Below are 121896 nucleotides of genomic sequence, written 5' to 3' on the forward strand. Positions count from 1 at the left end.
TTGGGGAAAACCAAGCTGTTATGTAGGTCTCTATGTGACGTGTAAATGAATGAGTGAATGACTGTGTGAGAGTGAATGAATGGTTGGATGCGGTGGCGTGCAGTCAGGGGAGGCAGGAGAAGCAGTGCCTCACTTGCCGATCTTGTAGAGACAGAAATGTAAAATGAAAAAAAGAATTAAATGGTTATATCGATCAGTGATTTACACTATAAAGGTATTTTTCATTTCACTTCCCCAGTTTCAGATTGCTTTTTTATTCAAAATTTACTGTTAAATACTGAGAAGAGAGCGATGAGGCAACGGACTGTTGCGCCTCAGCGTAGACTGTGCAATGACAGCTGACTGCTGGCATGCTCTACATCGCACGTCTCTCTGCATGTTGCTATTAAAATGTCTAAACACTTTAATTTGAACCACATTTCCAATGTGGAGATTTTTTTTGTCAACAGCTGTATGTGCGTTACAAGTTCATTGTGCTGAATGATCAAAAAAAAAGGCTGCAAAGATCCACTAAGTGAGGCACGCAGTTCTCCTGCCTCATGGTAGGGGGCACTCGTGATTCCAGGGATTCTTTTTCTACTTCAGAATAAGTGACAGCAAGCTGGAGTTATAATAACTTAATAACATAACATAATAACTTCTTTTTTTTTTAAATTAAATTGGCTTTTTTATGTGCTACAGTTTGTATATGTGAAGAAAGCTGATTTAAAACATAACCCTTTAACTACTGCCAACCAAATGGTAAATAAGCTACTCTGTAGGGTTCTTATATTTGGTTGTGTGTCTCTATATGTCCTCTGAATGAGAGAATGAATGGTTGTATGTTTTTATCAGGTGTGAATGACAGAGTGAATAGATGTTTCGCTCTATATGAGGCGTGAATGAGAGGGTGAACGGTTGTACGTCAAAGTGCAGGATAAGCAATATAGACAACGAATGAATGAATATTCGAACGGCGACAACTCCTCTTTCCGAGCAAAGCGATCCAATCCCCCCTTCAGGTAACACCACTCCGCTCCTCTCCCATCTCAGCATCGGTGGGCCGGACCGAGATGTGAGATGTTCGGTAGATGTTTTATTGCCGGCGCGCCCGGGCTGCCTCAGAGATTCATGGCGTGGCGAGGGGTTGGGTCAATCATATATTCAATCAATAAATCCAGCCCATAATTTTATCTCCGAATCACACAGGCAAAATAAATCACATGTTAGAAGGACGTCCACCCTCAGCCTGATAGATGGTGCTGGCAGACGTACCTCTCACCCAGATAGTCTCCAATGACCGTCTTATTCAGACCTTCCCCTTTGTAGAGGAACTGGGCGATGTCTTCGGGCGTCTGCTGCAGGAGGTCGTTCTCCAGTAGGAACTGAATTCCCTGGTGAGGAGGAGGAGGAGGAGAAAACAGGATGCTGTTCATCTCACGCAGTATTTTACAGATTTTTTTCCCATTTGTGAGAACAGATGAGCGGAGAGGGCGTTATTCCCAAGCCCCCGGAGGCCGTGGCGCTTTATTCCTGAGAAAAATGAAGCTATTACAGCATCGAAAACTTAAAAATACCAGACAATACCTTTTTGGGATCCATGTTGAATTTCTTCCTGCCCATTGCGATCTGTTTGTTTCTCTGGGATGTTTTACTGGAACACACAAACATGGAGATGTTGTTCATCTCCTCGGAACAAAACCTTTGTCAGATATCTAAAGGTGCGGCTATTTATAGTCGCATTTCAAATGACTTCCCCTCACATCTGTTCTAATCATTATGTGTGGTTGTGTGTGTGTGTGTGTGTGTGTGTGTGTTTGTGTAAGACAGGATTATTCTAAATTATTCAGAAGCACACCTAAATTACATTTTCACAACAGCGAGTTTAATACCTTGTCCATTCCGCTCTTTGAGCAAAATGAGATGTGCCAAAATAAACAAATAAATCAATAAATGTATATATCATGACCTTCTTAAAATAATAATAAATAATAATGTCATCTTGAGGGCAAAATTATTATTTTTTATTTATTTTTTTGCTAATTTGATCTTTTTTTTCTGAAAAACTTAAAAAAAATTACTGTGGAGATTATTTTAAGACAGCGATTCTACAGACAAGTCACACAAGGATCTAAACACCGCAATGTGAGTTCACCGCAATGTGAGAAAATGTGAAGTTGGTCTGTAATTCAGCTGCGGTTCCAGTATTAATCATTTTTAAAAAGTGCTGCAGTGACTATTCTGTCATATATTACCTTACGATGTGACTCACAGTAAAATCAACAACAATCTTATTTTCTCATTTCTGTTTTAATCCAATTTTTCCTCCTTTTGTACCGAAAAAAATGCATCTCTGAAAAAGAATTACCACATTTTCGTGGAATAATAAACAGCCAGGTTCAGGGATAAAAAAATAAAATAAAAAACAACATAAAAGAAAAGACATCTCATAAAATGATTAATCGAATAATAAAGAGCTTTGTCAGCTACGCACCTCTCTCCAACACAGGTCAGCTGCTCGATCTCCGTCATGACCTCGGCGATCTCAAACTTCAACCTCTGAGAGACAAAACGCCCGGCGTGTCAGACGGGCATTAAGAAAAGCATTTGATCATGAAGCTCAGAGCTAACAAGGCGGCGGAAAGTGAATCTCTTGCGAGCAAATTGGCAGTAAAATACAGAAGCTCGGTTCCCAATTTGCATCACTCCCGGCATGCAAATTGCAGATGGTTCAGCGGAAAAAGAACAAAGGTTGGGAGTTGATTTCAGAAAGAGGAAGCGGCACGGCTTGTTCCGAAAAGACCAGCTTTTTTTTCCGCGTATCTCAGATATCTATTAGAGAAACACACGCACCTCGATGTCGTCGAGCAGCTCTCTTTTCCGCCGTCGGATGTTGGACAGCTCATCCCTCTCGTCCGAGGACAGGTCCTCAGGAACTGCAACGCATGATGGAAAAACCACAGCTGACCTTATGCTCTCATTTGTAAACAGTTGGCCTCACATCCTGCATTCGGCTTTCACGACCCGATTCCGCCCCTCCGCTCTTCCGCACCGGAGAAAAAGCGCAGATCAAAGGGGGACCGGGGGGAAATGCGAGGATTTGGCAATCGCATCAACGTCGGGAGGACTGAATGGCTCCGCCGCCGCCGCCGCCGCCGCCGCCGCTTCGTCTGTTTCTCTTCATCTGGAGTAACACGTTTCAAGATCCCGCTTGTTCGGCCTTAATTAACTCGAAAAACGCAAGAAGGCGAAAAGGGGTCTTAATTAATCCACAAGAAAGTGACTCGGCCCTCGTTTCTCCATTCGGCCCCGGAGGGATAATTCTATTAATAAAACCAATCCAGATTAAGTCCAGATTAAGTTCTTACAAATGAATGAGATTTTATAATTTTGCAGCAGCTCGGGGGCCAACGTGAGCGAACCTTCAAGCGTGGAGTTTCTGACCGTCGTCCCTCTCGGTTTATCGGTTTTCAGCATTTTAGAGACGCGCCGAGTAGAAAAATCACCGGTTGTTTTCCCTCTTTCTTTGAGAAAAATATCATCCCTTTGCTCAGGGGGTGGAGGAAGATCGTGCCAACGTGTATTCGGGGAAGCCTCCGTGTGGCGATGTTCACCGCACCGCACTTATGTAATCCCAAAGCACGGCGGTGAGGACGAGGGATTTCCTCCGCGGGACGTGTTTTTCCCGTTTCGGTTGTACGACAGCTCTCGTCCCTCCTGCTGCGAATGCAAAACGGCTCGAAGAATGAAAACGGAGATGTTAATTAAGCGCGTTCCTCACCACCTCGCGGCGCTTATTCGACACCGAGGATGTTAAAAGACGTTATTTCTGTTCTTTCCTTTAACTCAAAGTAGGTTTTTTTCTTCCTTTCTGTCCTGCACGCAAGTAGGAGTCGGAGGCGTCTGTCGATCAGCGCGGCGCTTCTCACCATGGCAACTTGGAGGAGTTGCGTTTTTAAAGGTTCACAATCAAAGTGATAGTCTGACGACTTATAAAAGTTACGTTTTGTGGTGTTTTCGCAAACACGCAAGAGTCGACCGATAAGGCCCGAGCCACGGGCCCTTCACCTCGGCTTCTCAACAGACCCCGCTAAGATGCTTGCAGAATTTGATAAATCTTTTTTTTTTTTCCACCACTGTGATGTCAAAAGGCGCAAAATGATTTTCTGCCTTTTTTTTTTTTTCCAAGCTGGCGGTTGCAGCGGCACGGCGCCATAAAAAGAGGGAAGCTGTGGCTGCGAGATGAAAGCAAAGGGATGCAAACCAGGGAAGGGAAAAGGGGGAGGGGGGGTCGGCTTACGCGCCGGCGTCATCCCATTAAAATAGAAGATGTGATACAGAAGAAACGCAATGTTTGTGATGTCATAGCTCATTTGTGTACCCCCCCGACCCCAACCCCGTTTTTAATTTCTAATTTCCAATATCAAGGTCCGAGTCAACCGAGCTCTTTGTTGTTGAAACAAGGAAAAGTGATTGATACGTCTGATGATTTAATGTGTTGTATGTGGGGAAACGCCCCGCATCCACTGGTAGATTAGATTTTTCCTGTTGACCGTACAGTCCAACCAGACATGCTGAAACATCTATTAGCCATTCAGACCCAATATTAAATGAGAGGCAAGGAAACAAAATCAACAAAGAAAAAAAAAAAAAAAACACACCCTATATACAGCGTAGATGTTCGGAGCCTCCTATCAGTTTTTGTTTGGTTGCGCCTGTTTCCTCGAGCCCGAGGCCGTACATTAGCCGATGGCGACGTGCATGATTACCATCTGAGTTCATTACAAATCTAATGAAGAGCGAACGTGCTCTCCTGTAACTAAAGTCTGCCGTCATCCCGGTATTTTCCATTATCCTCTAATCCAGACCCTCTTAAGGGATCGTAGGTCTTTCAAAACCCCCGTCTGATATAATGGAGGACTGTAACATCAGTAGTAACGTCTTTTCCTCTGTGAATAATCTCGTTTAGTGCTGCATGGGGGGATACCGAGGGCTCCTCTTCACCAATTACAATATTAACACACTTCCCTCCGTGACCTCCTAGGACTCATTCTGCAAATGAGTAGAGTGTCTCCACCGAGCGGAGAGGGAGGCGAGACACCGGCCTCTGCGCCCCCAATGCTGCTTGAATGATAATCTAGCAAAAACAATCAGTGGGCGTCAACGCTCCGATAAACCCGAGACCCCGACTCGGTGGAGTTCAGTCCGGGCGCCGAGCTCAGCCGGCGTGTGAGCGCCTCGGCCGAATTCGCAAAAAAAAAACAAAAAAAAAAAACGCTCGACTTACGAGGCATCCCGGGGTTGCAATTTTAAGGAAATCCATCGCATGTGAACGTGGAAATCCACTGTATCAGGCGTCGGGTTGAGAAGGTCCAAAGGCTTTGCAATCCAACATGTGCCCTACAGAACAAGAGGCTCGAGTAATTTCCCCCTAAAAACAAATCCCTCGAAATCTACTTTTAGGAGTAAATCCCCTGCTGCTCTTCACACCCAAAACTAACAACAGCCCCCAGCCACCCACTCCGACCGCAAGCTTTAATGGCGTTGAGATGAATACGGCGATGCTTTGATACGCATAAACCTGCACAAGTCAACAATCTCTAGCTTGCGCTGTTTATTTTGGTCACATATCTTGACATGGTCAAGCCATTTTTTCGGAGAATTCGCGATTCAACAGCCGCCCGAACAGCAGCGGCGGCAAGGTTACTTAGGAGTGGAAATCCCACACTCACTTAACGCTGGCGGCGTTCCTAGTTTTCACCAGCTCGTGTGAGCGCGAGAGGATTTATCCAGATCCGCTGGCGTTAAACTAGCGACATTAACCGTGTCTCTTAAAGTGCTTTAGAAAAACAGTGAGTCCTGATACCGGCTAGACGGGACACATGCACAGAAACGGGAAAGCAGGAGCAAACTTCCTCTGGCTCTGGCCTCTAATCTGAAACCCACCGCCCCCAATTCCTCTAACTGTAGATGACGACAGTACAGCAGACACACACACACACACACACACACACACAGAGGCATGTGAAGCGATGTGCACATGAGCACGTGAACACCGAGGCCAGCTGGCACTAATCCCACACACTCGCCTCCCCCGCCGCTCTTTAAGTCCAGTATGAGTCTGTTAGAGCGGATGTTGGATGCACAGCAGCATATATGCAGATGTTGCAGCTGCGCGGCCGCCGTCTGCCTTTAACCTACTTCGACCGGTTGAACCGCAGCCACGCCGTTTGCGTGCTGGCAGCTGGCCATTCGGGGGGAATACTCAGCGTCAGCGAAAGGTACAACTGGTGACACGGGTCATTCCTACATTTATATTTAAAAGCGATATGCCGAGCAGAAGCTGAGAGTTGAAGCTATTCTCCAAAATTCAACCGAAAGTAATGGTAAATGCACAAGACCGATTATCTTACGATGCCATTTTCTTCCCCCCTGCCCCCGTGATTGCAAAACTCCAATGAGCTTCCTTGCAGGTGAGGGAATCAAATTTTCACCTCCTGGGGCGCTACCAGTGAAAAATGGTAATCACGGTCTGTGGTTTTATAACGCCCTGTAATAGAGAAGGCGATATTTGAAAACGCGTTATCGAGGATCGCGAGACATCAACCCCCGAATAATGGTTGGTAATTTTACGGGTAGCGGGCAAGAAAAAGACAAGTTATTCAAACAGTTATAAAACAATAAAATGGACTAATAAGGAATAATCAATATTACGCTGGTGTTCGTCTGACAAAGCACACATTTGTGTACAATTGCACTTGTATAATCGTACAATCCGGTGCTTCTCTTCACGTGAGATGAAAGATCTGGGTAGCCTGCTTCTGGTTTTGGTAACATCTTCGGGGGGGGTCACCGGTTGAGTCTGGAGCTCGGGAGCGAGGGGAGGGGGCCGGCGCTGATTGCGCTGCTTAATCTGCCGAATTTAGGAAGGGACCTCCTGCTGTTAGTGCATTTGTTCGAGTGTGTTGTTGCATGGGGGGTGGTCTGCATGATGCGATCTTTATAGGAGACATCTGCTCGGCATCAGCTCTGTCAATATCCCTGCCTAGGCTGGCAGGCCGGGGCCATCAAAACACGATGGTTTGATCAACCAGTCAATGATGTGCGCGGATGACGCTCTGATGACTCACCTCAACTGATCTCAGGTGATCCTCAACATCACTGAGATGCAGTAAAAGTATCCATGTTGATTTATTTCCCTTTCACTCTGTCAAGAGGCGAAGTTTGGTCAAATTTCGGCTGAAAATCGCTAAATACCACAATGTCTTATTGAGTCAATCTCCATCAAGCAGAAGGAGAATGAAAGACATTTGTGCAAGAAAGTTCCCAAAAATGAATAGATAAAAAAGAAAAAAAAAAAACATTCTTATGTTTGTATTGTTATGTGATTCTCAACCGTGGCGGCGCTTTCTGGGCAGCTTGGAATATTTCGTAGACGTTTCTGTCGAGTGAGATTCAAAATATCCAAACTTAGCTAGCAGCTGAAAACAAAGTTAATTCAAATTTTAAAAATATCTTTCCTTAAAGATTTTGTCTCTGTATCATCCAGTTTTGTTAAATACGTGCTCTGTTCGCTACTGAATTTATCAGCCGCGGCTACAGCTAATATCCGTAAATCGCTAAACAGGAGATACTAGCATGCTAAAGTAAACTTGCGACTGGGGGGGAAAAATAAATATGTGTTTCAATTCAGGACACATGTTAAGTGTTTACAAGATAAACGGCCAGCTGCGGTGGTGGTTAAAACAATTCTGACAAGTTTGGACACACATAACCTCACAAGTTGAATTTGGGGGTGCAGTGATGGTTAGCATCAGCACTTTGGGGATGCTAGCATGCTAACTTAACAAGCAGACAGCGACACCGACTTCCCTGGTTGTAAATTTCCCTTTTCGCAGAGTCAAACTCAGCGCTCAGACGCCGGTCGCGGGAAAGAAAAAAAAAAAGTACGCGGATGTGACATTTTGGAAAGGCGACAGCATAATCCCAGGATGCGGCAAACGAGGAAGGAAAGCATGGAAACATTTTGAAAGGTGTCACTTATTTGAAGGGCCTCTTCCTGACACACACCTCGGTATCTTCCTGCAGGCGCCGCACCGCTAACAGGAAGCACATTCGTCCAACTGATAACACACACGCCGATTACATATGAATATTTGGGTCAATTTTAATGTCACTATGATATCCTTTAAAGTCTCTTTAATGATTGAAAGCAAAAATAAGAAAGAAAATCAATTTTTTAAAGTCTGTTGGACAATATTAGCATGCATCACCGTATTAGCTTAGGACCTGAATATCATGTATGAAAACGAAATAAGTTGAGTACATCTTTTCTGTGTTTCTAGGTCAACCATCGCTGATTTCGGGGTAAGTTCTAGGTCATTTTTAGTGAATTTCTTGGGGATTTACAGAGAATTTCTTGCCGGATTTGAGGTAAATTCTCACTCACAATGAAAGCATTGATCGATAGCAAACAGAAAGTACCTTTCAGATCACCGCAGATGGATTCTGTTAAATCTGGACCTGTGTGCCGGCCGCATCAAAAGCCATTTCATTAAAGGAAACTCACTAAATCGAAAGGAAAATACACACTTGATCATAAAGTGCAGGAAATGAAATGAACGAGGGCCAGGACATTTTATGAAGGTGAGAACGAGCGGGGCGTTTGCGCCGCCAAGAAACACACCGGATCCCCCCCCGATCGCGCCCTCCCTCCCCGTCCTGTCTGTATGGTCAGCTGGAACCCTGTTTTCTCTCTACTCTCCCTGCACCGAAACCTTGGGCGGATTACTCCGACGCAGTACATCTCTGCCTCCTTAATGCCTGTCTGTGTTCCTCCCCAACTCCCGCTTATTTAATTTGCGTCGCCTTTTTGTCTTCCATCTGCTCCGTGTCTACCGCTTAAAGAGCCTCCCTTCCCGTTGGCTCGGGGAGGCGATTCCAAGAAAGCCTACCTCTGGTCACAACAGCAGAAATGCCGCTTTACTAACAAAAACAGCTATAAAGTCTTGTCTGACACACACACACACACACTCACTGGCACTACCATGGTGATGGTAACATGTCGACAAGCCTTCCCGTCCCTCTCCTAATCAGGTCCATATGTAGGCTTCTCTCTCAGCGCCGAAATGTTACAAGCTCAGGCTCATCCCCTCGGGTTTGGCCATTTGCTATAATGCACTTTATGTTTAATCTGCTAATGTCGCCCTACAAACCCCCGTAATCTTGGCAGTAAAAATGGATTCTTCTCTTCGAAAAGCCCCCTTGAGCCATTAAACACCATCACCAGGCTGGCACACGAGGCGATCGCTGTCATTGGTTAAAAAAAAAACAAAAAAAAAAAACAAGATTTTCGCATCGTCCCTGTCAACATAGGAATTTGTATTTTGACTGAACCTTTGCACACATTCATTTTTAGCTACTCGGTCACTGGAGGTGGTGAATTGAATATGACTCATTGCTTTCATCGCAAAGGGGAAAGTCTTTCCGCTTTCAGAATGATTAAGAGCTCGACCCGCACTTGAATGTAGCTCGACTGACAAGATTTATTATTTTCGTGAGTTATGAGGAGCCGTTCCCGATTCCTTGACCACTCGTGGCCTCGTCTTCATCTACTTATGATTGTTTTCAAACGATTAGATGTGCTTCGCACGCTTGTGAACCAAATGATAATTAGCTTTCATATCACAGAAGACCGGGAAAAATAGGTATTATAATTTCAAAATACGTTTTTTCCATTTCATCTGTGGAAAGATACTCGAAATAATTGCACTGCTGGCGGGTCCCGGCATAAAGGCAGACGGACGTCGCAATTCAGATATGGAGAAATGTGGCATTTTTTTTCACTGAAACCATAGAAAAGGGATGAAGGGACTTTTACTGGGTTGTCAGCGGTGAATCGTGAAGTTTGCATTATCTATTCCGCTAATCCCGCTTTTGGGTTTGTGGGGATGCCGGATCATACGGTGATGCATATTTTCAGACTGTGGGAGGAAACCGGAGAACCTGGAGGAAACCCACACAGACACCGGGAGAACTTAAGAGACTCGAACCAAGGACCTTCTCCGTCATGCTGGCCTTGCCATGATAGATTTGAACATTTTCTGGTCGAAAGCTTTCTCACATAGTCAGATATAATGTCCTGTCAGACAAGAAAACATCCAGGGAAATTGCACAAAAAAGGCAACGTGACACCTAATGTTTTCCGATAGGAATCTGAAACGTCACGATTCTGGTATTTATTCCTTACATTATTTGAAAAGAAAACAATTGAACCCCAGCAGATTGTAAATTAAACCTGGTACACTGAGCGGCCCCCTGACCATTCCAAGAATTAGCCATTGATCAAATACCTTGTTTCGACCGTAATTAATTACACCTATGAGTGGGTCGAATGTTCAGCTCTGCAGCAAATCATCATGGCAACAGGCATGCAGATCCAGAGAAGGGAGCGCATGATTGACTTGTATTTTTCTGCCATTTAGCTCTTCAGCCTGTCCTTTTAAATGCACGCTTCAGATGGTGAGCTACCGCTACCGAGCAGCCACCGTCTAGCCCAAGTGACTGTCTAATGTCCTCCCACGCATTCGCCCTACAGCCACAACAAAGGCTGTACCCCGACCGCATCAACTTCCCCCTTCTTAGCAACTAATCCCCCTCAGACGCGGGGCTAAATGCCAACTAATCACACATACAGTGATTCAGGTGCTCCAAAAGCCACCTCAGGTCGGGTTTCGAGCCTGCCGGGAACAATAACGCGAAGTTGGACGTCCATGATGTTTGGGGATTGAGAGGAAAAAAAATGGTCAGAGGAAAGGAAAGGCGGGCATTTAGGATGCTGCACAATAGCGTTATACGCACCATTAAAAAGCTCCTCCAGACAAAACAGCAGCGCTGAAGCCGGAGAGAGGCTACGCATTGAGATAACGGCAGAGTCTGACGTGACGCTTTTCCCGTTCAACTTTTCCCACGGTCAGACAGAGAGGCAGGCACGGTCGGACACAGTGATTCACCACACCGACTCTGGAAAAATGGCTTATGAACCCTATGTGGATCGCAGATGCCACTAATCTGACACATATCTGCAGCTCGACCGCAATAAAATCTTGCACGCTTTGCCTTGAACCTTCGGCGATCACGGACTTTTCTGTACGCTCTGCACCAGGAGGAATATATCTGATGTTTGGCTGATGTTTCGCCGTTTTTTAAAGAAAAGACAAATGTTACGATCCCCTTGCCTCCATCCAGCTGATTGTTAAGCTTCCCTACAAATATCTGTAGCCGTGGTCTTTCCACTCCTCCGTCCAGCCGTACAACGTTGCTAAAAAAAGACACGAGTAATAAAAGCACATTTCTTGTCTTATCATCCATTTGGAGGCCCGGCTGTCTCGGCTCCGCCGCACGTAAACCGAGCATGTAAGCATGTGATTAGCGAACGCGGTAAACGCGTACTAATGAATCCCCGTCACCCAGATGATAAACGTTGGCACAGTTTGACTCCATGTCTTGTCTGGAGGAGGTTCATTTACTGCATATCAGCACCAGGTTACCCTGGTACGTCATCCATTGTTCGGTAGGTTCGGACACCGACCCAGAATGTCTCGTGTTGCATTTCACCTGTTATTTGAATATGTTAAAACAGCAACTCAGAGGAAAAAAAGGCCCTTTTTTTGTGCAAACACAACACCGCGAGCTTATCGTTGGCCACGCAATAAGCTCACGGTGTCAGGAAGCAGTGACTTATTGCACATTTATGTAGATACTAAGCAACGTTTGCATCCATTTAAAGGAGAATATACGCTCTCCATAGGCTGGGTATGAGTTGAATATTTACAATTTTAATCCAACTAGCTGATCCAGTATTGGTCAGTTTGCTTATCCCCTGTAGGGGTGCTAACATGCTAAACTAGGACTGCTATTAACTTTGCAGTCTCAGAAAAAAAAGGGGCCTCAACCCATTTGGCTTTACAAACAAAACATCATGTACACATGCAGATATTGAGACGCATGTGAAATTCACTTTTGCAAGGATATCGACGGCGCGGGTCGCCGTCTTACCCCAGTCGGGGCCTCCCGGACGATCCGTATGGTGGCCGGTAACCCCGCTCGCCCAGACGTCGCCTCTCCGCCACTTTTACTTTCATGAGAGGTGGATTGCGGCAGTCTTAGCACTTGAGCCGTCGGCTAATCCCGGAGTGGCTCATCGCATGTGTTTGCTCTTTTCTCTTTTTACTCGCAGCTTTGCACGTACGTGCTACACTTTGTATTTGCGGAGAGGAAAAGTGCGTCTGCGGCACACATATGTGGATAAAGTACGCATTTGTTGGCAGTGATGCATAATAGCACTTCACAGCTAGAGCACAGATGGAGGCTCTCAGCTGAGAGGTCCTGAGAAAATACCCTGACACTGTGTGTTTCATCTGGTTTTATATTCTGGAGGAAAATATAAAAACCTGGAAGACCAGAAGATGGTGTTTTTTTTTGGTTTTTTTTTCAAGCTGGCAAAGTTGCAGATGAAGGTCAACCCCGATTTCGACCGCCGCTGGAGACAAATTTAGCACCAAGTGTGCGCGTCTGCGATAGCGGCCCGTAAAGGTGTGCATGCGAACAATGTTAAGTGAAGTGTGCGCCGCTGACAGCGTGACCGTGTGAATGAGGGAGCGAGAGCTGAGCTCTTAATTAGTTTAACATTTATGGTAAGTTATCTGAATTATTCATCCCGCGCATAGTGCCGCACATATTCATCCCCAGACGAATTTTTCCAGTCCAATTACTAATAACGTGTCTCCGATGCTTTAGGTTAAACTGCACGGTCAATAGCAAGTAATGATGGAACATCTCTTTAAGGCTTTCTAAAAGTTGACTTTTAGCCCGAGTGGATTTCATTGATTGTCCAAAACAAGAGGAGGGGCGGCAAAAGCACAAAGACTCCCCGAGGAGTCGCCTGTAAACCCCTTTACGCGCAAGAAGAATTAAGGTTAATGAAATGAGTCAAAGTGGGTCATTCCAACTTCCATTTTAATATACAGGGCAAAGCCCGGTTTGGGTAGATCCACGCGGCTACTTCCTGCCGAGCTGTTAACCGACAAACTCTTATCGTGCAGCCGCGTGTTTACGCCACGCTGCCTTGGAGGCCCTCGTGCGTGGGGCAGTTTGGATTATCTGCTCTAAGGCGTACTGCCTGTTATTGTTTCAGCACCAACACAAACCGTGGTATCAGATACAAGGACAGGAGGCAGGAAGGGGGGGGGGACTCAAGGCCGGGGCCGCCGCGTAATCCACAATCTGGGTTAGACGTGCCGTTTGAAAAACTCTCTCCGTTCGTTCATTTTCACTTCCGTTATTCCGTCTCCTTCATCGTGGGTGTAGGTGATCATCATATGACCACCGTGTCTCTCCGAAGCCACGTGTCCCCAAAGTGATTTTCTCTGTCACGCCGCCATATCTATAATAACTTGCAGCTCCCCTAATAATGCCTGGCTGGCAGATGAGCCGAGGTATCGATGCATTCCATCTCACTCCTGCTTTTCTCTCACACACTTGTTTTTTTTTTTTTTTTCCTCCTCGGTCCCACGGATGGCTGCCAGTCAGTTATCTTATCAATCCCCCCCAAGCAGTTTGCAGACTTCAAATGGGAGATAGCGAGTGGGGGGGTGGGAGGGGGGGACTTCAAAAGCTTCACATCAGACAGATGGAGAAGGTGCAGCGGTGAAGGAGGGAGAACATGTTTCTCCTCCGGTGAAGGAGAGGAATGGTCAGAGGAGGAGAGGAGGAGATGGAGTGACTCACAAGCTCCTGCATCATTGCAATGTTGTCCTCTCCTGCAAGCCGTGCACAACAAACCCCGGGCGCAAGCCGGCACCTCACGCACGCGTCCGTGCACCGACGGAAGGGGAGGAAGACGGAAGCCGTACCGTGATTGTCTTCATCCATGTTGACCGCGGCGGGAACCCGCGAAGGTGTGTCCGGCCGGGAGGGCGAGGCGTTCGGCCGGGGGTCTGCTGGATCCTCGGGCCCGGCTGACGGACGGGTGGATGGATGGAGCTCGGAGGTCTGGAGAGGGGGATGACAGAGGAGGAGGGAAGAGAGGGGGAGCGACGGAAGCAGCAGAAGGGACGAGGAGGTCCTCAGCGGAGGAGATCTTCGGGAGAAGGTGCGCTGCTGCGGCGAGGAGAAGCTTCTCCTCTCTGCTCCATCCTCGGCTGCTCGGGCTGCCTCCGCCGGAGCCCAGACCAGACCCGTGCGTGCACGTCACGGAGCTCCGCCCCTCCCTGAGTGTGCGTGCACGACACGCGCACGCGGATAGATGCACATGCATCGGCGGGGACCCACGAAAATACACGCTCACGCACATGCACGGGTTTTGGACACGTATGCGTTCGGCGTTGATGCACAAAAATACACGCTCAAGATTGCGTTCATTCACACACACACACATACACACACACACACACACGTTTTCATGTGTTATTGCCCGGTGAAGTTCTCATTATGAATGTAGCTTGGTGTATTTTTTTTGTCACTTTGTTTTGAATGCTTATTTTATTTTGTTTTGTTTTATTTGATTTACATTTCCTTAATATTTTATGTGATAATCACAGAACTATTGTCCAACCCCAGAGAAATTAGACCTTTCATCCAGTTTACAGGTAGCTGATGGCTAATCTTTTTTTTTCTTAATCATATAGTCTCTAAGTCTTTGAAATAATCCAAGAAATGAATCACAGAGTCCAAACCAGATACGGGTACCGCGCTGTAAATGTGTTCATCGCTTCTGTAAAAGTGTGTTTTGCACTTGACGAGCTGCACATCTCTATGTCGGCCTCCATCTTGGCTCTCCAGTCGCTGCATTCGTGCACACGATCACCAAATTACCTCCCTGACCTCACGCGTGTTTTCCGCGCCGGCGCGGGAACGACGACGTCGTCGCAAGCCAACGTTAAACCGAATCCTTCCTTGAACTCCCGATGAGTCATGGGAGAACATGAACGGGAAGCATGGCGGCCACGCCAGCGGGGTGGGGGTGGGGAGGTGGAGGGACGGACGGAGGGCGGGCTAGTGGCCGCCACGACGTGTGGCCCGAGATCCAGGAAGGGAGGGACACCGAGGACTCATTGTACCGGAGACAATTGAGGAAAGTTACAGAAAGGGAAATGATGCGATGGTCGCGACCTCCGTCGCCCTGGCTGTGTTATGAAATCCAACATCATCGGAGTCATTTCGGGTTCGAGCCGAAGGGTTTGACGCCCAGCAACCGTGACGCATCCATTGTTCGCGGACCCCGATCAAATCCAGCGCCCCCCTCCAAAACACTCGGGCTGTGGTTCCCCCCTCTTGAGATGGCGGCATATCTCGGTAATCCTGGCTATCAGAAGCTCTGATCTGAGAATATCCTGTCCCGTTCGGAGTCCGAAGTTCATCATCTGCTATTTTTAGAGCCGACTTTCCTGTTCCCCAGCGGATAATGTAACAAAGTGCACGAAACTGTATTTTAAGACCTTATAAACAACAGGGCGAATAAAGTCTGGTTTTGCCATCATCTACACATTCATTTGGTTGTGTAACACAAGGACCAGGATGCTTGGACTCTAGAAAGGGCATGTTTCTCCCTTGTTGACATTTCTGATGCTGCTGGTTTTGTTCTGCAAAACTGCAAGACTCGACGCACAACAGCACACCTCCGACAAACGGGATCGATCATATTTTTTTATCTCGGGCGTCCATTTCCGTCCGGCTCGGACAGGAACCCCGGTCTCGTGAACGCCGTGCCGTCGTCTAATTCTGTCCACTTGACGCTCCCTTAAACAAGGACGTAAGCCAGAGACTTTTTAGGGGGTCCCGTTTGATGCGCCCAAGGCACCGGTGAGTCTGATTCCCTCATTCTGGTCTGTCTTATGCTGGGCTTACACCTTACCATTTTCTCAGCCGTAGACTTAAAACTGAAAGTCAGAGGGAAATTTAACCAAGAGTCTTACTAGAGTTGCAGCGCGCTCCCGTCATCTCGGTCGTAAAGCGTAAGGTTGTAATCTTACAGTTTTAGAGCAGTCGTAGATCGGTCTTTTTCCCAGGCTTATGACAATACGACATTGTCGCAAGTCTTTTCAGTCTTTACGGTGATGAGCTCCGACAAAAGCGGAAAAAGGAAACCTGAATTGTATTTTTTGGAGCCGTGGGCAGAACAGTCCACCTTGTACTCCGACGTATGGATGACGGAGAAAGAAAAGCGTTAGCAGAGGTCCTGCAAATATCTGCTGAAACTATTGCATGGTGGGAAAAAACTGCCGAAATAATCTAGTTTTAGCTTTCCGAGAGTCTTCCAGAGGCGATAGATGTTGGAGCCACAGTCTTTGCAAAATCGCAGTCTCGGCTGAGGCTTCACATTGCAAAAACTAGCCTTTCGATGCGAGCCGGTGTGAGATGATAGTTTTACTTTTCCAAAAGTCTTTAGACGTACGGGTGGTTTTACTCATTTTACAATCCAGTTTTTACTCACCCGCTCAGCCCTCATGAAGCCGCATCCCGGCTTCAGCATCCAGCAGCTTTGAAACAGCATCACAATTAGCGTCTTGGGAGTTTGTGTCAAGTCTGAGTGTTGTCACAGCGGCTAAAACCACCATCTGTTTAATTACTTCCTTTGTTCAGATGATGACGTCCGGTGTATTCACGTAAGAAGCGACAAGTCTGGGTTCACATTTTTAATTTTTTTGTCATTAGCCGGTCGATCGCAGGGCCGCCGCGTGAAGACACACAACCGTTCACATGTGGGGAAACTCGGGGTCCCCAATGAACCCCCTGAATGTTTTTGGGCGGTGGGAGGAAACCGGAGAGCCCGGAGGAAGCCCACGGCGACTCCAGAGGAACGTGGAGACGCCGCGCAGACATGGAATCCAACCAGGGACCTTCTTGTGAGAAGCGCTAACCACTGCGCAGCTACTCTATAGCTCAATATATTACATGGAATATGTTTATAGCTATTTTGTCTTGATTCGGTCATTTTTCTTTTCTCTATAAAGTTAAAATACAGCTTCCTGCCTCTGCTCACACCTCTCCAGAGACTAATAATCCCCTAATATATTAACCTGCATTGAAAGATGGGGATCTACTTGCGCCAAGTGCTCATCCTGATGTCTTCTACACTTTACATCTCTAACTGAAAAGAACATCACTTTTATGACTCACACAGATCCCTTGTAAATAAATCATGTCTTTTCTTTTTTTTTTATGTGCACGGGCCAACAAAAATATTTCTTAAAAAAAAAAAAAAAAAAAAAAAAGATAGTATAACAATTCCTTATCAGCTTGTGATGGATTGTTGTGTTGCAGGAGCGACACGGCTGCACGGGGAACATCGTTTTCTCCACTTTTAACAGTTTGTGAAGAGTTTTCTGCATTCACTCACTTCTAAATCTGTTTCTGTTTCCTCTGTTAGGCTCTTTGTGTTTGCTCCGCAAAGCCACTTCAGCCACCCATATTGTTTTTAATGAGGTTTGCCGTTTCCTCTGGAGGCTTGTTTTGTTGTCGTCGTCTGCAACCATTTGGTTTCTTTCTTTCCTGCGCGTTAAGCCGAGCTCGGCGTACGTGTCGTAAAAAAGAAACGACCGCAGTCTCGGTGTTTGTAGTTTTTTTTTGAACACGCGGTGTTTACGATACAATCGGCGTCACCCGCCAACTTTCGGTTATGCAAGGAATATGGAAAACTCTCTCCCACCCCTGAAGTCACAGGTCACCTCTCCAGCTTTCGACACAAATGAGATTGTTAAATAGGAACCCAAGATGTGCACGTGTTCCGTCATAATAGGAAGAGGAAGCTGTCTTTTATCAAAACGTAATCTCATCAAATAGCAGCTGATTCTCACATCCGGCCCCGGAGGTTTTTCTGTGTGTCGGCGTGTTTACGTTCCTCAGTCATGCCCGAAGGAGAGAACGCAGCCATGGGATTTTTAGCTGGATAATCACATGACCCTCCGACTTTAACATGATACGCTTGAATTCTCAGTTTCTTGGAAAAGAAAAGATGGTCTCAATGAGAAGAACACGCCGCCCCCGCGTCATGCAACACCGTGAAACTGATTATGTTCATAGATTCATCATAAATGCGGTTGTGCAAGAATGAAATAAAGGGGATTTTCTAAAGGGGAGGGAGCTTTAACCCCAAACAAAACAATTAAGGACGGAGGATGCTTCAGCGAGGGGGTTCTCCCGGATCCCGAGGTGAAGCTCGTGATCAGCCTTGTCCGCCTGGAGGTGACTGGATCGCATTACCATTTCTGCAAATTCATTTTCTTGCAATTTTTCAACCTATTTTTAGTCATTATTTTCACCTCTATGGAGCGTTTCCGCCGTAATTTCACAGATATCTCCCGCAGCTCGAGCCACACTGGGGGGGGGATGCACACATCCAGTGCTACTTCACATCCTCATTTCACATCTTACGTTATTGCAGTTACTTCCTGCAGGAAGCATTCAACCCGGTGCGGCGTTCGGGGGAACGACATGGTTTAATTGCATTTGAATATCGATGGGCTCTGAAAAATAACACAGCAGCAGGTTTTTTTCCTTTTAGCCTGGTCACATCTGTGTCATGTTAAAACTGCCTTCCAAATCTTTGCTTAAATTCTAGGTTTTTCTTCTGAATGAATACAACCCACTCTCAAAACAACATCATTGTCTTTCCCAAAATAGAAAATTATTGGTCTCAGTTGCGCTTTTTTTTTTTTTTCCCATGAACGCTTGAGGCATAAACAAATGCAAGCGCCACAGCGATGGTAGTTACAATTAATTTGCAGCATGTGCCCGTAAATTCCTTCTCGTATTCCCTCGGAGGCCCGCCCTCAGACAGGAATCGCACAAGTTTTAACGGAGACACTCATGGGGGGATAAATACACCATATTTTCATCGTCCTTCTATAATTCTTTTTCCTCACTCAAAGGCTACAAAGGGGGAGTTTGTGTCAGGGATGTGAGGACCAGTGGTATTGGGAGTAATTCCTGTGTAATGTGCAGATGTGCGGGCCCGACACAGGAAGAGGCCCCATTTCCAGTTTCGCTGCAGATCCAGCAGGGTGGAGTGCGGCGAGAAACCTCTTGATTGAACAATTCAATTATTTCCCTCTAATCAGACAAACACAGGAGTTAATTCATCAGCCGTTCACAATGTGAGCTGTGTTTCCCATCTGGATATGAAGGGAACGTCTTCCAACGGCGTCTCGTGAGAGTCGACTCAGATTCCGAATAGATCTAAAACAGAAAGTGTGTTATATGTTAACGTCATCTCCTGTGTGACTCAAAATTCTTAATGGAGGTTTGATTTCATCTTTGTCTGCGCCGAAAAGCGGCGTTTCTTGTTGTTTTTGGATTTTTTTTTTTTTTTTTCGGAGTGGGATGAGGGGGGGAGAGAAGCTGCCGGGAGAAGGAAACGTTTGCAGTGACGTGCCCCGTATTTCACCCGGAGCGGGTCCCTCCAAGGCAGTAAATGTCAGGCTCATGAAGACGTCTCCTTTTGCGAGGCCACGGAGGCCACGCAGTGACCCGGGGGTCCTGCTGAGTGGGCAGCCATGTTTACGGTCACCGCTTTGGGAGGAATACGCAGTCAGCAACACCCTTGACAGTACAAATCGCCGGATTCTGAATACCTAACTTGAAAAGAGGTTCCGTTAGATTTCACCGCAAAATAAAATGTTGCTCACGGATTATTAAAAGAAAACTCCTTCCCCTATCCTGACCAGTGCGAAATGAGATTACAAAATAGTTTAATGGCAACATTTCCATTCTTGGCGGATAATAAATCGCCGTCAAAGACTCACACACGGCTTCTCGGGAATCTCCCCTCCTCGCCGTGACCCCGCCACGAGAAAAAAAAAAAAAGGACGGATGCAATTCTTTTTTTTTCTGTTTCTAGCACGTAGACTTAGGTTGGGGATCGCTCCCTTTCCGGACTCGAGACTCGTTACGTGCCCGTCTGAAGAAACAAGAATTCGTAGCTTGACTATTAAACCTGTGCGGGGTCACTCCGGGTCACTCCCACGGTCCAAAAACACGCAGGAGGTCCATAGGAGACCCTGAATTGCCGGACTTTGTGGATGAGAGAGCGAGTGGTTGCATGTCTATACGTGATCAACTGGCGACTGATCCAAGGTGAACCCCACCTTTCGCCCAATGACAGCTGGGATAGGCTCCGGACGCCCCGTCACCCCAAGCCAGATAGATAATGGATGGACGAATGAATGAATGAATGAAAGTAGTTGACACAGTGTGTTTTGCAGTTATATATTTACTATATGTTTTTGGACATGATTGATAAAGCCAGCCTGCAGATTCAGCCGTTTATTCTTTTTGCTGAGCGAACCGGCGGTACAGTAGGTGGATGTCACTGGACAGAGAAGAGAACGCCATTCATCTTCCAGTCTTAGAGTACAGAGAATGAAAAATTTGAAACTCCTTAGAGTTGGCATATTTCTTTAAGTTTCCAGAAGAATGTGGAGATTCATACCAAAGCATTTTTTACAGAGACACACAAAGATTTATTGTAACGTTTACTGTTTTTGTATTCAATTAAAGCAAGAGCTTCGGAAACTATCTTTCTACAAACGCGGTAAAGTAGAAATGGATGAATCGTTCTCTGTCGCAAACCCTGGGGAAGTTTGGAATAACAGTAGATCAAAATAACCACAGAATACAATCTGCCTTTTATTAAAGACAACCAGCCAATCCAAGCTTCGCCATTTTGACTTTCATGGGTGCAAATGAAAATTCAGCGTGAGGTCTGATTGTTTTTATTCTGCCCTCCAAGAAAGCTCTCGCAAATCCTTGCGCCTCGAGCTTGTGTTTCGTTCAAGAAGGAAATGATCTTGCATGCAGGGTGTAACCAGATTCATCCACTACATTTCCTGGCTGTAGCTGCGCTGCAGGAACATTTGCAGCAAATTTAACCTACTTTGCGAACCACGCTGTTATAATGGGGTGTGCGTTGAGACGCAGAAATGAGTCCGAGGTACTTTTTAAAAAGCGATTCTGACCAGTCAGTGCCAAGTCCAACCTCCCCGACCAAGTCTGGGGTGTAAATATCGAAACTATAGGGCACTCTTCAAATTTATCTTTATCTTGTGTATTGAGTTGAACTAGCTAATAATAATGACAATAATAATAATGATAATAATAATAATAATAATAATAATATCATAATAATCATAATAATAATAAAAATACTTATCATCATCATAGTAACAATTATAATAATGGTAATGATCGTAATAAATAATAATAATTGTAATAATAGTAATCATAATAATGGTGCCAATAATAACAATGGTCATAAAAGTAATAATATTATGGTAATAATTTTAGTAGTAATAATACTACTACTACTACCAACAATAATAATAATAATAATAATAATAATAATAATAACATCACACTTCTGCCTTGATACAATATTTTAAAAATAAAAAGTCATTACAAAAACAGGTACATTTAAAGTGTATTTTGGATCGCTGACAATGTGCAGCATGTGATTGTGTGTATTGTCAGTCAGATGGGTCCCTTATCTCTGGTCCTTTATTTTGGTGTGTGACCCTGAAATGTTGAAGAACACTGAAATATTTGCAACCAACATCATTTTGGTACACCTAATGAACAATATGAGGAATGTTGAGTGTGTATATCCACAACTTGGATGACTGAATCTGACAAATCTTCCGAAAATACACACACACACACATATTGTGGCAAAAGCAAACACACGAGTGACACACTTCGCTTCTCACTCTGGGTGAGAAAGTGCGCTGCTGACACAGAGCACAGGAGAAACTGGAGGAGGAGGCGCACACACACACACACACACACACACACACACACACACTCACACAAACGCACACAAATACACACACAGCGAAAGGTGGGGAAAAGGAAACATGTGAGCCATTTTCCCATCCGGGAGTTAAACTTCCCATCACATTCAATACAGCAGCATGTGACTCAACTCGCTGCTCCATTACAGCTGATCCAGTATGAGCGCAGAAGTGACTCATGTCTGATCGTCATTATATCACAGTTTTCATTGCGTTTGTCTTCGGATAAACAGCTTTGGGACCAGATGGAGCTGGACACAGGAAGTCACACAGCTGTCCCCTCCTATGATGTGGACACTAATGACTAACTTTCAGCATATGCTCCCGTTCAGTGTTAGTGGAGTGAAGACTTTGTCAAGAGCGAGGTTTATTTTGGGGAGCGTGCTGCCGGGAGCCGCTGGCTACTAGGCAATCTGGATGCATGGACTGGAAGAAACTGCCCATGCCCAGTGTGGATGAATGAATGGATGGATGATGGGATGTCAGATGAATCGACGGGTAAAACACACCCACATATATATGGACATGTATATGTTTGTGTGTGTGGTAGTCAAATTTCACAACGACCTTGTATTCTTGTTCGTGCCTGCAGCTCGACAAGTCACTGTTTAGCGAATCGAGATCCCATTTTGAACACCTTAATCGAGGAAATCCTGTCACATCATCACGTGACGTGAGCTACTGACCAATTCGTAGAAATCCTAGTAATCCGTCGGATCTTATCACCGCCCGTATGCGGGTTTGCATCGATCATGTGGAAAGCACAGATAGCGGCGGTACATACTGGAGGCCGAAGCCTCAGCGGGGTGGAGCGAGCTGCTTTATGTGTTCAGTTTGGCTGAAATTAATTCCAGCCTGTAATCCTGTAGACTCAGTGCTGCCATTATGGAGAACATCCGGCCATTTAAGTGTCGATCGCCTGCAGACCGACAATATCGCCCCCATGCAAATGAAAGTGTTGCAACAGGGGTCATTAAATCTTGGTGATTATTTAGAGAAGTAATGGCGGAGCATAATGATCAGATGAAATGGCTGTGAGCTGCAAAGTGAGAGAGGATGCATATGGCCGGGGATGCAGGGGGGAGCACCGGGGCTTACCATGCACACCCGGAGAAAGCTCTCTGTGCCTTATAAGTTATCGCCGAAACCTTTGCGTAACACTAATAATACTGTCAGAGACAGAAACCTCTGTCTTTCGCTATAAAACGAGGTGTAAAAGGGAAAAAAAAAAAAAAGCCAAACGAACAATCCATTACTTAAATAGCCGATTGTAATCCTCAGCTACCACACGACGTCATCGCAGATTACATCTTTGAGTGTCCGAATCTTCATGTTTACATGTCTGCAAGACCGGCTTGAGTTCACGCTGTGGAAAATCGTTTTTCTTTCAAAGTGAACTCACGTGGAAAAAGCACCGTGGAGATAAGAACTTTGAATCAGAACCTGCCAGAATCATGCAATCTGCACATTTTTCTGAAGTTAATGCATTTTGAATTACAGCCGTGCGCTAGGAGACGGGGCAACATGAGAAAGGGAACGCGGCTTCAGAAAAGGCAAGAGCGCACAACGTGATGGCAAATCATGTCAAACAAAGAAACACTGCAGGAAAAGAGGGCTTGTTACTTGATACCGGAGCCTAGCTGTACTGTGACGGGGTGGGGTACGGGCTCCCGTGGACTCTGTTGCGTAAACAAACCAAACACTTTTGTATTAGATAGTAGGAGTTGATGAGAGGAAAAGAAAATGCAAGTGAAATCATGTTGGGAGTAAAAAGATATATCTGTTTTGTTTCCTGTTGAACAGAGTCTCTTTGGTTCGTCTCTGTTTGCTGGTCCTGAGCCAGCTGACATGTCTCCTGTCTCAGAGGATAATTCCTGGCCCACGCTGACCCGCAGAGAATCGGCTCACGGAATAAGATTAAGGATTTACAAAAATACATATGACGAAAATGTTTCCAAAAAATGAATGGTATTTCTTTCGTTTATATATCGATTTAGATGTGAATCCAAGTTCTCGCCCAGAGGCATGTTTCCCACATGCTCCAAGAAGCACGCATAGCCTGTTTGTATTGATCACATATTTCTTGGATAAAGCATCAAAGTCCAACATAAATACAATTATTGATGTTTGTCTGAAAGGCAAATCATCACCAATAACAGTAATCCATCTATCAGAGCATCAGCGGGAATCCACCTCAGACTAAGCAGAAAAGATCTGATGGTGACAAATTCCAGTACTCTGGATGCAGCAAACACATGCGGTTTTATTGGACACGCCAGCTGTAAAGCTTTATGAAACCAGTTAAAGACAGAGTGAATTCTAGAAAATGTCGCCCCCTGAGGATGTGTGTGAATCGTTCCTTGGTACAGGCTTCCCCTTTCGTGTTTTATATCAGTTTGACGTCCTCAAACATCTCGCTCCCCAGTGGGTTTGCAACAGGCCTGTTTATCCGCCATTAACACTCCCCGTACACACCCATGTGCACGCTCACACACACACACACACACACACACACACACACACACACACACACACACACACTTACGGGGACAGTTACCCCACTTATGTGTTGTTTGCTTGAGAAATCAAATCCCCCTTGTCACATAATCCAGAGTGGAGGTTACCAATGTGTGTGTGTGTGTGTGTGTGTGTGTGTGTGTGTGTGTGTGTGTGTGATAATAGTGTTGGAGGGAAGAGAGGTGTATAATTTCTATGAACAGTATAAAATGTGAAATGCTGCTCTCTGATGTACACAGGAAGAATTGCAAGGAATGAAAACAATTTGAGGTGTAGAGCACAGCTGGATTTGTGAATTAGAAAGAATGCAGCAAAAAGAATAAGCATGAAAGTAGCGTTTATACACAAACAAAGAGGTAAATGTATTATTTAGGAAGTTTCATCAGATTACAATTGTTGGGAGTTCAATATATGGGGCAGTTCCTTGGTAATAAAATCAAATTTCTCAACTGTAAAACTGTCTCCCTCCGTTTTACAGTTGAAATAAGTAGCAAAAATATAACCAGAAAACTAATAAACCAGAGACAATTGTCTTCGTAACCGAACATTCCTGGTTCGATTCCCAGCACCTCCTAATGTGTCGGAGGGGTCTTTGAGCAAGACACTAAACCCCAAACAGCTCCCCTGGCGCTGGTGGACAGCAGCCTCCTGCTCATGGTTCAACCATGATGGGTTCATTGCAGAGAACGAATTTCCCCACCTGGGATCAATAAAGGATAAATTATTATTATTATAAGCTGCCCTGTGCAGCTTCATGTCATAGTGCATGACCCAGTTTTTTTCATTTATATTGTAATTGCAATAACTATAAATATATATTTATTCATTTACACACACACACACACACACACACACACACACACACACACACACACACACATATAAATATACATTTATATGTAAAAAAATACCGACATACTGCTCTGAATAATAGAGTATTTTGATATGGGATGAACCTGCATTAAAGGTCCATGGAGCTGCAATGACATCATGTCACCGCTAGATGGCGCTCTTCGGCTGTCCCGGTCGGACCGGATGTGACTTGTAGGGAATGCCGCTTCCAAACTGTGGGCGTTTTTTTTTTTATCAATCTTCTTGACCCTAGAGTTTTTTTTTCCTTGGGTGTTGCCTGCTTCTTTCCACAACTTTAGAGTTTCGACTGTTTGTTGAGGAGGGAGAGGGCAAAGTCGGATATCATCTGGCTCTTCAATAGTGGAAACTTTCCGGGAGTGCGGTCGAGCTCACGTCAGTTAGTGTGCACCGCACCGTTACTTTTTCGAACCGGAGTTTAGCCGCTGTTAGCAAGCTAAGCTAACTGAGAACTAGCTACCTGTAACGAGCTTCCCGATGCAGGCCATTAAGTGCGTTGTAGTGGGGGACGGGTAAGTTAAAACGTCGTATTTGTTATAACCGTAACCGTTTAAGAGGTTAACTTAAGCAGCTTCGAAAGTGGCTAAAGGCTAGCACGGTTGTTGTCGTTGACCCAGTTACCAACAGTTGGCTAGCTGCTAACAAGCCCCAGACATGCCAACATGAGCGACAGCTGTTGTTGTCCGTGCTCTCTTGTCCAGCTGGGTCAGACAGATTTACCCACATACGCCGAGTTAGGTTTGACTGAATGAACCGCAGCGAGTCATTTTGCAGGGATGGCTTGTCCAAAACTGACTTTTCCAATCAGTGATTTAGGTGATCCCTCGTCTTACCTTTGTGACCAACCCCGATGGTTTCTAAACTTTGTACTTGGTGGTTAATGAGCACTATGCAGAAACCGAGTGCTTCTGAAAAGTAATAAAACAAGTTGCCTTGATATCGGTTTGTAATCTACTTTCTACAGTCCAGTCAAAATTGACATCCCCGCTCAGCATTTCATATGATGTGATAGACTTAGCAATACATTAATATGTCATGCAGTTTAAAAGACAACTTTATTTCCTCATTGTGGTTCCCCACACACAATCCCTATTGTGCTTGATCCTGTGAAACACCGGTAGTCTTGTATTAACAATGAACAAATCAGCGGTGTAAATCTCCATAAATCAATGACATGGAAGAATTTGTTCGACATATAACTTTCTGTAGTAAAATATGCGCTCATCCAAGATTCAGTTTAGCAACATTTAAACTGAAAGTTCACATTAACATGCATTGTACTTGTTATTCTTGTTCTGAACCCTCCTTGTCTTCTCTCCCACCAGGGCTGTGGGTAAAACATGCCTACTCATCAGCTACACCACCAATGCCTTCCCAGGAGAGTACATCCCCACTGTGTAAGAAACGCTATAGTAACAGCGGTAGTATAAGTGTAAAATCTTTGACAACAAGAGCAATACAGCAATTGAAAAATAAGCTGATTATGGTTAGGAATTGTACTGACCTCAGATGTACAGTTTCTTGGTGTGTGTTTTTACTCGGTAGTGGTTGTCATGGACCTTTCCGCAAATTCACAGCTTTAAGCTTTGCTGAGTCCCCTGAAAAAAATTCAGATAAAACAATGTAAAGATGTTTCTTGGTCAGTCCCTGTCCAGTATTCAACAGACTCAAATGCAGTTTGGAAACCCGATGGCTAATTTTATTTATTTTATTTTTCATTTTGCAAGTTTTTAATTGGAGAAAGAGTAGTTGGCCAATAAATAACATTACAGTTGCTCGACAATATGTCAGAGGACTTTACTTGAATGACTCAGCACACATGTGGTCGGACTTTCTAGACATCCCATTTGTATCTTAGGTCATCACATTACATATTCAAGTACAATTAGCTAAACATCCACTTTTTCCCCCCTAGCTTTGACAACTACTCCGCCAATGTGATGGTTGATGGGAAGCCAGTGAACCTGGGCCTGTGGGACACAGCAGGACAGGAGGACTACGACAGACTCAGGCCACTGTCCTACCCACAGACAGTATGTATACAACTAATAACTGCTTGTCACTAACCATTATTTCCCAGACAGTGTGGGCATGTATTCACTTTACTTGCCATGATTCGGAGTTATTCACAAGCCTTAAGACAGAGTCTGTTCACTCGTCACTTGCGAGCCTTGTATCTATAGTACCTAGGCAGTGTGAAGGATGGCTGAGAAAGAGCTCTTGTTTGCCTCCTTTGTCCTCACAACAAACCAGTCGTTATGCTAAAAGACTGTGTCAGACTGCAGTAAACAAGACTAGACCAAATCTTCAGCTTGTATATCTTCATCACTTAGCATTTCAGAGATATTCTGATTTCACAATTAATAAAAAATATTACATTTGAAATTGAGGTTTGTATTCTTTGACTTTTCTGCCTTCAAGATGCTCAGCAGTGTCTTTTTTTTGCTTTCCAGGATGTGTTCCTGATTTGCTTTTCCCTTGTTAGTCCAGCCTCTTTCGAAAACGTCCGTGCTAAGGTGAGAACTGTCCTCTCTTTATCTCAGCTGGTGGTATCATCTGCTAAAATCAGTAATATTTCATTTACATGGTGAAAATGTCCAACAAGAGCTACCTGTTTATGATTGGTAATTTCACTTAATTAATGTTATTCCCTGAGTCACATGAACTGATCCTTTTGTCATTTTAATTATTTTGCATACTGTATTTACGACTAGTTATAGCTTATGACACTGGAGCAGAAACTTTTCAGTCATCAAACTGGAAATGGATCATTTTATCAGACATGATTTTTTTGCTGTGTTTAAAAAGTAACAGTTTCATATTTTACACTAAGATAGTACCAAACAGTCTCCCATAAAGTGAAATAAAAAATAGTTCCTGGTATTCTGTATACTCATTGAGTACTGGGATTCCATACAACCTGGCGCTGTATTATTGTCGTCGCAATTAGACATCTGCATCACTACGCTAGTACGCTGAACAACAGAGACTTGCCGGTTTCCACCAGGTCTTGTTTTTTCACATTAAACAAATGGTAACAGCCACAGCAATGCCCATAACGATATTATGGTGTGTTGTAATAACACTTCTAGCAGCGGAGTAATAAAATTGATCTTCTATTACCTCCTTTTTTATCATTACTTACAAAGTAACCGACTTGTCGGGTTAATCTGTAATGGGAGACCACGTAATTAAAGGTCCAATAAAATTGATTTTTCTGCTTTGCTGTCTATTTAATTTCCAATAACTTAAGGTATAGTGAAATAAAATGGATTTTCCATTAGGCTGGCATGACTGTAGTGCCAAATTGTGTCAGAATTTTAGCTGACACATGCCACTGCTATGCATCCAGCTATGTTTTGTGTGCTCAGCTGGTGCCCATCCCCACTGCCAAGTAAATATAGAAACAACACCCACACTTCACTGGTAGTGGTCACTTTACCCTGCTGTAAAAATTGGACCCCCTGCTTAATATCATATGTGTATATATATATATATAACTCTCTCTCTCTCTCTCTCTCTCTCGCTCTCTCTCTCTCTCTCTCTCTCTCTCTCTCTCTCTCTCTCTCTCTCTCTCTCTCTCTCTCTCTCTCTCTCTCTCTCTCTCTCTCTCTATATATATATATAAAACTTGTAAAGCAATGTTAAATGTTTTGGTTTGATTTTGTGAGCTAATAGTGTAAACAGAAGTTTGTGTCTTCCTAGTTTCTGACAAAATCAGACACAGGGAAATTGGCAATTTAGTAAATGTACAGTCCCTGATCTGACCTTTGTTCCTGCTCACCAGTGGTACCCAGAGGTGCGACACCACTGTCCCAATACGCCCATCATTCTGGTTGGGACTAAGCTGGACCTGAGAGACGACAAGGACACTATTGAAAAGCTCAAGGAGAAGAAGCTCACCCCCATCATCTACCCTCAGGGACTGGCCATGGCTAAAGAAATAAGTCAGTTTAAGCTCCGTGCCACCCCATACACAGATTTTAAGCATTTTTGTTTTTCAGGTTTCCAATCCAATCAAGACAGGATGTTTGTCTCGATGAGTATGTTGAACCCTTAATGGTGAATGGGGGTAAATGCCCCTTTCCTAAAGACCTACGTCATTGAAATGGCATGTCTTTGTACTGTAAAATATGTCAAATTCCAATAGAATTGGTTTTGTTTGTGTGAACCTCTCAAAAACACTGTATTTGTGCTGGATCTGAAGCTGAGCTGCCATTAGTTGTCATCTGCCCTAAGATTGCAGAGCTCCTCTCATAACCACAGAAGACAGTCTCGGGCTCGACAGAAACTCCCCCTAACCCCAACTGACTCTTGCATTTGCTCGCTCTCTTCCAATAGGTGCGGTGAAGTATCTGGAGTGCTCAGCTTTAACCCAGCGCGGCCTTAAGACGGTGTTTGATGAAGCCATCAGGGCAGTCTTGTGCCCCCCACCTGTGAAGAAGAGGAAGAGGAAGTGCAGCCTATTGTAATCCAGAGCCACAGGGAGTAGAAAACACAACTGCAGTCTGAACTCACCCACTAAGAGGAAAGAAATACTTCGGCCTGGTTCTCCAAATATCCATTTCCCCGTTGTCCTTGCTTATATAGACACTATGGTAGGTCAGACTTGCATCTCTAAGAGCTTGACAGATTTAAGCAGCATTTTCCTGTAGATCTTGGTTGCTTACATTGGTCCAGTCCTTCCAGATTGGCAAGAATGATATGGTTAACTTTGCTAAGGCCTTTGCAAATGTGAGGGGGGTTGATTTGGGATCATGAAGTGAGAAGGAGCGTTTTACAAGTTGTTTTTTTTTTTTTTTTTTTTTTTTTTTTAAAAAAAGGTCTGTATTTTTCTCCAACATTGCGAAGGAACACTAATGACTGATTTTTATCATGGAATTACCATCGAGTTAAACAAGAGAAGAATGTTCTGCTCTGCACTATTTACCTTCACACTGACCGGATTCCTGATGCCTTGATGAAACTCAAATGTGAGTGCAGACCTCCGCCAAGGCCTATGTAAAATCAAACGTTTTTTTCTTAACCATGTCAAACGGATCTGCCCTCAAAAGTCCTTGACTTGTGCAAAAGCAAGTTTTTCCATCAGATTTGTGATTAACTTGGTAGTTTTTATCAAATTTTGCTAACTTCCAGCTTCAAAAATGTAAACACCTTGGCGGGCGGTAAAACCAAGTGTTCAGAGGCATATGATCATTTCTCTTTTCAGTGTCGGTCCATGTCAGTTGTGGTTGAAGGACGGTTTTGTTTACCTTTGTCATCTGAGCAGGCGGATGTGTTGCCAAAACTGAAGGATCATCATAGTCAGTCAATTAATGCGAATTTATTTCCTTTTCCTCTTGTGCGAGATTCCATCATAAAGTCACACTTTCGAAGTAATTGTAGCGTAAAGTGTTGGTTGCAGCTGCTTAGACATGTAATGGTTTCTCTCCACAATGAATGACCATTTCAGACCGTTGATATTAACACTAATTTAGCTTCTTCTGTCCTTCCTGAGCTCTCCAGATGAACCATCGGGTCACTGGCTGTTTCTCATTTCACATGTTTGAGCAAAGGTCGTACGTTCAGCCACGTGACGGTGCAGCACCGCCGGTTCGAAAGATGCTAACTACCTTTTTAGGTTATTCAACTTCATGGTTTTTATTTGTTGCCTACCTGAGATGTGATTGTTGTGTTGTCAGGCACACATCTGTGATCTCCATTGCGCAGTTCGGGTTCTCATTCATCCTTGTTCCGAATGCTTAGGATATTTAGACGTTTTATTCAATATATGATGCTATCACTACGGTGTGCAACAGTGTCATTTTGATCCCATCTATTATTGTCCCACGATGAGCCAGTGTAGAAGCACTCACAGGTTAAGATTGAATTAAACGCCTGTTTTGATTTTAGTGGTTAACATTTCAACAAATTTATTGTTTAAAATTAGCGTTGATTAAATGTGGCCACCATGCTTAGCCACAAAATCTGGACTAATTCTCATCAGCATTTCTTTGGTGCAGTGGAAGTACACATTTTGATTTACATTCTTACTAAATGTGGTACCATTTCACACCTTTTTTTTTTCTTTTTTAAGTAAATAAATTCTTTGAAAATGCTTCCTTGTGTCTTCTGCTTAGCATTTTTCAGGACATTAGAATAGTTCAATTACTTTATATAATGCCAGTGACCGCTGGTTGCAAATTCATCACATCCGATTCAGAGTTTGTCCCCTGGAGCCCCCTTCGGCATCACCAGTGAGTCAAAGATGCACCCAGACTCATTCCAAAACCAAACTAATAGACAAACTCAATCAGCTGTTGATCTGTGCATCCCAAAGAGCCACCCCGGTTTATTTAATATGAAAAAGTATCCGTGACTATCCATCAGTCAACATCCAATTCTGTTCCTAATATTAATTCACATGAAAGTAGTCACATGTAAATCCTAGTATTAGAATTGTATTTTTGCCTGTGGGTCAAGAGCAGCATATAAGGCGCTGGTGATTGTCATCCAGCTCCAGCGTGACTGAAATGGCCTTGAAAAGATAAATTATTGCATTTATCTGTGATAAATGTTAAACCCATTAACCACTTTGTGAATAAATTCAACATAGCGGAGGGATCGATTTTAAGCGGTTCATCCAGACGTCTGTCACAGCTGCCCGGTTTCTGCGGTGAATCGGTCAAACACCAGCTTAGCCGCCACTGCGTCCTCAACGCCCATCCCTGTTTGGCGGCAAAAACAGAACAAATCAGTCAAACGGGCCTAAGGACGCGGACGGGCCTCGCCACACGTACTTCTTACCCAGGGATTTGAACACGGTCGTCTTCTCTCTAAACGCAGGCTTGGTTTGATTAAGAACATCTCCGATCTCTGCAAACACCTCTGCCTGAAAGCAAGGAAGTCCAAAATCTCAATACGCACGCTCCTGCAATGCCGTCGTCATGTCTGGCCTGACCTTTGAGAGGATGATGTCACCAGACTCCTTCATGGCTCCCTCCCGGCTGTCCACGTACACGACCGCCCTTTCCATCAACTCATCGTCGAGTTCTCGCCAGTCCGGCCTGCAGGCTCCCACCGCTGCAAAGCAACACCAGCCAAACACTGTGTTGACTCGTGTTTTGCATGCAGAAATTCTACCAAATGCTTTAAAACCATAGGGATTGATTTAATATGCGTATTTAATGATATAAAATGCATTTAATGTGATTATTGTAAAATCCGAGTTAGCAGGTGCAGTGTGCGGACTCTCTTAGCGGTTGTAGCCAGAAATACATGTGTTAAATGTTCCACATTTACCTGCTTGTGTCTCCTCTCTTACCTGCCACATGTGCTCCTGCCTTGACCCACCGACCGAAGAGCACAGGCTCCGTGCACTTGGTAACCGTGACGATGACGTCGGCTCCCCTCACCGCCGCCTCCACGGACTCACATGCCGTCGCGGCGCCGGCAACTGAGCTGCAAAAACCCTCGGCCCGCTCCTTCTTGTGGCTCCACACTCGCACCTTGGAGGGCGGGGGGGATCACGGCAGGTAAGACACCGATACACACCTACAGGAATTTAATACTTCATTTACACGATAAATCAGCAGAAAATCTGCAGATGGAGAAAAGAAAAATATGCTTTGGACTTTTTTAAGAAAATAACCACTCTCAATTCTCCCAGGCCTTTATCCTAGTGTGTTCAAGTCGACAATATAATTATGTGCCGTTGTTTTATTTGGCCGAAAATCACCTTGGTCAGAATAGTTTGGGAACTGTAGTTATAATACTATATGATGGCCTATGGGTGACAATCACTTTGTTTCTCGTGCAGTCACCTCCTCAAATGAGAAGAGTTCGGTGAAGACATCATAATGACTGCGGGCCTGCGAGCCCGTCCCCAGGATTGCCAGCACTTTGGCTTCAGGATGCATCAGCAGCTGTGTTCACACACACACACACACACACACACACACACACACACACACACACACACACACAGAAGCGTGGCTTTAACAGAGGGATGCTGTGCACGAGGGCTCCACGGGTCAAACTCGGCGAAGGAGAGCGAAACCTTGGCAGAGATGGCGGAAGCGGCTGCCGTCCTCTTGACTGTGATGGCGTCTCCGTCCATCACCTAAGATAGTGGGAACGTGTAAATAAGATGATGAAAATGTTGAAGGATTTCCACAGTGGGGAGCATCAAGCACCTTATAATATTTATTTATAAAAGTTGCTCTACACACACAATACATATATTTATACATTACAGTTTTTATGCCTTTAAATTACTCAAATCTTTTCACCTCGGAACTAGTGAATTGTATGTGGACGCATTTTATTTTATAATGTGCATGTCATTATCATTTTGTTAATCTCATGTCAGTGGGATAATGAGAACCGTCTTCTCGATTCCTCTCTATGCCTCGATGTGGAGAAATTGAGAGAGGAATACCTAAAAATACCTAAAAGTTCAAGATTTTTTTTTTATTGTCATGTAAGTTGCAAGAATTGGGTGATTCAGACAATGCAATACTTTGAACACAATCAATTAATTGATAATTTAAGTAAGTAATAAAAACGAACTTAGAAAAAGAAATACTAAGTATTATAAATTAAGGAGTGGCTCTTATGGAGTGTTAGCAGCCAGCTGGGAGGGTTGCACAAATCCAAAATGTTGTAAAAATCCAACAGAGGAAAACACTTTTTATACAATACAGCTTTCTAAATGTGAAGTGGTGCAAACTTCTGGGCGACAACCGAGGGTTAATTTGTTCACCTACGTGTAAACTCAGTCGTCTAACATTAGCGTTGGGGCCCTTTTTTTCTGCACAGGCCCCCGGAGAACCCCGTACTCACTGCCTTCACGTCCCCGACCTCCGGGTCGAGCAACACTACGGTGGCCTGGGTCGCGGGCAGCGTGGATCCTTCCTCCCGCTGGTAGAAACACACCAGCTTGGTGCAGAGAACCCCGTCGTTCTGCATGTAGGTGGGCATCAGGCCCAGGAAGCTGCAGGGGCGGAAGCTCCGGTCAGCGGCGGCGGCACCGCGGCGCTTCTCTGGAGCTCACGGCGGACTTACCCGCGGTGCTTCTGCAGCGGCACCGTGGTGCGGACGGGCTGCAGGACCTCCGCGCTGTCCCGCCTGGAGAACTTCCCCAGGGCCTCCTCCAGCCGAGGGACCAGGTCCCCGGTGCGCAACAGGCGCGCAACGACGGGGGCCCGGAGGAAGAGCGGCGCCTCGGACATGGTTCTCTGGAACCGGCAACCTGTGGATCCGCACGTCAGATGTCAAAGGCCGCCGGGGGCGGGCTCAGTTCAGCGGTGAAAGAAAAAACAAAAAAAAAAAAGAGGCTCCAGAGGCGGCCATGAAGGCTGCTTGGGCCCGCGGGAGAATTGCAGAGGGGGGCCCAGAACCAACATTCATTCGCAAATGTATTTTATTTTAACTGTATTTTTTTATTATATTTCTTGTTTTCTATTTTATTCCTTTTTTTTTTTTTTTTTTTTATTTAATTCCCTATTTTTTATTTCATTCCTTATGTTTTATTTTATTTTGTTTTATTTTATTCTTTCTTTTTTTAAATTCTCTTATGTTTTATTTTGTTTTACTTTATTCTTTCTTTTTTAATTTATTCCTTTTGTTTTGTTTTACTTTATTCCTTGGTTTTTCAATTTATTCCTTATGTTTTATTTTATTTTGTTTTATTTTATTCTTTCTTTTTTCATTTATTCCTTTTGTTTTGTTTTACTTTATTCCTTGGTTTTTCATTTTATTCCTTATGTTTTATTTTATTTTGTTTTATTTTATTCTTTCTTTTTTTATTTTATTCCTTATGTTTTATTCTGTTTTATTTTATTCCTTAATTCTTATTTTATTCCTCATGTTTTAGTTTATTTAATGTTATTCTTTCTTTTTTTATTTTATTCCTTATGTTTTAGTTTGTTTTATTTTATTCCTTATTTTTTCATTTTATTCCTCATATTTATTTTATTTTATTTTACATATTTGATTGCAATTGTAAATTGTATAAACATAACATGGCTCTTACTTCGTCACTTTGTGTAAAAAAATACTTTAATCGCAGTGACAAAGATGTTGAGGTTCTCTTTGGGAGCATGGATAGGATCAGGAATGAGTCCACCAGATGGACAGCATATGTTAGGTGTTTTGCAGATACGGTCAGAGAGGACATGTACAGAAGTGGGATGGTGAATATATTGGTCGGAGGATGCTGGAGTTGGAACTGCCAGGTAGGAGGACAAGAGGAAGACCAAAGAAGATCTATGGATGGCATGAAAGAAGGCGTTACATCTGTCGGTGTGAGAGAAGGGGATACGGTGAATAGGGTTAGATGGAGGGGATTGATTTGCGGTGCTGATCCCTGAAGGGAAAAATCTTTAAAAACAGAGTAAACGTTTGGGGGTGATTTGATTTGTCTTTTACAAAACAACATAACTATTAAATAATCATGAAGTAGAAAGAAGACGCAGTCTTGGCTTCATATTAACATCCAGTATAACCTGCGTCCAAAGACATTACAATGCATAAAAAATGATCCCTCAGTTGTGTCACAGAAACGTCCCTTTGCTTTTATCTCACTTGCAGGCTTGAAGGAGTGAATCTTACGACTTCAACGCACTGGTCAATGACTTTTGTAAAGGACTCAACTTCCTGGTGAATGATTGACCCAAAGGTTGAGGTGCGTCCATGAAATATAACGCTTGTTAGAATATATTTACGTCTGAATTACAGCAGAAAATGGACAGTGCGTTTATGTCTATTTAAATATTTAAACAATCAAATAGTTTGGAAACAGGAAGTCATGTAGGTCTTATATCTTCTGATAAAGTGGAGTCTGTTTACCGTGCGCTCGGTTAACGGTGTAGAAAAGGGGACAAATGTTCAGTGGAAGATCAGTGCAGAGGGGAGGGTGTGTAAATTAAGGATGACGCAAATTGCCGTGGGTTTATCCCCAGGAAACATACCTGATGTGTTGTGTGGATGAGTTACTGATTTAAACTTATCACAACAAACCAGTTACACAGATTTGATTCTCATTTTGTTTACAGAACTCTCAACTGATTGAAATTTCAAGAAGTCAAAGAGGCATCTAATGAAACACAGCTTTTATGAAGTTTTTGTGTCTAAAATATTAGCTTTGGTTTAAATTATTTACCTTTGGTCCTTGTGGCTTCATATTCCTCCATATGTAGTATTGGACTGAACCAATTAATGTTTATGCCCAATATTGCACTCACAGTTGAGTATTTCACATTCCTTTGTGACCATCAAACTGGCTATTTCTCATGATGCTTTAATTCTAATTCCAAACAAATTGCATGAGGTCTTCAGCGGAAAAGACTGGACTCAAAATTGCTGGATGAGCGGGCATTAACTCCATGACACTATTATTCATAACACGACAGGTGGCTGTCATGCAGAGCACCAAAGATAGTTTTCACCTTGAGGTTACTTAAAATGAAATTAATAGTTTTGTGAACTAAGAGTGACAACAAAACCAGAAGAAAACCAGTAAAAACCTCTTCTTTAAAATAAAAAATATTTTATTGTGAATCAGGCAATGCACTAAATTCAAAGTACTAAAAACCAAATATGAAAATTCTTTCCATGTCATGCACATCAAATAAACCTCTGCATGATTCTCTGGAATATCTTCAAAAGAAAAACTATGATAGGAACAATACAAGAATCACATCAGGAGTCTTTCAATCGCCATCTGGACAGACTGAATCTGCTGGCTGAGCTGGGACCCTTCCTTGATGGTGACTGAGGTAGCGATAACAGGACGTGACACCCCGCAGGCCCGGCCCAGGGCCTGCTTGGAGCGGACAAAAACATAGGGGACGTTCTTGTCCTCGCAGAGCAGCGGCAGGTGGAGGATGATCTCCAGTGGCTCGGCATCAGCAGCCATCACGATAAACTCTGCGATGCCTCTGTTCAGGGTCTTTGTGGCTGTGGAGAAGCAAAGCACTGTGAGCAACGTGGAGTTCATATCACACTGAATGTGGGAACATGCAGTTGGTATGCTATTCTGTTCATATCATTTATGTCTGACATGTCACAACAAGCTTCCCACTGTCTGTCAACCATGGGACATACACAGGTGTATGGCAGACACTGTGAGGTAAAAAACGCAACTTATGACAGACTCCATTAATGTTCACATAAACTGAGATCCGAACGGGTTGTTTTAAGCAAGGTTAAAATACAACTGACAAATTAACATTACCACTATTATGATATTTAAGTCTCACCATCTAGTATAAACTAACAATTTTCGTGCAGCTGGAAGTAAAATGTGAATGGGTTATGCTGTCCAGTACAACACGCTAAACATTTTCCTTGTTCCTTTGAACTGGCTTTGCAGCAACGCTTTGTGGCTCATCTAATTATTAACTATAACGACAAAATAACAAAAGGTTTGTTACACTCCATCTCTAAACCAAAAATATCAAGCAAATGAAAGTTAGATCTTGTTCCTGTTGAGTGCAAGTTGTTTTTACCCACTTTCCTACGAACTATTAGCAAATGAATGGATAAGTTAGCCACAATTGTAGAAGAAGCGATAACGCGGTCTCACGTTTCACAGCTGGTGTGGACGTTGTCTTTGAACGCAGGGACTAGTAAAACTTAAAGTCAACTTGAACTAAGTATGTTGCAGTTTAGGGATATACATACTGACCTTCATTGGCTCCTTTCCTCAGCTGCTTATAGTTGGAGGCTTGCTGCACCAGATCCAGGATGGTTTTGGTCAGCGTGGCGTCGGCCAGCGGGTAGGCCTTTGGGTTCACGGGTGCCTCAGTCTAGAGATTTAACAAAAACAACAAGTACCGATTGAAGATGGAAGCGCGGCAAATAAGTTTGAGCGATGTTTCAACTTGTTCTGAGATAGGCATCACCGTGTGAAGCAACGCAGTGGCTACTATTTAGCTAACTGTTAGCTTGTTTAGAGTACTCTTTTACTCACCATTGTGACGGTATGTTTGCAGATTTCGTCCCTCTCGGCGAAATGCTTCACGGAGGAATACTTTCTCTCACACGGCCTTGGAGCACGAAGGGACACTGAATGGTTTAGTTGTCCTTTTTACGTTTTAGTAGCGTAAAGAAAACTCGAAATGCTCAGTACCACCCGGCGAGACCAAACGTTTACTGCACGTGTGTGGCAAAAAGTGTCGCAGATGCGCACTGTGGGGACAGACCGGAAGTGAACTTCTGCCGCTCACCTACCCTCTTTTCAAACAAAAGAAAAAAAAGAAAAACCTGCCCCCTTTTCTCAATTATACACAATAGGGGTTTGAAATGGCATTTAAACTGTAGTTTCAACAAATACGTAACGTACAAAGAAATGCAACATTATGTATCATCACACACTATCCCCTAAAGCCCAGTTTTTATTTTATGTAATATTGATTCTTATATGTTTTTATTATTTATTTATTATTTTATTTTTTAATTATTGATAATTAATGATAATTATTATCCAATGAGGTTAACATTCATTTTGTGGAATTATCTAATTTTTGTACCTCCACACCAGAAGGGGGCGCCATACACTTCCGGGGTCTTCACTTCCGGAAGAAGGAATTCACAGAGCATGCTGGGTAGGGCACTTTGACGCCGGCCATATTGCTTTGTCGTCCCAAGGAGAGAGGAGATGAAGGGGATTCGGGGACTTAGTCAGTTATCGGTAAGAATATCGTTATCCCGAGAAACTGGCAACACCGGTACACGCAGCGGGTTTTACCCGGCACGACCGTTACTGCGGACCGGGAAAGTAGTCCAGTCCGCCCGGGAGAGAGAGAGGTCGAAGGGGTTGACAGCTGAAGGCTCCACTGAGCAGCAGCTCCACTCATTATTTCCGTATTACATACCCATATATTCATCTCGGAGACGAATTAAATAATCTGGAAGTGTATTAAACACCATTCTCCGAGACCAGGGTCTAAAAACACACCTTATTTAAGAGGCATTCAGCTCCACGAAGTAAACCTCGCTTTATGCTACGGTAGGAAACGTTGACCGAGCATCTCTTCCTCAGCTGACCGAGGCTCCCTCACCTCATTGCCCCCGTAGATGTAGCATTCACGGCTCTCAGCATCGTCCTGCCTTGTAAAAACTGCCTTTATAAACGGTGGTTGAACCGCATATTAAGTTCAGGGGTAAGGTAATGTAAGATTATGACGCGTTGATGGATTATGTGTAAAGGGCGTCGATGCATGCATGTATCCATTCAACAGAAGGCTGCAGAAATATACTGACTAGACCCTTTGCCAGTTGTCTGGTATAATCTTATAACCTAATATTTGTTACATCCGCATCCTAATTGCCAAGATAACGAGGATGAAGACATGCAATTAATGAAAATAGTGTCAGCTCTAATACAGTAAGAATGCACATGCATGCTTTTCATTGCCCTGCATTGCATGCATTATTTGTCATCCGAATTTGAAATGTAAATGAAAACTAAGAGTTGTTAGAAATAATCCACCAGTAAATATGATGTCATGTCCTCCTCCAAAAACTTTTAGTTCTCCCAGACCTCCCTTCCCCTCAGATCCCTCCTGTGAGCCTGCCACACTTTACTTGTAATTTCCCGCCTTCCCATTTTCTCTGTTTTTTCCAGACAAGGCTTTACGCGGCTCAGGCTGCCCGTAAGGTTGAGCTCAACGGGGCCGCTGAGCATTTTAAGTTTCAGCCGCAGGATGTGCAGGTCAGTGGTTGTTGACTTGTCTTTCTTCTCTACAGAAACGTTTCTATGCAGCTGCCAGAGCAGGCCAGTCGCTTGCCCAGCCCCTGGCTGGCCTCAAGCTCTCACCAGGAGCTGCACACTCTTACCAGGATGTCCATGTATGTCTGGGAGTGATGAGGTTGGCCGGGTCAAGAATATGTTATTTGGAACTCAAAATAAAGATTTCTTTTCCATAAAACTCCATAGAATTATTGCTGTTGTATGAAGGTACAGAGGTTAGAGTCCTCAATGGCTGTGGTTGGATTTGCAGACTAGAGTGGACATCAAACACACCTAGTAAGAGAGACAAAGACCGGTTATCTGCAGGAATGTAGATTTCCTTTGCCTTCAGCCTGATTCATTGCATGAAACTAAATGTGTTATCTTGCCAAGTCGCTTACACAACCGTTCATCTTCATCTCATAACTTGCTTTCTTTATCTCCCAAAAGCTTTGTATGTGTAAATATATCGTAAGAAATATCTTTTTGCATTTGAGTCAGTTTTTTTTATTTAGAAATCTGCTACACTAGCATTGTTTTTTTTTAATGTTCAAAACAAACTCAGCAAATCCAAGAGACCAACATCTGATTGAAACTCTACTTTTTATTGAAGTTTTATGGCAAGCTTAGTTTATGTTTTATAACCGTGCATGTGGTTTATGTTGAAAGCTCAACAGAGTTGTTCCCTTTCAGGTATTTGATTGTCCAGGTGATGTCAGGTGGCCCTTTGAGATACAATTTAAGACTGATGGTTGATTAAATTCTCCTTATTTACGCACACACACATGCGTAGGTTACCTCACAAGTCTTTGGAAAGTGTGGTATTGAGCCACTTGGCGTTCTTAGAGGTTTTCCTTTCATTTGTGTGCAGGTGACCCGACTGCCCAGCGGATTGGTGATCGCCTCACTGGAGAATTATTCCCCCGCCTCCAAGATCGGAGTGTTTGTTAAGGCCGGCTGTCGCTATGAGACCCCTGAAAACCAGGGGGTTACCCACCTCCTGCGACTGGCTTCCAGCCTGGTATGATGCTTCGTTAAGAGCCTGCTGTCATCTCTCCCATTAATCATCTTTGATCCATCTGATCCATGCTAAAGGATTGAAGTGTATTTATTAATATCATTTATTGTGCCCTGCAAAGTCAAATTCATTCATTTGTGAATTGTGGAGGCTATTTTTGGCACAATGCTCTTAGTGGTGCTATTTCCTATGAACAATATTTTTACACATAAATAACAGATGAATCAAGTGTCCATAAGTCGTAATATATATTTTCAGGGTTCAAGTTTCATTAGGCTTCAAATACCTAGACAGGTTAAAATGTTTACTTATTTCCTCTCCACCCTAGGTTTCGGTATGAAGCACCAATACTGTGTGTAGGGTGAATTCTAAACTTAAGCAGTAGCTTCTGTTTCTTCCTCCCTTTCTGCTTTGCCAGACAACCAAAGGAGCTTCAGCGTTCAAGATATGCCGCGGTATTGAGGCAGTAGGTGGCAGCCTGAGGTCAGTAACCTCTAGAAAATTGCCATAGTATTTAAAACAAAAAAAAAAAAAAAGAATAGAAGCGCCTGTCTTCCCCAATCAGTGTTCTTATCTGCAAATGTCTGTGCCTCTGCAGCGTGACATCATCCAGGGAGAATATGATCTACACCGTTGACTGCTTGAGGGATGATATGTGAGTCTCTGATCATTACGCCAGAGCCAGAAATGCACTGGAAGTCATTACAGAAATGTTCCCTGATTCAGAAGATGTTATTTAAAATATAGTTGGTTGGATTTGATTGCAGCTTTTGTCAACAGTACACGTTATAATGCTATCATTTTATCCCTGCTATGTTTTTGGCGATGTCCTCGGCCAGCGATACAGTCATGGAGTATTTGATAAATGTGACGACAGCACCGGAATTCCGACCATGGGAGGTGTCGGATCTGACCCAGAGAGTGAAGATGGATCGGGCCCAGGCAGCGCACAGTGCTCAGATAGGTACGCCCTGCTTTTCCGTCGACACACAAGAAACCCTTTTTCATTTAAATGTTTGTGTTAGTGGATCACGTGACTGCTTATTCTCGCCATTTAATGCGGCTGATTCATGGCTGATAATGCCACACTGATATCAATTCACAGCACAAGGAAGGTGTAGAAATAAGTCCGTTGTTGAATTGTAATCGGAGTACATTTGAACTCTTTGAGGTAAAACACCACGGCTAAAACCTTTGTTTTTCTGTGCCTTGGAACCAGCTCATGAAGGGTCTGTAACTGGAAAATCTGCAGGTCCTTTGGATCATTGGAACTATAAAATGTAATGAAAGGCAGGCAGTAATCATCTGCCACCTGTTTCACAGTGTTCTATATCTCTGTTGTTGCTTTTCTGCAATATATGTTAAATGTCAGCTCTAATAAAAAGACTGAAGTCTATGCGGCTGATCAGACTTTGCTGGGAATGATCATGCCTGGTTCTTCTCTCCAGGTCTGGTGGAAGGTCTGCACGCCGCAGCCTATAAGAATGCCCTGTGTAACTCCTTGTACTGTCCAGAACACATGGTGGGCAACATCCAGTCAGACCACGTGAGTACTGTTTCAGGATCGTTCCTTCAAGACAGTTTGTCTCCTATAAACTGATGTAAACTCATGTCTTAATGTTTTTTCCTTTAGTTGCATCAGTTTGTCCAGAACAATTTCACAAGCGCGAGAATGGCTCTGGTGGGGCTGGGTAAGCCTATACACGTCCAACACACAGTTCACAAATTTTCAGCCAACGTATGGCATTCATAGGAACATGCCGGCCTTCTCCCTCCAGGAGTCGATCACACTGTTCTGAAGCAGGTCGGAGAACAGTTCCTCAACATCCGCAGCGGAACAGGGACCACAGGGGCTGCAGCTCAGTATCGTGGAGGTGAGTGGAAGCGACGGTGCTGCCACCCACGCACCAGCCCCCGAGACAGAACAGAGCAGGCTGAGAACAGTTCTGAATCTTAACATTGAGATATTGTCTGGATCAGGATTGATGATGATTCATTGAGTTTATTCGCGTTTTAATTCCCAGGTCACATCAGTACTGAATGCTCAGCTGTTTTTTTCCTCCTCCTCCTCCTCTTCTTTTTTTTTTTGAATAAAGCTAAAAATGCAAATACACCAATCTGCTGCATAATGAATCTTATGCTTTGGACAGTCATTATCTTAAGCCCACTGTGTAAATTCTAAATTAAAACTGAAATGTAAGTGCACTGGCCCTTCTCCTGGTACATGACCAGCAAAGGGCCTTATGTGTTTTAATGAGACCCCCAAAATAAAGAGTTGGGGGATATAAACTATATCTCAGTATTCAGAACCCCCTTTTTCTATATAGACATTTATCATAGCATCTGCTTAAGAGAGAAAGATCAACAAAAGTAAATCTCCTCTCAACATAATGAGGAATAGTTTCATGACACTCTGGATCTGACATTTTTAATAAAGAATAAAGCAATAAAGAAATAAAATATTTTTTCCCCATTAAAAGCAAACAAAACCATTTTAGATTGTCTACTTGTAATGTGTATATATATGTATATATGTGTATATGTATATATATATATGTTTATATATGTATGTATATGTATGCATATATATATTAAAATGTGTATATATGCGTGTGTGTATATATATGTATATGTATGTATATATGTACATATATATGAATGTATGTATTTTATGTTTATGTATGTATGTATGTATGTATGTATGTATGTATGTATGTGTGTGTATATACATATGTGTGTGTGTGGGTGTGTATATATATATATATATATATGTGTGTGTATGTATATATGTACACGCACATATAAATGAACCATAATTTCCAGACTATTGAGTGCACCTCCTGCGCACTAAATCCGTCAGTTTTCTTCTTCGGTGTCGGAGTTGAACGGCCTCAGAATTTCCTGGTCATTTCACCGGTCTGATGTGGCGTGGATAAATATTTTAGTGGCGTGAAGCTTGTTAGCGTCCCCTCCCCAAAAAATCCATAAATTAGCCGCATCGTTGCTTAAGTTGTAGTGTTCAAAGCGTGTGAAAAAACAAAAACAAACTCTCTCTTTCTCTCTCTCTATATATATATATATATTAGTTAAATAAGGCTAAAACCCTCACAATTTCTTGCCATCCGTCTCCCCAGGTGAGGTCCGTCTAGCTGATACCAGCAGTCTGGTACACTCGGCGGTGGTCAGCCAGGCGGCGGCGGCAGGCAGTGGTGAGGCGTTGGCCTTCAGTGTGCTGCAGCACCTGCTGGGAGCTGGTCCACACATGAAGAGGGGAACCAATATCACCAGCAAGTTGACCCAAGCCGTCGCTAAGGCAACCGCCGACCCCTTTGACGTGAGTGGCTAACAGCGTTTCACATCTGATATTTATACACCTTTTATTCTGGTACTGGTGCTAGTTTTGGTTGTTGTTTTGGTGTTGCCCCAGCAATAGCCAAGAAGTTACTTTAACAGCCTCCTAAATCTGGTTTTGATGTGTTTGGAAAAACAAGCAACCTCATAGATTTATTGCAATGGATTGATGCTGATAGAGTTCTGGCTCCTTTTTGGCTGCAGAGTTTGACACGCTTCTTTTCAAGAAAAATGATTAAAGCTTTGGAGTCTGAAGGGCAAACTTGATACTGATGGAAAAAAAAAAGTTTTTCCGTAAATAAAGAATATTGAGGTCTTTGATGTAAATGTCAAGAATTGATTAGCGGCATCAGGAGAAACTTTTTTTTTTTCTTTCTTCATAGGTCAGTGCCTTCAATGCCAGCTACTCTGACTCGGGTCTATTCGGAGTCTACACCATCTCTCAGGCACAGGCTGCTGGGGATGTGAGAACTGCGTCATTGCAATTTCACCCTAAATGTTTTTTATTGTTTTTGTTTTTCCATTGATTATGAACGTGCAAATGGTTTGCCTTCAGGTGATCAAGGCCGCTCTCGCAGAGGTGAAGTCTGTTGCTGAAGGTGGAGTCACAGCCGCTGACCTCACTCGCGCCAAGTAAGATGGAATCCGTCTCTGGACAACAACACATCTACAGATCATTAATGAGCAAAGGTTTAACTACAGGCGACACATTTTCACTTTTCTTTTCCACTTCATAAAACCATCATTGGTTTGATGGTGAACTATTAGAATACTGAGACGAAGCTGCTCTTCGCTCCGTTCAGCCAGCTTTGGGCTTCTGCATCCATTCAGTCAGCCAGCATGAAGAATCCGGTTAATGTTAAATATTATTTGAATTTAAGATGTATTGATTTTCTGAGGCAGAGGCCTTTTTTTTTTTTTTTTTTAATCTTTTCTCATTAAATTCGTCCTCCATCTCATCTCTGGGGGCCTGAAGTACACAGAGTGACGTCACTCTTTCCACATGTTCTTTGACCCCATGGACTTTGAAGCCCCGTGGACATTCATCTACCCGGTGGCTGAAACACAATGAGATTTTAATCTTATTAAGGTCTTTTTGCAGCATCATTGTTTGTGCCAAACAGCTAAATTGGTCAGCCTTCAGTGCCTTTTCAAATGACAGTATCTTTATATATGCGCTGATATGAAAACTTGAGGGGTGAACGTTTGACATTAGAATTTTCTTCATTGGTTACCAATTTTGATATTTGATTGATAGTAATCCCGACATCCACTGGAACATATTTCATTGAGTGAAATTCTGAAGCCAACCTTTTATCTTCAGAATAGGAACAAAAGTTGGCCAAGCATAAACTTTAAATGTCTCTCATGATCAAATTCATTTTAATTTCAACTTTAAACTTCTTTCCAAGTCCTGGTCCTATTTCTGATGTTTTTGGTTGATATCTTTTGCAGTGATTGTCCCACACAATGTTTGAAATGCTGCTCAAAATAAAAAAAAAAACAACAAAAATCCAAAAACAATTTATATATGATAAACCTAATTATATCAGCTGAAACATGATAAGTAAGGGTCAGGCCACAGTCCTTACAGGACTGTTGACTATGTTGCCACTGTTTTGTATCTAATTTCATAATTTGCCCAAAAAAGCACATTTTAATAGGGGAATAACACACATTTTTTTTTAAATCTAAAATGAAAAAAAAAAAAAAAAATTGAAGTCACACACATGGCATTGTAGGACAAGATGAACGTTGGCCTCTGTTGCCCTCCGCTTTCAAAGGATCAGTGTTTTCGTGTCTCATGATCGGTGGGTGTGTGTCGTCCCCACAGGGCCCAGCTGAAGGCTCAGCTCCTCATGTCTCTGGAGACCTCAGAGGCTTTGCTGGAGGCCATGGGCAAACAGGCACTGGCTGACGGATCCTACCGCTCCTCAGAGGAAATCTCCACCAGCATCGACAACGTGTCCTTAACGGACGTGGCCAATGTAAGATGAAAAGAACAGACTGGGACTATTTAATAATAATTTGTGGAACTGAATCTGACTGTGTATCCATAGATATAAATATAAACACATGGAAATATTGTTTGCCACTCCAGTTGCACTAAAATATGAAATCACAAGATTAAGATCTCCCACAAGTTCAGAGAAGCCAGAATTATACCTTTCTCTGGTCACAGAAAAAACAAGAAAAAAGTCAGAAAGATGGAGGAAGTCCTTCTCACTTGTGCAGAGCTTTCATTGAAAGCACTCTATGAATATATGTATTATTATTAAACCTTTTTATTGGAGTCTTTGGTTTGTGAAACATGTGTTATGGTTAATATCGCATTTAATTTATGGACTCCTTTCAAGACAGTCAAGGACTCCTTTGAAAGCCATAGAGATAATAATGACCTTTATTTATTTCCAGGCGGCCAAGACGTTCGTGGCTGGCAAGAAGACCATGGCATCCAGTGGCAACCTCATAAAAACACCCTTCGTCGACGAGATCTAAAGCTCCCCTCCTCACCTTGTCCTGTGCTCACTGTCACAGCCAAGCAGAATTTATACTCCCGACAGAGAAGAGACACTCTGCTGTTTGTTGTGGATCATCTTAATGTCATAACACCAAGGAGTTTTGGGAACTTTTTTTTTCTGGCAGCATCACTGCTATTTTGTCCACATTTACTGTATAGTTCGTGTAAAATAATGAATAAATTCTATCTACCTGAAAGGCGGTTCGACTTGATCGTGTACGGTGTTTCTTCTTTTCCTTTTGGCTACTCCCTTCAGGGGGTGAATCAACCTCCATTTAACCCTACTCTCTGTATCCTCTCACACCAACTAACTTCTTTCTCGTTTAATGATCGTAAACAATCTATAACGCATTGATTATCAAGTACCTCTTCAATATAATCAAATCAATACATGTGAGGCACAAATTTATTTTGTTAAAAATCTCATGAAATAAAGGCGAGCCCAGGCACAGAATAGCCGTTTAAGCATGTAATGTCATTTTAAAAAAATAATAAATAGATTGCAATTTAGATATAAATTGCATCAGAAGTAAAAAGGTGTCCAGTTTAGCGCGTCTCATCCGGGGTTGAGTAACAAACCGTCTGGCAGCAGCGCGTCCGATGTTCGCGCATTATCTCGCGAGACTTGTCCCGCAGCCATGGAGAAGCGAACGTTCCGGCGGATCTGAGCGTGTTTCCCCCCCGAAGAGAACCGCGGCCTCGGCTACACTTCCACCGACTTACGCGGCGGTTTTTCGGAGACGGTGTGCGGGGGGGAACAGCCCCTCTTCGGTGTGTTAGCGAGCTTACTCAACCCTCCGGACGAGGAAGGCGCTTTTGACGCGAAGATGGGCGGCGTTTCCCGGCCGCGCTCGTCCGGCGGGGAGAGACCGCGTCCATCTGGGGGCAGAGAGCCGGCCAGCCGCGCGTAGACTCCGGAAACAAGCCGGGCGGGAATCCGGTTCCGAATCACTGAATCACCGGTAACGACCAGCGTCGCTCGGGTGACAAAGAAAGAAAAGCTCCGGTCCCGGCGGAATGGTAACCCTCCAGCCCGGGCAGCCACCCTCTCCTCCGGGGCTGGAGACGCGCCTCACGTCGGGGTGAGGAGGCGGCGGCGGAGGAGGAGGAGGAGGAGGAGGAGGCGGGAGAGGAGGAGGGGGACGCTTGCACATCTCCCGCCCGGATCTACCCTCACCATGAGCGGACACGCCGACCACACCGCCGCGGCAGTCCGATCCGGATACCGGGGACTTTTTTAAATGTCCGGATGCGCGGATCCACGCACCTGCGTCCCCGGACATGGATAAACTCACCGTCATCTCAGGCTGCCTCTTCCTCGCCGCGGACGTCTTCGCCATCGCAAGCATCGCCAACCCGGACTGGATCAGCACCGGGGAGTCCGCCGGTAGGGCCGCCGGTCGCGGGGCCAGAGAGCCGAGGTGGCGGCCGCAAAGCGAAACTTTGTGGCGTGTCTGTGTGTGTGTGAGTGTGTGAGTGTGTGTCCATACAACCAAATCTTCACCAGATACACTGTGATGCAAACCTGTCCTATACTATACTATACTATACTATACTATACTATACTATACTATACTATACTATACTATACTATACTATATAGATCAAAAGTAAGCAATAATAGTATTTGATTGAAGTCATGACTTAACATGCTATGGGTATTTTTCACTTTTATGACAAAAATGTAATATCAAATTCCACTATTATTTTTTGTGCTCGACCCCTTGAACCAGCTGTGGACATTTTTTTGCATGGATCCTCCTTAATTTTCAAGAAGTATCATTATCTTATCATTGTCATTATTATTATTGTTATTGTGCTGATTTTGAAACGATTTTCTTTCAAATTGTTGAGTTGGTTTCAGACTAAAATTTGGTTAATTTTACATTTCTGTCAAGGTGTAGCAGAAAAAATGATAATAATAATAATTATTAATATGATAACGGTATTGATAGTAATAATGAACAATAATAATATTCATTTCGTATATTATTAGTCCATAATAATAAGTATTGAAAATTTCAGTTTAAGAAAGGTGACAACCAACTTGTTACTGGTGTGCTGGCCAGACGTCTAGTGAACCTTCTCCAATGTTTCTCCTAAGGTAACGTCAAGTTCACACATGTCAAGCTTGTGAATGAGGTGTGTGTATGTGTGTGTGTGTGTGTGTGTGTGTGTGTGTGTGTGTGTGTGTGTGTGTGTGCTGCTGTGGCTGCGCCTCTCATCCACCTAGTAAAAGAAGACACAGGTTTATAGCACACAGGAATCTCAACAGGCTTTCCATGCCTTGTTATATTGCCTTGTGGAGCGGGAAGGGGGGGGGGGGGGACTAACACAAGGATTTAAAGATAAATAGATGAATAAATAAAACTAGCTTTAACTGTCCACTGGGCTGGTTCAAGGAAAAATGACCCACACATAAAAAGTAGCCCATCCAATTGCAATAGATTTTAAAATTTGCATTTTAGCATCTGAAAGCAACTATGTCTGACAGAGGGGGAGATGTTGTTAACAACATCTGGTATGTAATTGTTAGGTGATTAGAACAAGCAAACGGCGATTGTTTTTCACCAGAATGTGAAGAAATGCCAAACAGCCCTCACTCCGGAGGCTTCCCGTCCAGTCCCACGCAGCTAATGGTGGCCTGAAACGACGGCTGCGCTTAGAATTCCTTTTGTTCGTGTGAAATTAACAGGTTGCCGATCACCTGGAGGCAGGAAGTGTTGTTTCGGGAATGAGGACGAGTACCTTTTAATGAGGCCCCCTGGGAAAATAATGTCTTTCACCCTGAGAATCGGGGCCGTGACGTCGAGCTTTTAATGCACACTCGGAAGTCAGACGCATTAAAAGAGCGGCGGGGTGCAAGACTCTGCCCTGGCCGGACCAGGCCCTCGATGGATTCTCAGCGGTCAAATGTCGAAAATATCCGGCCAGCTCGGTTTTACCGCTCAGGATTAGATTTCCTCTTCTCCTTTCAGCTTCCTCTGCCACGCCGGTGTTTTGCATCTTCTCCCGTCATCACCTGGCAAAGAGGAGGAGGATAGGAAGGCCTCCATGACTTTACACGGAAAGAAAAGAACAAATACAATTAGAGATAAACACATGACTGCACAAAGTACTTTCAGATTGTTTTTTTTTTTTTTTTTCAAAACTGACATACACATCACACAGCGCAAGCCATACTTATGAAACAGCAGTATTCCCGAGAATCAGCAGTAGTAGTATTGACGCAGCGCTACATGTGGTTTCAATGCAACCGCTTGTTGCCCCAAATGTGTCGTCACGTTGCGTCCGTGTGAATAAATGCCCCCCGCGCCGCCCGGAAGCACCCGTGACAAATCCGAAGGTGTTTATTCGGATCTTTGGTCGAGATGTTTTGCATGGAATCACTGCAGGCTAAGGGTTTGCCGGTTTAATGAGTTTCTAAGAGGAAACATCTGTGTTTCTCCTTAACTCTTCTTCAGCCTGGTGCTTAAAGCAAACAGCATCTCTACCCCCCACCCTCCACCCAGAAAACCCATGATTCCCTATCACTTTTACTATAGATATTATATAAAACTACACTATTTTCCTTAATGAATGAGGCAAAAGTGTGTCTTCTACCCCCTTTTGTTCGGTGCCATCTGTAGGACAGATCACAATCGACATTGTCTTCCGCTCTGCGGTACGAGAGGATGTGTTGAGATGGAACAGGATGTCCCGAGCGTGGCGGGAACAGTGCGGCCTACGAGAGGAAGTGGTCGAGGCGCGGTGCCGGTGTCATCGCCCGGCGATGCATCTATCGTCAGGAAGTGGCGCTTGTCCACGGCGTCATGGCCAGCGAAAAGGCCTGATTTTGTCCTGATGGTGTGAGGGGAGTTTAGCCCACAGAGGATGTGTGTGTGTGTAGTGTACTTATTTATGAATTTAAAACAATTCTCCACGCTGGTATTGGGTGACATTTCATTTCCAGCATTAAGTCCACAATATATAAAGAATGGATTTAATGTATGTCATCAGTAGATGTTTTATTGAGGGGATAAAATGTAATTTCTCTGGTAAATACAATGTGTTTCATCATTTTTTTCGTGATATGGGTTACTTGAAATTTTGGCCACAGTGGCAATTATTTAAATTCTGCATTTGCCGAGCCGCCGCTTGTTAGAATAAATTCATAAACGCAGCAGACGCCGTGAAGCCGGAGGTGTCTGCTTGGCGCACAGTCAATGCTGGCTCAAGATAATTCTGAGGAAGGGGGGGGGGGGGTGCAAAAAGTGGGAGACAAAAGAAAAAAAAATGAAGGTGTGGGAGGATTTGCATTTTTTTGTTGCTGTGTGTGTGACGTGTGGATGGTTGTGTAGCTGGACTGGATGAACAGTTGAGCAGATGGAGCTCCAAGCGTGTGTGTGTGCGCGTGGATGTGTGATTGTGTGTGTGTTTGGCAGACGGGAGGAGTTTTTCTCTTACCAGCTCTGATGCGTGTGTCACCCGACAATTTATAGGCTGTCTCTCTCTGTCTGATGCGTACACGGTCCATCGGATGAATATGTTTGCTGGGGTTCACCTGCACCTCTGACATCACACTTGTCTGGTTCATCGGGTCCTTGTCAATCCCAGGGGTCAACACACACAAACACAAACACACACTTATCGCTGCTTAATAGTGACATCGTGATGAAAAATCAGACAAACACCTTCACGACGCCATCAAACTCCCTTCCGGGCTGCAATCGCAGTGTTAAACATGCCCAGTATTGATCTTCTATTATAAGGATCAACTTCATTGCAGTCGTTCTCGACAGGTGCTCGCCATCGCGTTGCTTCGCAGTTACATCTGACGGTGAGTGAGTTTATCCTGTTAGATAAACAGATGGTGGCTAATTTAACTAAAACGCTGAAAAATTGTAATAAGTGGCAATATATTAAGTAATGTGACTATGAATATGAACACTTCCTGGAAATTACCTATCCCAGCTGTGATTGGGTGCATGTACCTGGGTTCAACTGGTCGCCAACCAATCACAGGGTCTCATATAGAGACGTACAACTATTCACTTTCTCGGCCGAAACTACTGCATTTCTTTGTTTTAAATCAGGGATTGGGATAAAATCTCAAAAACACACCAGTGAACTGGGGGTCACTGTCAGTCCGTCAGACAGATTGAGCTTTTTTTCAGTACGCGTCACACGTATTACCAGCAGCGTCACGTTAGATAGGCATCTAGACGACGACGGCCAGACCTAAGAGCCGCATTTTGGCAAAAGGTGAAAAGTATTGTGTCAACGACTTCCTCAGCGAGCCTCTGTTGACCAGGTGCACTCGGAGCGATTTCGCCACAGTTTTCAATCACATTGCCAGCGCGTGTGTGTGTGTGTGTGTGTGTGTGGAGGGGGGGGGAGTTGAGGCCCCAACTCAATGCTGCTGAGAACTGCGTCCAAACACTGATCATCACATCTCGGCCTGGCAGACAGCTGGCTGTGTCGCGGAAACAGAGGCAATTCCACGGTGTTGAATCACCTGTGTGTGCATGTGTGTCTGTGTGTGTGTGTGTGCGCATGTGTTACAGGATAAATAACAGTACCCAGTTACATGGAAGCCACTCGGGCTGGGAGTCAGGGGGAAACAATGTGAGAAGGGTGGCGGCAGAGAGAACGCAGAGGAGGGGGTGGGCGACCCTTCATGGAAACAATGGCCGAAGGCTATTGTGCAGATTTGACCGCCGGTCCTGCAGCGAGAGCTCAGGTTGTACGAACCTCTGCTCTCCCACGGTCCTGGTCTCGCTCCTGCAGATGTTCTGCGACCTCGAGATATCGACCGGCGTCCGCTGACGAGCTCCGCCTCCTCTGTCCGCACCGCAGGCTCTCTGACGGTCGGCCTGGTCCGCCAGTGCCAGACCATCCACGGACGGGACCGGAGCTGCATCCCGCCGCACATGCCGCCCGAGTGGATAACCACGCTCTTCTTCATCATCCTGGGCATCGTCTCCCTCACCGCCACCTGCGGCCTGCTGCTGATGTCACACTGGCGCCGAGAAGCCATCAGATACGCTCGCTGGATCGCCTTTACAGGCCGTAGGTGTTCGTCATCCGCCGGCCCCTTTGTTTCTCTCTCTCTCTGTTTGAGTTAAGGTTCATTTCATGCCACTTTAAAGTTAATTTCTTCTGCAGAAATAGCAATTGAAATTTATTTTCATTTCCATGTGATTCTTAAATGCATTTTGACACCAAAATGATCAAGCTATATATTTATAAGATTTCTTTCGCGTAATCCTTCTAAGTCAGGATGAGTTCTTGCTCATCTCAGGTGAATCTGTGTTTGCAGGATCCTGAAATTCAAGTTGTGGACAAACTGCTAACCTGCAGAGCCTAGTTTCTGGACACTGATTTTTAATGGCTGAGACTAGAAACTTCTCATCCAGGAGAAGTATTTTATGCGCTCTCGATGACGCCTTCACAGCCCCCGCCCTTTATTTATCTATTTACTCTTTGCTGTTTTTGTTGTCAGCAGCGCATCTAATGGATTAGATATCAGTAGCCTTGACTTATTGGTCTGGACGAGACAGGCCTGCGGAGCTGCATGCATGATACCACTGACGCCCAAAGGCATCCTTTCACCAATACCGTGTCAATAATACACAGCTGATTCAGTCAGGATTAATAATTTGCACTCCCTTGGAATGGTAAAGCGGCGGCATTTGCTGCTCACCTCCTCTTGCAGACTCTTTATTTTCCCTTTTGTTACATCATCCATCCCTGCCTAGGTGCTAAATGTAATCAATTATCAATTTGTTTGAATTCTCAACTGCTTCACATCTTTGGCCATTTCATAATTTTTATCCATTTACCTAACGCCATATGATGCTCCATGTATATTATGAAAAATCTTTTTTTACCGTCTATTATCACCAATGCCGATGCCCGTTTCAAGCAGGCAGATGTGTGTTTATATAAACTGAGCATCTCACCGGTCTTTTCCAAGGCCCCGACCCCTCGGGGCCCGGGGGCCCGAGGGACCGGGGGGTTCTGACGGTCTCCCCGTTGTGTCCCTCCTCCGCAGTGGTCCTGTTCTGCATGGCTGCCCTCATATTCCCGATCGGCTTCTACATCAACGAGGTCGGAGGACAGCCGTACAAGCTGCCCAACAACACGGGTGTGGGCTCCTCCTACGTGCTCTTTGTGCTGTCCATATTCTTCACCATCGTGGGGCTGCTGTTCGCGGGGAAGGTGTGTTTACCCGGCTGACGTTCTAGCGCCCCCGCCCCAGCCCGCCCCCCCTCCTTCGCTTTCAGAGGCACTCTCGCAAGTTGAGTCGGAACCGCACCTCGGCGACCGTTGGAAGTCGGACAGGACCGAGGAGAACCCGTCTGGCTCTCCCTTCCCGGAGAAGAGCGGCGATAACTGGCTCCCGAGTCACATCCGTCCATCTGTGCGCTCAGGAGGGGAGGGAGGGGGTCACGGCCGACCTGACCCCAGAGGATGAGGAGGAGCGTGCAATGGGGTTCGTGAAAAGCAAACTGACTGAAGACCCTTTTCAAGGATTCATCCATCACCTAAAGGATGAATATCAGATGACTGGAAAACCTGATTTTCACCTCATCGAACAAAACTGGGATCAGACTGAAGCCAACCGGTGATGCAGGTTTACCCAACATCACATATGTAATATATATAAACGTCCACTTTCCTGGCACAACTTATTTATTTGCAGTTTTTTTGTATTTTTATTACGAGGCCTAATGTATTTCAGCGTCCCCCGCCATTAAAAATGTCACCTGGATCACCTTGCCTTAAAGAGCCGTTCACCCTTAGAAAGGTTCGCCACAAAACCCCGTCGGCTTTGGTGAACCGGGGCCAAATACAAACGTTGAAAGCCAAGCACAGCCACAACTGTTTATTTTTTTTATTATTATTATTCAAGTGCTGCACTGAATGTATTAGTCACCGCTCTGAAGGCTCTCACTGTCGGAGAAGCATCGGGACTAAATGTGAAAAATGTATTTTTTGGGGGGGGGACAAAACAACAAATCTTCCTGCATGGTCCTGACTCTAAAATTAGAATGCTGAAAGCAATTTGTTATTATTCATAGCTGTTTTCTATTATTATTGAAAAAAAAAAAACGTCACGCAATTACAAAAAGTCAGAACAGGTTTCACGCGTGGTCGGTCTCCACGTCGCTGTGTAAACACTGTACAGAGGAAGCACAAAGACTTGGTTTCTGCGATTCAGACGGGAAGTTTGACGGCCTCTTCGCCGGCGTAAAGACGAACCGGCAGCCGGTTCACGGTCCGACGGAAGGATCCGTCTGGAACCGGCTCTCGGGAGCGCCGATTGTTTATTTATCCTAACAATACATTTTGTCTTGAAAGATCACAAACGTTCTCATTCTTGATGCGGAAGCTTGCATTCACCGCTCGGAGAATTCAGCTCTTCCGAGCGGAACACGGCGAGTTTGAAGCTTATTTACGCCGCCGCCTGGTGCCCACTTTCTCTCCCGTGCCGGCGTAAACGCGCAGGATCCTATGGTTGCCATAGGAACGTAGTGGAAAAGTATTTGATGTGTATTTGTTAAAAAAAAAAAAAAAAAAAAAAAAAAAAGATCCAGCCGGCTCTAATGCCAACAGCAGGAATCCAGCGGAGTGTGTTAAAGGTCACGTCCCACTCGGCCACAGGGAGCCAAGGATCCATGCAGCCGCCGCTGCCTTTGACATTCCTTCGGCATCCCGCAGCCTCCAGCGCCACTATTTTAAGACCACATATGAATTTTTATTTTAAATGTATGGATTGGCCTTGTGGTTAAAGAGGGCGAGGGTTTCTCCACAGCGCTGTGAACGGAGGCATCAGACGCCTCCAGCCATAAAACCGAATCCTTTTCTGCACACCGAAGTGCCCTTGGGCAAGACAATGAAGGCCTAGTTGCTCCCGATGCCCTGTTTTGCACCGTTCTGATCTGTGTGTGTGTGTGTGTATGTGTGTGTGTGTGTGTGTGTGTGTGTGAGAAACTGCTTTCGAGTGTAAATCGCTTTAAAACCGCATTGTGGAAGTGCTCTATAAGTGGAGACTGCTGACACTTAGAAAATAACATTTAAAAAAACTCATGGATTCCTTGCCCCATTTGGAATTAGTCATAAAACTTTTTTTTTGGTCCTGATCATTTCTTGTAGATTTAAAGCTATGTTTAGAATTTTTCTGTGATATTCTGATCACTTTATCCTGGAATTTCCGTGTAATTCAGCCGTGGCATTTTCCTTGGGAAAAAAAAATGGTGACACGAGTGACGATAAACAGACTGACCCCACAACTGAAAATAGAATGACTTGATAGTTTACAGAAAATGTGATTAAATCATTAATTAGATTTACTCCTATAATAGGCTTTTTATAGTCCCCCTCATTCATTTCAATAACACCCCCCCACCCGGGTTCTGAACTGAATACCAGTATTTTGATGTCATTTTAATCAGAAAAAAAAAGAGGAATCTTTAAAAAAAACAATAAAAGTATCACACAATCAGCAAATTAAGACATGGAAGTAAAAGGATTTATCAGAAATCGATAAAAGTCTGATCTGACTGGTAAAAGATAGCTGGCCAGTGCTCTCAGATGGAAATAAAAAAAATTACAGACTTCGATTGCTGGTGACGTTTCACATCAGTTAGACATGAGACACGAGAACGACTTTGACACAGAGTATAACGGAATCGTCAGCCTCACCAGATTCACCCGGAGCCGACGGTCGGCTGTGACTGAGCTCGCCGGTAACCGGGTGGATCAGTAGCCCGTGGATCTGGGCCACGGCGACTTCGCTCACGGCGGAGCTCGCGTTTCTCTTAGGCTGCGGCGGAGCTGCCGCGCTGCAGCCTGGCCACCCGCGCCGACACGAGCAGCAGGACCCCGCTGAGGACCTCCAGGCCGTAGGAGAGCCACGCCAGGCCCAGCGACCAGCCGAACGAGATGCGGATGTAGGCCAGGGCCTCCAGCCCCACCAGCCTCTCCGTCTCGGCCAGGGCCTGGTAGGAGGAGATGATGTAGAGGCTCACCCCGCACAGGGTCAGCAGGCCTGCAGAGGGAGGATCAAAACAGGGTTGCAGGATGTCAGAAGCTTTCAAATCTTATTTTTTCTTTAAAAATGAACGCTTCACTGATGTTTTTTCTCGACGCGGAGAAAACAGGAGAGCGACGGAGAACCACAAAAGCCTGTTTTGTTCGGTTTATTTCGGGGAGAAAAATAAGATAAAACCTTCGCGAGGCCGCCGTTCCGCGTCAGCTGGAAATGCGCTCCGGTCGTCGGGAAGCAGAAATTCATAACCGCGAAAATTCTGCTGAGAATACAACCGCCAATAACGCGTGAATCTCGCTTTGCAAGAGCAGGAGAGAGACAGGAAATGAAGTGACGCATGTGCTTACACAACATCCTTGTTCGGGGACCCGAGCGAGACGCACAAGCAGGCCCACGCAAGTTTGTTGCCACTGGAAACACGTTCGATTCAACATCTTGCCGCTGATTTTACGAGGGGGTGCGAGCGGAGAGGCTGTCGAAAGCCTGAAGCACGACTAATAATTGTTTTCATCACCAACCGCACCTGGAGTAATGAAGCAGACGCGTTCAGATGTCTCACATTTAGGCGGTTTGTTGCGAATCGATCTTTTTCCCGGTCGATCTTAAATGTTCCGTAATACTAACATCACGCACAGGTGTCGAGCAGCGACACACACCCCTGGAAGTGTGTGTCGGTCATGTCTGTGACCTCTCACTGACCCCCGTCATGAGGAACGAGGGGGGGTTAAATCAGCATCTGAAAAAATGGCAACGGTCAACAGATGGATATTTCGGCAAAGAAAAAACACTCGCTGGAATAACATTCACTCTGAATTATATTTCACATAGAGCACACAACCATACACTCTCTCATATTCACTCATTCACATGCCTGAATACTTTGTGGTCTCAAGTGAACCTCCTGCATGTTTCTGGACTGCGGGAGGAAACCGGAGAACCCGGAAACCTCCGCAAACAGGTGGAGAACATGGAGACTCAACACAGAAACGCCACGTGTCAGAATCTAACCAGGGATCTTCTCGCTGTGCAGCGGAAGCGCCGATCGCTAACCAAATATCTAACCAAATTTATTTTCTCACACACACAAACACGCGGCGAATCTTTGACGGCTTCTTGTCGAGGCGATTCCAAAAACCAGGTCACATGCGGCGTCCCCGGGGGACCCGCTCTGCAACAGACCCTGCAGACACGTTACTAAATTCAAGTATTTGGAAAAAAAAAAACAAACAAACAAACAAAACAAACAGAATTACTCTCTTATTCAACCTGATTTGAAATTGATAAAAGCACCAGAAGTTTGAAAAACAACTAAAAGTTCAACTGGTGAGATTTGAGACGAATAATTTTATTAGTTTACAATGAGCGAGAAACGCTGCCGCTATAAAAGAAATGAAAAAGAAATAAAAAATGTTAGTGTTTTCGCATGAGAGAGAGGGATGTGAGACATTACCGGGAGCCTTTATGCACGCTGCACATTCAATAAAGGAATAAGATACTCTGTTGAGTTGTTACAATTGTAAATCTGTCCCAAGAAGACGCTGCCTCAGCAGCTATGAACCTTTACCGCACGATTTCATGGTAACTCATGGAGTTAAAGGAATATAATCTCACCATAAAGACGTAAAGTAGTAACCAAAAAGTATCGGAATGATACTTAAAATTTCCTACTCTTTGCTCATCTTAGGTGCTTTTGTCTGACAGAGGCCGAAGACAAAGCAAAGATCTGTTCTTCCTTTTCTTTTGTGCGCCATCAAGGCGTTCGCCCGGCGCCGTAGAAGCGCTCTGAGTAAGTTCTTGCCGCAGACGAAACGTCACACGGAATGTGAGCGGCGCCGCGACGGGATGCAATAAAACAAGATGGGAGGAACGCCGGGGCCAAATGCAGATGCAACACAGAAGCAACTTCCTCGACATCACTCTGCAGAGGATCCCTAACTATTATAAATTATGTAATACATCTCTCTCGCCGGGGGAATATTTATTATCCTCCGAGGATACCTTTTTGGACATCTCGGGAGAATTTTTCTAAAAAAAAGTTTCGTAAAAACGTCGGCCCTTCCTGTATCAACGTGTCCGTGAATTTCCCTTCATTTCACAGAGAGGCTTTTATACGGACACGCAGCTCGGAGATAATATCTCGACTCGGAGAGATGTTTTCTCTTGGACAGAGTTGTGCCGCCGTTCCTCCAAACAAACGGGTCTGCTGTGCTTTTCTGGATAAATGAGATCATATCCAAATGACGTTTCATGGCAATTCTCTAACACACACGGGTCATGCAGCGGTTGGATTAAGGATGTTTCGGAGCGCCTGATGGCACATAAGACCCCGTCTGCTAAGAACGCGATCCTACTGAAAGAAGCCGGACGTTCAAGCGGCGCGGCCCCGTTGCTTTTACCTGCCGATTAGGCAGGATCGTTTTCCAGCGAACCCCCGGGTTGTTTCGCCGAGGGTGATTGTAAACGGAGCGGGAGGGAAAGTGGCCATTAGCTGTGAAACCAGAGAGGAAATGACTTCAGCTGTTTGCAGAGAAGAGACACAATCTTTACAAAATACCACCTTAAGCAGATCATTACCAGCGGCTCTCAGGGTCACTCAAACATCTTTTCTCGTGGTCCGATTTATTTTAAAAAGCATGTGATGGCAAAGTGACGATGAGAATAAAAGCAGCTGGTGAAATCCTGAAAAGGGTGTGTATAAAAAAAAAAAAAAAATGATGTGAGACAATTCAATACAAATGAAGGTTTGAATTATACATGGGTGAATTTGGGAGGCTTATAAAGCGTTCGGAGGAATCTGGGGCAAAACAGAGCGGAGAAAAAACGGGCAGCAGGTGCTCCGAACTGACAAGTCCAAAGTTTTAATTTCTCCGGGGCTGCATTTCTCACCTCTACCCCAAAATACTCCATACACTCGTTTAGGCCGATGGACATATGATGGGCACCTGAAGGAACGGGCAGCGTGTGTTTTGATGCGTGTGGCGGTGAATCAAACCGTTGTCCGTTTGCCGCCTCTTTGCACGAGCTTGATCAATCGCGATGGGATGGGGGGGCGTGCGGGGCGAAAAAGGAGAAATCTGGCGAAAAACAAAGACCAACCAAATGAAAGGAGAGCTTTCACAAGTTCACAAGACAAGTCCAATCTGATTCAGACCTTCATTCCTTTCCAAACGCGGCCATGTGCTGTTCATTAAGGGAGGCTATAAAGAGCCCTTTCCAACTGTCTTTCTATCACAAGGTTCACTTTATGGAGGTCATTAGGCCTTGGCGAGAAACCACCGTCCAACCCGGAGGGGAACGGCTCTGCCATATGATCCGCCACTACTTTTATGTGCCTTCAGATAACCAGATTACATTAATACTTAAATCAACATAATAAATGTAGGTGTTTACCTAGTTAGCGGTTGTCTAACTCTCCCGCTAACATGAGCGGAGATGATTTGTTAGTCCGACACTGAGCGCGTGTGATGGTCTGCGGCTGGAGGGATTCATCGGTTGAAGGCCAAGATAAACTTGTCGATAAATAATCGTTTGCCGAAATCGAGTTTGGGGGGAAAAAAAAGATGGTTGAGCGTCTTTTAAAGATTTCAACATGTTTAACGTGTGAATTAGCGATTCAGCCTTTCCAGTAACAAGTGAAACGGGAGGCCGGTGTCGTTTCTTCTTCTTCTTCTTCTCCTGATACAATTGTGAATTTTGTGCAAAACAAAGGAGAGGATTCATTTTTTTTCTTCACGGCAACCTTTAAAAGCCTCGTGTCACCATCTTGCTCATTTGAAATGGAGGATTAAGTCACTATTATTCGTTTAAGAATTGGATTTGACCATCGGAGATGTTGCTCCTCAAATACACTCATATGGAAATAGAAAGTTGTGTGTTTTGGGTTTAAAAACAGAAATGTGATTTAACTGCTGTCAAAATCTTTTTGAATGATTTCAAATTTGATTTGCATGGATGGTGCAGATTGAACAAAACACTCTTTAACAATAACAACCACAATGCGGGGGCGGGGGCACAAACATCTTGTTATTTGTAATTCCCTCCGGAGGATCATTTACGTCTTTGAAATAAGTAATGCTTTGTGAGCAGAGCTACCGATCAGCACGCTTCGGGAGGTCTTTTATGAGCGTCGTCTCAAATAATTCCAGTGAAATAATGTGACATTAGCAAGAACACACACACACACAGACATACTTGCACACACATATTTCCAATATGGCTGAATGAAACCACTAATAGGCTCTGGGTGGTAATAAACGTCCGTCTCTTCAGCCAAATGAGTCAATAAATATAAATTTCTGGCTTATACGCAACAAAGTGCCATCTGCTCAAATCAAACCGAATAGTCTTTGGTCGCTAGCGGGAACCCAACTTCAGGTTCCCAGCCTCTGTAGGATCAGCGATGTAGAAACAAACGTATAGATCACACAATCTAATGAATTCTCATCACTGTACACAAAGACGTAGACCCTCATCTCATTCACACTTGTCCTGTCTGTGATTGCCATGGCAACAATACAATATGTGTATTCTGATTTAATCACATATTCATTTCCTGCGGCTTGATCTCAATTCTTTGGATACAGAAATAAATTAGACCCCAATAACGATTTCCTCGAGTGTTAAAATAGGAGCAAGCATTCAGTCGCAGGAATGGCATTGTAAAGAAAGGGGTCGCACACCCCATTGGTCGTTGGTACCTAAACACACACACACCACACACATACACACACACAAACTCCAACAAACGGGGGCTCAGCTCCCTTTCCATACAGGGGTTAAAAATGTAGCAACACCAAAAGGAGCTAGAACCTAAAACCAGAGAGGAGCTTAGGTTCAGGATGACATCACCCCCAAAATAGCAATAGCATTTCTTTTTAAGAAAAAAAAAATTGAGAATGGGGATAAAGTTATGAGCAAAATCACCAGAATCATAAGGAAAAATCAGATGTTACGGATTTGCGTTCTGATGAACCTGCTTAAGTAGCGTCAGAGTGGACCCACACACACACACACACACACCTTTCAGGGTACCCAAACAAAAGGATGGAGCACTTTGACTTACTGCAGATGAAGAAGTAGGAGGCCGTACCAGTGAGGAGGACCGGGCTCCGGGCCAGGGAGCTGACCAGTCCACACATCCCTCCCAACAGCAGGAGCACCAGGCTGAGGGGGAGAACCACCACTATTGCACGGTGCATGCCTGTTACACACACACACACAGTTTGCGTTAGGGATGTCCTGACTGTCAAGCAAGCTGCAAAGATAAGGGGAGGACTAACTCAGCAGGTGCTGCTCCGCTTCTGAGAATCTGGAATAATCCGAGGTGAAGGAGTCGACGGAGTCCATATTCACCTTCCCACCTTCAAGATGCACACACCAGATTCACTTAAGTGTTTATTCCAACTCCACCAAGACACTTGAGGAGGACCAACCCCCCTTGAGATGAAGTGTCCTACCTTCATGGATGCTCCACAGTCCCAAGTTGGAGCTCATGATGTCAATGTGACTCGTGTTGATGGGGTTCTTCTCTATGATGTACCAGTACTCGGTCCCGATGGAGGTCGCCAGGAAGGCGAAGCTGAGTCCCCCGCAGACGCCGGCGGCGACCACCAGGGAGCCGAAGGTGACCCTCATGGCGCGCGTGGTGGGAGGAACAGGAGTCTGCGCGCTACGGCGTGGAGGTGTTGGAGATCAGCGCGCCTGCATCGGCAGCCGGTGGGGTTTTGGAGTGGATGGTGAGGAGCTCTCTAGGGAGCGACGCAGACTCTCTCTCCTCCTCACCCGAGTCTGGGAGGGAGTTGGCTCCTTTAATGAGGAGCCACATGTCCGAGACGGAAAACGTGGAGGGAGAACTTGGTGAGGGAGGAGGAAGAGGAGGATGGCTCTGACACTGAGAAGGTGGAACCACCGGACAAACTGGATAATGTGTGCGATCTCAAAACAGATCCACATATTTTGTGAAAATCATTTTCCCTCGGGACATTGGTTTTTCCTGAATCAGGGGAGCTGTGGTCCGAACACTGGCAGCCGCTGTCTCACAAACCAGCACCAAGTTTAGAGGAAAACAAAGTGCTGCCAAGTGTGTGACACAATGTGTGACACAAGAAATTCTGAAATTTATCTTTAGATTGCATACAATCTAACCCACTCCATTAATACACCAAATGCATGTAGGTTAAACAAAAGAAATAGTTTAATGAATAAAAAGTTTACACGAGACGTGTGTCTCAGAGAGATAGTATACAACGTGTACACGAGAAACAAACAGTTCATGAAGAAACCATAGAAAAAAGTCAAGCGCTCACACAGCATCCATTCAACCCATCTGCGTCGGTCCTCATTTCATTCTTCATCCATAGCTGTCTTGATAATTTCTCCACGCCTTAATTTGGCCGCCTCTTCAAACTTGGTGATGGCCTCATTTAAGGACTTGTTCTACGAGAGGGGAGATATGATGTGCTTGAGATTCACATTTGTCCCGTCCTCACAAAACACAGAAACTGACACTGGTCTAAATGTTCAATCTATTCACTGTTGAGATGTCAGACAATGGAACGAGGATAAAATAGTAACAGCTGATACAGAAAAACCAACAGGGTTATTCATTAATCTAACTTAAAAAGCGAACTAAGTACTCATGATAATCTATTATACAGCCGATTATGCTGTGGAAAATCATACATTGATGGACTTCTGCTGCTCCTTCTGAAGTTTAAAGAACTCTTCTACTGTCAGCTCCTCCACGGTTTTCTTCAGGGCGATGAAGTGGCAGGACGGGGAGTGAGACTTGTGCTCCTTTCTGGCAGAGGTGAAGAGAAAAGAAAGGGTATAAACAAGATTGTCCGCATGGTGCAAACATCTGGTTGAAATTGACATCTGGTTGAGAGCTAGGGGGTGTGACCGTTGCCCAATGTTGCCTTTGCAACTGGACTTGGTATTTCTTCTGAAGAAGTTTCACATCAGAGAGGGTAGTTCATGAACATGTACAGCTGCCATGACAAGACTTGACAAGGATTAACCACGACCTGGACGACTGAGGGGCTTAATAGACGTGTGTGTATTTACAATTTACCGTATAAGGACGTATTTTAAACTACCTAAACATTTTTGAAGTTACTGAGAAGTTTTAAGGCGATTCCAAACAAATGCCTTCGAAAATATAGGAATACTCAGATTATTCATTACTTCAATATTTTAAAAACTAATACTATATTCAAAGGTCAGATCTGTTAGACAGTGTCTTCAGTGTCAGTCTATCCATCTATCTTCCAGTATCAGCTAGTCCTAAATAGGGCAAATATTATGATAAAACTTCCTCTAATTTTCAAAGATAACCACTTGATTTCAAATTGTTTTTCTCTAAAGTGGACTCCTGAGCTTGTTTCTCTCGAGCTCGACATCACAATGATCTTACAGGGGGTTGTCGTCCGGTTCCCAGCCCTCAAGCTCCTTCAGACAGAAGAAACACATGGCAATGTCCGGGCAGTTCTCTGACGGGATGTGGATAAAGCCAGCTTTCGCCATCTGGGGACATAAGTTTGCAGGACACATGGATAATCAATGTATTTATCGATAAAATGGAAGTAAAGGGATTGGATGACACTTAGATCCCATTTCTTCAGACTGACACCAACAATCAGTCTCCTTAAGGGATTGAGATGTGAGAAACAACAAATAACAGTACATTAGTATGTGAACTACAACATGTCAAATCTTGTTGTAAAAAGTGAAAAGCCTCTCAGATGAGACGCGAAACGATTTCAAAAGAAGAAAACAAGTCCAATTGCCACGATAAGATTTATTAACCATGACTTAGAAGACTGGGAACCTCCATGGATATGTGAATTACCATCAAATTTCCATAATTACGATTTTTGCCCCGTCAACGATTTTATAAGTGTTAGTTTCGTGACATATCGATAACATAAAAGTCACGTTGGCGACTTATATGATAAGATTTCACAAGTTCTGGATCTAGAAATCAATAGCAAACACCGGAGCACGTCGCCATCTTTGTTTTTAACCGTTCATGCCAATGCTAGCTTGCGTTGTTGACCATCTACTCACATTTTCCGGCGTGCAATCGCAGCCTTCATCGAATGGCCACCCTTCGAAGGTTTTAAGTCTGTTCTCGTAAAAGTACATTTTGAAGTCATCGTCGTTGCATAGCTCCATTTTGGGGTTTCTCGCTCCGAAGTGTCAACACCTCCGTCTGACTGACGGGTAATTTCAAATTTCGGCTACTTCTCACTTCGGCTTGTTTGATTGGACGACGAAAAGATCATGCGTCATTCGCTTCTTCTTCGTTGGTCGATAGCGCGAGAAGCTAAAGTGTAGCGCTACCCGGTGTTCCAATACTCAATGTTGTTCAACGTTTTTAGAAAGTGAGTAAAATGTACATTTTCTGATGTGAAAAAAGCCCAGACGTGTTCATTTTACCTTAGCCACACACACAATTTGCTTCGTGAGCTGGAACGAATCATATCAAGCTAGCATTAGCTTTCGACCGACGGACTTCCGCTCGGATTCATGGGTAATGTAGTTCTAGACGGGTCCATACTGAGAGGCGCGGAACTTGGCGAAAACCTCTCATGTGGCGTTGAGTTGTGTTGATTTAAACTTTATCCTGTTTTGTTACTGACTTCCAAAACTGATAGCCTATAGGGGGAAACGCCGCTACATCTGTCTCGTCGTCGATCTTTTTCCGCTATGGAAGGGAGATGCTCTGTCGAGACGCTGGTGGACTTTGGCTTTTCAGCAGCAGCGTTGACAGCCAGGGTACAATCCAGGTGTGGAGCAGATGTGTTCATCTGCACTGGGAGCGACGAGGTCTACGTATACAACCCCCACGATGGGAGACACACGGTGAGTACCAGATACACGAGATGAGACATTCCTACCTCGAAGCTCTGTGAATCCATCTTGACTGGTTTGCCCTTCACTTGCAGGCTGTCCTCCAGTTTCCCAGTCCTGTCAGTGACCTGGATGTGAGTCAGGACAAGCAGCTTCTCTATGTAGCCTGCAGAGATGGAGTTTACCGTGTCAGCTTATCATTCTCGCGATCAAGGTTAGAAACTTCTAATTGCACCGTATTCCCAACAGTTGCACTCTCACGGAAGAACTGTGGTTATAAATGTAACCTTGGCTACATTTAATGCCTCACATCAAGGTGTCTCACCACTTCTGGGTTCACAGCTCTGGGACCGATGCGCCCTCCAGTCTGTTGCATCTGCAAATCTCTGGAGATTCTCTCATTGTCAGAGAGGAAGGAGTATCAGCTGTGCTTTTAATGGATGCCACACTCCTGAGCCTTTCCCAGACGGACACGTCCTGGCTTCTGACCATGCGCAGAGTCTCAGGGCAATCAGAGCCCGGCTTGGAGACGCTGACTTCATTCAGACTGCCTCTGGTGTCAGACACCACACACCAATCCGGAAAGAGGGGTCTGAAACCACTGCTGATTTGTGTCCGACCCGGTGAAGAAGCAGCGCCGCCTCCATCCTCTACCTCTTCGTCCGACCGTTGTCTCCACCTTGAGCCCACCCTCTTCAAACTTCTATTTGGGATCGACGCCGCCCTCATTAAATCACCGGTGGTCCTTTTCGGCCTGCCAGATGGACGCCTCGGTTTCCTCCCACTCCACCTCCCAGGACCACGCCTCAGAGTCCTGCATAGCCTTGAACAGCCAGTTGTATTTGTTGGAGCATCTGTTGTCATGGAAACTGCTCCCGGACATCCACAGTGCTTGGTGGTGGTGGGTGAACAAGGGAGAGTGGTGGTAATCCTGACGGAGGAGGGAGGGTCCGAAGGAGGGGGCCTCGGAGCGGTTTTCAGCGAGGGGTACGTCGCCGGGCCGGTTTTGTGTGCCCACGTAAACGGACGGCGTCTTTACTACAGCACTGGATCAGACCTGCTGGCACTGGATCTGTCAGAGGGATCGCATGGTGGAACGGAGCGAGGCGATGAGCCTGCCAGTAAGGCCGCGTTTCGCCTTCAACCCCCGAGAAGCTTAAATGTGTGCAGACTTGTTGCCCTGGCTGAAATGACATGGAACACAGCAGGTAAATACTAGCAGAAAATGCACGGAAATGTTGAATTCACAAATGCAACCCTTCTTGACATCCATTTCTTTGGGTTCCTATGATAACCAGCTTAATTCGGAGTTGTCGGAGTTGTTGTCTTGTGTTGTTTGTATGCCAGGCAACTGGTACAACCCTAAAACTACTTGAGTGATTATGAAACTTGGCAGAGGGCCGTGTCCAAGACAAAGGAAGACCCTATTAGATGTTTGGCCGGATCCATATGAGATAGTAAACAAATGTATTTTTTTTTTGTTCTGTTTTGGCAGAGCTCCTTGTGCTCCGAGTGCCTTGCAAATAGAATTATGCAAAATAGAATCAGGTTTACAGCCTTGAAATCTTGGCTGAAAAACAAGCCCAGGGCACAGAGTTTTTTTTTTTCTCAATTTCTTGTTGAATATTATATGGATGCTTTGGCATGTAGTTCCAGTCTTACAGTAACGTGGTCCAGTTAAGTTTAAAGTGAAAACACAAAGGATGAAGCGCCAGTTATCGGTCATTAATAAGTCCAACATTCAAAACCATTATATTTTTGTATTTTTCGTATCACCGTAAACACCATGAAACATCCAGAGCTCATCGGACAGTGGGAAACATCTTTCAAGATGATTTTCTGTCATTTCAAGCGATGACAAAAATCAGTATTGTTAACCCTCTTTTTTATTTCGCAACGAATTAATCCGTTCCTATGCTGCGGGTTTGTACCTTAGTTTCCTGCTCTTCCTGCAGCAGTTCTTCTCCAACCGTGAAAAGTGCTCTTATCCAGCAGATCAAGCTGAGCTGCTGGCGCTTTCATGCAGAGGGCAGCTCCAGAGGATTACCCTGCCTGGGGGGGAAGAGGATGCAGGATCATCCAGGCTCGCCTTCACACAGGCGGGCAGTAGAATCAAGGATCTCCTCTCAGCTATTGGAGATGTCTTTGAAAGGTACACCCAGTATTATAATGATAATAAAATAAATTATAATCTATTTGATAAGAGATCAGATTGTAATTAAACAGTGGCGATATCAAGGTGTCCCTTTGCTTTCAGAGCGTCTGCTCTGAAAAACACCATCAAATCCAAGAATGAAGTTCTAAAGCACCTGAATCACGTGATGAATATCACCTTCTTGCTGATGACAGACGGCAAGGAGCAGAAGCCAATCAGATGCAGTGCGGTGACCAGCTGGAGCAGAGTGCTTCAGAGAGACTCCATGAGTTTGACCTGCTTTCTGGAGAATGGCACATCTTTTATACTGGAACGAGGCTGGACACTCAACGTGTCGGTGTGTGCGCTGTGTGACTCCGACAGAGGGGAAGGCCGCACCACAAATTTCTCCTTCCCGCTCAGCAACCTGCATCCAGGGGAGAAGCTGGAGACATCAGTGCCCCTAGCAACAGCAGGGGACGCTTGTTTCCCAATCACAGTCAGCTGCTCCCTCATCTTCTCACTCAGCAGTCTGATAGGTGAGGAGGCGGTGGCGGCCTTACCTGGCTTGCAGAGCGGTTGTATCGGCTTACCCTTGAACTCTCTGACAGTAGACTGGTTGCACGCCGTGCAGGTGAACGATCCCCCTCAAGCACATAAGAATGCCCCCTCGCACTCCTGCGACACGGCCACGGCGGATGTCATCCAAGACTTTTTAACCTCGCACCGGTCGAGGTGCCGCGGAGCCGCATCGGCAGCCCCGACACCCAAGAAACAGCGGTATTCTGCAAGTGTAAAGGTGTCAGCGGACTTAATCAGGGAGACCTTGGCGTCATCGAGTCTCTGTGTCTCTCTGCTGGATTGGCTTTTTGCTGAAAGTCCTGGCTGTGTGAAGAGGGGGAACCAAGAAGACAAGGTGCCCTTCACGTGCCCTGTGGTCTACACTCGAGGTCCTGATGGACATGTCATAAAACTGTCTACAAAAGAGGTCAAACTTTTTTTTTTAATGCTTTAAACGTAACCCAGGAGACGGAAACATCTGATCTAACAGCGGATTCCTTCTCTGCAGGTTAAGGTGTCGGAGGAGACCGGGGAGGAGGAGGACGAATCTCTGGATGCCGTGGAGGTTCAGGTTGAGAGCTCATCGATGGCTGCAGTGTGCGGGCTGCACCACGCTGTGCTGCTCAGAGTCCAGGTAGCAACCAGTGAGGTTTGCTGGATATTTAGTCTGTTTTGTTTTGTGTATTATCATATATATTATATATGCTGAGATCGAAAATATACATGAGCATGGATTGTTTATCTGTCAGCATATAATAATTCAGCAGCTCGAAGGTCGACGGTTCAGTGAATAATCCCGAGAGAGAAAATATTATAGAAGAATGACAGTTTCATATTTTTCTTCAGCAAAATGAGAAATAGTTTAATTTGACTGTTTGCAGTTTGTGTGAAAAGTTTCTGAATAGAATCTAAAGCCTCTCCATACATCAGTCGACTTTTCTGCTAATTTCAAGTTCCTTCCCTCAACTACTTTTCTTGCAAAGTTCAGGTACATTTTAAATAAGACATTTCGCTAAATTGTCACATTTCCATGCACGTTGGCCTGTGCAGTGAATCCCTCATAATCATCTCAAAATGGACACTGCACATAATGATGATAAGGTTAATAAATGGTTGCTTTATCTATTTCCCCATTGTCTTCTGTAAATTGTGTCTTCATATAATTCAAAACCTCCAATTTATCTTATTTAAAGCTTCCTCCAAGACCTTCACATCAGCGTCCTCCCTAACCGGAAGGAGGATCATGTAGGATTTTCCTGGCTCAAGATACGCCTCTGTTGAAGTTGGTATATCAGAATAATGATTTACAACCTCTCTGCATTTTTGTTTGAACACAGACTCTGCTGCAGAAGACGCCTGAGAGGGTCACTTTCAGAAAGAGTGTGAGGAGTTTATGTTTAAGGAAGGTGCACCAGCGAGCTGAGGTAAAAAAAAAAAATTAAATTCTTCTTGCGGCTGTTAGGGGGAGATGTTTTTCCAGTTCAAAATGATCTTTCGGCGAAAAGGATTTCCTCTCTCCGAAAAAGTTAACTTCATCGATTGTAATATCTTTGACAACTATGACAAACATTACAGATTTTTTTGAGTAGTTTGGATTCATAGGACTCACTTTAAAGATTTGACCATTTTGAAATCTTCACCTAGTATCTTGATAACACTGTTCTTCCCCCTTTCCCAACGCCAGCAAATGTTGAAGCGCATCCACCAAAGTCGCCTCTCGGGAGGATTCGACGCGGGCATGTCCGCGGGGCCTGCGGCTCAGTCCCTTCTGAGCATGTACCAAGAACTCAGGGAAAACCCTTTAGTCATAATTTAACCTCTACATGCTGTGGATCTGTGATGTTGTGTGACTTTACAGCAGATTTAAACACAATGTGCGTCATACTCCTCTGAATGAGCGAACGACCAATGACATGACACTAAATAAAACAGCGTTACCCTTTCAAACCCTGAAGAATTTGTGGTATGACTTTGAAATTAGTCTCCTTTGGCGATATTTTCAAACGTGGTTCATCTGGCTCCAGATGGAAGACAATGAATTAAAAGAACCAGTGTGGTTGTGTAAAGTCCCCTCTTCATGGTCTTCCTCATATGACCCATTCATTCGCATTATCAGTGTGTTGTTCAACAGCAAAGACAACCGGGTTTACCTTTGTGTTGACTGCGTTTCAGCTCACTTCCCTCGAGCTTTGTTTATGTTCCCCTTTCGAGGGCCCGTCAGAATCGGGAAAAATTTCAGAAAGAGTCTTAATGGAGAAAATTTTCTCATGAATGAAGGCCTTGTGCTGCACAAAATCTGATATGATGTCCCACATTTGTGGAATTCAAAGTGAAAAGTGACCCCGAACCTCGTGTTAATCACGGCGCCGGGTATAAACACCCAGCACCGACACACAAACAAGCGGGCTGCGCCCCAAATATTTCTGTAAAGGAGGTTAATTCCATCCGAATCGGTGCATGGAAAGAACTACCTCGTCATTTTCCACAATCCGGACCAATAGATGGCAGCATAGAAGAGCATCCCGCTCAGAGCTCTGATGGTGGGTGTCCAGAATGAAATATAGCGGGGTTCTTTCTCTCAAAAATTGCAAGTAAACAATGCAAATTAAGCTTCATCAGATAACCTGCTATTATCCATTCCCCTCATGAATCCGTCTCAAAACGTAATGAGCTCTTCTTTGCCTCCCTTCCAGCGCCACCGTCTCGTGTTTCCACACAATCCTGCAAACAGATGGGTAGACAGATGTGTGTGACGGTGTAACCTCCTTGTCAGAGCGAAAATGTTATAATTGAGAAGTTAAATACAGAGGAGTGGTGTGATTACCGGGCTGAGTGTGATATGCGTCAGTTAAGGGATTTACCCTCGCTGATATGAGATGCGGAATTTTTTTTTTTTTTTCAAATTTGACAGCGTTTCACTACCATCTAATTTCAACATGTAAGCTGGATGTTTGAATCCATTTGTAAACCAAACTCCGACAGCCTCCCGCTAGTTCTGAATATTCATGTTAAAAAAATGAATGGAGGTTGGAGGTTTCATTGGAGAGTCAGGAGTTCAAACCAACTGCAGGCAACCGCTGATGGTTGATGAACAGTGAAAAACTGCAAACACCTTTCAGGTGGTATCTACAACCTTTAAGGGTCGGGGTCTGCACGCTTCCTCGGCGATAACCAACAAAAACAAACAATAATAAGCATACAATAAGCTTTAAATCTCACATTTGGACCGTTCACCGATCTGAACAAAGGTGTCGCCTGGTGCCCCTGTGGAGTTTTTTGGACCGACAACACGGGATTTACATTGTGCGATGGATACAACTACCTCAAATGGGGTTGGAAGAAAAGTCATCAATCAGGCTTTCGCAAATATTTATCGCTTGATCGGAAAAAAAAGAAGGGTATAATGAAATGACAGTCAAACAGGGTCGCTGACATCTTCTGACAAAATTCACTGTTGATGGTAAAAGACGGTAAGTAGATAAACGTGCTGGCCGAGGAGAGAACGATGGGAATGACCGATATGTGCAGGATCGGCGTGACAAAGGTGAATTTACACGCACCCGAAAAGGTGCGGATGATGGCCTGCGGAAACATTTCTGGCTACTGTGACGGGTGTCAGCCCGGAGAGACCGACCTTCACCTCATCCGCCGGTAGCTGGACGGAAAACAGCACGACGGCTGCCGTTACCGGTGAGAGACGGCGGAGGCTGCAAGAGACAGCGTGCAAGCGGTGAACGCCACGGGTTTCCACGCGTCCACCTCTGGTGCCTCTGGTGCCTGCGGTGTCACCGCAGCTGCAAACAGCTGGTCCTTAAAAATCTCTGCGGCACTTCATCTCACGGGCGGAGAAGAAATTCTTCGCTGGTTCCGTCAGCGGGGGGGAGTTCCTGCACGCTCGTACACAGGGGTGGGGAAAAAGCAACACGATTCTGATGGGAAAGTTATATTTGAAACATTTATTTGGCCTGTTGAGGAAAGCTTTTCCAAAGTGCACTAGTTTCAGATGATCACGTTGGAAACCTGTGGACTGGAGGAACCTCCAAGGAATATTTTCCAACGGTACACGGCAAAGGTTTGCTGCAGATTAAAACCAAGAATCCTGCAGATTACTTTATATTCTCTCAGTGAAAACGGTATCATTAAAATCTCAAGCTAGAAAGTAAATGCCCTGAAAAGTGAACGGAGCGGGTTTGAAATGAAAAACTGACCTGTACAACATCGGCCAATACAATCACTTCTATCCACATCTCTTTCTGAGGTACGTGCTTTATTAAGTACTTCAGTTTTACATTTTCCTGGAAAAGAAAATTCAACAACAGCTGTAGTTCTTAGAAGACTGCGGCTTATTTAAAAAAAAAAAAAAAGGAGAAGGATCTCGTCCGGATCTAGACTAGACTAGCAGCTTGTTTCCTACTAAAATAACCCATAGCCTTGAATCAGCGGCGGTGCAGCCATGCGAGCTGTAAAACTCAAACAGCTGTGACTGTCAAAGCTCGTCCAATGTGACGTTATCACTACATTCATAAATGACGGTGACGGTGTGAGGAAATGAAAAACCGCCCACTTCCAGCTGCAGGCTGAGGTGATCTGCTCCCGCCGTGTACGCGTGTCTTGTTTAATACCTCTACCGTTTCCCCGGGTGTTTCCTGGAAACCCGATCCTGTCTGCTAATGAACATCCTCAGAGCGCCGCGCTCACGGCTGACCTCCTATTAAAGGTGACCTTCATTTACCGCAAGCGGCAACAGCGTCCGTCTCGAATGGCAACCCGGACTTCACCGAAAGGCGAGTGTCGTCGCCGCACACCCGTAGTACCGCTTCGTCGCCTCAAAGCTACTTCTTCTACCGCGATCAGGATGTTTTTGCATCTGCAAAGTCCGAGGTCTTCGTGAAACGCGCACGCGGTAGAATATCCGTCGGATAATACCGGAAAGCAGCACACAGATACTTAAGTTGGGTCACACAAAAGCTACTGGAAGCGGAGCTGCCTGCTTCATCGGGGCTTTCGTTGGCCAAGTAAGGATAGTCGTTTTCTTTCGTCGCACTTTTTCCTCCCCGTGTCCTCTGCGCAACCTCTTTGTGGAAAAAGGTGCATTAAATCAACAGAGGCTTCACCACATTGCTGATGAGCATCTGTCCAACACCTTTAAATGCCACCGGGTTTAATTTTAGATAAAGCATCGACGCCGGCTGCGGATTGGCGACAAGCAATTGATCACTTCGGCGATAAGAGCGGAGGGAGAGAAGTCTCGTGTCTCCTCCGCATTAATATTCCCACAAAGCCGAGCCGCTCAAGGTCACTCCGTCTGCTTTCAGCGTGCCTCCCTGATCTCCTCGCAGATACTTGCCGCTCTTGCAGCGGATGGCCAGGCGGCCGTGCTCCACCAGCGCCAGGGTGAAATCCTCCGGGGCCTCCCCGTCCGCGCACACCAGCCCGGTGCTGTTGACGTACCAGAAGCGTCCGTCCGCTCCTGCGCAACAGCAGACGCGGAGAACAACACACAAAGCGTGAAACTGTAAGGAACGCAGGCGCAGGACCGGAAGTTACTCCACATCTATAAGTTTGTTTATTCCGATCCCACGAGAGACACGTTAAATCGGTTGTTAAGTCCGCGCATCCTGACCTTTGATATTGTAGGCCCCATTACTGAACTGCAGGGTGAAAATATCGTAGACCGATCTGCTGGCGTCCAGCGTTTTGGAGTTCCTGTGGTGGCAGATGAACCCGTTCTCCCCTCGCAGGATCAGCAGGGGGCGGTTAATCAGTTTCAGAGTGAGCCGTTCGTCCTCGCCTGACAAAGAGAACAAATCAGAAGGGCGGAACACGAGCGCCGGCGGTCGAGAGGTGAAGGAGACGAGGCTCGGCAAGGGTGCCTTACCGACGGAGTCGCTGACTGCCAGCAGCTGGCCGTTCTTCTTGATGCAGATGTATTTTCCATTGTTGGCTTTTATTGCCACCTTGTGGCCGAGCCACTCCACTGAGAACATGGTGTTGGCTGACCTGGAGGCAATACCATAATTGAACCGGATCATCTGAATTCTTCCGCACGTTTTTATCAAAGGGCGCCGTGACATCGAAATGCCGAATTTAAAAGTAAATACACAGTAAAAGACAACGCAACGGAACGGCGTGACGCTCAACACTCCGAATCTGACCCGTTTAATGACATAAAACAGGAAAAGGTCGAGGGAGAGGCAGGTCAGATCCGTTCAGATGGATGTGAAGTGAAGGATACGTGCTGAGAGACCTTTGAATTCGGATATCTTATGGTGAAGAGGTGCGTTCAAGCAGGTCTGAAGGAGTGGAGAAAAGTGTCAGGGGTGAGAAAACAGAATGAAAAGAAAGGTGGAGAAGACGGAGTCTTGGTTCAGAGACGGGAAGCGAAGTCAAAAACAGCAGAGGTGAAGATGCGGAGGTTCTCCTTTGGAGCGAGGAGGGCGAAGAGGGTCGAATCTCTCCACCATCGAGATGATTCGGGACCGAGGAGGGAGAGGGAAGAGCTGGGCGGAAGCTAGAGGAAGATCATAGATGGAGGGAACGAGGACAAGGGATTAGTTGGTGCAGAGGAGAGGGTGAGATGGAGGAAGACGATTGGCTGCGGCGACCCCTGAAGGGAGCGGCCCAAAGGAAAATAACAAATCCGAGAGCTTATTTATCTTTAGCTCTCGCCATGGCGCTGCGAAAAAAACACGATTTGGACACGTTCACGTCACTCACACTTCGGTGGCGGTGCTCTGGATGCTTCCGTGGGCCACCAGGGCCCAGCAGTTCCCCTGGCTGGTGCGGAACGTGCACTTCCCGCTCTCCTTGTCTATCTCCATCTGGAACGACTCGGTGTCCGTCTCGTCTTCCTGGTTGGCGGCGAGGCTCACGCCTGAGACAGTGAGAACGCCCTGTCGTTAACACCGCCGCAAACAAATCAATGCCGAACAAATCCCGGGCTCTTTACCATCGTGTGTAGCTTTAGCAGAAGAGCTATAAATTCAGAAAATATCATAAGAGCCGGACTATTGAGCACATCTGAATATCAGCTAAAATGAAAAAAGGAAATACATGTGTACATCCACTGCTCAAAAAAATAAAGGGAACACTAAAATAACACATCCTCGATCTGACCGAATGAAATATTCTTATTAAAAACTTTGTTCTTTACATAGCTGAACGTGCTAACAACAAAATCACACAAAAATGATCGATGGAAATCAAATATATGAACCCAAGGAGGTCTGGATTTGGAATCACACTCAAAATTAAAGTGGAAAAACGGACGACAGGCTGATCCAACTTGGATTTAATTCTCTCAAAACAACTCGAAATGAATATATGTTACTTGCCAAGTGGACACTTTGATTTCACAGAAGCATGATTGACATTGTGTTGTTAAAGTGTCCCATTTATTTTTTTTATATAGGCCGCATTTGTCTATAAGCCGCAGGTGTCCATGTTTTAACATGAGATTTTATTTAACTTTTAATTAAATACATAAATAAAAAAAAAATTCCTAACAGTGCCTGTAATACCCGGAATTGAGCGGCCTCAGAATTTCATTTCATTTCGATCCGATGTGACTAGGCTAAATGTTTTGGCACAAAAAAAAAATCCAGAAATTAGCGACATCGCTGCTCGCCGCAATGTTCAGAAAGCGCGTAAAAAAAGTACCAGCTTATTGTCTGGAAATGACGGTGACTTCGCATTCGGTCTTCACAGCAGATTTTGGATGGCCTGACCGACTGGGAGCCAGAAAAGCGGAAATATTGACATTGCAGCGACTAAACAAAGACTGTATGAATGCGCTGAACTTGGCGCGACATGAAGAGGCCGTTTGTCACATCAGTTCCCGGAACGTCGATTTATTTCAGAGAGTTTCCGTCTCAAACGGAGCCATTTATCTGACGGGAAAAGTAGATGCAAACAAGCGAGATGTTTTATTCATGAGTACGGCGGCCCTGAAAGGTCAACGCATCGGGATTTGTGAAAATCCATGCAGATCGGAGGAGCGGGGAGGAGGGGTACGCATCCGAACGCCAACACGTGTGCAACATTCAAGAGTGAAAAAAGAGAAAAATGAAACAGATGTGTTTCCACAAAGGGAGACACATGTGCGGAAACACCTGTTGTTTCGGCGGCCGGTCCCTCGTGATTTTCCGGAGGCTGTCTGTTCGTCAGCTGCGCTGGAAAAAACAAGTTCAGATGCGACCGCTCTGCGAGAACAACAAGTTTGTCCGGGCATGTGGATCACGTCTTTTGTGTTCTGTTGAATTTCTAGCGGCGTTTTTCCTTAATCTGTTGCGAACAGTCGTGCGGTGCCTCTTTTGAGCATGTTTTATTAATTTGCACGCATTTTTTTTCTTGAAATGCAGAGCGGCGAGCTCTCGGGGGCCTCTCGGGCTCGGCGTTCAACTCGGTGTGGAGTTAGCGGCACCGTAAATCACGCGGGAGGGAAATTTTTCACAGAGTCTAGGATTTACACGGTAAACGTCAAATACATGACAAAGACGTACCACTTAAAAATCCATTATTAACACTCTGTCACTGACAATCGCAGCCGAATTACTGAGCGTGTAATTGACACATTATGACCGAGTGTCGCCCCCCCCCCACAATCTGCACGGCGGTTTGGCTTCCGGGTCGAGACGACTTCAATCAGCTTAAGCATTTTGAACTAGTGATGGCGAACTCGATTCTTAAGACTGACTCAAGTTTATACGAGCCGTTTATCCAAGAGAACACATTTTTTGAGTCACTGAGTGAGTCACCCGTTTTCAGAGTGAGGCGGCGACCCAGAGTCACTGAGCGATTCTTTTGTTGAGTTACTAAGTGATTCGTTCATATCGTGATTGGGGTGGACTACACTGAGCTACTGAGTGATTCGTTCGTTGAGTTACTGGGCGAGTCGTTCGTTTTGGGAGTGGAGAGGGCGACTCGGAGCCACTGAGCGATTCGTTCGTTGAGTTACAGAGCGAGTCGTTCGTTTTGGAAGTGGAGAGAGCGACCCGGCGCCACTGAACGATTCGTTCGTTGAGTTACAGAGCGAGTCGTTCGTTTTGGAAGTGGAGAGGGCGACCTGGAGCCACTGAGCGATTCGTTCGTTGATTTACTGAGTGAGTCGTCCGTTTTGGGAGTGGGACCCCGTGAGCGCTCGTTCTTTTGATTCTTCCTTCATATCTATTGGCAGGGATGGAAAAGGGGGAAACAAGCAATCAGAGCTGTCGCTCTAATAGTGATTATCTTGATATATTCGTACAAATGCGATTAGAAAAACTGTCGTTATAAAAGGCTATGTCTTGTCTTGTGTTTTGCAGTTAGCCAGTTAGCAGAAGCGGGGGGAATTAGCATTAATCGAGCAGAGGGATCATGACTCACGAGTCAGCGAAAAGACTCGTTCACAACTCTGTTTTGCACCATTCTTATCTGCACGCCGCAAATGTCCTCGCTAAGCTTAATCCCGCTCTTTTGTTTGAGCGCCGCTCAATTGTAACTTTTTATTGTGAACTCTTAATCTGTGCGCGGAACATGATAAGACACATTTCCAAAAAAGAAAGAAAGAAAGAACCGGATTGAATGAACGTGGTTGTTTGCACAATGAAAAAGAGCAGTTGTGTGTCACAGCACCGAGAGACAGATTGTAGAAGGCTAAACCTTTAATTAGATGCATCGCAGAATATCCGCGATGCATTTTCTTAAGCCTTTAACAACGCCTTGCACGCCGCTTATCTGCCTATTCTGCTTCCTGGTCATCTTTTCAACACGCCTCCCTTCCCCCATCTCCTCGCTCTTACCCCTGACCCCCTCAACCCTCACCTCCCGTCGCCACCCCACCTCCGGCTGGCCTATCTGCCCTCCTCGCAGCTGGGCTCTGATATAATCAGCTTTCGAGTGCTACTCGTCCAATCCCTCAATCCACTCAATAAAAGAATAAAAGGAAACAACAGGAAGACCAGAGGATTTATGGGTCCACACTTAGCAGGATGTACAGATAATTGCCAACCCTTCTCCACCCTCGAGCCAGCGGAGCTATGCATGATCAAATAAAAAGGAGAAAATGCTGCGAGAAAATAACATATATTCTCGTTAACAAGCTATATTGCCTTGATTTGGCCCCTTTTGCAGTTTGAAGTCATACAGTAAACATATATTTGCCAAACACGGAGCTGATTCAGGCGAATCCTGCACTTTCAAGGGTAATCGTGGAGCCTCTTGTCCAATAAGACTCGATAACTTGGATTCGCTGAAAAGCCTTAAAAATCCCGATTTGTTAAATGCATCTGCAAAAAAGCCAAACACATTTTAGCATTTCACCTAAAAAAAAGGCTGGATAATATCTTTATTTTCAACCACGGCGCGATCACTGAGAGGTTAGTAAAACAACTGTGGCCGCAGCAGAAACGGCACAAGGCCATTTGAGATAATAAATATTTTATTATAACGTCTGCAGCCCCGTTCTGGGCGGGGTGATAGTGTGAAGGGGACGGGGCTCCTGGATAAATGTCAGCATGCTAGCTGTCCTGACATGGGACAACTCAAGTTACACACACACACACACACACACACACACACATATGCAGACTAACTGTAATTACAATCACTCAAGAGTCACTCCGGACTTTGAAAACAATAACTGGCGAGGTCACGTCAGACTCCAGCCTCATGATTTGAATTGAAAGACTTGATACCCTTTCAAAGGGCCAGAGCGTTTAAATATTATTACACAATAAAAATTGTAATTTCTCAGATTACAGCTTCTCTCCCGCTCGCTGTGTGTTTCCCCGGGTTCCCTCTCGCTTGTAAATGCGAAAATTATGAGGAGCTCCTGGCGAAGGGAAGAAGTGCGGCTTTTCATAAAACATTCATGATTTTTTTTGGAGGGGGGGGCAAATGTATAAGTCCTTGCCTTAAAGGTTTAGCCATTACGCTGGATGTGGTCCGCAATACACACCCACACACACACTACTGCACACCTATAAGTGACAAAATTACCTTTTGTTTCAGTATTTTTACAATACTCCGAATTGCCAACTTGCATCCAAATTAAATTTGGTGTTGTTAGCCGATTACAGTTCATCCTGTGAGACTGAACGCTGTGAAATCCATCCCACAGCGGGATGATAGTTTGAGTCAAAACTGCGCCGTGCTGCAGCGGTTTGCGTTTTTGCGAGAAGCAAGAAGATCCCTGGTTGGATTCTGACAGGGGGACCTTTCTTTCTGTGGTGTTTTCTCTGCGTCAGGTTCATTGGAGACCATAATAAGCCAAACATAAATGGTTGTATGTCTCCATACGTCCATATGTCAGTAAATGAGAGCGTGAATGGTTGGATGTCTCTATACAACGTGTGGGTGGTTGTATATGTCGAAATCAGACATGGGCAAACTACGGCCTGCGGGCCATATTCGGCCCGTTGGGCTTTTTAATCCGGCCAGCCGAGCTTGACATTTTATACAATCAAATCTAATTTATTTTCCATTTACTCCAAAATACCGACGTTCCTCATATACACTGGCATTTGTAGGAGTCTACCAGGTCTACCTCCTGCGCCATGCCGCCCCTAAAAGTCCACCTCAAAGAATGCGGCCATCAATCCCGCTACCTCTCGCATGCTAAGCGAGCACGCTACCACTTCAGGTAATTCCCCTAATTTGCCCTTTGAATCCTTCTGTAAAAATGAACGGATCGAGGAAGCGGAAAGTAGGTGCCGATTGGTTAATAAGGACCGGTCAGCAAAGCATTTCGTTGCTGACGTCAATCGACGGCTGTATGCCTGATACAGCAAGAACTTGCAGCGGTTTTCAAAGAATACAATACCAGCATGCTAACTACGCTAGTGAGCAGTCAACACAAGAATGAGAGGACAGGCTCAGAGATTGATGGCTGATTTACAGACTCTGCAACGTTTTTTCACCGACAGCCCAGCGATTAAAGAGTCGAGTGCCAAAGCAAGTTTTATGTTTGTCCCCATATTAGCGGTTAGCCATTTTTGTAAACGTCCAGTGGACGGTGTTTGGTTCAACCTACAAAGACCAACAAAGCCCGTCACAGATCCAATTTAACTGACCAACTCCTCGGATCCATCCTGAGAACAGCCACAACAAAACTAACTCCAGACTTCAATGCACTGGAAAAAAATGTCCAAATCCTTTAACTCATTGGATTTGACATGCACTTCGATTCTATCTATGTCATGTATATTAATTCACACAAATATCCATCCATCTGTTCCTGGCCCGGCCCCTCTGTCAAATTTTAGAGCCCATTTTGGACCGTGAGTCAAAAAAATGTGCCCACCCCTGGTTTATAAATACATAAATGAGAGGGTGCAACTCTAAAAAGAGTTGTTGTGGAAATATTTTATATAACTTTACTGTTCTGCGAGAAACTATGCTTATTACCTAGACTCATGTGTCCATGGGGAGGGGAGGGAGACCCCCAAGTCAAAACAATAGCACTCGCTCAGCCTCGAAGGAGGTGTCCTTGCTTGATCTGTCCCCCAGACAAGGTGTCCGTCACCAACCTTCATACAACAAACCAAGTGAACACGTCTCCTGACTGATGAAGGAATACGTCCTTATAGATGGTGCTTCTTCTCTCTGCATAAAAACCCAACCTCGCTGTATGTTCTTTGCACTTTCCTGCAAAGAACCTACCCTTTCCTACTCTGACCTCTGCTTGACTTGTACCTTTTCAGTCCCCAAAATAAACACCCAAAGATCATTCTTTATTATTATTATTCACCAGCTTTCTTAACCCTTGTGTTGTCTTGCGGGTCAACAGTGACCCACTACCATGTTTAGCTGTAGAAAAAACACCTTAACCTATTTTTTTCCCAACTTGAAATTTTATGACTTTTCCTGAAGAGACAACATAGTTAGAAAAAGTGATACTTCTTTTTGGCTTATGTTTCCATGTGGGCTGTACACCACTAAGGTACAAAGATTGTCTTATGGGTCATTTTTGACCCATAGGACAAGGGGAGTAAACACAATGTTAATATTGCACGAGGGTTATAGAACCCTCCAAAAATTTGGCGTCAGAAGTGGGATTGCTGAAGATCTGTCGGGAACCTCCTGGACCGTCGGTGGCTGAACGGTCCTCCTCTACCTCAACTCAAAGTTGCATGTCTCTTTATTTAGGAGCCTTGAGCTAATTATGGATAATGCTAGCAACGAACCCATGTCGATTATTGTATTGTTGACTGTTATTTTGCTCTCGTTACTCTTTATATTGACGGATTGATGGGTTGCGATGACGCACTCTGCTCTACTTGCTGACACACACCTGTTTAAAGAGAGGAGCGAGTCGGTCGCTGCGCTTGTTTGTTGACCGCCATTTACTTTGGCATTATATTCCTCCCTCACGTCATCTTGAGTTTGCGATCATTTTTTTCGCAATAAATCTGCGAAACAGACATCTTCAATCTGCGCGTCGTTCTATTTAAAGACCTCTCTCGGCCTCTCGGCGACTTGACACTTCCAGCAGTCGCGACGATATATGACGTGTGAATGAGGGAGTGAACGGTCGTACGTCTCCATATGTGGACCTGTGATTGACAGGCGACGGGTCCGGGGCCAACCTCGCCTCTCGGCTCCAGCGACCCGGCGGCCAGATAAGCGGCATGGATGATGAATGAATGAATGAATGAATGAATGAATGAATGAATGAATGGAAGAAGCGCAAAAGTCAGCTGAATTGTGTTGGAGAATTTAAATAAAATGAGCCGACTTCCAAGTCCACGTGGACTATATTCCATAATGATAAAGATGCGAAGCGGTAGTTTCCATCCATAGAGCCACTTTACGGTAATGAGAAAAATAAAAGATATAACAAAGATACTTACGTGTCTTTATGGCAGGTTTTCCTTTTTTTTCCAAGTTCTTTTTACAAGCATTACCCCTGAGGCGATAATAAAGTCTGCCGATGCCCCTACAAGCACAAACCTGAACGGCATGGGGAAATACCTCTCTTAAAAAGAGAAAATTAAAAAAAAAAATACAGAACCTCCATTTGTTTCATCGATACAATTTAATCTTTTCTGAGATCCATCTTTTTGCTCAAATTGAATATCAAGACGGCGGAAAGCGAAGACTGAGGAAAAGGGAGAGCGAGATGACACGCGACAGAGATGTCATGGTTACTGAGCTACCTGGACGCTTTAATCACAGCTTATTCACACCTGATAAACTAGGCATCAGGAGGTCATACGACTGTCTGCTTGAATTATCCGTGATCTTAAGTGCATCTGAAGCATAAATCTCTGCCCCTCCGCGCCGCACCTATGCCTGGGGGGGCACTCTCATTCTCTCTCATCCCGAGTCAATGTCATGCTTTGTCTACCTTTTCCATTTGTCCATTTCACACTAATTCAACCCAGAAATGATCCTCAGACGGGGCTCAGCTGGGACCTCCCCGCTGCTATCCGATAGATGAGAGAGGAGGAAGGCGAGAAGGGCGGAGGGAGGAGAGGAGACAGAAAGAGATTGGACACGCTGAAATCTAAACAGCCAATCTGAGGACATCGCCGGCTCTGTTGATGACCATCACGCCAGTCGGTCGGGGCGAGTATATGAAATAATATAATAAGATGTTGCCATCTTAGCCGCGATCACACCAGATTTGCGGTCGCCGCCGCCCCGCCCTCCTTGACGCTCCGGCCCGAACCCCGCCGAGAAAGTCGCGGAGCCTCTTTCGGTGGCGTCGCAGGCCTCGGATCCGGTTCCACTCTGCGGTTTTGTCCTACCTGCAGCCTGAAAGTGGAGCAGGTCTAACTAATCCATCAACCATGGATGGCTCTGACATCCATTATTAATGGTAAGCTGATGCTACTATCCCCCTGCCCCTTATTTTCCTCTTTCTTCCAATCCGTTATCCCCGCCGTCGCGTTTCCGATCGCTTTTTATTTCAGTCTCTCCGTTTCTTTTCCATCCATCCCTGCACCGTGTGTGTGTTTCTTTGTGTGGCCGCATCCTGTGTGTTTTACACATACGCAAGTTGCGCGTCGATGCCGCGGAGCCTCGTCTCTTTTTCACTTTCAGGGTAGAGAGGGCCGCTTGGGGGGGGTTACTGGGGTGATGATGGATCCATGACAGGTTCAGAAACGCAAACACACACACACACACGCGCATATGCATGTGCGCACCTTGTAACAGCTGACCTTCCTTTATTACTGACCCATTTACGGCATCGGTTCTCCGTCTTATGCGGAGAGCTTCGTGACTTCTCTGCTCGGGAGACAGCGCAAACACCGGCAGTGCTAATTTATGTGTAAAATGCACTGTGACTATTGTTTTAAAGTCCTTTGAGAGGCCGCCCACGCGTGCATCCTCTCCTCTCTGCTTTCCATTTTCTCCCCCTATTCCTTTAATCATGGCGCTGAACCCGGAGGTGAATGAAAATAAGGTGGATTTTTTTTTTGTGTGTGTATAGCATCATTTTGAAGCGCTCGCACCTGGCTGACGAAACCAGAGGCTTTTGGTGTCGAAGGCACGCCATCCCTGGGGAGATCGGAGCTCGATGAATGAATACGAAAGAGTAGGGGGTCCCAAACCCCTGGGGTCCCCGGACCGGTACCACTACCGGTCCGGGGACCCCAGGGGTTCATTTGTTAACAGTCTGCAAAGAAAATCTTTCTTGGTACAAATGATAGTTTTTTTATGAGCCCTTCCGGAGCGAGGCCTTGAAAAAAAATGAGCCAGAAACAAAAGCGAGCCGGAGAGCTTTTTCGGGAGGAAACGATCGAACGGTGAGATCGCTGAAGCGTCGCAGACTGGCAGCAGAAAGAAAGCTGCAATTTCAAAGAAAATATCAGGATTCCTACCTAAGTTACGAGTTCACCGCAACAGGTGAGACACAAGCTCTCAGTGCCCACTGTGCATTTATTTGCGGTGAAGCTATGAAACTGTTAAAACAACATTTTTTTTAATCATTTATTTGTCATGTTTGATTATAGTGCAAAATTATTGTAATTGCTGCATCTAGATTAAATACTGTGAACTGACAAAAGTTTTTATCATTATTATTATATTATAGTAGTATAATAGTATTATAGTATATCAATATACACATATCATATTTTTATATATCATTATTATTATTATTATTATTATTATTATTATTACTGCCTCTAACCAGTCTGCAGAAACATTTTCATGCATAAAACTGGTCCCTGGCAGAAAAAAGGTTGGGGGTCTAAAGGATCTAAAGGACACCACATGAAATAGATGGAATCCAAAATGGGGAAAAAGCCCAGATGCCCGAAAATAATCTGTTTTGAGAACCTTATCGTGATATTCTGTACGTTACGTTCACGTAAGTTACGGACTAGTTAAGGATGAAACCCCAAGGTGTTTAATGAAGCCTTAAGCTACTCCAAATGTCCTCTTCTGCGGGAAAGCATCTGCATGTGTCAAGATTCTGCTGTCATTCATTCAAATCCGTCCTTAATTTCACATTCATCGGCACATGAGACGGATTTTTTGTCGGGCCGCCGCGACCCCCGGAGAAATGAATTCCCCCGACCGAGGCTTGGGTTAGCAGGTCGGATTAGGTGACCGGGCGGGGAGGAATATTTGGCAGAGGGGAGGGGTGGGGGGGCGGCGGCTTGAGTTTCTGAAAGCGGACTCTCCCTTACCTTCCAGGAACGGGGACCTACTTCATCAATAATTCAACACACTTCACCTCAGCGCTCACCGCAGCAGGACGCCGCTTGTGCGTGGGCGAGTGTGATGGAGGAAAATATTGCCTTTGTTCGTGCAGCACAAGTGGAGGAAGAGCGCCGGAGACTTGCAGGACATTTTCAGCTCGATGCCGGTGCTTCTGAACACGCGTGCATTACATGCGAGAGACGTCGCGCGTAATCCTTTTTGACCAATCAATTGACAGCGCCGCCATTCATTTGGCTCCTGCCCGCCGCATCCGCCGCCAACCAAGAACAATGAGCAATGTGGGGATTGGGTTACAGCACCCGGGGCTGCGGTAATTCGGCCCCGCAGACAAGAATCTGCAGCCTGCGGATGGGTGTTATTGCCAAGTGCGCTGACAAGCGCAAGGAGTGTATGCTAATCCGCCCCAAAATCAGACCAGCAAAACCCCCTTCAACCATCAGCAACCAAACACTTAGCAGCCACTTCTCCAGCGCGCCACTTGTTAGACGTAAAATGACCCTCACAATTACATTCTGGCTGGCTTTCTCTGCGATCAAAGAAATTCAACCTTGTTCTCGAGAAGAATAACTCCGAAGGCAATCTGGAGCAGCTGCAGTCAATCAGGACGGACGCGGGCTGCAATTTCTGCACGCGGATCAAATAACTTCCCCGTCACGAGACCAAAGCGTAAATACATAATACAGCATCAACACGAGATGTATGAAGGTCACAGGCAGCTGCTCCGGCAGCGCCGAAGGGGCAGAAGTGAAGAGTGGCAACGCCATTACCCACAAAACATGTAAGACCAGAAGAAAGATCGCCCTTAACGAAGGATTACTCGGCGGAAGAGACGGATGACCGCGTGCCCCCTTAGCACGTTTGTCGGACGGCCTAAAGAAAATATCTGCGAGTTTTCATTTGCGAGTTGCAAATGAAAAGCACGTCTTTCTGCCCCTATAGAAATGCATTCTACGCGACCTCTGTGCCGTTTCAAAAGTCCATTCAATAAAACCTTTATTTTGGAATAAACACACGCCGGTGAAAGGCCTTAATGAGGAAAGCTGACTAATTGAAATCAGTTGCCAGGCCTCCCAAGGTCTGCCGGCCTCCCAGATGCAGCCGATAGTCTCACATATCAGCCGTGTCTGTCTTGTTTCTAAGGAGCGACGTGACTATCAGATGCGATGCTGCGGCAAGTTTATGTTCAGACTCAATTACCCGTAATCAGGATCGGGTATCAACGATCTGAGAACGGCCTCTCTTCTCGGATCATACATGTCGAATATACTTCCTATGCAGTCGTCCTTTAGGGGACGTATCAATGCTCTGTGGACCGACGGTACTTCAGTGTCCAACGCAAGTGTGACCCCCTTTCAGAGGTCAGTCTTTTTTGGACTTTGGGTACCAGAGTGGGCACATTTGGTGCAGCCATTTGCCTTTTCCTACCTTGTCTTATGGAGACGTATCTGCCATTGGCTGCGATCAGGACCACTTGCGGATGACTTTCCTCCAGGTCAAAGAGCTCATCTTTGCCCGGCTTGGAGCAGCGCCCGGCTCTCAAGGTGCCCGTGGGTCCGACGGGAGACAGGTATCTCCCCTCGCAGTCTTTGAAGGCCAACTTCCCGCACTTCAGCTCCAGAGTGTACGCCGTGGTGGTGCCGCTCTGCTTCAGCAGCTTCCCATCGTTGCTGAGGAATCTGCCGTCGCAGGTCTTGAGGCAGTACTTCCCGCCCAAGTAGACGAGGGTCAGAAGGGCCGTCACCCCCCAAGGAATATTGATATCCATGGCGATCTCGTCATCTTCCACGGAGAGACGGGCGTACCGCTTGCGGGTGACAGACCTCAGGTTGGCCTGGGGATGCAGAGCCAGGTGAACGGCCCACAGCTCGGCGTCCGTGATCACCTGAGCGAAGCAGGACAGGTAGTCCCGAGAGCCCCCGAAGAAGCGGAGGTGCTGCTCGGACTGGAGGCCCCAGCGGCCGTCCGACTGCGCCACGATGAGGAAGCGGCAGTCCGAATTGTGCCCGTCGGCCTCGCAGGAGACCTTTCCGTCCTTGTCCGAGGCCAGGTAGCGGCCCAGATGGCTGCGCAGGTACACCACCTGGGTGTCCTGGGGGTCTTGCTCGAGAGTCCACATCTGCTTCTTCTTCAGGCTCGGAGCCGAAGCGTTTATCTGGAAGACGAGGAAGGCGTCAGACTCAAAAGCGTTCGAGGTCTCTCTCACCGGATACCGCGTTTGTACCTTGAAACCGAAGGCTTCGGCCGTGAGGTAGCGACCCTCGTGGTTGATCAGACCGAACTGCAGCTTCAAGGGACAACTGCCGTTGGATGGCATCTTCACCTGAGCGCAGCAGGGGAAGAGGGCGAGGCGAGTTAGGGGAAGGGAAGCCGAAGGAGAGCGCTCCTACTTTTGGAGGAAAAGTACGAAGGGGAATGAGGATGGCGGTGATGTCATGGAGAATGATGAAATTAGAAAGTCTTAAAGACAGGAAATCGTTTCATTAAGGTACAGTACATAAAACACTCCCCCGAACCGCAGGTCCCTCCCTCCGCCCACGCCTTCATTATACATTTTTCCAGCCGCAGCCTCCTAATTTACTTACTGTGGTTTTGTGGTTTTCCTCTCCGCTGTTTCTGCGGCTCTAATTCCAGCTCCCAGATTTTGGAGGCTTTCTTTCAGCGAGCAAACCTCTTGTAATTCTCCCGCTCAGCCTCTCCTTGTGCGTCGCCGGTTCTCACGTCCTGCCGATGGGGGTCTCCCGGAGCCCCTCCACCTTGACCCCCCCCGCTTCCCTTTTCTAATCAGGTTAGGAGCGCCAAAGACTCGAGTCAACCTTGATCTCCCTCCGGTCCGGACTCCGGCGTCAGCCTCTCCAACCTCGTAGACTAATTTCGCTCTCAAATGCTTATCTCCTCTCCTCCAGCCTGCCCTCCTCCCCCTCTCCTGTTGTAACGGCGCTCTCTCATCCGCTCCCTAACCTGTTATTCACTCTGAAGGCTCAATCAGTCGGGCATCCCCAGATCTGACCTTCTCGTCTCTTTGTCTTTTTCCTCTCCTCCATGTTCTCGCTACTTCCTGCCGCCCCGGACACACTGACCTACTTTCTCTCCCCCCGCCGAGTCCGGGGTCCTCATTTGTTGCGCGCGAGTTTGATCAGCGGAGAAGAACATCCCCAGCGGTCCGGTTAATGCTACGGTGGCTCGCTGAAGGACTCCCGCAGTCCTTCCTTAAATGTAAGCCGTCCGTCCCATCTGAACTCGGCAACAAAAGACGCTCACCTCGGTAATCTTAAGCCTCCCTGTCTCTTTTTCTCGCCATCATCTCCTTCTTTCTCACCACCTTTCTCTAACCTGCCATGTATATAATCCTGCCTTTCTCCACCTCCCCGCTTTATTCTGAGCTCTGCTCTTTGCCACTTTCCGGGACGCATAAAGATAGGTAAGTCGAAACAATGCGCTCACACTTACACACACACACACACACACACACACACACACATGCACATACAGCATCGAGTAACCAGAGCGCTCCCCGTGCCTTCGGGGTAGTTTGCTCGAGAGCAGCTCCCCTTACCTGCCTGCGCCGGGGGGGGGGGGGGGGGGTTTCGGTTACACACCTTCTCTGATTGCAAGCTATTGGGGTTTCGGTTCCGATCGGAAACGCCGGTGACGTCCGGGCGCCCCGACTTTACGTCTCAATCTGGGAGGTAAACGAAAGAAGTCGGGGAAATGGCAGGTGTTGTGAATGTAATAAAAACAAGCCAATCAACATACGGGGGTTCTGAATAAACATGCATGCGTGTTTGTGCAACGAGTGCGGCGGCGTAAGTGTCGGCGTGCGTGTGTGTGTGTGTGTGTGTATGTGTGTGTCTGTGTAATCAACCTTGCCAATCAGATGATTATAAGTCTTCGTTGCAGAGTAAACAGACGTGTCTGTTCTTGAATCCGTCTAATCCTCAACCCAATCATCCCAACCTGGCTAATCTACCGACTCTACCCCACCCGTTTGACTAACACACACACACACACACACACACACACACACACACCGCTTCTTGTCGAATGCTATAAACATGCACATAGACTCAATGACCCAGAGCTAAATGCATGGCATCAGCGCACACACATACAGGGGTTTAGGGTCAGGGGAGGGTCTCGGGTGGGGAGGGGGGGTCATAGTAAATACCAAGCATCCAGAGATTTACTCCTCCTGACCCAGACTTGACCCTCTGCTCCTGACGCAAAACGTGATAAACAGTAAGTGTCACACACAAACTCACGCACACATGCCCGGATACACACACCCGGACGGAGATGAACGGCGTGATTGCTGAGGCCGCAGATCCCCGTGTAAACTCTATTTACGTCAGGCTACATCTGGGAGCTTGGTGAAGACAGGACACTGACCGGTTTAAAACTTTCTGCTGTTCGTTCATTCATTATCTGCACTGCTTATCCTGCAGTCGGGGTCGCGGGGGCGCCGGAGTCGATCTCGGCTGTCACCGGGCGAGAGGCAGGGTTCATCCCGGACCGGTCGATCACATGCAGAGACAAACAACCATTCACTCTCTCAATCACACGTCTGGCTAATCTAGGGACCCTGATGAACCTCCTCCATCTCCTCCGGAGAAAGCCATGCTGACACAGGGAAAACATGGAGACGCCACACAGAAAGGCTCCAGCCCGGCTATCTCCGAAATAAAAGAAATCACATTGAGGCCGTCGTGGTGGAACGGTGTGGGATCACGGGCCTCCACGTGAATTTAAGTTTCTTATATGCAGGCATGAATTTATTCGGCAGTCACGCGTGTCAGTCAGGGGAGGCAGGGGAAGCCGTGCCTCACTTGCTGATCTTGGAAAGAAAAAAAATGTAAAAAGAATTAAACGCTTATATTTATCAGTGATAAGGTTTGGATCATTTTTTTTCAAAATGGCTGGATTTTCACATTTACTGAACAAATACCGATAAGACACATGCGGTGAGGCTGTGGACTGGTGAGCCTCAATGACGACTGACTGCTGGCACGCTCTGCATTAAGACCCTATTGCCGACTCTCTGTAAGTCCCTATTAAATGTTTGAACACTTTTGCTACATGAACTAAATTTCCAATGTAGTGTTTTTTTTTGTCCACAACCGTATGTGTGTTACTCAGTGATGTGCAGTGAGGTTCACGGCTGCTGAGGCACTGACATCATCACGGTCAGATTTCCAAACATATGAACCCTACAGAGTAGCTTATTCACCATTTGATTGGCAGCAGTTGACGTGTTTTGTTTAAAATATCATATCAGCATTCTTTACACATACAAACTGTAGCATTGAAAAAAAAGCCCATTAAAAAAAGCATTATTATCTCTTACCTTTACTAGTAAATGAAGTCCATGCGCTTCTGAAGAAAAGCATCGATAACTTGCTTGTAGAAGTCTTCCTTATCTTTCTTCAGTTTTAAAAGTCTCTCAGTCTCAATGGAAATCCCTGCCAGTGAAGACATTCGTCCTCGATCGGCCCTGTTCCGACGGTATGTTTTGGGTCTTTTCGGTGCTGAGAATGAGCGCTCCGCTGATGCTGTCCTACCTGGAACGGTGACCCCCGGCCGGAGCAACTTTGTCGCCTCAGGAACCGTTTGGATGTGATCCCTCTGGGCCAAAAAGTTGAGAAGCTGCCCAGGAGATTTACATTCATCCCTCACCGTTTGTGAGCTATACAGCCCGATGAGATCGGGAAAAAATAACTGGATGGCTGCACTTGACTTGCTAACTGTTTACTGTAGCTTGCTATTGCTAATTATATTATTCTGTAGCCGAGTAGTAAGAAGGATCCCCGGGATCGCCAGTGCCCCCTACCGTGAGGCAGCATTACGGCGTGCCTCAGTTAATGACTCTTCTGAGTCTTTTTATAATTACAAGAAACACGTAACAGTTGTTGACGGAAAACATTATACACATCAGCTAAATTATGGAAATTTAGTTCATATGTTAAAAGTGTTTTTTTAATAGTGACATACACAGAGACAGCAATACGGTCTCAGTGCATAGCATGCCAACATAGTTAGCATAATCATTGTGCAATCCATAGTGGGCTCAGCTGGTTGCTGTGTCACCACACGTCTCTTCTTCATATTTGGACGGTAAATGTGAATTTTTTTTTCAGCAATTTCGGAAAAAAACAAACTAAAAATGATGAAGTTAAGGGGACAATAACTTTATAGCATAAATCACTGAATAAATATAACCATTTTGTTTATTTTTTCCTTTTCGCCTTTTTCTCTTTCCATGATGACAGGTGAGGCCCGGCCTCCCCTGCCTCTTCTGACTGCATGTTACTGGTGTTACTAGTTTCTCGTGCTGAGCTATGATAAAAACGGCTGCCAAGAGCCACTAAGTGAGGCACGCAGTTCTCCTGCCTCATGGTAGGGGGCGCTCGTGATTCCAGGGATTCTTCTTGCGACTCCTCGGCTGCAGAGTACAGCAACGGCAAGCTAGAGTTAGCAAGTCGAGCTGTGAATGAGCTACTCCATAGGGTTCATTTGTTCATCGGCGGTGCCAATAGGAATATCAGAACCTTGCAACTCTCCTCGGAGCGCCGGCTTACAGCTCGCCATCGGCCGTTAACATGTAATTAGGAACAGGGACAACAACGCTTTTCTCTTTTCGAGGCCGTTAAGATGCGGAAGCAACAGATTCAGTCAACAATGCTGATGCATCTTATCCCGATCATATCGGCTAATCATTTAAGCTGATTTGCAAACTTCTAAGCACTTGTACATGCACATATAAACCACTGGTGGGGAAGGGATTACAATCCATTTGGGCCGCAATCCTGCCCACACAGCTAACGTAATACTCCCCTTTCATGACTCTTTTTGTTTACGTTAATCTGCAAAAAATTGCATCTTCGGGTTCCTCGGCGGTGGAAGAGCTAACGGGCAAAAAAAATGTTAAGGTGATTCGCACAATAGTGGTGCGAAGGTGGGAGGGCAGGACGTCTGCCACGTCAGCTGGGGCTCCGTCAGCTCAAGGTGACTCTGCCTTGTCACTTGGCTCATTGTTATCAGATGAAAACCTCATTGTTTACTGCAACAATGGAATCAGCGAGTTCAATGATATTATATATAATTAATTCAAAGTCAAAGGGGTGGGTTTTTCAGAAAACAGAAACATTGCGAGTGTGATAGAAGAGTGTCAGCCAGAATAAAAGGTGGAGGAGATGAAGGCGGGAGAAGCCTTGGTTTCTGCTGTAAAAACACTGAGCAGAAGAACGGGAATGAAGGGCAGCATGTTAGATGTTGTGGAGATACACTGAGATGGTTTGGACACTGGCAGAGGAGGGAGGGTGAAGATCAGGGTGGAAGGACGCTGAGGCTGAAGAAGGCCAGAAGGGAGACCGGAGAGGAGATTTAAGGATGGAAGGAGGAAGATCAGCCCAAAGGAAAATAATAAGAAGAAAAAGACCAAATGTACCGTTACAAATGTAGGGTTCCAGAGGTCACCTGGAGGTCAAGTTTCACCGAATCATAAGGAAAAACTGTAATCCAAGATCTGAATTCTTGGTATTTATTTTGCTTTTTCATGACAATAATCACCAGAAGATGATAAAGACTGGGGTTCCGTGAAAAAAATGTGGATGGGGGAAGTCAGTCCAGGTCCAGAGAGACAGCAAAAAAGAGGGTTTAGCTTAAAACATTTCAAATATCAAGTCTTGAGTCGTTCACAGAGAGAGAGAGAGAGCTACAGTTTCACTTTGAGAAGCTACAAAATGCTCTTATTTACTTTTCCATCTGGATGAACATTCATCCCGCTCCCTCTCTCTCTCTCTCTTTTTCCCTCGCCCTCTCTTTCTCTCACAGAGCTGCATGCCTGTGCACGGCGCCGGGCGCCCTGCTGCAAATGTGCCGTCACTTCCTTATCTCTGAAATGACGGCGATTAATTGCAAATCAGACTCTGAACCCACACCCACACCCACACCCTCCTTCTTTCCTTAAATACACACAAAGAAAGAGTGGCGGCGGGTGGAGCGGGCGGAGGCGGGGGTGAGGCGCCAGGCACGCTGCTCACAAATCAAAAACAGTCGTATACACTTATTGTTATCAGCGCCATTATTTTCATTGCTATCACTATTATCACTATTACTGTACTTCCGCCTGGTGTGTGTCCCATCCCACGCGTCATTAGCCCGTGCTGCGTTGGCCCCCGGGGGCCGTGTCATCGTCTGCTGATGTGCCGCCGCCATCGGCACGCGGTCGCCCGCCGATAGCCCGCCAGATGTGCCCCCCCCCCCATTCCTCCTCTCCATCCCTTATTCCGGGGACAACGGCTGTGCCAGGTTCACCGTGGCAACCGTGAGATGGTGCTTTAGAGGCCATTACTGTGGCCCTCTGATGACACTCAAATAGCTATCATTACACCTCCGAGGTGGTGGAGGAGGAGGAGGAGGAGGAGGACGGGAAGGAGGTGGGATGGATGGATGGATGGATGGATGGATGGAGGGAGGGATGGATGGATGCAAGCCAGACACAGGGAGGAAGAGTAGTTGTGGAAAGAGCAGATGAAGACGTGGCGGCCTAAAGGGCGAGAGAGCGGGGAGGAAAAGGAGGCTGGACAATGAGAGAGGTGGCAAATTACACCGACACACACACACACACACACACACACACACACATACACAGGGATGTGGAGATATAGAGGGTGTGAGGAAGAAGGGTTCTGGAGGTGGAGGGGGTGAAGAATCCAAAATGACCGTTTGTGAGTTAACAGCCTGCAGCCTTTTCTACCCTATTAAGTTCTATTCTGCCATTACTTGGTACGACGGGGTGCAGCCTCGCACCCCACGGCGCCCCTCCATCCTCACACACGTACACAACCCACACACACACACACACACACACACACACACACACACACACACTCACACACGACCCCCTTTTCCATCTTCGGTTCGGTTCCAGAGGTTGTGAACTGGATGCGAGCGGGATCAGCTGGATCAGACCCTCCGGTCCAACCGCGCAGAGCAAGCTGGTGTTCTTTGAGCTCTTCGAGGCTCTTTTTCTATAAAATAAAAATTCATCCCACCCATTTTTATGCCCCTCGAAAAGTCCTGGAAAAAAGAAAAGAGAAAACAAACTCACTTTATGACATTGACACAAAAGGGAAGTGACGTCGGAGGAGGAGGGTGTGTTTAAACTTCTGTTTTATAGTCCAATAGGCTTTTAAAGAAACTAAACAAGCTGCTATCTGACTGAAATAGCAGCGAATGGGAAAAGAAAAAGAAGAGGCTCTTTCATCGAGAGGAAGGGAACGCACTCTCAGACCTGCCAGTTTCCAGTGTGGGACTTCTCTCCTCGACCCATTTTTAGCTCCTCGTCTGTGCTCCGGGTCTCCCACCCAGACCTCCTGCCCTGCACCTCCAGGACCGGCAGCCTGAACCCACGGCCTAAATATGAAGGATACGCAATCAATTAGCATCTGGAAACAGAGTAAAATTAAACAAACAAATAAACGTTGTGATTGCAGTTTTCCCCACTTAATAGTGCGTGTTTACATATGTACACACACACACACACACACACACACACACACACACACACACACACACACACGCAATACCGAGAACCGCCACTAGGAGGCGGTGCAAGCCTTTCTAGGCACCTTTTATGTGAACGCGCCCCCCTTTTTTTGATTTAAAAAATAATATTGATGCTTCGTTCATAACTGTGTCTGCACGGGAGGGGCGGGCTTCGGTGCTATTAAAAATAGCAGTCGTTAAATTGTCTCTCTCTCTTTCTTTTTGTTTTAAATTCAGAGTCCAGAAAGCGCTGTCTATCGAAGGGGGTCGGCGTGGGTCTGGTCCTGCAGGCCTCGGTAAGCGGGGCCTCTGGCAAGAACAGGAGCAGGTCCGAAGCCTCCAGTCTTAGGGCTTCGATGTGTAAATGTGGGTTATACTTCACTGCTAAGCGTGCATTTCTCATGTGCTTTTAATCTTATTGCTTTTCTTGCATGCTGATTCGATTATGATCAGGGGCAACATGCAAGCTCGCCGGGGCTGCAGCGCGCCGAGTGTATTACTCTTGCTTTTCCTTAAATGTGTCTAAAACGACGCTTTGGAATAGTCGGGATTAACTGATGTATTGCGTTTCTAAAAACAAACCGCCTCTGAATCATTCATTAATTCGCATTTGGCTATTACAGTGTGGGTTTGTGTTTTATGGCCGGAGCGGTTCCTTCCTGTGTGGTAGGAAAGAGTTAATATCAACGGGCTAAACGTGATGAGTGAGGGGGCCTGTGAAAAACAGCGAACCAATCCGCGTCGAGATTAACACCTCGAAGGGCGCCGATTGGTCCGCAGCCCGATGTTGTCGTTTGGAACTCACTCCCCACGTGGGGGCGCGGACCGCCACTCGATCGCTCACTGGTTGAGAGGCCATACCCAAACCCCGCCCATGGAAGACCTCGCTCTATGATTGGCCAACCCGCCACAATCCACTCACCCTCCCCCCCTCCACCCTCCTCTCCCCTCCCCGCCATGTTTTCCGTCCGGGGGGCGGGGGGGGGGGGGGGGGGGGAGGAGGGGGAGGGGGGGGGGAAATCCCTCTCGCTCGCTCGCGCGCCCGTCCGTTGTAACGTCACATCTATCAGGAGGCGCGCGGGCGCGGAGATCCCGCGCGACGCCCGGAAACGGGGACCGAAGCCGGAAGAAGAAGAAGAAGAAGAAGAAGAAGAAGAAGAAGAAGAAGAAGAGTAGAAAGAAAGTGAAGAAGAAGAGGAAGAGTTGGAAGAAAAGGAAGAAAAAGAGGAAGAAGACGAGGAAGAGGAGGAAGAGAAGGAGGCGCGACGGGCCGGCGGAACGTCCGGCCGAACGATTTCCGGACTTTATCGTTGAGTCACTCTCCCGAAGTAGCCCGGTGAAACACACACACACACACACACACACACACACACACACACACACACACACACGCACACGCACACGCACACACACCTCCGCGCAGTCCGATAAATGAAAGCAGGTTGTACTTAAGTTTTACCGTTGCATTTAGTATACACACATACACAGACTAACACACACACACACACATACACACACACACACACACACACACACACACACACACACCGTCATGCAGTCGGATAAATGAAAGCAGGTTGTACTTAAGTTTTAACGTCGTATTCACGTACCCAGACACACTCACTCACACTCATATATACTTACACACACACATCTCCACGAAGTCCGATAAATGAAAGCAGGTTGTACGTAAGTTTTAACGTTGCATTCACGAAAACACACACAAACACAGACACATACACACCTTCATGCAGTCTTATAAAGGAAAGCATGATGCACTTAAGCTTTAATGTTGTATTTAGTATAGACACACTCACACACGCACACATACACACACATCTTCATGCTGTCTGACAAATGAAAGCAGGATGTACTTAAGTTATAATGTTGTATTCAGTATAGACACACACACACACACACACACAAACACACACACCTTCATGCAGTCCAGCAAAGGAAAGCAGGTTGTATTTGGGTTTTAACATAACATTCACATACCCAGACACCCACACACATACACATACACACACACCTTCATGCAGTCTAATACATGAAATCAGGTCATACTTAAGGTTTAACGTTGCCTTCACATACCCATACACACACACAGAAACAAACACACACACTTTCTCGATAAATCCCTGTAAATGCCCCTTAGCCTGTCCATGTGTGCTTACACATAGCGGTGAGGTCCAGGAGGTTTAGGAGGTCCAGGAAGTCTAGGAGGTTCAGGAGGTTCAGGAGGTCAAGGAGGTCCAGGAAGTCCAGGAGGCTCAGGAGGTCCAGGTTGGACGGAAGGGATCCAAGACCTTCCGTGACCTCGACCGCTTTAAAACCCAATCCTTTTTCATCCGTTTATTCATCCCTTCTTTATCTGTCAGGGTGGCGGCGGGGTGTCATCGGACACGTTCCCCTCTGCCCGTGGACCACAGGGCCACGGACGGAGACGTCCAACCGTTCGCCCTCCGGGTCAAACATCACGTAGAGACATAGACGTCTCTAGAAATCCCTGTTGTGCGTCTCGTATTGACGTCCAGCCGTTCGCACTCTCATTTTCCCATCCAGGTTCTCCAGTGAACCACCTTTTTGGACCGTGGGGGGAAAACCCACGCAGAACGGCCCACCCGCGGGGATCCAATCTGGGACCTTCTCGCCGCGAGGCAGAGGCGCCGACTGTGTTGCCAACAACTATAAAAGGCAGAATCCGAATTCGCCTTCAAGTCGAAATAGGCAAGATTTAAATTGCATAATGAAGCTACATAATTAACAGATCCAGGCTGCGTCCCACTGGGAGAACACATTATCAGGTATTACAAACTGCAAGTTGAATAAATGCTTTTATCACAAAAAAAAAAGAGAAAAAATCCAAGCTGAGCTTCATATTGACCGCTAGCGTTTGTCAAAAACACGTCGACAAATCAAGACAGTGGTTATTTTTGTCATTTTTTGACAGTGGATGGGTTTAAATGATGGGATGTGTGTGTGTGTGTGTGTGTGTAGAGGGAATAATGCGGCCGCACTGAGCTGTTAGATGAAGAGCTGCAGGCGACAGGCTGCAACTTCAACTTCCCAGCGAGGTAACCAACTCCTTCCTCTGTGCCCCGCTGATTTGCAGATTCACACCGAGTGCAGAATCAAATTAAATCACGGTGGCTCACAGAATGATGGAAAAAGGCCAATTATTGTCCGACTTCTTTATTAAAATGTCAATGGTCTGCTCCGCCGCTCCCCCCTTTCCTCCCCCCCCCCCACCGCCGCCAAATTCGGTGACACCTGTCACTGAATCTGCCACGACTGAATTCTCAAGGTTCTTAAGGCTTAAAGGTGTAATGTGTAATATTTCCACATTAAAATGTCAAGTAACAATTAGACCCGTGTTAGTCAAATGGAGCTGTGCGCATTATCAGTTTGAACTCGGAGAAATTCATCATGTTAATTGAGAGTATGAAAAACTGACATGAAGAATATACTGATCAAAATGACCGCAGGGGGGCTTTTCTATGTGTGAGTTTACAAGTTCTCCTTTGTGTGGATTTCCTCTCGTGGACGGTTGTATGTGACGGACCGGCCGACAGTCTAGGGTGGACAATAACACCTGGGATCGGCCTCAGAACCAGAATCAGAATTATTGATTACTGACCCCCCAGGGGGAATTGCTTTTCGTTGAAATCTGCTACAGAGTCCAATGGGGAAGAATCAAAATAGAACTCCATGTAAACATAAAGTATAAAATAAAGAATAGTAAAGATCTAAATAAAGATAAAAATGAATGAAGATATATATTACATATATACATGTTTATTAAGTACATGGATATGATTGCATGTAGTAGTTCTGTGTATATTGTACAGTAAAACATTTATTGCACAGAAGACAACGGAACTATTGTGCATACAGGGAATTATTGGATGTGACGCTCCAACGACAGTCAATTGACAGAGTATGTCAGAGAACTGACATACAAGCAATATAGATAATTGATTATCATGAGCATGGGATGAAAATTACACTCATATCGTGATGACGATACTACGATCGTCCTAAAATCTCAGATTAATTTGTTTTCAATGATCAGAATCGGAATCAGGATTGCTTTATTCGCCGAGTAATTTTACAACAAACGGGAATTTGCTTTGGTGATTGCATGGAGTTTTTTCCGTGTTTAGCCCCTCCCGTAGGAGATTGCGCGAAATAACTTTAGCTTTCAGAAATGGTCAAGTATCACTGACGCTGTCACGATATCTTTAGGAAAAGAAAGAAACAGCGTCGTACTCGAGATACTGGGGGGATTAAACAATCTGTTTACAACTTATTTGGTCAAATTGGGACATTTTGAACGCACGTTGTGCTTTCGACTAAAAGTCAAACCGGGTTTGTTGTCGCCAACGTGTTCTCCAAACTGGGGTTTCAGATTCAGTCGGTCTTCCTTCACCGTTCTTTTAAAATCCTAAAAATGTGGCAGCGTTTCAATCTGAGTCCTCCTAAAAGGCTTGAAGATTTGTAGGGCTCTGTCGCCGCCCACTACGATTATTTCGTTCCGTTTCAGATTCCGGTTGAAAATCCTCAATCAGGTCGCTCGCGGCCTGACCGTCTGGCCCGTGGGCGAACGTGCAACTCACAATCGCTCCGTTTGTCTGAAATCAGCGACCCCCCGTGATCCGAGGCCACTTCACGACGTCGTCGGCTGGCTGTTTTATTCTCGTTCTGATTTATGAAGCCTCACAGTAAGAAATTAAACGGCATGTGTTTGTTCTACGTTCCCTAACAGTCACTTGAGTTTGAATCCCGACCATAGCGGAGCCTTTCAGTGGCGTATCTGATTGTTCTCGCCGTGATTGCTTGGCTCTCCTCCAGTTTTAGCCAACAATTGAAAACATGTACATACTGTAAGCCCGCACCTCTGACCAAGGCAATCACATACATCTGGAGTTCTTATTCGGAACAACAGGGGGGTTTGTGACTATTTATATATAAAATCAATCATCAATATGCGATGCGTGCATTTATAGTCAATTAGCATCAACTCTATTCACGTTTTTGACTCCGAAAACGGAGTGGAGTCACGGTTTTATTAGATTTTTCCTAGAATCTCTGACCCCCGAGGCGCGCTCAGATGCCGAGCCATTGATGTGGGTGAATGAGTGCAGCTCAGACATGGATGTGGTCAGCAAAACAAACACATGCACACACACACACACACACACACACACAAACAAAGTTGAGAGACTATACGGCATGAGGACTGCAGTGGTGGGAGTTCTTCAAGATCAATGCATTATGACTAACTGCTTTAATATATAGCATACGCTCATTTTATACCTTGTTAGTGGATGCAAAGTCATGCTGGGTTACGGATCGTCTAGTTTCTTCTGCATGGATCATAAAACTTATGCAAAGTATGTGAAACACCTCTTCCCCCCAAATCCCCGGACTTTATGCACATATATAATGGAAAAATGCACTTTAACTATTATTTATAAATACATATCCATTTAAAATGAATCGCTTTTTCATTGCCTCCAGTGGAGGAACCATTTGTATCGGTGTTTGTCCGCTCGAGTGCTGGGTGATTCAGAACCAAACAATCCAGGTGGCTACTTGGCCTTCAATCATCAAAATGTTACCGCCACCAAATGAGCGGATTGATTATTCAGAGATATACCGCCAGCCGTAGTGGGCCGTCGATCAACCGGTAAAAGAGACGTACTCGCGTCGCCGCTGCACGCAAACAGACGAGCTTGTTAAACCTCTCAACCCCTGCTGGCATTCTTAAAATGCATTTACTCTTTTCAAAGAAATCCAACACAAATTTTCAGCAAGCAGAACAGCAGGAATCTACGCTTTAAATTGTCATCGTGGCATAAAGAAACCTCACATATTATTTTAATTTCTGCAAAAAATAAGCTATAAATCACCTGTAAAACACCTACAGTCCCACAGGCTTCGGTTGATAATTGTGTCTTAACTCTCTTAAAAAATGATTCTCTTCCAAGTTTTAAACTGGAAAGCAGGTTGAAGCCCCGGCGATTTCGACCCGGTTTTCAACCAATTTGAAAACCTCTAAATTAAGAAATATTTGTAGAAAAAAGCATGACAGTAAGTGATATTTTAAGGGGTTCCAGTGAGGTACTTTTCTGACAGATTTATAACTACTATTAGTGGTAATTCTAATATATTATCCCCAAAACGTGTGTGCGTGTGTACACACATATATATATATATATATATATATATATATATATATGTAAACAGACATGCACATACATACATGCACACACACACACACAGACATATATATGCGTGTGTGTAATATATATATATATATAGGTTATAATTACCTATATATATAGATAAAGATATATATATCCATCCACCTTCTGCTGCCTCTGTGTATATACATATGTGAAATACACATCTATGAATACAACCAGTCCAAAGGAAGAGATGTATGTGTATATCTATATCTATATATATAGATATAGATATATATATACACACACACACATACATATATGTATGTGTGTGTGTGTATTCAAAATACGTTAAGATTTACCGGAAAATACCACGACGCCTGCCCAGATCTCTCCTTGTCACAACTGATGTCGGCACCCCATTTTCCAAATCAGACCCGCGTGATTTCATTCTGTCGGACGAAAAACACAAGAGCATCGTAAAGTCGAGAGCGGAAGCAAAGAGCGATTGAGGATTTTAGTCATTTTCGACACAAAAAAAATGTGAATTCACTGAAGAACTGATCAGAGTGCTCCTCGAGTCCTGGATGAGGGGGTGCCAGGGGAGAAGAGCTGAGGATTTCACTGAGCCGGCAACACTTGCGGCGCCTCTCAGACCAACTCCCGTCACCCCTCTGGCTCTCCTGCACGTTACAATATCTCGCGCCGATCCCCGGCCTCTCCCTCTCGGACGGTTAAATAACGCCGCCGAACTCAGCTCAGATTGAATCTCTCTCCGTCCATTCAGTTCACCTCGGAATCCAGATCAGTCAGCTTTTCCCCGCCTCATCCCCCTGCCGGCGCCGTGCCGCGGATTTAGTTTGCTTCTGATCCGGCAGCAGCAGGCACGGCGGCCCTCGCCGCACGACGACCGCAGGAGGGGAAGGGCGGGGGATACCCCCCGTGCGTACACGGCAATTGTTGTCGTGGCGATGGTGGCCGTAGCGGTGGTTGCCAGGGAGATGGCGGCCGCTTGTCTGACCCGTCCCCCTCGTGCTGTCACCGGCGTTATTGATGCACGCCGCTGCTCGGCATTGTGGGAGTGCGGAAGGGAGGGCGAAGAGGACAACGGTTAATGAGTTCAGGAGGAACGGGGGGACTCTCCCCGCTCTCGCCCCCACTCTGCTGCCCCCTCATTTCTCATGGGTGTCTGTCTTGTGCGAGTGTGCATTAAGGATGTGGGTCTCGTGATCTATCACGGAAAAACGCGCCATCCCTCGCCCCCTTCAACACACACACACACACACACGCGTGCTAAACAGTCTCACATTTACACAAGCGGTGTACTCGCAAAAACCTTTTTTTTTTTTTTATCACGTATACTCGTGAGTAACCTACTCATGCAGGCTCTCCTTTCTCTCTCTCTCTCTCACACACACACACACACACACACACACACACACACATGCATGAGATGCTGCCCTGCTGTTCAGCCTGAAGCAAAGAGAGCTAGTAAGATTAATAATGACCCCTGACTCCCCATAGACAGACCCTAATATACACAGTTTGGAGAGAGAGGGAGGGAGAGAGAGAGAGTCTCGGTGCAGAGAACCGGGGATAGACGGAAGCGAGGCCAAATGGTGACTAAAAATACACAGTTTAGAGACAAAGAGACTGAAGATTTATATGGTTTAGATAGTAATAGAGATGAGGACGGTTGGAGAGGGAGGAAGAGGTTAGAGGGGGAGGAGAAGATGCAAGTGTGTGTGTGTGTGTGGGAGGGGGCGAATGGTAGCCCGCATCCATTTTTTTGTCAAGTTATTATTTGACAAAGTTTTCCGAGAGCGATCGTCAACGCGTACGAACCTGCGGCCCAGTTTTGATTTATAGATTCATTAAATATGTGATATTGTTCTGCCCATGCGGTTGGGGGTAGGCCGGCGCCAAACCCAGCTGTCATCCATTGTGAGCTGGTGGTGGCGGGACGGGACGGGACGGGACGGGACGGGACGGGACGTCGCCTTCCAAACCCCTCGCCACCCGCCTGACCCGTCAATCACATGCAACCATGCACGCATACGGATGATTTAGTCCTGTTTTTTGTTCTGCAGGAGGAGGTCGGGGAACCCGGCGAGGACCCGCGCAGGCCGACGCCGCAGACGGCCCCGTGTCAGCCGCTGGATCCCGACCTCCCCGCTTTGAGCCGACGCTGTCGACCGCTGTAAGCCTTTATCGCTTACATTAAAGAAGCACTTCAACAGTTAGGCATTGCATTTCCATAACATTAGCAGGCCGGCCGGAGGAGGAGAAGGCGGAGGCTGAGACACAGCTGGATGAGCGGCGCTCTGCACCGGGCATACGTTCATCAGCATGCATGGAGTCAGCGAAGGGTTGCCTTAACAAGACAACATTTAAACATTATTTTAGTTTCCCGATTTAGCAGCTTATCGGCAGGGCAGCGGCGTTCAAGAGGACCGTATAATATTAAAAATGACTTCACCGCCAGAACGACTGCGAGATATTTTGCCCCCCGAAATGAATTCGGTGTAAAAGTTATACCGAGCGATCTATCTACTACATATACAGCTCCATGAATATTCGGAGATGGAATATCACTAAAACGAACAAAGCTTCAAAATCTTTCAAGAGCGCATTCATCTTGTTGTTTTACAAATACTTTTTCACCACCGTTCCCTTTCCTTTAAATCCCTACTTTTCAGTTTGAAGCGAGGAAGGAGGGAGGAGGGTGGGGGGGTGGGGGGGGATTTCCAGTGATGGATTTTCAACCCTTTTTCCGCGGCCGAATATCTGCTTCGCATTTGTGTTTTCATTTTTATTCATTTCTCACCGGCTGCCGCTCGTGTTACGAATGTGATCCGGGTCTCGGCTGAGGCGCATTATCACCAAAGCTGCCCTCTGCAGCCTCCTTCAGCGGCTCAGCCCGCAGACCTCTCCAGGTAAAGAGTCTTGTAAGAGATTTCTCCGAACTTTTTCAGCCGAAGGAACAGATTATGAACAGAGGTCGGGGTGGTGGTTGGTGGGGGTGGGGGTGCGCGAGGTAAGCGACTCGATAAATAAACACCAGACAACCGGACCACTGTCGAGAATTACAAGGCTCTCCGTGCAGACATGGAACACATGCATTAAATCTCCGGCTTCTGGGACAAAGAATAAATTGCCAAGCAACCATTAAATCAGCAATCGGTAATTATTTGCCTTGACAACATCCATGCAGTGCAGTTTCAGAACCGCTGTGCCGTTGCTGCTGTGAGGTCTCCCTGCCCTGCCTGTCTGTCTGCCTGATGCTGATTTTACAATAAACATTCAAATAATCACCTTGCTTGCATCATGCATGTTGGAAAGACGGGCTATTGTGCTTTTACTCACTCACACTTTGACTGACATCCCCATTGTCTGTCTCTTACACACACACACACACACACGCTGTCATTCATGCATACAGACGGGGATACACTCGGGAGATAACGAATGTGACGCCGATTCAGAAAACACGGCGCGCAGACGGAGGATCACAACACTCGGACACGCGTGAAAACGACGGAAAACAGCGCCGGGCGCGGATTAATGTGTTTGACTATTTTGTTTATTACCTTCGGAGGGCCTTTTGTGATGAGGGCATTTTTCAGGCTTCTAACCATTATTCCCAATGTGGGCCCCGGGGGCTTCCACAGGATTGTGCGTGTGCGTGTGTGTGTGTGTGTGTCCATGTGTGTCAATGTGAAACTTATGGTTATGGTCTGACCAAGTGGTCACAGTTTTTTTTTCCCCCAATTCTCCAGGGGATTCACGTTGCCATCTTGGCTGTTTTTAATTAATACCCCCTCCCCATTTGTCAACACAAGCCTGAGCTGCTCCAAGCATGTTCAATTTTTGCCATGCGGGGATTTATTTATCTTATTTTTTAACCTCTATCACAGTGACATTTTGCCGAGTGTACGATATCTGTCGACGGATGCAAAGAATTTGAGAGGCGGAGACGGACAGCGGAGACGCCGCCGATGTTGTTCCCTCCTTCCTGTTGGTGTTATAAAGAGTGTTTACACAGTGGAGCACAAAACCAAACGGTATTCCGCAACGTGCTCCCGACTCGGCCATTAATTGTTTAGGTTTTTGGCTTCGTACGCTCACCATCGGTTTTCTTGCAGAATCTGTTTGAGCAAAGACCATGTTAACGTTTTCCAAAGCCGCCTTTCACCCTTGCAAACATTCTACCGTCTTTTTTTTTTGTTTTGTTTTGTTTCCAAAGCGGCCTCCGGAGTGCGTTTCAGTGTGCAAAGGGTAAACAGTGCTTTTTCAAAATGACAACCTAAGCTCTCCGCAGAGGGTCCGATCCGTGTGGCAATTAGTTAGCAGGACAAAGTTGCCTTTAGCTTTTTCCCTTAACCTCGTATTCTGATGTTGATTTTGTCAGATCTTACAAATGTCAAATAATGATTTTATCAGCTGAGTATGCACTTGGGACCGAATGCTGGCTGACAGGTACTTTAGACGGGCCGGAATTAAAACACTATTTCATATCATCCCTGTTGTCTGACATCAGAAAAGGAAAAAAGAAAACAATAAAAAAAAAAAAAAAATCTTCTAAACGATGCCAAATATATTGGGAATAAGACTGTAATAGAACACAGCAGGCAGTTAAATGGGCGACAGCAAGGCAGATGAGGCCTTTCTGTCTTCTGTGAAATTCCGTGTGCACACTCACGGTACCCGTTTCAGATTCAAAGTGAAAAAAGTGGCTTTTAAAAAACTATTTACGATCACTATGAAGAAAACATGTTTCACGCAAGTCCGGTTGGGTGTTCATCCTGTAAAGTACGTGTCAAACTCAAGGCCTGCGGGCCAAAGTGGCCCGCCACGTTATTTTATACGGCCCGCGAGAACATCTTAAAAGGTCTGATCGTCCTAAAATAAATCAAGTCAAACACGTGCATTGACCATAAACTACATTTCCCACAATTCGTGCCGATCATGTTACCCGCAAAGAGACGGCATCCCGCCGTTAGATCGCAGTGTATCCGCGTCAATGCCATTTTCAACAAGTGGAATTGTGAAATACAATTGATCCCTAAATGTCCAGGAAGAGAAAAGTTGATGCGGATGGAGGGATGTTTCAAGAAAGACAGGAAGGCCAGTACATGTTTGTGCTTCAAGGAGAAAAAGCGGTATGTCTTTTCTGTTGTGAGGCGGCGTCGGTTGTCAAAGAGGACAATCTACGTCCAAACACGGAGCTAAGTACAGTGATCCCTCGCTATAACGCGGTTTACTTTTCACGGTTTCGCTACTTCACGGATTTGCATCGTGCATTGTGTTCTGCATTCTGATTGGCTAAAAAAATCACTCCGCTTCTTCTCGACCTTTTCGTCAATAACGTTGCAGTTTAATATGTACACGTCGGTAAAACAGCTTGCCAAATTTACATTACATACGTGCGAATTCTCTTGCAATTTCGAGTTTCTCTAAAACCCATAATGTTGACAAAACGCTCTGGACCAACAAAAGCACCTGCGGCAGGGCCCAAAAGGCAGCGGAAGCTGCTATCTATCGCAGATAAAGTTAAACTTCTGGACATGCTAAGGGAAGGTAAAAGCTATGCGGCTGTAGGTCGGCATTACGGAATTAATGAATCTTCCGTTTGTTCCATAAAGAAGGAAGAAAAAAAACGTAAGGACGACAGCAGCAATGTATAATAGAGTATTTAATTGTATAATAACCGTAAAAAAAATCAAAGGTTTCTACTTCATGGAGTTTGCCTATCACGGGTTCTTTTTTGGAACGTAACCCCTGCGAAAAACAAGGGTACACTGTATGCCAAAGTTAGCCTTCCAGAAAAACAACAAATTATCCAAGAATTAAAAGCCAAAATGTTCCACATGCATTTACTGTACACAGATTCTACGCAAAGGCATTTGAAACATTTGGGATTTGAATGACTTATAAAGTCAGAGTCATTTAACATTAATGAGTAGTTACATTTATCTAACATTACATTTGGTTACATTTAGTTAATCTATTACACGCGGCCCTTTGAGGGCAACCATTATGCTGATGTGGCCCTCGGTGAAAATGAGTTTGCTGTAAATTGTCCCGTGTCTGTTCGATGCCGAATGACATTCTTAGGTTTTATCCAATGGCAACTCGAGACGAGGGTCGTTGGCTTTGTCCACGTTTGCTCCCGGAAGTCGGCCGGCGTTCGCCTGACAAACTTGCGTTCCTCAAAATATCACGGGGATACACGCCGCGCCGCTTGGCTGCAAGGAAGCGAGCCACCTGATGGTGTCATGTCGTGGAAGGCAGGAAATAATGAAAGCCTTACACTACCTAGACAACAATCCAACAGCCGTTTATTAATACTATTTCTTAGTTTGGTTGACTGGAGACGTTTAAGTGAATGAACAACCCGGGCACCTCTTGGTGACAAACTGTCTGATTTGTCAGGTTAAAGGCGTGTTTACCTAAACCTGAGGAATCAACAGCTAGAATAAGTAACCAAAACATCAGGTTCTCCGGAAGGTGCATTGGAGACATTATCTTGGCCAGATAATGAGAAAGCGAGCGGTGGTTTGTCTCCATGGACCTGATGGAGAATGAATGGAAGGACGAATATCACGTGGAAAAATGAAGCGCAGACGACGGTATATTCAAATGCGTAACAAAGTACGACAAAGAATTCACTTAAGCGGAGTCCAAATCTGAGAAGTGAAACACATGTTTTTTACGGGGAGTCACAAACAACTCGAAAGAGAAGCTCATTAGTTCAAACAGAACTGTGACAGCGTGCGTAGCGAGAATATTTTCAGATGTAAAAAGTGCATCAGATGATTGCGATGCTGGTTTTGGTTCTGTCGGGCTATTTGTTCTCGCCAGTGATGGGAAGTTCTGTTTCATGACTGAAGAAAAAAGGGTGACTATTTGTCCATTGTAAACAAACATCCAGCAACACAATATGCCCAACACCGGGCAATTAATGCGGTGTTGTACATGTTGTTTCGGTGAAACATTACATACCGCTGATAAACATTAAACATCGTATCATGGCAACGCACACTGGAATGTCGCTTTGCCTTTTTGTTTCTATATTCCCCCGGATCTTCATTGGACAAACTGGGCTTTTGATTCGATGCTATCGCGACGGCGTGCTTCAAAAAATTTGAGGAATAAAACAGAAATACAATTATACGAGTAAACGGTCGCTGACTAAATTGCGGAACAACCCATTTAATGGATCTCACATAGTCCGAATAGGCAGCTTCACAACCCGTCCGTTAATGGCTTTCCCTCTCAGTTGCTTCCCAGCATAAAGACAATTGATGCGAACCACATCCAATTAGTTGCTTTGTAGAAAAATGTTTGTGGAAATATGAAACTAACACGCCCCGTTTTAATTAGATCTACACACGCAGTGAAAGCGATCACCGCGGATCACCACGGATGTTTCACGCAACCAAAGTCGTATAGTTGGATCTGAACCTGAACCGTCAGCGGCTAAAAGGTCATGCGTTGCAAATCAAAACCTCAGAAAAAGACAATGAGTGGACCTTGAGTGGGAGGAAAGATTTGCATAGCAGAAGATAGTGGCCCCTTCAGCCGCCTGTGGGCTGCACGAGGATTCGCAACAGATCTCGGGGAAGACAGAAGGGTCGAACACGGCAGCAGGGCCATGGATTTATCATTAAACAATGACCTGCTGATATTTAAACAGCATAATTCACGGCTATTTTTGTAACCGCGGTCGTAGATTTTATAAATGGTTTGCTCGAGCTTCAGTTAAAGAAAACAATAAAACCCGGCAGAGGTAGGATATATCTAAACTGGTAGCTTCACGCTCACCGATCACCGTTATGTACCGTATTTTTTTGGGGACCGTAAGGCGCTCCGCATCGTAAGGCACAATATCAGTGAACGCGTCTCACGCGCACCACGTTATAAGGCGCATGATGAAATACAAGGTATATAAAGCCAAAAGAAACTGTCAGTTAAAGCGAACTTTATTCAACTCACTGTCCAACTTTGTCCTCTAACTGTGGCCATCTTGGTTTTTTTCCCTCAGAAACTCTGTTTGGTCTTTACTTGGCGCCGTTCATCTGCTTGCTTCCTCCACTTCCATACCATTGATTCACCAACGTTGAATTCTTTAGCGGCTGCTCAATTTACATGATTTACTGCATGACAGGTAGGCTTGAGTTGTAACTCCACTTTGTAAGCATGTTTCTTAAAAGGTGCCTTTTTCGGGGATTCTCATACACACAAATGTACAGTAATATTAGGTCAAAGCGGAGCACGTACCTCTATTACAAAAAGATTGGTTTATCGTTGCTAGCGATAGCTGACACCTGAAGTTAGTGTTGGAACAATATTACATTTTTGCACTACATAATTAGTTTTCTAACCTCGCAACCCAAATTTAACAAATGACCGACTTTAACGCAACGTCCTCGTGTCAGGTGGGAACGGTCCGGCGATCGATCAAGCGGAGCAGCTTTGTCGTTTAACAAAGTCGCGCTCAAACATTTTGACAGATGTTTGAGCGCATAAAATGCTTGGAGGTCAGTAAACACAACGAGAATTCATACATAAGGCACATGATTTTTGAAATTTGAGAACATTTTAAGATTTTAAGTGCGCCTTGTAGTGCGAAAAATACGGTATGCTTAAAAAGCACGCTGCATACTGAAACCGACGACACAACAACAACAAAAAAAAAACTCAAGCACAGAGTGGCGTGTCTTTGCCATACCATCAACAAGCAGCACCAATCAGCATCATTGGCGTTGCTACATCGATACATGGAGGTTCTAGTTGCAGGAGTTGTGTATAAGGATGGTGAGGTCCGGATGGCGGTGAAAAAAGACGGAAGTGCTCGCTGCCGTCGGTGGCCGTTGTCCGAACGAAAACAGCGGCTAGATTGCCCGACCTGCGCCGAGAGTGCTTAGATAAGGGAGCTAAAAGCTAAGCTAACAGAGGTTTAAAAAAAAACCAAACAAATAAAGCCAAATATGAAGCAGGAAGCAAGCGGTGATTTGGTGGGTGGGAATTCACAAAGCCAAGAATTTCACATTCAGGGAGAAAGAAGATTTAAATTATAGATAGAGATGCATGCACTGCAAAGTAGCACAACATTGAAGGTGAATGAAAATGTAATTGCAGCCCTCTCTGACCGCTTGTCATTCAACCCCAGAATTGGAGGCACCCATTGAATTTTTCTATTTCAAAATCCAGCTGCGACTCGGTCCGTTTAAAGGCCGGCAGGATCGGGCAGAGGTCGGCCGATCTTATGAGGGTTTTCTTTCAACATTTCATGTGACTGGTATGCAGAAGCCAATGATTCATTCGTACGGCTTTGCAATTTCTGCCCAATGAGAGGTCTTTTAAGAACACCAGTCTTTCATATTCAAGAGCGAGAGGAGACGTTTGACCGGCTACGAGACGGTCGGCTTTTTTTTTCCATCCCCTCCGAACAGAAACCCTGTTTTTGAAGCAGCGCAGACGGCGACCCTCAACTTTCCCGAGGAAGTTTAGGATTTGATATTTTGCAGAAATGTTCAATCTCTGCCCTTCCTTACATCCTGTCCAACACTCTTTGAATCAAAAGCAATATATATATATATATATATATATATATATGGCTTTATCTCTGCTTACATCTTTCACTCAAAGGCATTACACTGTTGTTGGTGCAGGGTGTAATTATTATTTTTGAGTTTATCTTATCGGTGATCTAAAATGACTTTCAGGCTCTTCTTCGCTCTTAAAAATATTCTCACCACTATCAGGAAGATGATGATGATGATGATGATGATGATGTAGCCTTTGGATCCTTGTCAAATAAACCCATTGTTGTTAATTGCATTATATTTTATAGCATCACAGTTGGAATGCATTACACACACACACACACACACACACACACACTCACACACCCCTTTGAACAGGACTTGGCACTATGATAAGGTTGCATCTAACTGTTAGAACAAGCACTTTGCTTTCTCAACATGTCATCACTCTCGCTGCTGTGCATGTGTGTGTGTGTGTGTGTGTGTGCATGTTGGGGGAGTTTAGTTGTTACAGCTAATGACATAAGTAAGCAGACATGTCGAACACCGAGCTGGTGCTTGTGAACGCTGCACGGTGCAGCCCCACCTCTCCTCCTCCCCCCATTCTACCTTCCTCTTATCTCTCGCTCTCTACATCTGCTCATCCATCGCTCCCTGCCTCCTGTGTTTTATGCCTCTATCGGTTCATCAAGCCCCTTTCAAATTTTACCCCTTTTCCTTCCACATCTCTTGTTATTCTAATCCCACCCCCCACCCCCAAACACACACACACACACACACACACACCACCTCCTCTTTCCCTTCCCTTTTGGTTTTAAGCACCTCAGATATTATTTATTTCTCTCTGCAGCTCTATCCATCTGACGGTCCGCCCGCCTCTCCGGACGCTCATCCACCATCACTCTGCTGCTGATGTGGCGTGATGGAGGAAGTAAATAAACAGAGGCAAAGCCAAGAATCCTGGAAGATCTTGTCTTTGCACGAATGACGGTAATTCATCACTACCTTGTCTCTCCCTCTGTATTCCTTTTGTGTATGGGAAGTGATTTATCTCTAATTCTAATGGTGAGTCAGGTGATTGAGGAGGGAGGGGGTGAGGGTTAGCGGAGGGGGAGAGGGAATTATTAAATGTCACCACCGGTTTGATGCCACCGGCGGCTGCGATGTCATCTTTGTTTCGGGGGCCGAGATTCAGAGTCGGCTTCCGGTCAGAGAGTAATGCGTTATTTTTTTTATTTTTTATTTTTTTTATTAATTATTAAATTTTTTTCTTTGTTTTTTTTTTACTGTTTTAATTCATTTTTTTAAATTTTCCTTTCCATAAGGGAAGGGAAAAAAAAAATCCTCTCTGACAGAGTCTTATCCTACACCTCGGGTGGAAAAGTGTGAAACAGATGTGATCATTATTCCCAAACAATTCATGGCACAGAATAGTGGAGATATTCTCTGAAGGTATGGCACAGCTCGTTGGAGAACCCCGGCCGCCGCCGCCGCTGCTGCTGCCGCCGCCACCGCCCTCCCTTCTCCCCCCTTTACCAATTAGCTGCGAGACCATAATGGATGTTGTTTGCTGTGTTTCCCTGTCAGCAGATTGAATTAGCACCTCTGTGTGTGCGTATGTGTGTCCACGCGCGTGAGTGATCATCTTATCGGCTCTTAGTACAGTAATGAAACACAGCTAGAAATGGCCGCAATCCTGTTAACAAAACAGCACCTGAGTGCAGCCCGTGAGATAAATCAGAACTGGGCCGTCGCCGCGTCGACCCGGCGGCTGTTGCTAAGGCGTGGAATCACGGTGAGACAATTGAATCATTTGCACGGCGTCTGATAAAGCGCTTGTCTTTAACCGCCAGATCACTGCTATAAAAAATAAAAAAAAATCAGAGGGTTTGTTATCCTTTCGCAGAGTTCCAGAGAGGCCTGCAAGAACTGATGCATCTGAAGTCCAACAGATGTCAAAATAAGAGCTTATTTCCTTTGTCTTACAACATTTGGTCCGTCTTGTCTTTCTTCGCTGTGCCATGGTGATACGGGTTGTCATGTGTGCACTCGCTCGCTTTCTTTCACACACACACACACCCCGGTCTTTGTGCTGCAGGGCTATTAAGACAGTGTCTAATGCCGCGACATACTCCACTGCTCACACACTTAATTGTGTTAATGTTTGAGTTCACATAATCTTTCAAGGCTGTCATTTTCCCAGATTATTCAGCCCTGTTTTCAATTACCGAACGCCTCGGCGCCATAAGTCCAGAATGCATGATATACCTGCCCCTTGCGTGAGCGCCGGTGTGTTTTCACCGCGTTGTGTGTCGGACCGAACACGACGGACAAGGCGACTTTGTCCGGTTAGACAAAGACGAAAGAAGACGAATTATTCCCGATGTTTCCTTTTATCGGTTTCTTGAATCCCCGCAAGGCTGCGTGTTTGTGTTTGCGCAACCGCACTTCCAGCCCTTGAGTATTCCAGTATTTATACACGCGGCTCAGGTTTTCAACGGCCAGTCGGTTGAAAAATTGAGTCCCTCCTCCTCAAACTCATTTTTTTAACGCGTCTCTAACAGTTCTGGTTACAGTCGCTGAACGCGGCACATCATCAGTTATTGTGAACGTGAGCAGAAGCGAACTCTGTTAGTGTTTCGGCAACGCAAAACACACAAGGCAGCCGAGCGCGAGTCGCTGTTACGGGAGTAAGAAAAATAAAAACCGCATAGTACAGTCATTACGTTCTGAGCACAGCCCAGTCAAGCGGATCAGCTTGTGTGTTTGTGTGTGCGAGTGTGTGTGTGTGTGTGCTCATGTCAGTCATCCCACAGTCTCATTGTTGTTACAGTTTCACAATTTCCTTGTGGTGGTTTAAATACGCTAAAACGCAGTTATCTGTGTGCAGCAGGGATTACCGTTCTGTGTTCAAGGTTAATTGCTAAATCCTGTGAAACTACAAACACGGTGTGGGAACACCGTGTAGCCTTGAGTAGCGGCCGTACACACAATACTTTAAAATGAACAGGTGAAAACAACTTTTGATTGTCTTTTTCGGTGAATGTCAAGGACTGCGCGCTACGACTGAAGCAGCGACCGGCTTTTGAAATAGCGGCCGCAGAGAAACGCCTCGCCGCGCGGGACTTTAATTCAAAAATACCGACCGGTCAGTTTTGTGTCGGGAAAAAAAGGAGGAAGGAAAATCAACGCGTTGTTCGGTAAACCACCAGTGAGATCTGTCTCCTGTGACACGGGAAGGCAGGGCTTCAAACAAACAGCTGCGCATTGTTGCCGAAAACGAAGAGGCCGGGTTTGTCAATCATCGCCGCCAGCATTTCTGCCGCGTCAAATCCGATGGGTGGGATAAGACTTGTGGACATACTTGCAAGGCTGCGCAATTTTCAAGTCTTAATCAACTACCGCCGACTCTCAGGACGTTCTTCTCTGTTTGCGCATATTTGAGTCCCGAAGAGGCATCTACCAGACTATTTAGGACAAGATGCAGGAGAGACTGCTGGCCTGCATCCTGAGGAATCACAGAAACCTGCGTGATGAAACGTGGAGGCCCGTCTAAATAAACACCGAGGCAACTTGACGTCGGCAGCTGCCCGGCTCCCGTACCGAGCCGTTTCCTACCGAAATGCACGAATGAATTGGCCGCCGTTGAGTCCGAATGAAGATTTTTGACAAATTCTTCTCACATTGAAAACCGGGAAGCGACAAATCCACTCGGCGTTGTTATAAATGCTCATAAACGTCATGAAAAGCTATACAACCGTCACCCTCTCATTCGCAAGTCGCACAGATATTCAACCATTCACACGTCTAAACAATTCAGGGTCTCCGATGAACCTCCTTTACGTTTTTTGACAGCGGGAGGAACCCGGAGGAAGATGGAGACTCCATCCGGAAAGGTCCCCTTGTCCGAACCCAACCGCGGACCTCCTTCCTGTGAGGCTTAAAACGCCAACCGTTGCGCCTTCACGTCATTGCTTGATGAGTCGGGGCACCTTTGTCACGATTATGATGAAAGAAAAAATTGCGAAAGCTTATCCAAGTTTAGATTATCATTTGCACTTAGCAGACACTTCTGTCACACCAAAGAGAACGGATCCACACACACACACACACACACACACACACACACACATACACACAAGTTCTGGCTCTAGTTTTTATTGACATCCGTGAACGGCTTGAACTAGACTGATTTAATTATCCTGCATTTGCATTCACACAACGAATCCATAAAGCCTTCCTCAGGAAAGAGGGAAAGTTGAGACGCTCAGAAAATGCACATGGTTTTGGAATCCGATCCCCAACCCCCCCCAAAAAAAAAAAAAAATTTTGAAGAATAAAGCTTTTACTTGTCTGCTTGCACCGTTTGGGCTGAACGGCGTGTTGGGCCGACTCTTTGTAAACAGGCTGTTGGTGCGGTCAAGGCGGCAGGAGCCTGTTAGAAGGAAGGACAGGCGGGGGGAAACAACTGAGGTTGTTTGCCATCAGGTGTGTGTGAAGATATCTCCAAACATTTGGACCCTGGAGATAACAACATGCCAGAGAGCGGGAGGCAGAGAGACAGACAGAGATGAGTGTATTTCCCCAGGACCACCTAAGCCGCCTAATCAAGATATGACTGTATGCTTGTGTGTGTGTGTGTGTGAGAGAGAGAGAGAGCAAGAGAGAGGGAGAAAGAGTGTGTTTCTGTGTGTGTGTGTGTGTGTGCCCAAGATAAAAGGCAGTGAATCAGAGGTTTCCCTCATCCTGATCCCTTATAGTAGGTGAAACTCGACGCATGTGCCTTTGTGTGTGTCGGCCCTCATCACACCACCCAGACCATGGAGACCGGGCCTGTACAGTGGTAATGAGCAGTGCACTGTTGTGTCTCCGCCGCACACTGCTAATGCGTGTGTGCGTGCCCGTCCGCGTGTGTCTACGGGGGCAAATGATAAACGCTAACGCTGTGATGCTGCATTAATTGCATGCAGAGTCTTTGGTTCCCCTTCGCACAGTTAATAAAAGCGCGACACGTCGCTCATCCCTCTCCGACGCTCCGCTTTGAGTGCCACTGTGGCCTCCGCTGCATTCGAGCGCCGTAATTTGGCTTTTAAATGAAATAAATGAGTTATCCGGGAGATCCTGAGGATTACGATTATCATTATTTTTCCCTTAGTGACAAACGCCATGCTGTGATTGGTTAATGACTTTCCTCTGAGTGGCAGCCGTCCTAGGGGGTCGTCCGGAGCGAGGAAAATGGAGAGGGAGTGGAAGGCGCCAATCTGTACAGCTAATGAGGTGCAATTATATCGCTCACTGTCGCTGATGTGACCCCGCCAAAACCCCGCACACACACACCCACACACACACACACACACATCGTTGAGCCCTTCAGGGGCTTCTGTTTAGCTGTTGACAAAAATGATGATTGAAGTCGATGTGTTACCGCACGATTATTGTTCAGTTTCTTCTTCTTTTTTTTTTTTTTTTTGTTTTTAATTTCTGCACTATGTGTGTTTTAAACGACTAGCTGGTTGCGGTGTCACACTCAATTAGATATCAAGAGCGCGCTTGTATTACACAGCTTCTGCTTGGAGACGTTGCCTGCGTGTATGTTCTTAAGATATCGCAATAATGAGAGGATTTCAGCGTTTCCACCCTCCCAAATAAAAGGAAGAGCGGTTTCTTAAAAAAAAATAAAAATCAAACGTGTGAGAGCAGTTGGCCTGCGAGGCGAAGGACGCGGCGCCCGTTCGCTGATCTTTACAGTGCATCTGTTTGCGGCTCGTCCGGTTCGGACCGGCTATTAATATGCGTCTTTAATAGCAGCGATCCGGTTCTGGTGGAAGTCTCAAAATACAAGCACAGGCGCGCCCGAGATGCAGGGATGCATTGAGATCTGATTGCTCACTTTACGTCAGAGGCGGTATTAGCGGCGTGTCAATCATTTTGATAAATTTGCCGTGACTGGAATTGCCCCCCCCCCCTCGCCCCCGTGCGTCGGGTCTGAGCAAATGGAATGTTGTTATTATTAGCATATTCGCCCGGGAAGTTACATCCAAATAGTAACGGGCGGCACGGCGAGGCGGCTCACTCCGAAGCCAAAATTAAAGCGCTTGTAGATTTCCACCTCTTACTGTACGCGCACATGTATATTTGCAGGCGTGCAGTTTCTAGAACTCCGTTCCAAAGGGTTGTGCTGAGTGGATGAAACACTCGAGTTGAGCCCCGAGTTATTCTTTGCAGAACTCAAACTGGATCATTGAAAAACAAAACACGCCGGCGAAAATGGAAACAAGAAGGATTTAGGCCATGATTGTTAATTGCCTCCTACTTCGTTTTGTTCCAGCAGCTCAGACTGACCCAAATATGGAATACGCGGCCGGTACCGCCGGCCAAGCAGCGTCGCTTCTAAAGCCTCGGTTTGGTGCTCATCCCTGTAATTCAAATCACGAGCTATGTTTCCGCCGCGGTCGGGAGCCCGCTGGCCGGCTCCTGCCAAGGCGAATGCGAGCCAGATCTGACCTCTGATCTGCAAGTCGATGTCTGAATATTGAATATTAAGATTATTTTGGGGGCGGCACAGTTGCTCGGCGGCTCCGGTTTCCTCCCGCGGTCCAAAAACATACAGTAGGTCGGTCGGAGATCCTCGCTCGGCCAGACGTGCGAATAAAAGGCCGAACGGTTGCGTGTCTCTGCACGCGACCCCGTGATCGACCGGCGACCTTTTCCTCCGCGACGGCCGGGATAAGAAGAACCAGCCGCCCTGCAACCCTGAGCGCGGGATAAGCCGCATGGATAATGAATGTATGAATATTATTCTTAGATCCTGGAAGTGAATAGCGCAGCCAGCGCGGATACACTGGGTCTGAATTGACGTTTTCCACACGAATGCTTCTAATGGAGAGGAGAGGGGGAAAAAAAAAAGGGATATTAATTCTCCTGTCTGTACTTTCAAATGGCCTTTGGAATATCGTCCTCGCGTATTAACACGCTCATAACAAGATGATGATAATTGTGATTTCTGATTGAGGTAGAGGAGAAGCATTAGCGTCCGCGCCAGGGAAACGTACCCCGCGGACAGATTCCTGCTGGAAGCCTCTCGCTCCTCCCTTTGTGCATTTCCCTGAATCCTTCTCTCATTGTCTTCAACTTCTGCGAGATAATCCCAGATAGACTTCCCCTCTTGATTCTCCAGCCTCCCGGTGGAGATCCCTGCCTCCCCGGCTCTCGTGAGCTCCCTCTTTTCTTTTTCCTTCTCGCCCGTCAATATGTTTCTCTACATCACGGCCCCCGTGACGCTTCGCTTCTTTTAGCTTTTTCCCTTTGTCTCCCGCCCTTTATATGTCAGAGGTTCTCTGTTAGGTTCCCTCCCGAGGTAATCGCCCGGCCGTGCGCACGAACCCTCGCGCCATATCGAGAACTCAGAAAGCTACGACCCACGCTGGCCCGCATTGTCGGACCGATATAAAGGACGGTGAGGAAACAGGTCACCATTTCTCTGCTGAGAAAACACACCACAATAAGAGCTTGACAAACACGTTACGCTAAAGCGCCATAATAAATACCGAGGCCACGCTTTTGGCAAGGACAGCGAAGGCGAGTCACTTCCTGCAAGAAATTGCGATGAATTCATGACAACGGCGAGCAAACAGAACACGTGCGGGACGAGACTTTACCTCCGATGGTTGGAAACCATTACTGGTAAAAATCGGCCTAATGGTATTCTTCTGTGTGATGCGGTTTCATGACAGCAGGTGAGCAAGAGCAGAGAGGAGTGGACGCTACTGTGGAAACAGCTCAAAAAAATGAATAGATGTACAAATGGAACAAACAATCAAAGGGGTGGCATTGTGCACCTCACAGCAAGAAGGTCCCTGGTTGGTGTCTCCAGGTTCTTCCCATGTCTGCATGGCTTCCCTCCGGGTTCCCCGGGTTCCCCCGCGGTCCAAAAACATGCAGGAGGTTGATCGGACACCACAAATCGCCCAGACGTGTGAACAAGTTAATGGTCTTGTGGCTCTATGTGTTGCGCCTCATCATCTCAACATTCCTCGTTCCCCGAATTCTTGCCTTTACCCTCAAGTTCCTAGTACCTGAGACTCCCGCCAGTCCAATAGCCTTTCCTGGAAAGTTCTTAGTTCCTGAGACATCTGCGACTCCGATTGTTTTTCCATGCAAGTTCCTAGTACATGAGACTCCCATGACTCCAATAGCCTTTCCTCGCAAGTTCCTTGTTCCTGAGACTCCTGCGACACCGATAGCCTTTTCTCGCATGTTCTTAGTCCCCGCGACTCCCACACTCCGACTGCTTTTCCTTGCACGTCCCAAGTACCTGAGACTCCCGCAACTCCAATAGCCTTTCCTCACAAGTTCCTAGTACCTGAGACTCCCATGACTCTGATAGCCTTTCCTAGCATGTTTCTAGTTCCTGAGACTCCCGCGACTCCGACAGCATTTCCTTGCAAGTTCTTAGTTCCTGGGAAGCCCGCGACTCAGATTGCTTCTCCTCACAAGTTCCCAGTTCCTGACACTCCCACAACTCTGATTGCTTTTCCTTGTAGGTTCTTAGTTTCTGAGACTACCGCGACTCCGATAGCCTTTCCTCACAAGTTCCTAGTACCTGAGACTTTCACAACTCCAATAGCCTTTCCTAGCATGTTCTTCGTTTCTGAGACTCCCACGATTTCGATGGCTTTTACTCACAAGTTCCGAGTTCCTGTGACTCCCACGACTCCAACAGCCTTTCCTCGCAAGTTCTCACTTCCAAGCCCGGAAGTCTACGACTTCTTGCATTTGGGTCAGGTACCCTCCCAAAACAATGACACCATATGAAGTTTGAATGACAGTGAACGCTTGTATGTCATCTGGGACAGGCTCCTGAGTGGATAAACAAATGTATGAACAAGCAAAAAGAAGTGTTTATTTTGGCCTCTAAAACTCTCTCTGTCATGAACGCTTAGATTTACAAAGTTAAGTTTCACTCAGAAGATAAGGGTCACTGTATCCATCTCCCGATAACGGATCCACCAGAAAGAAGCGATGTTTATCGTCTTGGACCAAAATCTCACCGGCATGTTAGATAGGGGATGTAACGTGGAGAGACTGAACGAGAACTTTAAAAAAAAAAAAAAAAAAAAAAAAAAAAAAAAAAAACTCCCTGCGCCTGCTTCTGCTTCTGAAGGGGTTTGAGATTATCTGTAATTTTCCGAAGGCAGAATAACTTGCAGGGAACGTACGCCCGGGACCTTGCCTCGCCGTGCATTTTAATCAGGGATGTGACATTGTGCCAGATTAGCATCTTCATACAATATTAAATTTCAAATTAAGATCATTTTCAGTCCGGTGAACTGGCTTAAGCTCAATAAACAGAAAAACACGCACACACTCTTTAACCAATCCTGTCAGGGTTAATAGCAGTAATACAGAATCGCTGCCCCGTGTAAAGCCGTGTTTTACAACTACGTTCTTTCCCGACAACCCGATCTGAATGTTAAAGGCCGGAAGAGGGCGGATATATCACAACCAAACTACCGCGCCGTTACCGAGCTCATAACGCGGGCTGTATCCGAGTAAAAAAGGATATTTCGGGAGGTATATAGAGATGAAATGAAATGACGGATGGGTGAAAGGAAGGACACGGAGATGTAAAAAGAGAAGGCTCGTACGTAAAAGAGGCCGTAAAGAGAGGAGAGGCCGGTTCCAACATGTTTAAGAGCTTGACGGAGGAGTGACTACAGCTACTGTGACTGTGGTTTCAGGGAAATCAATGTGTGTGTACGTGTGTGTGTGTGTGTGTGTGTGTGTGTGTGTGTATTATAGGAGGAAAAGGACCCAAGGTATTTTTCCTGGCATTTGATGGACAGCTTAACGCCTTGCTTGTAAAAACAGCCGAACAAAATGTTCCACGTGCCAAAGTACCGGGGAGGTTACTGACACACTCAGGTGCACGCACACACACACACACACACACACACACACACACACACACTCATAGGATGGAGTGAGATGGTGTTTATCAGCCATTGCGAGACGTGGGCTGGACGGTCGCTGGGTTGTCGGGCAGAACAGGCTAAAATCAGATGGTGTTTTCTCAACATTCCCTCTCGTTGCGACACATTTTTCAAAACTTTCTCAGCGGGGGAGAGCAAAACCTCTGGCTCGGGACCACGTTTTCAAACTGCCTCTCGCTGGTTTGCGTGTGCATATGTGTGTGTGTGTGTGTGTTTGCACACAACCAGGATATAATGACATTAAGAGCGACAGTTGAGGTGGTGTTGCAATTCGACCGCAGCAAATGACAGCGGGAGAGGAAAAAAAAAAAAAGAAGATGAAGAAGCATCCGAGTGCATGATGAAATTCCCAGATGCGGCTTCTTTACATTTCCCGTATCAAGCGCTTCCCTCTTCCTCTTGGGAACGCCAGTCATGGCCAAGCGGGATTCTTCTTTAGATATGTCACCGACTCCGCACCTACGTGCCGACCTGCCGCTGCTTTTCCTCGTATCATCTTCGCCGATCTCCCCCCCCCCCCCCCGCGAATCCGTCTCGGGGCCGTCCGGGGGTCCGATTCCCCTCGACCGTCCCGCTTTTACCGGGTGCTCGTACGGAAAAACACGGCGGTCGGAAAGCAGTCGCTAAGTGAGTCATTTGTCCGATCCCCCGCGGAGAGCGGCGCTGCGATCCGGGTGGTTTTAAGGCCCCGTCCGTCACATGCAGCCTTACGGGGGGAAAAAGAAAATACCAGAAGGATTTTAGAAAAAAAAAAAAACTGTTTATCGAACATGGCTGACTTTCAATATCTATTTCTGGTGAGGTGGAGGAGAGGGAACGGGCCGAGCGCTCACCGCGGGGACGCCGCGCGGGGCATTTCTTCTCCTTTGTTATTATTTCCACACCAACAGCTTCCTTAATCACCAAATTAACAAACATGTTTTTCAAAGATGAAATTCTCATTTCCAGCATTCCCGGTTTTTCTTCGTGCTGCGAACATCTGGACGTGTTGCTGAGCGTTTGTTTTCGAGCGCGAGGTGCGTTCGGGTGCCGTCTTCTCCGACGCGCTCGGGTGTGAAGAGCGGGCGTGATTTATCCCGCGGACTCCGAGCGACAAAGCGGGGTCTCTTCTGCTTCTTCTCGACGTTCGCAAAAGTACCGGCCGTTTTTAACACGAGGGCGTATCCGAGGCGGAGGAATGGTGAAAGCGGCTTTTTTGATCGGAGACGACTAAAAACCGCCCGGCCTCCATTTTCACCAGAGCGTTGCAGCTGCAGAGTGATTAATAGGTAAAGGCCTCGTCCACAAAGACGAATCAATGACATGATTCATAAGTGACCAGCTCGGAGCAGTCAATAATTCCGAATCCAAACCAGCATCTCTCTTTCCCAACCGCGGGTTTTTCCCCCGAAAGGTTGCCAGCTCGCCGATCTATCGGCGGCGGCGAAGCATTAAGATTAACCAACGTGTGACGAGAACTTAACAACAAGAGCAAGAGGTTGCTTTTTTTTAAAAAAAAAACAGACCATTGTTGTTCTTCGTCCGGGCATTTAACAGCGTGGGCGGCTTAATTTTGTCACGTTCTG

At 45.7% G+C, this 121896-nt stretch overlaps 10 protein-coding genes and 1 long non-coding RNA gene across 20 annotated transcripts in view; 5 read left to right on the forward strand and 6 right to left on the reverse strand.

Annotated features, from left to right (window-relative positions):
• LOC147214861 (cytohesin-3-like) overlaps positions 1-14215 on the reverse strand; it is a 32186-nt gene extending 17971 nt beyond the window's left edge. The window contains exons 1-5 of the mRNA XM_086140312.1: positions 13893-14215; positions 2833-2915; positions 2474-2538; positions 1567-1633; positions 1255-1373 (exon numbers count right to left, since the gene is read on the reverse strand). Of these exons, the coding sequence (XP_085996438.1) occupies positions 1255-1373; positions 1567-1633; positions 2474-2538; positions 2833-2915; positions 13893-13911 (353 nt within the window). The 5' untranslated portion in view covers positions 13912-14215. The remainder of the gene's footprint in view (positions 1-1254; positions 1374-1566; positions 1634-2473; positions 2539-2832; positions 2916-13892) is intronic.
• Positions 14216-25414: 11199 nt separating this feature from the next.
• On the forward strand, positions 25415-31309 carry LOC147214862 (ras-related C3 botulinum toxin substrate 1). The gene is made up of 6 exons (XM_086140345.1): positions 25415-25723; positions 26537-26608; positions 27127-27244; positions 27665-27727; positions 28999-29158; positions 29553-31309. The coding sequence occupies exons 1-6, from the start codon at positions 25689-25691 to the stop codon at positions 29681-29683; spliced, it is 579 nt and encodes a 192-aa protein (XP_085996471.1). The 5' UTR covers positions 25415-25688; the 3' UTR covers positions 29684-31309.
• A 207-nt stretch (positions 31310-31516) lies between these two features.
• crym (crystallin, mu) lies at positions 31517-34504 on the reverse strand. 2 transcript variants are annotated; one of them, XM_086140342.1, is made up of 8 exons: positions 34257-34504; positions 34035-34185; positions 33250-33312; positions 33014-33115; positions 32515-32698; positions 32152-32273; positions 31998-32078; positions 31517-31918 (listed from the first exon to the last, which is right to left on the reverse strand). In XM_086140342.1, the coding sequence occupies exons 1-8, from the start codon at positions 34421-34423 to the stop codon at positions 31700-31702; spliced, it is 1089 nt and encodes a 362-aa protein (XP_085996468.1). In that variant the 5' UTR covers positions 34424-34504; the 3' UTR covers positions 31517-31699. The 2 variants fall into 2 exon arrangements, with proteins under 2 accessions (XP_085996468.1, XP_085996469.1); XM_086140343.1 differs by having other exon boundaries at positions 31998-32082.
• A 2223-nt stretch (positions 34505-36727) lies between these two features.
• Positions 36728-38380, reverse strand: snu13b (SNU13 homolog, small nuclear ribonucleoprotein b (U4/U6.U5)). The gene is made up of 3 exons (XM_086140670.1): positions 38167-38380; positions 37882-38002; positions 36728-37151 (listed from the first exon to the last, which is right to left on the reverse strand). Exons 1-3 carry the CDS (start codon positions 38167-38169, stop codon positions 36889-36891), a joined length of 387 nt encoding a protein of 128 aa, XP_085996796.1. The 5' UTR covers positions 38170-38380; the 3' UTR covers positions 36728-36888.
• A 388-nt stretch (positions 38381-38768) lies between these two features.
• Positions 38769-47022, forward strand: uqcrc2b (ubiquinol-cytochrome c reductase core protein 2b). Of its 2 annotated transcripts, none has more exons than XM_086140347.1 (14): positions 38769-38886; positions 39823-39909; positions 40799-40948; positions 41364-41428; positions 41544-41600; positions 41785-41909; positions 42394-42491; positions 42579-42636; positions 42724-42819; positions 44080-44279; positions 44680-44760; positions 44853-44929; positions 46131-46284; positions 46712-47022. In XM_086140347.1, the coding sequence occupies exons 1-14, from the start codon at positions 38854-38856 to the stop codon at positions 46793-46795; spliced, it is 1365 nt and encodes a 454-aa protein (XP_085996473.1). In that variant the 5' UTR covers positions 38769-38853; the 3' UTR covers positions 46796-47022. The 2 variants fall into 2 exon arrangements, with proteins under 2 accessions (XP_085996473.1, XP_085996472.1); XM_086140346.1 differs by lacking the exon at positions 39823-39909 and adding an exon at positions 39945-40046 and having other exon boundaries at positions 38785-38886.
• Positions 47023-47335: 313 nt separating this feature from the next.
• LOC147214866 (uncharacterized protein C16orf52 homolog B-like) lies at positions 47336-55171 on the forward strand. Its single transcript, XM_086140349.1, has 3 exons — positions 47336-48204; positions 52656-52868; positions 53854-55171. The coding sequence occupies exons 1-3, from the start codon at positions 48099-48101 to the stop codon at positions 54036-54038; spliced, it is 504 nt and encodes a 167-aa protein (XP_085996475.1). The 5' UTR covers positions 47336-48098; the 3' UTR covers positions 54039-55171.
• A 1358-nt stretch (positions 55172-56529) lies between these two features.
• On the reverse strand, positions 56530-62565 carry tmem235b (transmembrane protein 235b). The gene is made up of 4 exons (XM_086140348.1): positions 62310-62565; positions 62133-62213; positions 61916-62053; positions 56530-56853 (listed from the first exon to the last, which is right to left on the reverse strand). The coding sequence occupies exons 1-4, from the start codon at positions 62485-62487 to the stop codon at positions 56624-56626; spliced, it is 627 nt and encodes a 208-aa protein (XP_085996474.1). The 5' UTR covers positions 62488-62565; the 3' UTR covers positions 56530-56623.
• Positions 62566-63106: 541 nt separating this feature from the next.
• Positions 63107-65097, reverse strand: birc5a (baculoviral IAP repeat containing 5a). The gene is made up of 4 exons (XM_086140509.1): positions 64921-65097; positions 64268-64377; positions 63535-63652; positions 63107-63288 (listed from the first exon to the last, which is right to left on the reverse strand). The coding sequence occupies exons 1-4, from the start codon at positions 65026-65028 to the stop codon at positions 63196-63198; spliced, it is 429 nt and encodes a 142-aa protein (XP_085996635.1). The 5' UTR covers positions 65029-65097; the 3' UTR covers positions 63107-63195.
• Positions 65098-65496: 399 nt separating this feature from the next.
• Positions 65497-70348, forward strand: faap100 (FA core complex associated protein 100). Of its 3 annotated transcripts, none has more exons than XM_086140505.1 (8): positions 65497-65718; positions 65802-65920; positions 66049-66914; positions 67699-67858; positions 67964-68828; positions 68910-69035; positions 69739-69825; positions 70086-70348. In XM_086140505.1, exons 1-8 carry the CDS (start codon positions 65563-65565, stop codon positions 70215-70217), a joined length of 2511 nt encoding a protein of 836 aa, XP_085996631.1. In that variant the 5' UTR covers positions 65497-65562; the 3' UTR covers positions 70218-70348. The 3 variants fall into 3 exon arrangements, with proteins under 3 accessions (XP_085996631.1, XP_085996634.1, XP_085996633.1); XM_086140508.1 differs by having other exon boundaries at positions 68916-69035; XM_086140507.1 differs by having other exon boundaries at positions 67702-67858.
• Positions 70349-72418: 2070 nt separating this feature from the next.
• fscn2b (fascin actin-bundling protein 2b, retinal) lies at positions 72419-88609 on the reverse strand. 5 transcript variants are annotated; one of them, XM_086140601.1, is made up of 8 exons: positions 87637-88609; positions 87276-87374; positions 86480-87206; positions 75119-75275; positions 74280-74401; positions 74025-74192; positions 73749-73871; positions 72419-72696 (listed from the first exon to the last, which is right to left on the reverse strand). In XM_086140601.1, exons 2-8 carry the CDS (start codon positions 87366-87368, stop codon positions 72554-72556), a joined length of 1533 nt encoding a protein of 510 aa, XP_085996727.1. In that variant the 5' UTR covers positions 87369-87374; positions 87637-88609; the 3' UTR covers positions 72419-72553. The 5 variants fall into 5 exon arrangements, with proteins under 5 accessions (XP_085996727.1, XP_085996730.1, XP_085996728.1 ...); XM_086140604.1 differs by lacking the exon at positions 87276-87374; XM_086140602.1 differs by having other exon boundaries at positions 72560-73871.
• A 7052-nt stretch (positions 88610-95661) lies between these two features.
• On the forward strand, positions 95662-111281 carry LOC147214871 (uncharacterized). 2 transcript variants are annotated; one of them, XR_015104312.1, is made up of 5 exons: positions 95662-95933; positions 97163-97404; positions 97598-97674; positions 102879-102988; positions 111190-111281. It is a non-coding gene; the product is annotated as an uncharacterized LOC147214871 (long non-coding RNA). The 2 variants fall into 2 exon arrangements; XR_015104313.1 differs by having other exon boundaries at positions 95662-95906.
• The last annotated feature ends 10615 nt before the right edge of the window (positions 111282-121896 follow it).

This window comes from Fistularia commersonii, chromosome 33 (assembly GCF_037954325.1).
Source record: "Fistularia commersonii isolate RoL2024-O1a breed Wild chromosome 33, RoL_Fcom_v1.0, whole genome shotgun sequence".
NCBI lineage: Eukaryota > Metazoa > Chordata > Actinopteri > Syngnathiformes > Fistulariidae > Fistularia > Fistularia commersonii.

Excerpts from the sequence above, each read along its gene's own strand:
- LOC147214862 (XM_086140345.1), top strand. The coding sequence starts at position 25,689 with ATGCAGGCCATTAAGTGCGTTGTAGTGGGGGACGG. Across the intron at positions 25,724-26,536 it reads TGCGTTGTAGTGGGGGACGG|GGCTGTGGGTAAAACATGCC; the intron begins GTAAGTTAAAAC and ends CTCTCCCACCAG. Across the intron at positions 29,159-29,552 it reads GGCCATGGCTAAAGAAATAA|GTGCGGTGAAGTATCTGGAG; the intron begins GTCAGTTTAAGC and ends CTCTTCCAATAG.
- crym (XM_086140342.1), bottom strand. The coding sequence starts at position 34,423 with ATGTCCGAGGCGCCGCTCTTCCTCCGGGCCCCCGTCGTTGCGCGCCTG. Across the intron at positions 32,079-32,151 it reads GTGACATCATCCTCTCAAAG|AGGTGTTTGCAGAGATCGGA; the intron begins GTCAGGCCAGAC and ends GCTTTCAGGCAG. Across the intron at positions 31,919-31,997 it reads GACCGTGTTCAAATCCCTGG|GGATGGGCGTTGAGGACGCA; the intron begins GTAAGAAGTACG and ends GCCGCCAAACAG.
- snu13b (XM_086140670.1), bottom strand. Across the intron at positions 37,152-37,881 it reads GAGGAAAGGAGCCAATGAAG|CCACAAAGACCCTGAACAGA; the intron begins GTCAGTATGTAT and ends GCTTCTCCACAG.
- uqcrc2b (XM_086140346.1), top strand. The coding sequence starts at position 38,854 with ATGAAGGGGATTCGGGGACTTAGTCAGTTATCG. Across the intron at positions 41,910-42,393 it reads AGCGCACAGTGCTCAGATAG|GTCTGGTGGAAGGTCTGCAC; the intron begins GTACGCCCTGCT and ends TCTTCTCTCCAG. Across the intron at positions 44,930-46,130 it reads GCTGACCTCACTCGCGCCAA|GGCCCAGCTGAAGGCTCAGC; the intron begins GTAAGATGGAAT and ends TCGTCCCCACAG.
- LOC147214866 (XM_086140349.1), top strand. The coding sequence starts at position 48,099 with ATGGATAAACTCACCGTCATCTCAGGCTGCCTCTTCCTCGCCGCGGAC. Across the intron at positions 48,205-52,655 it reads CAGCACCGGGGAGTCCGCCG|GCTCTCTGACGGTCGGCCTG; the intron begins GTAGGGCCGCCG and ends TCCGCACCGCAG. Across the intron at positions 52,869-53,853 it reads CTGGATCGCCTTTACAGGCC|TGGTCCTGTTCTGCATGGCT; the intron begins GTAGGTGTTCGT and ends CCTCCTCCGCAG.
- tmem235b (XM_086140348.1), bottom strand. The coding sequence starts at position 62,487 with ATGAGGGTCACCTTCGGCTCCCTGGTGGTCGCCGCCGGCGTCTGCGGG. Across the intron at positions 62,054-62,132 it reads AGCGGAGCAGCACCTGCTGA|GCATGCACCGTGCAATAGTG; the intron begins GTTAGTCCTCCC and ends TGTGTGTAACAG. Across the intron at positions 56,854-61,915 it reads CTCCTACTTCTTCATCTGCA|GCCTGCTGACCCTGTGCGGG; the intron begins GTAAGTCAAAGT and ends CTCCCTCTGCAG.
- birc5a (XM_086140509.1), bottom strand. The coding sequence starts at position 65,028 with ATGGAGCTATGCAACGACGATGACTTCAAAATGTACTTTTACGAGAAC. Across the intron at positions 64,378-64,920 it reads GCGATTGCACGCCGGAAAAT|ATGGCGAAAGCTGGCTTTAT; the intron begins GTGAGTAGATGG and ends TTATGTCCCCAG. Across the intron at positions 63,653-64,267 it reads GAACCGGACGACAACCCCCT|AAAGGAGCACAAGTCTCACT; the intron begins GTAAGATCATTG and ends CACCTCTGCCAG.
- faap100 (XM_086140505.1), top strand. The coding sequence starts at position 65,563 with ATGGAAGGGAGATGCTCTGTCGAGACGCTGGTGGACTTTGGCTTTTCA. Across the intron at positions 66,915-67,698 it reads AATGACATGGAACACAGCAG|CAGATCAAGCTGAGCTGCTG; the intron begins GTAAATACTAGC and ends GCTCTTATCCAG. Across the intron at positions 68,829-68,909 it reads TAAAACTGTCTACAAAAGAG|GTTAAGGTGTCGGAGGAGAC; the intron begins GTCAAACTTTTT and ends CCTTCTCTGCAG.
- fscn2b (XM_086140600.1), bottom strand. The coding sequence starts at position 87,368 with ATGCCATCCAACGGCAGTTGTCCCTTGAAGCTGCAGTTCGGTCTGATC. Across the intron at positions 74,402-75,118 it reads CAGAGCACCGCCACCGAAGT|GTCAGCCAACACCATGTTCT; the intron begins GTGAGTGACGTG and ends TATTGCCTCCAG. Across the intron at positions 73,872-74,024 it reads TGGGGCCTACAATATCAAAG|GAGCGGACGGACGCTTCTGG; the intron begins GTCAGGATGCGC and ends GCTGTTGCGCAG.